Raw genomic sequence first — 143,516 nt, 5'->3', positions numbered from 1 at the left:
CATCCCACGCCTGCCTGCAGGAGCCCGGAGTCTGCAGCGTCGCAAGTGGAGCGTGATGATTCAGAGGGGAGTGCCAGGAAGCAAAGGGTTCCGAGGTCACCTCATCCACTGTTTCTGTTTTCTTGTAGCCGCCCGCAAATTCGCTTTTAATATCTTCCTCCTCCATTCTTCCGTACTCTTTTTTGAGGATTATGGTTTTGATACACGGGTTGGCAGCTGTGACGATGGACTTCCTGCCGGTGGCAATCGGGTCCCATTGTTCTAATAGGAATGTCAAGCGTGCTGATTGTGCTGCAAACCCTAGCAGTGTCTCCTGGGAGCTTGACTTACAAGGTGTGGGCCTAGAGCCACCTTGACCGGAAACATACCGTGGGTAGTGCTTCAACCCTCTAAACTGTGGGATTCAGTATACCTTAAAGATGGCTTTGAATGGGGTGGGTAGTGATAGGAATGGGTGATGATGGGGGGATAGGTAGACATTTTTAAAGGGCAACAGAGTGTTCAACAGGAGGGGTCTGGCCGGTGACCCAGTAGGCTGGATGTTGTTTGTGAGCACACCGGGCCTTCTAAAGTCCTTCACACATCCTTTCACTTCATGGCACACCTAGGAAATAATCTTGTCTGCAGGACCCCAAGTGGCGCAAACAGAGGAGGCTGCTCACGCAGGAGGGACTGGGCCCTTCCACCTTGGAGGGCAGAGGAGACCACTATGTACATATCTATAACTCATTCCGTGGTGTGAAATTAGGAAGCTCTGTTTTAATGTTCTAGCTAGCAGGTTTTCTTATCTACATTTCCCCAGACCTCCTGAGTTGTCAAGTCTTGGTCCTCAGGGCAGTGGGGAACCACCAGGACAGGGGCCTGGGGGTGATACTCAACTTGTCATAGTCCAGGAAATGGTGCTTAAAACTTCGCATCTCCCTGGCGGAACTCATCTTTCTGCTCCCGGCCTGCTTCTATGGTCTCTGACTGAGACAACGCCTCCTTCACATCCCACCCCACCCCATTATCGGGCTTTCACTCACTAGCAAGTCCAGCTGATCCATTCTGTCTTCTCTCTCAGATTCATTTTTTTGGTCCATCCCCTGTATTATTGTTTATTAATCAGTCTAATAATTGTATCTAGTCTCATTTCTATGATGGAAAGATCAAGAAATAGTTTGAACATAATCAGCTATACTCTAATATAAAATTAAAAAGTTAAAAAAATAAATCAAACAAACAAAAAAGAAACAGTTTGATATTTGGAAGTAAAGAGATAGCAGATACCAGAAGAGTTAGAACGCACAAAGAATTTGCCCCTAGGGAGCAGGAATTGGGCGAGAAGGGGGGTGGCACAAGAGACCACTGTTTTTGTGACACATCAATATGCCTCTACAAGCTAAATCTGGTCCACTTTCCACTTTGCTGCCACGGAGATGATTCTACATCACACCTCTCAATAGGTTGCTTGCTCAAAAGCTTTCACTGGCTCCCGGGTCCTATCAAGAGCAAGCTCCTGGGCAAGGCTTTCAAGGCCTCTCTCCCCCTCGCATCTGTCAATCCTGCCCTCTCACACTTGACATGCCATTTTACCACACCACATCTAGTTTCCTAAATGCACAAACTAGTTTCATTCCTTTGTGCTTTTATACATGTTATTTCTTTTGCCTGGAGTATTCTCATGCTGCTGTGATGATAGCTAATGGCACGAGGCTAAGTGCTTTTTGTGTTTTATAGCTGTTCATTCTTTTTTTTTTTTTTTTTTTTTTTTTTTTTTTGTGGTACACAGGCCTCTCACTGCTGTGGCCTCTCCCGCTGCGGAGCACAGGCTCCGGACACACAGGCTCAGTGGCCATGGCTCACGGGCCCAGCCGCTCTGCGGCATGTGGGATCATCCCAGACCGGGACACGAACCCGTGTCTCCTGCATCGGCAGGTGGACTCCCAACCACTGCGCCACCAGGGAAGCTCCCGCTGTTCATTCTTATATCAACCCTGTGGTAGGATTACTGTTATCTCAAAAAAGAATAAAACTGTGACTTAGAGAGGTTAAGTAATTTACTCAAATATGTAGCATATGGTGAGGCCAGATTTGAACCCAGCTATATGACTTCAGGACTCACATTATTTTACCTGTTCATACTTTAAAAACTTTTCTCAGACACTAAATTTGAGCAGGATTTAAATTGTAAAATGTTTTAAGTCTTCAAAGTACAAGGAGAAAATATAAGTGAATTGCTTTTCATCTCAGAGTAAGCATGGAACAAAGGACAAAATTACAAAGGAAAAGTGACAGATTTGACTATAGAATTTTTAACTTCTTTCAGCAAAAAGGCCCATAGAGTAAAATTAAAAGACAAGTAAAAATTATCCAAAAATGTGCAATATATATGAAAGATAAGAAAGTAACATCCTCATTTAATAAAAAGGTCTTACAAAGAAAATATAAATACCTTGTTTTTAAAAATGGGCAAAAATGTAAATTAGTTAAATCATGAAAGTAGAATGCAAATGGCCAAACACATTTTTAAGGGAAGTGAAAATGTAAAATGATAATGCACCTTCAAGTTGACTGAGAATAAAAGAATAGTGCTAGTGATTTGGGCCAGTGACCCTTGAGGCAAGATGTATGGCAGATGAGCAAGCTCAGTGCTGAGAAGGGCATAAATTGCTTCAATGTTTCTGGAGGGCAATTTGGCAGAATGCAGTAAAAGCCTCAAAAATGCTCACACCCTTTGACTCAAAAATTACATTTCTGGGAATTCATAATGCAGGGATTGACAAATATTTTCTATAAAAGTCCAGATAGTAAATACTTTAGGCTTTGCAGGCCACATATGTCTTTCTTGCTTTTCTTCTTTCGTGTGTGTGCTTTTTTTCTTTAACCCTGAAAAAATGTGAAAGCTATTAGCTTGAGGGCTGTAGAAAAACTGGTTGTGGCCTGAAATTGGCCTGAGGTCAGTAATGTGTGCAATGTTGACTGCAAGAAAGTTCATCACAGTGGATTTGGTAATAGCCAAAAGGATAAAGCAACTAAATGTCTGGGATAGAAATTAGTTACAACCAGGTGTGAAACAAGTTTTTTTTAAGTTTTAAATGTTTAAAAAATTTTCAGAATGATATTTATTGCATGAGATAGTATTCATGATTTGTTAAGTGGAAAAATAACAGTTTACCAAAGAATATCTATGTTATCCCAAATACAACATCATCATGTGTATATATGCATAAGAGAAGAACTGGAAAGATATAAACACCATAAGATGTTGATAGTGGTCTTGGGGTGGGGGTGAGATTGTAGATATTTGGTTTTTTTGGTTGTATGTGTGTGTTTCCAATAGTGAATATGTATTGTTTTTGTAATAAGTAAAAATACAAGAAACTTTGCTTGGGCAGCAACAAGGCCCTTAGTTGTCAGTTTGAGAAAATCTTCCCCAAATTCACTTCCCCTCTCTCTGTGTGCTCCCTGAACACATCATGATACTTTTTTTTTCCTAACAAAATGATTCTTTTATTGCTATTCTTTTTCATAACGATCTTTTGACTACCATTATTTACTTAATTGAAGAATGGTTAATACCTTCGTTTAGTTATGCATTCCTCTATTATTGGACATCTGGGTTCCCAGCATTTCACTATTGTAAGTATGCTGGTTATTTTCTACTTGCTGTCTGCCAGATCCATTTTCCTTCCTTCTCTGCTGGACTCTGTGCCTCAGAAGGCAGCACTTTCATAGACTATTTTCTCTGGGTTCTCTTGCTGGCTGGCTTCCCGTTAGATTGACCAGTGGGTGATACCAAAAGCAGGTTGGAGAGTGGAAAATGGAAAAAGGTTGGGGTATTTCTTCCCACCTCTTTTGCTGCTGTGGGCCTCTAAGGCTCCTGTAAGGCAGCCCCTACCGCTTTGCTAATTTGATCTCCTCCCCTTATCCCTTCAGTCCTAGCAGTGGTAACAGCTTCTTACTGTTGCAAGAGGCTGAGTACCTTCACATCGAATTGTTTCCCTTCACCCAGCCCTAAACGTAACCCAAAACTTATGTAAATAGTCAGTTCAATAAAATCTCTTCTGTCGAAACACCTAAGTGGAAGTTGGTTCCTGTTAGGACAGACTGATGTATTAAAGAACACTGGTGAGGGACTTCCCTGGTGGTCCAGTGATAAAGAATCTGCCTTCCAATGCAGGGGACGCAGGTCCCATCCCTGACTGGGGACCTAAGATCCCACATGCAGCGGGGCAACTAAGCCCCTGTGCCTCAACTAGAGAGTCCGAGTGCTGCAAACTACAGAGCCCACGTGCTCTGGAGCCTGTGCGCCACAACTAGAGAGAGAAAACCCGCACCAACTAGAGAGCTCGCGTGCCACAACGAAAGATCCTGCATGCTGCAAAGAAGACCCAACGCAGACAAAAAAAAAAAAAAAAGAACGCTGATGCACATCATGGATCACAAATCTTTTATTTCTTATGCAACAGGCCCTGTATTCTCACATTTTACATCTGAGCTTTTGACTATTTGCAAGGTAATTATAGGATGATTTACAAGCTTCCTGAAGCAGGAATTTGAATTACGGTGAGGCCAGTGTTTGGGAATGTAACATTTTGACTATTGTTCTCCACTTCTCCAGACACTTTTTGAGAAGTAAGACTCCATTGCATTTTATTGAAGAAATCATATACTACAATATAGTGATGTTCAAATTTTGATGTTTTCAGTGGAATCCATAAGAAAATATTCGTAAATATCAAGCCTAACATATAAGTGAGATAAAAGTCACATACAGATTTGGGGGAACCTTCTTTCTCATCTTTGAGGCAGACTTAGGACATCCCTGCAGAATTCCCGGGCCCCTTGGAGCACATTTTGAAAATACAGATTTGGAGAGTCCAAGAGTCTGGAAGATATATCCTTCATAAATATCAAGTGTCTATTATATTTCTCTATGTTAGAGTCCTAGAATTACATGGTCAACCATATGACTTTGCCAACTGCCCTTCAAAACACTCTTCACTGTGAATGATGTTGCTTTCCTCATTACTGCATCTATTATCAAATACACACAAACAAAAAACATTTCCTAATTTCTCATCATAGTTTTAATTGCATTTTTATTATTTTTGAGAGTTTTTCTTTCCTTGTCTATTGGTCATTTGTATTTCCTTTTCTCCTCTTCCTTCCCACCTTTTTTTAGCTGCCTTTTCATGTTCAACCATTTCTCTATTCATTCAATATACATTAATTCCTTATATCTGGGTATTATGTTAATGAATTTAAATGACAAACAACACAGTTATGCCTCCGCCCTCATGGAGCTCACAAACTAGCAATATTTGAGACTTACTATTTATCTTGTTTAATTCAATTAACAATACAGTAGTATGGCAACCCTTTGTCACTTTTGTTATGAATAATTTTCTTAGTTTGCCTTTTATTGACGGGTGTTTATTATTTACAAATTTAAACATTTTTAATGTAGTCAAATCTATGGACCTTTGTTTTTATGCCTGGAAAATCCTTTTAAAACCAAAGATCAGATCAATATTCACTTATATTTCTCCTGATATTTTTTACTATTTGAATTTTTAGATTTAAGTCTTTAATAATCTGGAAGTTATTTTGAGAAGCTCTAAATTGATTTCCCCCCACCCAAATATCTAAATTTTTTTCTAATATCCAAATAGCCAATTTTCCTGACATCATTACTGAACAGATATCCTTTTCCCACTAATCTCTGATGACAAATACATCATTTATTAAGCTCTTTTATAACCTAGGCTATATTGGGTCCTCTATTTTCTTTCATTCATCTGCCTTTGGATTACTGTGCCAATGGCAAAGTTTTTAATAGCAAATGGGTAATTCTCCACCAAAATTCACTCTTTCCAAATATTCAAAATATTTATGTTTTCAGATGAAATTTATTAACTAACTTCTTATTATAAAAGTAATGCATTATGAAGACAAGTTGTGGAAACTTTGAGAAAACATGAAAAAATATAAAGAATGAAACAAAACCCATACCAAATTCTATGACCATGAACATTTTGGAGTATAGCTTCCCATCTTCTCTGTGTGTTTATGTATATATTATTTCTACAAATGTTACGAAGCATACTGTTTTGTAAACTGCTGTTTAATCATCATATATGAGCATTTCACCATGTCATTAAATATTCCTTTGAAATATGATTTTTAATGACACATTAGCCGAGGCTTCTAGCATAAGGGTCGATGGCAGAGTGTCAGCAGGCAGCTCTCACAACCTCCTAGACTCAGTCATATCCTTTACTCAGTCATAGCAAACTAGCACTGAGGTCACCAATTGTTGTCACATGGATCAACATTGCATGCCTGCCACTGTCATACCTCACAGCTTGAAATCAGCTGTTGGAAACTTGAAATTGGTTTTGACTGTAATTCACTGGATTATGAGTTTTGGAGCATTTGCCACCTATACCTCATCTATTAAGCATGTGTAAAAATGACTCAACCATAAGATATTAGGTAGCTAACAGATAGGCAAAACTGTAGGTTACTCACACAAGAACTAAATTTGAATTGATTTAGTTGTAAGAGATTCCTAGCACCATATTGCACAATCTTACTTTTGTGTTCCTTTAAAAGTAACTAGGGCTTCCCCAGTGGCGCAGTGGTTAAGAACCTGCCTGCCAACGCAGGAGACATGAGTTCGAGCCCTCGTCCGGGAAGATCCCACATGCTGTGGAGCAACTAAGCCCGTGCGCCACAACTACTGAGCCCACATGCCCTAGAGCCCGTGCTCTGCAAAAAGAGAAGCCACCACAATAAATGTGTGCACCACAACGAAGAGTAGCCCCAGCTTGACACAACTAGAGAAAGCCTGCGTGCAGCAACAAAGACCCAATGCAGCCAAAAATAAATAAATAAAACAAATAAATTTTTAAAAATCATTAATATAACTCGTTTATACTTTCCTTAGAAAAGACTGAACAACTCTCATGAAAACAAAGCATATCCATGATTTTCTTAAAGATTTGGGGGAAGAATCCTTAACATTTGTGATAGAATATTTAAAACTCCTTGAGTTTTTCTTAAATTGCAGTGCAAATTTACTAAACTATATAAACTAGGGAGCTTTGAGCGTGGTATTGAGGGCTACATGTAGCTGAGATCCCAAGAAAGCAAAGGGTAAATTTCTAGAACAAGTCAGGCAGATATATTTATAAGCACTTTCCAATGTATGGGAACATAGGCTTATCTCTAACAAAGTTTCACCAGGCCTGAGTGTTTATCTTTACTCTCTCACACCCTATACACACAAACACATACACACGTAGTACATATACTTAAAACTTCATAAAATAGGAATTATCTTTTTTTTTTCACTTACCTTTCCACAGAAGGGTTGCTTACTGAATTCCAAGATGTAAAATATAATAAATGCCAAAGCCTTGAAGTATATGGTTACTTAGGATCTGAGTTTCCCTCTGTTTCAAGGGAATTAAAAGCTGGAATCTGAGAGCAAAAAGCTCAGGGAAGGGACTCTGGATGGACTTCCCCCGTGCTTCATCTGAACACTTTTTTAGTAAACTGCCCAGCCCAGCCCCTACTGATTAGGTGTAGAATTCTCTGCCATTCAGTACAAAGTTTTTCCTCTGGAACAAGCATATTATCAATGAGTCATTTCCTCCAATTGTTAGACTTTCCTGAATATTTTCTTGTTTACTTAAGCCATCCATAGAAGACCCTAAAATCAACTTATGTTGGAGACTCCCTGATACTCTTTAGTTTGTAAAACAATTTCCTGCATATTTTGTTATCTTGAATATTTATATCCTCATTGCTTATTCCTTTTGTGTATTTTGCTTTGGAATACATTTGCCTAGTTTATTTTTAGAACTGCTAATTTTGTAATCTATCTTTTGGATATTACATGGTAAGTGTGAATATGACACTAATTTCATAGGGAAAAGTGCATTAAAATTGTTTAAACTTCTTAGGCATTCAAAAATAGTACTTTAAGAAGCTTGTTTAAAACATCTAATATGCAGAATCAAATTCTTTCCCAAAACCACACCCTCCATACCTCATGTTACCAAATTATTCTGGTAAAAACTTAAGCCAGGGCTTCCCTGGTGGCGCAGTGGTTAGGAATCTCCTGCCAATGCAGGGGACACGGGTTCGAGCCCTGGTCGGGGAAGATCCCACGTGCCGTGGAGCAACTAAGCCCGTGCGCCACAACTACTGAGCCTGCGCTCTAGAGCCCACGTGCCACAACTACTGAAGCCCACGTGCCTAGAGTCCATGCTCTGCAACAAGAGAAGCCACCACAATGAGAAACCCGCACACTGCAACGAAGAGTAGCACCTGCTCGCCACAACTAGAGAAAGCCCACGTACAGCAACAAAGATCCAACGCAGCCAAAAATAAATAAATAAATATTAAAAACCCCACAAAACTTAAGCCAGCAAGAGACTGGAAAGGCAAGAGGAGACAAGAAGTAGATCTTTCATATGCAAATTATACTGTGTTTTTATTTTGTTAAGTAACTTCCTTCTATGATACATAAAGTTCATCATTATTTAGGTAATCTTAGGAGACAAATATATTTTGCCAATGGGGTCGTACTATTACTCCTAACACCTCACAACTTAAAAATAATTTTAGCTTTCATAATGTCGTCACAGATATTGAACTTTTGATCATAAATGCTTTTCACAAGTTTTTTCTTACAGAATGTACTGACACTGAAATGTTTACTGAAATGTTTGCTTATTGTGATTAATTTCGAGTTTCCACAAATGAAATGTTATAAATGGGAGGAAAACATTGGAAAATTAGAAAGAACATATACTTGTCTCCTGTTTTTGTTGTTGTTGTTCACATAGTTCTTTTTTTTTTTAAACACTTAAAAAAAATACTTATTTATTTTGGCTGCCCGGGTCTTTGTTGTGGCATGCGGACTTCTTAATTTCGGCATGCTTGCAGGATCTAGTTCCCTGACCATGGATCGAACCTCGGTCCCCTGCATTAGGAGTGAGGGGTCTTAACTACTGGACCACCAGGGAAGTCCCAGTTCTTTTCGTCATAGATATTTTTCCTCTCCTTTTTTCACAAGAAAAGTTAAATATATTACCTGACATATACAGTTAAATTTTATCTTGGAAATAGCAACAAATGTGGTTCAGCTGATGCTTCTGTGAGGACCAATGAGTTAAATGAAAGTTGCAGACTATTGCTTGACACCAAGATGAGGAAAAGGACGCTAATTCCCAGTCACCAAGCACCTCTCCACTGCCATTTCTGGTCTCCTGCCCACCATCCCTTTAGATAGTCTTATTACGGAGGTTTTGTCCACAACATACTCCAGGGTCTAGGAGGAGATGTGTACAGCAGCAGCTGTCTCTCATTTGTTGTTGTTGAAGTCACAACCTAAAACTTGAAAAAAAGCAATCTTTGATGTTATCATTTACCATAAATTTTTCGTCAGCTGCAAATTATTTCCTACCTCATCCCTGAATCTTAAAAACACATGAAACATTGTCTTGCCTTGCACTGTCTTTTCGTTTTAAGTGAGTATTTTGCTCCTAAATATAGGCAGAAATTTTACAAATTTCGATTGATCTTACCACTAATAACATAGGATGTGTTGTTTTGGTTTTTTAATTTAGGATTTGGAGGCCAGGGTCTCAAAGGAGGGTTACTGAGCATTACAGCTGCACAGAACACTGATATTCACATTTTCTCTTTCCTTACCCTCTATCTTTATCTTCCATCGGGAAAGTGAATATAGCATTAAGAATAGTAGCAAGCCTCACCAACCAAACACCAGAACAATACAAAAGTGACTCTGAAAAGGACTCAAAGTCTTCCCATATGAGTGGAAAAGCATACTATTTCGACAGTCATTTGATTTTATTTCTCCTCCTCCAAAGAAATAGACATGCAAATAGACATTTGTACTATTATTATGTACCAAGGTTTACGTTTTTTGAAAATACAGAGCTTTATAATATCAATGTTATATCTTATGCTGTGTGTGTAAGAGTTATGCATGTATTTTAATTTTAATTATTAAGGACACAGTTTTTGCATGCAAAATCAAGCAATGTATGAAAGTTTTTTTGTAAGAAATCTGTTTTGGAGGCACTACCTTATGGAAAAACGTAAGCCTTTCAATCTTCTTTGATGCGATACATTCATCACCTGGTGGCAACTTACTAGAAACCCAGTGCATGTAGTAAAGAAAAAACTCACCCCAAAAGTATTTTGAGAATTACCTATAAAGAAAAATGTGGTAGGTTTTGTGTAATTTTTTTAAAATAAATTTATTTTATGTATTTATTTTTGGCTGCGTTGGGTCTTTGTTGCTGTGCACAGGATTTCTCTAGTTGTGGCGAGCAGGGGCTACTCTTTGTTGCGGTGCGTGGGCTTCTCATTGCGGTGGCTTCTCTTGTTGTGGAGCACAGGGTCTAGGTGCACAGGCTTCAGTAGTTGTGGCACGCAGGCTCAGTAGTTGTGGTGCGTGGGCTTAGTTGCTCCGCAGCATGTGTGATCTTCCCTGACCAGGGATCGAACCTGTGTCCCCTGCATTGTCAGGCAATTCTTAACCACTGCGCCACCAGGGAAGCCCTGTAATATTTTTTACGTCCTTAAAAATCACTTTTATTTTTGTTACAAAACAATTATTTACTCTCAAGAGAAACAATAGAAAATATAAATAATAATAGAGAAGTAATGAGTCTCCCCTATTTCCACCACCAGCCAAGGATAACTGCTGCTAACATTTTGGGTATATATTCTTCTAGAATGTTTCTATGCATACACATACACATTTTTTTCTAACAGAAACCATCTTTGTTTTTGAAATTTCCTATTTTATTAATGCTCCTATCTTTATCAGCTGTTCTTTGAATCAGTACACTGGGCATGGATACTGGTTGATGATCTGAGAAAGAACCCATCATTGCCTGCCAAACCCACCTAATCTTGGAACTCATAAACATCCCCAGTATCCAAATAGATGGTTAAACCCCAGGGCCTCATGATCCAAGGTGACCCATTTATAGCTCAAAAAAGTTAAACCAGGCTAATCAGATTGTTACTGCTGAGTTCAGAAAATGAGAAACAGATGGGCCAGTTAGTAAGTTTGACAAAAGCAAAATGAATAAGTAAATAGATAATGATTTAAAAGCGATATTGTGAGATGCTGTCACGAAGTAGAGTTGGGCTCAAACAAACCAAGGCAAGTCAAAACCTCTTAAAAGTCAAGTTAGTATGAAGGTGTAGAAAAGATATAGGAAAGGATGTGGGGAGCCAGACAAACTGGCCATGTTTCAAAGTGATACTGATAGAATTAAAATCTGATTTTGTCATGTTTCTGCTTAAATACCCGTAAGGTAGCTTCATAGACCCTTTGTGATCTGATACCATCCTGTCACTTCTTGCCACTATCAGAATGCTGGAGTCATGTTTTGTTTCGTCTGTGCAGAGTTTTCCTATATCTAAAACAGTCAGTTCTTCTGAGCAGCCTTCTCTGATTCTTAGACGATGACAGGTGGTCCTGCTATGTGCTTCCATAGCACCGTGTAACCTCCAAGACTGCAGGGCCGAACACCTAACATAGCACCTGGATCATAATAGGCCTTCAGTGACTATATAAAGCACCAAGAGAGAAGCAGACATTCCACAAGTCTGTGTGAGATTCCATGTGACCAAAGAAAGAGGGCAATGAAAAGAAAGGGCACCCAGATGTGGCTCATATGTAATTAATATTTAAAAAAATTTTTTTTAAAGTACTGGTTCAGTTGTTAAATTTAAATTAAAAATAATTCAGTTCCTCAGTTGTACTAGACACATTTGAAGTGCTCGATAGTCACTTGTGTCTGATGTTGAACAATATAGCTATAGACAACTGTGAGAGTTTTTAGCAGCTAAATAAAAAGTCAAAAGTGGCATCCTAGGAAGATTTGTTATCAGTAAAATACAGAGTGAATTGAAGGATGTGAGAGAGAAGAGAAAGGCTAGATCTGGAATGAATTACATGTGGGTACTAGAATGGTAGCAGCGGGGTGTTAAGAGGAGTGGGCAAATCTGAGAGATGTTTCAAAGAAATAATTCGTATGCCTCGATGACTGGCAATGAGAGAAGAAAAAAACTATTCAAGAGTGGTAGCCAGGGACTTCCCTGGTGGAAGTGGTTGAGAATCCATGTGCCAATGCAGGGGACACAGGTTCAATCCCTGGTCTGGGAAGATCCCACATGCTGCGGAGCAACAAAGCCCACACGCCACAACTACTGAGCCTGCACTCTAGAGCCCACGAGCTACAACTACTGAGCCCGCGTACCCTAGAGCCCGTGCTCCGCAAAAAGAGAAGCCACCGCAATAAACCCGCGCACTGCAATGAAGAGTAGCCCCCCCTTGCCGCAACTAGAGAAAGCCCGTGTGCAGCAACGAAGACCTAATGCAGCCAAAATAAAAAAAAAAAAGAGTGGTAGCCAGCCTCCAAACTGACCTCAACGATCCTTGCCTCCTTGTATTCACACCCTGGTGGGTGTAGTCCCCTCCCACACTGTACTGGTGTAGTATGTGTGACCTATAGAATAAGGCAGTAGTAATGGTACATCACTTCCAAGATTAAGTTATAAGAGATATGGTCTTGGTGGTTCCGTCTTGGTGGTTCTCTCTTTTGGATCACTTACTCTGGAAGAAGCCGGCTGCTATATTGTGTGCAGCCCTATGGAGAGACCCCTATGGCGAGGGACTGAAGGCTGCCAACAAGCTTGTCAGTGAGTTTGGAACTGGGTCCTTCTGCCCCAGTTGAGCATTCAGATGACCGCCGTCCCAGCCAACACCTTGACTGCAACCTCAGCAAAGACTCTAAGCCAGAACCACCAAGCTAAACCTCTCTCTGATTCCTGAGTCTCAGAATCAGAGAGATAAGAAATGTTTGTTGTTTTAAGCTGCTAGACTTGGGGTAATTTGTAACAGCAATTGATAAATCCACCAGTTAGACATATGGGCCAACTTTTTAGTGATTATGAATAATGCTCCTATAAAGATTTGTGTGGATTATGTTTTCATTTCTCTTGGGTGTATATCCAGGAGAGGAATTGCTAGGTCTCATGGTAACTCTATGTTTAACCATTTGAGGGACTGTCAGACGTTTTTTCTGAAATGGTCATAGCATTTTACATTCCTACCAGCAGTGTATTCAGGATTCCAAATTCTCCACCAACACCTGTTATTTTCTGTCTTTTTGATAGCCATCCTAGTAGGTGCGAAGTCATATCTTATCTTGGTCTTGATTTGCACTTCCCTGATGGCCAAGCATGTTGAGCAGCTTGTCATATGATTATTGATCATTTGTACATCTTCTTTGGAGAACTGTCATTTTTTTTTCATAAATTTATTTATTTATTTTTGGCTGTGTTGGGTCTTTGTTGCTGCACGTGGGCTTTCTCTAGTTGTGGTGAGTGGCGGCTACTCTTCGTTGCGGTGCACGGGCTTCTCGTTGCGGTGGCTTCTCTTGCTGCAGAGCACAGGCTCTAGGCGCACGGGCTTCAGTAGTTGTGGTGCAGGGGTTTAGTTGCTCTGCAGCATGTGGGATCTTCCCAGACCAGGGATTGAACCCGTGCCCCCGCATTGGCAGGCAGATTCTTATCCAATGTGCCACCAGGGAAGTCCCAGGAGAACTGTCTTTTCAATCCATCATCCATCTAAAAAATAGGGCTATTTGCCGTTTTTTATTATTGAGTTGTAATAGTTCTTTACATATTGTAGATACTGGCTCCTTATCAAATATATCATTTGCAGATTTGTTTCCCATTCTGTGGATTGTCTGCAACTAGAATTCTTAGTCCAAAATAATACAAACATTTTTGAGAAAGGTCCTGGGTTACATAATTTGCCCAAATTCACTAAACTAGCACACTAAACGAGTGTGCTAAAGGCAGGTCAGGACCGACATAATTTGTGGGGCTTCGTGCAAAATGAAAATGCAGAGTCCCTTGTTCAAAATTTATTACAAGCAGAGCATTAAACCAAAGGCAGATTCCGTCTAAGCATGGGGCCTTGTGAGACACAGGTTACACACACATGAAGCTAGGGGGACAGGGAAGATTTGAATCTTGGGCTTGCAGGAAAGCCCTTGGTCTTTCCAGTAAACCATGCTGATGATTGTTCATTTTTTGTGCATGCTGAATGAGGGTGACGTCAAAAAGCAATTTCCCACAGCAGGTTAAAAACTGAATTGTAGGTCAGGAGTTCTTTCTGTGATGCCAGTTTGCCCTCTGTTCAATGGGTATTTGGATAATTATATTTGAGTAGGTAGAAAGGTAATTTTTGACCAAAGGCTTGACAGTATATTCTCAGATGTTAACTTGCTGAGGCTAACTCCTTTAAATTCCCTCTCTCTGAAATTCTTCCCTGAATTCCTCCTTCCTGATAAATGTGTCAGTGGTTCAGTAGTGATGAAATGTTTGCTGCTGGACATCTCGGTGTATCTGGACGCAGAGGAACATTCTTCTGTATCTACATAATAGTTGATACTAGAGGTTGAGTTAAATTTTAGTTTCATTCAAGAGTAGGCTACTTTCTAGATGCAATTTTATGCTTTTGCTGATAACAGTAACTTTTAGTTTAGTTGAAGACATATATCACCTCTTAAGGAGACAATTCTTGTCTGTCATTAAGGAAGATTGGGGAACTATAACTTTTCCAAAAAACGGGTAATATCTCAATCCTAATATGAAAGAAATTCTGCTGTTAGGCTAGGAATAAATTACAGTAAATGTCCTCCTCTTATCACGTGTATTTCATCTGCTTGATTCTCAGAATAGAATACTAATCTTAGGGACTTCCCTGGCGGTCCAGTGGTTCGATCCCTGGTTGGGGAACTAAGATCCCGCAAGCCGCACACCACAGCCAAAAAAAAAAGAATACTAAATTTACTTTTTAAATGTTGTTTGGCCGCACCGTAGGGCATGCGGGATCTTTGTTCCTCAACTAGGGATGCAACCCCTGCCCCTTGCAGTGGAAGAGCGGAGTCTTAACCACTGGACCGCCAGGGAAGTCCCAAGTTTACATTTTTAGTTTTAAAAAATCTTAAGATTCCAGAAAAGTATTTCCTGTCAATCTCTGCTAGTCAAACTGAGCTGTCTAGGTCACTTGGGTTTTTCCCAGGAGAGCCCCAAGCGAGCAAACTCCCCCCTCCGGTTCAGCCCGCCTCTTCTCTCTGACCTCTCCTTCAGCCCTGCCCCGCCTCGCCCACCGCCTGCGCCCCGGCCCCGCCCCTCCCCAGGCCACGCCCCTTCCCACCTCCCATCTCCCTCAACCATTTCCTCAGTCGGTGGCTCTCGCCCCGCCCCTCAGCGACGCGCCGCGGTGAAGTCCTGCCCTAGGTCTCTCTAGCCCTCTGGAGGACTTGCAGTCTGTGTCCGGCGGCGCCGGGCGGCGGTGGGCGGGTCTGACGTGTGGCGTGAAGGGCCACGCGAGCGGGCTGCCGGGTCGGGGTTGTTTTAGGCTCGAGTGTTTTGACGATGGCGATGGGGCTGAGGGAGATGTGGAGACTCATGTCGAGGTGAGTGAGCGAGCGGTCTAGGGCAGGTTCATCGGCTGCGCTCGCCCGGATGGAAAAGGTCAGGGCGGTGGGGACTGCCTGGCCTTGACGTTTCGAGTCGCCCTTGGAGGCGCAGCTCTCAGACCCGAGTCCCGACCCGCTTGGACCACCCTCAGCCCTCTTCTGGGTCTCGGTGTCACTCCTTTTAGCACCTTCTTTGCAGCATCACCTTCGTTTTCTGCCTCTCTGGCTCTTAATGCAGACTTGACCCCCGTTTCTTTCCTTTTTCAAAGTTGAGTAAGTTTGGGGGACACGCAGGGTTTCGACTTGGGGGAATTTTGTGGCATGTTTTGTGCTGCTAACAAACGCTCGTGCTTTGCCAGTTGTTATCTGTGCTTGTGGTGTGATTGTTTTTCAGCTGTGTCGCGTAGTTCCAGCGTTAGTGCAGCTGTCTGGAACTTTGAGGCGAGTGTTGCGGCCGCACAGCTTGGCTTGGGGGAGTATGTGTGCAAACGTGTTTAACTTTTGAAAGTGCTACTCAATGCAGCTTGAGCTCAGCTGAGGAAATCTGGTAGCAATCACTGTAGAAAGTTAGGCTGGAGCAGTCTTGAGGCCTACCGCCTGCCCCCATGCATTACCAGGTATCAGCTCAGGCTGCTGGAAGGGAGAACCGGCTAATTGCCTCACAGCTGAAATTCCTGGGGGTTTTTAGTCTTGGATTTTGCTTTAGGGCAAAGGGATGGGAGTGGTTTTTTGATTTAAGAATACTTTCAGTTTTAGGGCAGTGTGTCTAGTTGTTTTAACCTTGTATCCATGCACCTGGTATTCAGTATTTGAAGAAAAATCGAAGAGTTGCTTTCCTTCTTCGTTTTTTTTATACCTTGAAATTAGTTGTCTCTGTGCCTCTAACCAGCTCACAGAGGAACTTGGCAGATATAAAGAAAATCGGTACACATAATCAGTGCTGATGCTTTTTTGAAGCTGTGAGCAAATACCGAATTAATTGAGAAACAAATTGGGAAGACATGTTAACTTTGTTAACAAAATTAACTGACTTGGGAAAGAATCTGTCATTCCCAGAGTTCAGATTGGCTTTGTTGCACGCCCAGTTGCAAGGCGCAGACTGATTAGGCGAGTCCTGGACTGGTTTGGGGGCTTTGGTCAGAGATGCCTTTTCCAGGGCCAGCCCTGGAGTGGGTATTACCCTGGCAAAGCAGAGACCTGAGGCCAGTATCATCCAGTCTTAACAGCCTAATTACAAATGTACTAAGGAACAGGGTGCCACAGTTTTCTGAGAGGAACTAGGGCCCCTGTGCTGTGGTTGACATTGTTGGGCAGTCCTTGAACCCTGGCTTCCCTTGGCTTTTCTGTCACTGTCTTGCTTTCCTACTACCACTCCCCACTACTTATCTTGCCCTAGTGCCAATACAGCCCTTGGAATTTTTTGTTATTGTTGTAGTTCCCCAGTAAAGTACCTCTCTCTGAAGATAGCTCTCAAATTTGTATGTCTAACCTTGATTTATCCTGAGCTCTAGTACTAGTCACAACCACCTGAATGTCTCTTTTGCACCTCAAATATACATTTGCACATAAGTGCAACCCTTATGCCTCCTCTGCACTTTCAACTTCATAGCACTATCTATTCTTCTAGATTCCTAAAGTTATCTAAGTTCTCCCACACTCCCAATCCTTATCTCTTCCTGCTGATTTGAATTTGAACATTCCTCTCATTTATCACTTGTTCTTTTTGCAGAAACTTGATTAATGGACTTATCTCTTCCCAATTTGAATAGGTTCTGCACGTGACTGCCAGATTAATCTTGCTGAAGTTTACTTCAGTGCCTTCCATTCCTCCGCTCAAAAGCTCTTAGAGGTGTTCTCCTACCTATGGAATTAAATAAAAAGTTCCCAGCCTGGGTTTCAAAGATTAGGCCCCAGTTTAGTTCATGAATTCAACAATACTTACTGTCCTGTTACAGCTCCTGGGAGATAGTGTTCTAGGCACATCTGTTACCCTGTAGCCAACCTCGACTACTTGTTTTTTTTTTTTAAAAAGATTTTTTTGATGTAGACCATTTTTAAAGTCTTTATTGAATTTGTTACAATATTGCTTCTGTTTTATGTTTTGAATTTTTGGCTGTGAGGCATGAGGGATCTTAGCTCCCCGACCAGGGATCCCAAGGGTCGAACCCACACCCCCTGCATTGGAAGGCAAATTCTTAACCACTGAACCGCCAGGGAAGTCCCTGGACTACTTGTTCTTATTGTTTTTAACTTCAGGTCATTGAAGTTCGAGGAGATCAGATGAGAAACAAATATTTAAACAAAAGTAATACCTAGTTATCAAGTCTGTTAAGTGTCTTAAAGGAAAAGAGAGCCAGGTTTAGAAAGGAAGAGGGGCTCAGGGAGCCTCTTCAAAGAGACTGATCTTTAAGCTGTTAATAGTGTTTATTCCCTTCTTCATCTCCTCTGTGTTGTGCTGAGCTATATTGTTTTGGTTTGCTTCTTGGGCTGCCTGTCTTCTCTTTCTTTTACTTCTGTGTAGTTGTTTCTGAAGGCTCAATATTTGATTCTCTGTTATTATTTTTTAGTCGAACAGTCACAAACCCAAATGCAGATGCCGAGAGGGAATGGTGCTGGCTAGTGGCAGCTGTGGGGATTAGTGGGGAGCTAGTGAGCAGTAGAGAACGCTCTCTCTAAAGGCAGCTTTTCAGCCTGGGTGTCGTTGCCGTTGTAGAGTGTAGACCCAGGGTTTCCAGAACTACCAGTTTGTCTGGAAAAGCTGGAAAGCTGCGTTTTTAAGTGAAATCTCTTGATTTTAAAGTGTCTGTCATTTTAAAACACTGCTAACCAAACAACACATTTGTAGGCTCAAGCGGCCTTCAGGCCATAGTTTTCAACTGTAGCTTTCTCACTTATTCCTCATAGAGAGCTTAGAGGTTCTTAGGCCTCAGTGATTGTCTATACATGTGACTTCCTGAAATGTCTTTAGTTGTAACTTTTCTTTCAAACTCCAGTCTTTCTTCTCCACTCACTGTTGAATATTTCTACTTAGGTCATTACAACCTCAAATTCAAAATGGAATTCATATTTCATCCTACAAACCAGCTAGTTTCCTTCCCAAGCTTTTCAGTACCTATTTCTCCTAGCTCTCCTGGCATGAAATCTTGTAGTCGTTTTTGGCATAATTCTTTTTCTTTTCCATTGAGTTTTTACTTAGTAATAACTCAGTAAATCATTGCCTTGTTTCCACAGCTGGTGTTCATCAGTTCATGCCTGAGTTACTTGGCCTTGGACTTGATTTTCTGTTCTATTCACATTCTACCATGCCTAGTTCTGCTGTAATAATCTTCATTAAGTACTATTTTTATTATATCGTCATCTGAAACAGTTTCATGAAAAGTTAATTTTGTAAGCCCATGTGTGCTTTATTGGATAATCAGAAATCTTCTAAACGATAAGGTTCTCATCCTTCTAAGACAGTCGTTTTTAGCAAGTATGAGGATCACCTGGAGGGTTTGTTAAAAATAGATTTATGAGCCTTACCCCACTGTGTCTGATTCAGTAGGTGTGGAATGGGGCAAAGCATTTGCATTTCTGACAGGTTCCCAGGTAAACTGATTGTGTAGGTCCAGGAACCACACTTTCAGAACAACTGCTGCAAGCAGCCAAGTTGACCATCACCTGAAGGAAATAAGCCTGATAAAGTGAATTAGTAAATTAGTAGTAGCTGGAATGTGCATGTCTCTTCCCTTCCACCAGATGGCACTTTGGGAGTCAAAAGGAAGGAAAGAGACCATAAATTAAGAATTACTTGGAGACTCTGAACATGCAAATACATTTCTGAGATATAAAAGTTAATACCAGATTTTAAATAATAGCTGAGCATAAATCGGAACATATAGAAGGAATATGATTATATAGAATCTGGCAGGGAACTTAGTTGTACTTAGGTTTGTTTTCTATTTTGCTTTATAGTAACTGGTCCAGAGATTTTTTTTGACCTGTAAATGCCATACACAGTGGTTCAAACTTGCGTTTGGTAGGTTTACATTAACTTTTCTGAGTGAAATAAAATTCTATCTCATATATAAAACTGGGACTTGAAGCCAGGCCTTGTGTTTCTCTTTGTTTATTCTTTATGCTGCAGGTAGTACTTAAACTGTTACATAAAACCTGCCAATCTGGCAGCATCCTCATTAGCCTTGAACTGGCATTTGGGTATTGGCCATTAAGGAATTCAAAGTTATTCTGGATCTAAAGAAATTAGTGCTTAAATTTTTTGATACTTAATTTTTCTTTTAGGAAGTTTTTTGAGTTAAGTTGAAAAAAATTTTAGAAGTGGTGCTTTAGGGTAAGTATAGTTCAGATTGTAAAGTCTATATGAAATCTCTATTTTAAAAATACCCCTAAATAAGACTCTGTCACTTCAGGTTAACTTTTTTTTTTTTGAAGTGGATCATTTTTAAAGTCTTTATTGAATTTGTTACAATATTGCTTCTGTTTTATGTTTTGGTTTTTTGGCCGAGAAGCATGTGGATCTTAGCTCCCTGACCAGAAATTGAACCCACACCCGCTGCTTTGGAAGGCGAAGTCTTAACCACTGGACCACCAGGGAAGCCCCCCCCAGGTTAATTTTTATAAAGTATTGATTTTAATGACAACTTGTCTGAACTTTGGAATCTTTTGGGGAGCTTCAAACAAAGTATCTATGTCTGTGTCCCATCTCCAGAGTTTGATAATTGGTCTTGGATGTGACTGGGGCTTTGTAATGTTTACAGTAGTCCCAAGTGATTCTACTGTGCAGACTAGTTGTGGAATTACTGGCTTAGGATAAGAATATTTTACTTGTGGTAAGGCAAATTCAAAATACGCTAGTCCAGGAATGTGAAGTGTGACTGACTTAAATTAGTGATTTTCCTCTTTTTTTTGTAGTAGTATTCAATTTGAATGTAATAGAAAATGAAAGTAATACAAATTCTGAAAAGTAAGTTAGATTACAAATATTTTTATGAATTCAGTCAACTAGAGTGTGGTTACAAGTGGTAACAATGGTCATATTGCCCTTTTTCTTAATGTCTCAGCTAAACTTTTGCCCTTCAAATAATCTCAAGGTATCCTTGAAAAATGAATAAAATTAATAAGTTGGCAGTTTATCAGGTCCATCAGATAGTATCTGTGTCTTTGCATATGCACAGCTCCTGTCAGGCTGCTGCTGCTACTACTGATCTCAGCTTTGACCTCTCTCCATATATCTTAAATCTAACTTCTTGTATCCCAGTACAGGTTTCCCCTGCTATCTGAAAGTAGAGCATTTCTGTGAAACCTCGCATAAGCCGAAATGGTGTAAAGTGAAAAGCAATTATCTTATGACACGTCTTGCTAATGGATGTACAAAACAAATTGAGATAAAGCACAGAGGCTCCCACAGTTCAAGTCTTTGGTCACTTGGTGCTGAGATGCAGAGTGCAGTTACTGCGGAAGGAGCTCAGTGGTGCCACTCTCACTGCTCGGGGTGCATGCTGCCTCTATAACATCTCGCTTCAAAACAAACAACGCTCTTTCTGCTCTTCACCTTTTTTCATAAAAGTGATAATCCTCTTTGGATTTCTTTGGATTAGTGAAAACAGGTGCTAATGTAGGTCTTTGGAAAAAGCAAAGTGGTGTAAAGCGAACTTTTTTTTTTCTTCTGTATGTGGGCCTCTCACTGTTGCGCCCTCTCCCGTTGCGGAGCACAGCCTCCGGACGCGCAGGCCCAGTGGCCATGGCTCACGGGCGAGCCACTCCGCGGCTTGTGGGATCTTCCCGGACCGGGGCACGAACCCATGTCCCCTGTATCGGCAGGCGGACTCTCAACCACTGCACCACCAGGGAAGCCCTGTAAAGCGAACTTTTGAAAAGCAGGAGATGCCTGTATCTTCCTAATTATGGTATTTTTATATGCATCTCTCTCACTAAACTTTGAGTTTCTCAAAGGCAAGAACGATGACTTTTGGGGAACTTTTTTAAAGACCCAAAGCTTAAAGATACAATTTGATGGATTTTCATGAACATACTCATTTCAGTGGCACCTGGATCAAGAAACAAGATAGTACCAGCATCTAGAAGCCCTCTTTATGCCCTCTCCAGTCACTACCCTCCCCCGTGTTGCTTTGCTTTTACTTTTACTTTAATTAGAAAGTATCAATACACGAAGTACTTAAATGTACTATATTTTGAAGTCTATAGTGAACTTTTATATATGTGAACAGTCCTGTAACCATCATGATAGAGACAACTTCCAACACTTCATGTTTCCTCATGCCCCTTCCCAGTTTCCCCCACCCTCCACCATTCTTACTTCTGTTATTATCGATCACTTTTGCTAAGTTGTATCTTAAGCTTTGTATTCCTAGCCTAGCAAACACTTTTAGAATAACAGACTTAGAGTGGTATTGTATTTGTTTTGTAGCCAGTTTTCTTTTCGTAACTTCTGTCATGACTATTTTTCTATGTCATAACTATTATTTAAATATTTTTAAATACATATATATTTTTGGCTATGTAATGGTTTTGTATAGATGACAGTTTTAAAAATATTACTAAATTGTTAGATACTTTGTTTCCAGTTTTTTCCTTATGTAAATAATTGTTGCAGACATCTTTGTAAATCAAACTTTGATCGTGTCTGAAGTTTCCTTAATACAAATGCCTGTGAAATTACTAGGTCTAAGGGTATGATCATTTTAAAGATTGTGGGTCCGTATTTCCAGTGTGCCTACTGGAAAGGCATTACTGATTTATATGTCTCACAGCAATGTCTGAGAATGCCTATTGCATCCTTATCAAACTTTTTTTAAACTAGCAGTTTTCTTTAACTTCTTTTATTTTTATTTTTTTAAATTATTTTATTTTTGGCTGCGTTGGGTCTTCGTTGCTGCGCGTGGGCTTTCTCTAGTTGGCGGCGAGCGGGGGCTACTGTTCGTTGTGGTGTGCGGGCTTCTCATTGCGGTGGCTTCTCTTGTTGTGGAGCACAGGCTCTAGGTGCACAGACTTCAGTAGTTGTGGCTCGCGGGTTCTAGAGTGCAGGCTCAGTATTTGTGGCACACGGGCTTAGCTGCTCTGCGGCATGTGAGATCTTCCCAGACCAGGGCTTGAACCCATGTCCCCTGCATTGGCAGGCGGATTCTTAACCACTGCGCCACCAGGGAAGCCCTTAACTTTTTTTAAAAAAGCAGTTTTAGGTTTACAGAGAAAATTAGCAGAAAATTTTGACCAATGTATAATGACAAGTCTCTACCATTACGACCATACAGACTAGTTTCACTGCCCTAAACATCCCATGCGCTCCACTTGTTCTTTCCTTTCTTCTGCCCTCCCCTAACCCTGTGATATCCACTGATCTTTTTCCTGCCTCCATAGTTTTCAGAATGTTCTGTGGTTGGAAGCATACAGTATATAGCCTTTTCAGATTGACTGCTTTTGCTTAGCAGTGTGCATTTAAGGTTCCTCTTTTTTTTTTTTTCTGTGGAAAGATAGCTTGTTTCTTTTTATTGCTGAGTAATATTTCATTGTATAGATGTACCACAGTTTGTTTATCCATTCAGCTATTGAAGGACCTCTTGGTTACTTCCACATTTGGGCTATTATGAATAAAGCTACCATAAACATTCATGTGTAGGTGGACATAAATTTTCAACTACTTTGGATAAATACCAAGGAGTGCAGTTGCTGGGTCATATGGTAGAAGCGTATGTTTAGTTTTGTAAGAAACTGCCAAATTTTCTTTCAAAGTGGCTGTACCATTTTGTGTTCCTACCACAATGCATGAGAATTAAACTTTTTTAAAAAATACTTTTTGTTTTAATAACTTTTCAAAGAAGCTAAAGCAAACAAAAGGGAATGTAGTATTTATACAGTGAAACATGACTACCCACATTACTGTGTTCATTGTATTCTACATTTGTTTCAGGTTTAATTCATCCAGACGGACTAATATCATACTGCAGCATTTGGTAAGTTTGGACTTTGTTTTGCTGGCATTATTAGATTATAAGGTGCAATTTAAAATGTTCTTGTTAGGGAAGTAGAGAGATACTGGCAGATTTCATTGATCTTGGTACACTTTGGTTTCCAATTTTATAGTGTCAAAACTTGACTCATACAACTTGTTGGAGGTGGCATAGGTTATGGATAAGAGGATGGATCTTCAAGTCAGAATGCCTGGGTTTAAATAATGGGTCCACTACTTAATCTTGGGCAGATTACTTGGTCTCTTTCAGCCTCCTTTTTTGATATATAAAAAATGGGGATAATAGTATCCATCTTAGAGTGCTTATGAATAATAAATAATTCATTAAAAAATCTAGCATAGTGCTTGGAGTATAATAATCATTTTATACATGTTAGCCACTCTTGTACTAGTAGTACCATTCCAAAGCTTAGATGGTATTAGTTTATCACACTGCAAGGAAGAAATGATTTTTATTCATTTTTCTATATCTTTGCTATAGACTGAATGTGTCCCCCCGAAATTCATATGTTGAAATCTAATTGCCAGTGTGTTGATATTTGGAGGTGGGGCCTTTAAGAGGTGATTAGGTCAGGAAGGCAGAGCTCTCATGAGTGGGATCAGTGCCTTTATAAAAGAGACACCAGAGAGATCCCCCACCTTTTCTGCCTTCTGAGGGGGGATGCAGTGAGTAGACAGCCATCTATGAACTGGGAAATTGGACTTAACTAGACACTGAATCTGCAGACGTCTTTTTTTCTTTTCTTTTTTTTTTTTTGTGGTACGCGGGCCTCTCACTGTAGTGGCCTCTCCCATTGCGGAGCACAGGCTCCGGATGCGCAGGCTCAGCGGCCATGGCTCACGGGCCCAGCCGCTCCGCGGTATGTGGGATCTTCCCAGACTGGGGCACGAACCTGTGTCCCCTGCATCAGCAGGCGGACTCTCAACCACTGTGCCGTCAGGGAAACCCTCTGCAGACATCTTGATCTTGACTTCCCAGCCTCCAGAATTGTGAGAATTAAATGTTGTATAAGTTACCCAGTCTGTGGTATTTTTGTTATAGCAGCCTGAACGGACTAAGACACCCTCATCTATGAAGTAGGTCCTTATTACTTATCTAGTTTATATATAGTGGTGTATATGTATCAATCCCAATCTCCCAATCTGTCCCTCCCCCCTTACCCCCTGGTAACCATAAGTTTGCCAAACAACTTACTTTTATTTCAAAACTTCAGTAAAGTCAGAGAAAAATATTAACATAAAGTCTAAAATTTTTCATTCCTATGGTCAGAAAAATTGTATTTTACCCATAAATGGTAATAATGTCAGTAACGGCATAAGTCTCTCTGTGTCTCTTCTTACATATTTTAGGATTCAAGTGTACAATACTAAAAATTTATAAGCATTTACCTGCATCTCTTACTCCCTGGACAAATTTCTGACACAGTAGACTTAAAGTCTGATACCGAGATGTGAATGTGGTCCCTAAAGGATTAGAACAATGGCCTGGATATCATTATAGAATCATGTTATTGTACGATAATTCAGAAATTTCTTGGTTCAGCGTTTCTCAACAGTGTTTCTGTTAAGTGCTTTCAATAAAAGAGTTGTATAGTCAAAAAAAAAGACACTCTCATGCAGCCTGACAAGTACCTTGCATGTAAAAAGGACAAGTCACTCAGATACAGCACTTATGGTATTATGCCAGGTGCTATTCTAAGTATTAGCTCAGTTGATTCTCATAGTCTTACAGAGCAGATACTACAGGTCCTTTATCTGCAATTCTGAAACCTCAAAATCATAAGTTTGTGTTTGGTTTGGGGTTAGTTTGTGGTAAATGCATTTGATGGCAAAATATGATCTGAACATACTTGTGAAACTCTTTTTGTCCATATCCTAACTAGTGTTTAATACTCATGGTTTGGTGCAGAAGTAGTAAAGCATTTGGTTACAGTGTACTGAACCAGCCTCCACTTAGGATGTTTTATATACTATGTAATATGTACTGTGTTACCTTTCCAAAATCTAGAAAATTTTCTGAATTCTGAAATGCATCTGGACCCAAGGGGTTTGGGTAAGGGGGTTATGGTCTTATCCCTATTTAATGGATCAGAATTTAAGGGACAGAGAGGCTAAGTAGTATGCCCCAGTGTCACACATCTGGTAAACAGGAGGTGGGATTTGAATCCAGGTTATCTGGCTCCATAGACTACCTACTGCACTCCACGGCCTGTGGCAGAGTGAACACTATGTAACTATTGCATAGTGTTTCTCAGTTCAGCCTACACGGAGATGGGCGTATGAAAACTGGAATATCTTACCCTTATTTATTTTAGTCAGCCGATATACATGGGAGCTGAGGAATTTCCTGGAAAAAGAACTTAGAACAATGTTATTGTTCATATTTAGATTCATATTTAGATATGCGCACAAGTGGAATAGAAAGACATGACAGTCCAGATTCCATGGGGCTGTGTGACCTGGGGCATAAACCACATTGAAGAAAGAAAGGTAAACTGGACTCTCATCAGGGCCTGAAGACTGAATGGTTCTAGCTCCCAATGTTGGCTTTTACATGTGCTTCAGAGATTGAGAAGCTGTACCCCAAGAATTCCTCCTGTGACCCTTCTAAGAGAGCTGATAGAGCAAGAGCCTTTTTTACTTCAAAGCGGAGTGATGGAAATATGCCATTGATGGCAGAACTGTAGGCAGCGTTATGAGAAATGGATAGACTGACTTGTGATAGTAGTGTGACATTCCTTGTGACCCTTCAAATATATTAGATGGACCTGAACCTGGAAAGGAGGCAAAAGTTCTGCATTTCTGCAGATAGTTTGTCAAGCTAATGCAAGCTAGTAGGACCTATTAATGAAGTCTCCTTTATATTCATAGGCTGATTTGGACATATTTTTACAACAAAAATATTCATAGAAAAAATTTTTTTTCTTTTTCCATAATGTTTAAAACTCTTACACAGTGTTTAATTTAATATGCAGAAGCTCATTTTTTCCATATAATTCTGACCTGGACATGGAGAAGACTTTTTTCCATCAGAAAGTAGTTCTTTTCAGTATGAAGGTATACTGGTTGGACTGCATGAACTGAAACTGCACATGTCATTTCATGACAGCAATCATGTTCATATTCTGTATGTGCAGATGATCTAGAATCAGTATCAACCAATTTATAATCTATGCCTTTTGAACAGACATACAGTAAGTGCTTGCTTTGTATATGCAAAGAACTTGACTGATGTCGACTTTGTAACCAGTGAAAGCTTACTGGAGCACAGTCATTTATTTGATCTGGGCCTTGAAGCATGATTAGGGTTTCAATAGGTAGAGATGGGAAGTAGTGAGAGTTCATATAGTAACACTAAATGTGGTTCTGTTATCTCTGTTTTGTAAACACAGAAGTTGAGGCTCTGAGACTAGCTTGTCTGAGGGTGTATAGTAGTAGTGAGTGGCAAAACTAATGTTTGAGTCCATCTGACTCCAAAATCTGTTTTCTTTCTATTATGCAGTATGTTTATTCCTGTGGCAAGAACTGTGAGATAGGAGAATAGAGGCTACACTCGGCTTTCTGAGTCTCCATTGTAAAGAGTGCTGTGCAATGGTGGGTCTGGAGAGTTTACCTAGGATCAGATGTGGAGAGACTTGAAGGCCATGTCAAGTAAAGTTGGATGTTTTTGAAATTAATGGCAAGTCATGGAACATTTTTTAATGGGATTAACAAGATTAGAATTGGGCTTTAGCAAAATTTCTCTGAACGCAGTGTGAAGGATAGACCGTCTGGCAAAAATTCTGGAAATCTGCTGAAAAGGAAAATTATAATAATGCCGTATGGCTAGGGCAATGAGAGTAGAAAGTAATGGATAGAATCATTTTAGAACTAGTTTCTCTGGTATTTGGTAACTACTTCAAGTTGTTGGCAGAGATGGGAAGAGAACAGTTAGGAACCAACACCAACATTTTGTGCTTGGTTGACTGAGAAAATGGTAATACCTTTACCTAATGTAGGGAACAGAGGAGGAGAGACAGATTTGTTGGAGAGAAATTTCTTGGTAAATTTGGTTTTTAACAAATTGAGTTTGGGGTGCCACGTAGGTACTCCTGTAATTGTAGCAGGCATTTGGAATAAGGGCCTGGGCCTCTGGAAAAGTAAAGGTACAGATGCAGGTTTGAGCCAGCTGTTTAGAGGTAATAATTGAAGATGGGAAGTAGCTGATATCACAGAAGGTGAGAGCTAGAGCACAGCTGAGGACAGTTTGAGAGATTCTCTATAAATCACTTCCATATGGAGAAATTTACTGACTCAGTTTGAAGTCAGGAAGGATTGAGTGAAGCTTGAGTAATCAGCATTTATTAAACGTTTTTTGATTCTATGAATCATACTTATATTGTGCTTTGGTGTCATATTTGTGTTATAATAATTTAAATTTAATGGCATTCTTTAATATTGGCTGGAAATGGATGACGTCAAAATAAATCATATTCTGCAAAAGGTAGGATATTTCCCTGGGTATGTCTTTCAGTTGTTACTTAGTTCAGTGGCAGTGAATGTTACATATAGTGAAAGGTATGTGCTTGAGATTGGGATTTGGGTATCCACAGTGTGAAGCGTATTTTAGGCTTGTGTTACAGCAGGACTGCATTAGTAGAATGAAGGATTATTCATTCAACTTATTAAACATTTTTTGGATACCTGCTATGTGTCATGCACTTGAGTTTCCTCAGAGGAAAGGCTCATTTCTCTCAATGTTTGTGAAGTCTCTGACTGTGTTTTCCAAAATGTAACCTGAAAAATACAAGTCCCAAGAGATAGCTGTTCCATGAAAAATAAAAAGTTCTTTAATCAAGTGAGAACTATGCTGCTCATTGTGTTTTAAAAGTTTACATTGCGTATTTGCCTATTAAAGACTGAAAAGTCTTATAGGAATTAAACTTTATATTGGTTTAAGTTTTTCCCAAGCTTATTTGACCATGGGCCATTTTCTCCTTCAACATAGATGCAGTAAACATCTCTTTGCACACTTTAGGAAATATTGCTACTATGGATTTTGCCAGAATAGTTCCATGTTCCAGCAGAGTGGATGTTCTAAGTTATTTATTTATTTTTAAAATTTATTTATTTTTGGCTGTGTTGGGTCTTCGTTGCTGCGCGCGGGCTTTCTCTAGTTGCGGTGAGTGGGGGCTACTCTTCGTTGCAGTGCCTGGGCTTCTCATTGCGGTGGCTTCTGTTGCGGAGCACGGGCCCTAGAGCATGCGGGCTTCAGTAGTTGTGGCTCGCGAGCTCAGTAGTTGTGGCTCATGGAGTCTAGAGGGCAGGCTCAGTAGTTGTGGTGCATGGGCTTAGTTGCTCTGTGGCATGTGGGATCTTCCCGGATGAGGGCTCGAACCTGTGTCCCCTGCATTGGCAGGTGGATTCTTAACCACTGCACCACCAGGGAAGTCCTCTAAGTTATTTTTGTCTTAGGGATATTATTTTGGCAGACTTCATGCATTCAGTTCAGCACAGGGCTGTGTGTTGATGGTGTCCATGCATTTTAGCAAGTTTCCTTCACATATATCCATTAAATGGATGTTCTCCTTACCCCTTCTATCCCACCCCCCACCTCCAAATTTGGGTTGTATGAGAAGTTCATTTCTGACTCTAGTCTCTGTAATCTTTCCTAATATGAGAAATTTCTCTTCATAGAAGCCTTTTCTAGGTTTTAACTAAAAGTTAATGATATTTTTGGAAAAGAGATTTTTTTCTGCAGAATTAATTAACATTCATAAATGACACTAATACTGCAGACTTCATCTTTTTCCCTTCTGATCTTTTGTGTGAATTTTTTTTTTTTTTTTTTTTTTTTGCGGTACGCGGGCCTCTCACTGCTGCAGCCTCTCCCGCCGCAGAGCACAGGCCCCGGACGCGCAGGCCCAGCGGCCATGGCTCACGGGCCCAGCTGCTCCACGGCACGTGGGATCCTCCCGGACCGGGGCACGAACCCGTGCCCCCCGCATCGGCAGGCGGACTCCCAACCACTGCGCCACCAGGGAAGCCCTGTGTGAATGTTTTTGATTAATGCACCAATAGTTGTTTTCAGGTTTTAAGAAGGCCATGAACTTTTCAGGTGGGGGAAAAAAGATCCTTTGTTCATTAATTTTACCATTCTAGTGGCTTTTTTTTGGGCCATGCTGGGTGGCATGAGGGATCCTAGTTCCACACCAGGGATGGAACCTGCACCCCTTGCAGTGGAAGCGCAGCATCTTAACCACTGAACCGCCGGGGTGGTCCCTCTAGTGGCTTTTAACAGACGATTATGTAATATTCTTTGCTCAAAGTCTGGCCCTCTGTAAATGTCCTGCAAAAATACTTCACCTAAGTGCTGGAAAGTCGATGCTTAAAGATATTCCTGCATCCATTATAATAGCAAAAATTGTAAATGACCCAGTGCTAATCAGTAGGGGACTGATTAAATTGATATCTAAGAATGAACAGCTGTTAAAAATAAGTGGGTAGGATGAGTGTGCAATCGGCAAAATCCGTACTAGGAAATTCTATAGGTTAAAAGGCCTGTTTTTTTTCAACGAATTGTGAAGAAAAGAAAGGAATGGAGGCAGAACCTTTAGATTTTAAAAGACTTGAAAGATATATCCATTTAAAAAAAATGGATAGATGATGTTTATGGATGTACACTTTGTGTTTATCATAAAAACCAAGACAGTTGTTACTTTTGAAGGGAGGGTGAGGGCTATGATCGGAATGGGGCAAGTGGGGGGCTTTCGGTCTGGCTAGACAACGTTGGGTCTGGGATAGGATTTTACCCCAATAACAAGTTAGTAGTTAGCTTGTTACTTTTCCATGGATGCTGGCAACAGATATGCAACTCTTGAATTAGAGACAAAGGACGTCGTTATTAGTTACCCAATTAGCAGCATTGAGCTTCAGGTTTGTATTGGTTCCCTTGCTCCCCAAGTCCCACAGGGGTGACAGAAGGTCCAAATGAACGCGTTCATATGCAGTGGGTTGCATTACAGGACAGCAGTACTGAATTTGGGGAACCTGCCGGTTTGTAACACACTGTAGGCAAGCTTGCTCTCTGTCCCGGAGGGAGACTACATTTTCTTCAAAGTTTCTCGCAGCAAATACAGTCCTGAAAAATGACCCAGGTGAAGAGCCTTCAGGCCTTTGGATCCATGAAATACACAGCAGTAAAGTGCAGGGAAGCCTCAGGACCCATGGTAGATCGTTTCTCCCTACAGACAGTCAGCTCATTGCAGATGTAATTAGTTAAGATGAGGTCGTACTGAAGTAGAAATTACTTGGGTAATTCAATATAATTTATCCTTATATAAAGGGAAAATTTGGAGACATATATACACGGAGAATGCCGTGTGAATATTGGAGTTATGCTGCAACAAGCCAAGGAATTATCAGAAGCTAGGAGAGAGGCCTGGAACAGAACCCTCCCCTAGCGCCTTCAGAGAGAGTGTGGTCCTGCTGACACCTTGATCTCAGACTTCTAGTCTCCAGAACTGAGACAATAACTTTCTGTTTAAGCCTAAACGTAGTTTGTGGTACTTTGTTATGGTAGCCCTAGCAAAGAAATACAGTTATCATGTTACATTTGTCAAAATTAAGAACATTGCTATATTAGTATTAACTTTATACTTTTTGGATTTCACCAGTTTTTCCATCAATTTTCTGTTCCAAAATCCAGTCCAGGATACCACATGGCATTTCTTTGTCATGTCTTCTTAGTTTCTTCTGGTCTCTGACAGTTTATCAGTCTTTCCTTATTTTTCATGACGTTGGCAGTTTGGAGGAACACTGGCCAAGTAGCCTGTAGAATAGCCTCTAATCTGGGCTTGTGTCTGTTTTTTGTTGTTGTTGTTCTGTTTTTTCTTTTTTCTTTTTTTTTTGATGACTAGCCTGTAGTTAAAAGGTTTCTGGAGAGAATATCACAAAGGAAAAGCCCCTTCTCATTACGTATCAGGGAGTATCTGTGGGTTTTGACATATGCCTTAGGGAGTACATGACATCCTCATGACACAGCTGGTGATGCTGACCTTTATCACGTGGTTAAGGTGGTGTTTGTTGGGTTTCTCCTCTCTAAAGTTACCATTTTTCCCTTTTCTACTCTGTTCTTTGGAAGCATGTCAGTAAGTTCAGCCCACAGTCAGACGGTGAGGGGGCTAAGCTTTACCTCCTGGAAGGGGGATTTCTACATAAATTATTTTGAATTCTTTTGTGGGTAAGATCATCTCATCTCCCCCATTGATTTATTCAGTTATATATATCAGTGTGGACTCGTGGATATTTATTTTATTCTTTGGGTTATAATCGAACAGCACATTATTTATTCTGTTACTCACATTGTTTCAACTTTGGCCATTAGGAATTCCTTCATTTTGGCTTCTTGTGTTCCTTTGATATGACCTTTTCCTTTTAATTTTCAATATTTTAAAAACACCTCACTACTTTCTGTTACTGGAAGATGTTCTCTGGCTCTGGAATCAGCTATTTCTCCAAGGAGCTCTGGTTGCCTTTATTGGAAAATTGCATTTAGAAATCAAGATCTGAGTCTGGGAATGCCCCTTGCTACTGGGGTGTCACGGTTTTCTCTTGGGGATAGAACTAGAGTAATGTATATATCTGTAGTAGAATACATATGCTGTATACTGTTTACTGTCCCATGTATACATAAATAGTGATAAGTGTTTCTGTGTTTATCCTCTGTTATATTAATATATATCCTCTTAATATATATTAAGAAAACATGTTCATACTGCTGTCTCTGACTTTAATCCAGTACCATAGGGCAGGCTTCATTCTAGCCTTCCATTCTTGCTTGTCTCTAATTCTCCTCCTCACCAGTGAAAGCCTGGTTCTCACTGACCACCGTCCATTAGTTGTTTTTTTTTTAAATTTTTTAAATACAGTATGTACCTTTTTAAAAAAAAATTATTTATTTTTGGCCGTGTTGGGTCTTCATTGCTGCGTGTGGGCTTTCTCTAGTTGCGGCGAGTGGGGGCTACTCTTTGTCGCGGTGCACGGGCTTCTCATTGTGGTGGCTTCTCGTTGTGGAGCACAGGGTTCTAGGTGCACGGGCTTTGGTAGTTGCAGCACACGGGCTCGGTAGTTGCAGCACACGGGCTCAGTAGTTGCAGCACACGGGCTCAGTAGTTGTGGCACGCGGGCCCTAGAGGGCATGGGCTTAAGTAGTTGCGGAGCGTGGGCTCAGTAGTTGCAGTGCGTGGGCTCTAGGGTGCACGGGCTTCAGTAGTTGTGGCATGCGGGCATCAGTAGCTGTGGCTTGTGGGCTCTAAAGCACAGGGTCAGTAGTTGTGGCGCACAAACTTAGTTGCTCCGCGGCATGTGGGATCTTCCCAGACCAGGGCTCAAACCTGTGTCCCCTGCATTGGCAGGCGGATTCTTAACCACTGGACCACCAGGGAAGTCCACATTACTTGCTTAACCTCTTTTGAACAAATTTACTAACTAGAGCATTGGTTGACATACAGGTTTTTTTGTATATTTCCTTACAGCTTGCAATCAAATGACTGTTTTCTAAAGTTACTTAGGTCAGCTTTCCTGCCACCATCCTCACGATTTCACTTCAGTGTGCTTGTCATACGTGTGTGGTTTGGTTGCATTTATTTGCCACAGTCTGCATTCCATGTTGGAATCCCCTGACACTGGGTGATTTTTAAAATATATATATAATTTGTGTACATTCAGGTTCACTCTCTGTACATTTCTTTGGGTTTTGACAGATGCATAAATCATGCATTCATTACCCAAAGTCCATGCAGAACAGCCCCATCCCCCTAAAACTTCTGCTGTCCTTCCCCTCTGTAGGCAGTCACTTCTCCCGCTCCCCAACACTGACCTTTGTTATGCCCCTATAGTTTTGTTTTCTATAGAACATCATATGAATGGAATCATACAATATATAGGCTTTTGTGTCTGCATTCTTTCACTTGGCAAAACGCATTTAAGATTCACCTATGTTGTTGCGTGAACTGATAACGTAGTCCTTATCACTGAATAGTATTCCATTGTTTGGATATACCACAGTTTATTCATTTCCCTGTTGAAGAGCATCTTGGTTGCCTTCAGGTTTTAGTGAGTAAGAATAAAACTGCTACACCTGTTTGTGTACAGGTTTTTGTGTGAACATAAGTTTTTAATTCACTTGGGTAAATATCTAAGGGTATGATAGCTGGGTTTTATGGTAAGTCCATGTGTAACTTTATACAAGTTTGCCAAATTATCTTCTGTAGTGGCTGTACCACTTTGCAGTTCCACCAACAAAAAATGAGTGTTCCTGTTGTTCTGCATCCTTGGCAACATGTTATTGTCTGTTTTTGGATTTTAGCCATTTTAATATGTATGTAGTGGTAGCTCATTGTGGTTTTAAATTGCATTTTCCTAATGAGAAATGATGTTGAGCATTTCATGTGTCTTTTTTGCCATCCCTATATTTCCCTTGAAGCTCTTCAGTTTTTTTTTTTGCCCATTTTAATATTGGGTTGTTTGTTTTCTTATTGAGTTTTAAGAGTTTATTATACAGTTGACCCTTGAGCAAGGTGGGGGTTAGGGTCACTGATTCTCTGTGGAGTCGAAAAATCCGAGTATAATTTTACAATCAGCCTTCTACAACTGAGGTTCCTTCTCTGCACCTGTGGATTTAACCAGCTGGGGATCATGTAGTACTATAGTATTTACGATTGAAAAACATTTGAGTGTAAATGGACCTGCACAGTTCAAATCTGTGTTGTTCAAGGGTCAGCTGTATATTTTGTATGCAGATTCTTTATCAGATATGTGATAGGCAAGTATTTTCTTCTAATTTCTGGTTTGTCTTTTCGTTCACTTTATCTTTTGCAGAGCAGAAGTTTTAAATATGATGAAATTCGGTTAATCAGTGTTTTCTTTTGTGGATCATGCTTTTGGTGTTGTATCCCATTAATCCTTAATGTTTGGAAGGCACTGTGAACCAGAGTCCAGGGGTGTGGCCCTCATAAGTGTTCCTGTCCTTTCTCTGGGGGTGGGCTGCCTTTTTTCCCCCCTTTTCCTTTGTCCCCTGTTCCTTTTCTCCAGCTGTGATTGGTAAACACTAAGGTCAGTAGGCTATGGTTTTGAAGTGCTTCTCCCTTGGGATTAAGGGTCTTATTTTATAGGCCTCCATCCCATTTCCCCACTGTGTTGGGCCTCCACCAGGACCCTATGCTACCAGCTTTGAAGGCTCTCTCTCCCATGAAGATTTAGCCTTTTGCTCTGTGTGGAAGATGAGGGGAAAGGATTTAGTTGTGCCTGCTGTTTCCCTCCCCCAGCCAGCACCACACGGGGGAGCTTTCTCCAGTCTTCCTTGGGAGAACCTGCTTGGGTTCCAGGAGGAAAAGCCAGCAAGAATGGGAGCTCCCCCCATGACTGTGACACCCGCCACCCCCAGGAGCTCCACACTATCACACTTGCCCACACTTGACCTCTAGCAAGTCATTAAAAATTCTAGTTAATCTTCCTTAGGGCTTCTGCCTGAGCTAAGCAAATACACTGGTCTTGCATCTCCCTGAAGGCACCTGTCTCTCCAGATTTTATTACGGGGCTGTTTGCCCTGTGACCTCCTGTCTCTGCCTGAGTTCACCAAAGCCATTAATTTTCAGTCTGTTCACCTTTTTTTCTTGTTACAAGGTCAGGAGACGCATCTTTTCAGCTCTCAACATCTCTGAGCTGAAACCAAATAATAGAATTTTAAAGGATTGTCTCTGATATTAGGTGATAATTTATGTGAAGTTGTTCGGTGGAAACAGTCATGAAACTTTTTTTGTTTTTTTTGGGGGGGGCTGGCAAATCTGACTTGGTTCAAGCAAAAAAGAAATTTAGTTAGTATGGAGAGAGATGAAAGTTTATTAATACTTGTGTGTAACATGTTTGTATAATATGAGATCTGTTTTACTTTAAAATTTAGAATGATGTAGGTATCTGAAAAGTACAGCTTTTTAGTCTATCATCTGTCTTTTCATATGAGTAAGGGTTTAATCAAGGAAGTAGAACCACTGAGTATTGAAGGGGAGCAAAATAAGCCACTCCAAAATGTGCCCCTTGCCTCACTCACCATGGTGCGTGAGGCCCTAAGAACTGTATAGACAAGTTCTTCACAAGTATATGCTTTCGTAAGCTCATTCTATAATCTGGCCTTAAACTACTTATTCTGCCTGCTTTCCTATCACTCATTTTCTCAATCAGCCTTTATTCCACTCATGTTTAATATCTTAACATTTCCAGATATTCGCTGTTCATGTTTTAGAATGTGTTACTCTCCAGGATTTTCATCCCTCTTTTTCTTGGCATATATCAAGGCCTAGCTCAAATATCACCTTTCTTTCCCCCAAGTTGTTGGTAGCTATTGTAGTCAGAATTATTTGCCCTCTCTATTCATCTTTGATTTCCAAGTATCTAACATATTGCTTGGTATACAGTAATAAAGATTTAAGAGTATTTCATAGTCCAAGAAATTCTAGGACTGGGTTCTATTTTATTTTTATTTTTTTAGAAACAAATTTTTAAATTAATTAATTTATTTTTGGCTGCATTGGGTCTTCGTTGCTGCACGAGGGCCTTCTCTAGTTGTGGCGAGCGAGGGCTACTCTTTGTTGCAGTGTGCGGGCTTCTCATTGCGGTGGCTTCACTTGTAGCGGAGCACGGGTTCTAGCCACGCCCGGGCTTCAGTAGTTGTGGCACACGGGCTCAGTAGTTGTGGCATACGGGCTTAGTTGCTCTGTGGCATGTGGGATCTTCCCAGACCAGGGATCAAACCCATGTCCCCTGCATTGGCAGATGGATTCTGAACCACTGCGCCACCAGGGAAGTCCCATGGACTGGGTTCTATTTTAAATCAGTTGACTAAGTTCACTCAGAAATAAAAATTAAGAGATTTAAGAGGTATATGTAGTTTGCTTTGGAATTGTCTATCTACAGAGTCCAAATAACTTTAGAAAACTTTGTCAGATGTACTGAGTTATCCATTCAATTAGCTAACCTTAACATTGTGTGAAAGATTTGCATTTAATGTACGTTTTGATGTTGACTTGTGACAAAAACTTAATGAATTTTATCCTAAAGTTATTCTTTGTTTACACAGAGAATGTCTAAGCACACAGATGCAGCAGCAGAAGTCCTATTGGAAAGAAAAGGTTGTGCAGGAGTGATAACACTAAACAGACCAAAGTTCCTAAATGCACTGAATCTTAGTATGATTCGGCAGATTTATCCACAGCTAAAGGTTTGTAATTTTCTTAAAGCAATCATATGGATCCTTCTGAAAGTATATCCTTAGAGAATATTTCTGATATTATCTCCCATAGAATCACTTGACTGTCTGGGATCGGCTTCCAAGCCCCATCGCTTATAGAGTCCTCAGCGCTTTCCTAAGTGGTTTTCCTGGAGCACCCCTACTGACAGGGAGTTCACTGCCTCAGAAGACAGCCTCTTCCACTTTCAGAAGGCTCCAAGTTTCTTCTTATGTTCTGCCCCTCTTTATTTTATTTTTCCAACCTGATGATATATTAGGCCCATATTTTTTCACCTTGGTCTCAAAGTTGTCGTGGCAAAGATTTCAGTTGCCATCATCAAACTTGGATCACAGAATGCACTCATCTAGCAACTTTGTTGGGATAGCCTCTAATTTATGTCAGAAAAGAAAATGAAGTTGGGATCCATTCTTCTGGATATGTTTTATAAAGCTTATGCCTTATGCTTTGTATATATCCACATACGTCTATATATACACATGTGTTTATGTGCGTGTGGATATATCATTAATGAGTTTGTATTTATGATATGCTTATACCATCTTCTTTTACATTTGGATAGAAGTGGGAACAAGATCCGGAAACTTTCCTGATCATTATAAAGGGAGCTGGTGGAAAGGCTTTCTGTGCTGGAGGTGATATCAGAGGTAAAAACTTTTTTCCCTTCTCACCTAAATGCTTTTTTCCCCCAATAAAACTGATAAGGTATTAGCAAATTTTTGTGGTACTTTGTAACTTGCTTTACTTTCTAGAATTGTTTTTTGTTAAACAGTTAATACATTTTTAGTGTGGTTAACTTAGAAAAAGAAAACATTTAAAGACTTACCTCTTGTAGTTAATAGAAAAATGAGAATAGCAGCTTTTTTTTTTTTTTTTTAACTACATACGTGCCCTTCAGGTATCTTGTCTCTTTCCCTGAATCATCCTGAACAAAATGTCCAGTTATGGTATGTGATTCTGCTGTTTATTTTAGAATAGCTGTTATTAAGCAATTGTTTATCACATAAGCCTGACAACCTGGCCATGTTGAGTGACTTGTCATTCTCCAAACATGACATGCTCTCACATATTTCCATGACTTTGTGCTTTCCCGTTGTTCATGATCCCAAAGCAAGAATGCACTTAATTGTAGTATTTATCCTATTATCAATATTTTTTGTGTTTAAATTAACATGCTGAGATAAATAAAAAGATTAATTCTCCTTATCTTTCTAATTATTTAGGTCAATCTGTACATATTTAACTATTAAAAACAAAAGACAAAAGAGAGAAGAAATGTTATTACCACTGGTTGTCAGTATTTTATATATACTGAAAACATTTTGAGTTTTGTTTCTTATGGAATTGGTAGTTTCCTGGGATGGTTTTTTTCTTTCTGTTTTATTTTTTTATATTTTTTGTATTGTGTTAAGATGATAATGTTCAGGTTGATCTATTTACCATATTTATAATCTTATGTAAACCATTACATTTGAAATAGGAAGAAACAAGCTTGATTCAGGACATCATTTCAAATATCTATTAAATTTAAAATAACTGAGTCTTAAAATTTCACTTTAAAATTTTCAGTTGCTTCGACTGACTTGTTAACTGAATCGTTTTTTGAATTTGTTTTGCCCACTACTTAAATATTTTTAAAACATTGTTTTTCAGCGTGGAATTAATCTTTCCTCAAGAGCTGGGCTTTTGATCTTGTCAGTTTACAGATGGGCAGAGCCTTATGTATTGATTTCAGCTTCTTCTGACTGTGAGCTATTTTTGCATATAGGCCTAACTTTACATTGCTGTTTGGAAATACAGTTAAAAATTCTAGAATTATTCTAGTTCACATGTATAAGCAACAGATTTCAATTCTAGGAAATTTAGTTTCTTTTAAACATCATAGTCCAAGACAGTAAGTGGGCACTCTGAAAAATAAAATTTCTTTTGTAATTTATTTATTTTACTTTTGGCTGTCTTGGGTCTTCAGTGCTGCCCACGGGCTTTCTCTAGTTGTGGTGAGCGGGGGCTACTCTTCGTTGCAGTGCGCGGGCTCCTCATCGTGGTGGCTTCCCTTGTTGCAGAGTACAGGCTCGTGGCTCACGGGCTTCAGTAATTGTGGCTCACGGGCTCCAGTAATTGTGGCTCATGGGCTCTATAGCACAGGCTCAGTAGTTGTGGCACATGGATTAGCTGCTCTGAGGCATGTGGGATCTTCCCAGACCAGGGCCCAAACCCATGTCCCCTGCATTGCCAGGCGGATTCCCAACCACTGCGCCACCAGGGAAGCCCTGACAAAAAAATTTTAAATGATGTTACTAAACATCATTTAATTTATATGGAACTGATTGGTTAGAATAAGATTAGAAGGAAATCTCAGAAGATTTCTAAGATAAAAGAGATTTATTCCACAGGCAATACAATTTGCACTCCTTTTCTTTTAGTACTGGGGAGAAATGATGAAAGATAATAGATGAGGGTTTTAGGGGTTTTATCGGTGAAAGCCTCAGAATGACAAAACTACATATCAAACCTTTTTTTATTTTTAAAATATTTATTTATTTGGTTACCCCATGCGGCTTGCAGGACCTTAGTTCCCCAACCAGGGCCTGAACCTGGGCCACGGCAGTGAAAGCACTGAGTCCTAACCATTGGACCACCCAGGAATTCCCCAAACCTTTTTTTTTAAAAACCAAGAAAAAAAGTCAATATTTGGTTGGAACATTTTGAAGGAAGCTATATCAGAGTTCTGAAGTTAGTCTAAAAATCTATTAATAGTCAACAATTTTTATGTAACTCTTTCCCATAAAAGAAGTAAATGTATATATTTAATTTGTATTTTAGTAGGTAATTCTCATAGGACTTAGACAAGAAAAGCATATGAGCTTGAAGTGTATGGAAGAGAGGTTTGATGGTGGTTTTGACATTGACTATAGTAGGAGTACAGTAGATTAGACTATGGAACTCTGGATAATAGAAAATTGCAATAGAAATGAAACTATTTGATTGTTATTTATTATTAAGATATTTACTGAGCACCTGCTTATTAAGACAGGCATTTGTATGCTGTAGCAATATCTTTGAGAGGTTATATTTCCATTGATATTAATAAATAAGGATATTACTATCTCATTTACCTTCTTAGCCTCACCTTTTACCATTCTCCTTTAGTCTTTTTTTTTTTGCGGTACGCGGGTCTCTCACTGTTGTGGCCTCTCCCGTTGCGGAGCACAGGCTCCGGACGCGCAGGCTCAGCGGCCATGGCTCATGGGCCCAGCCGCTATGTGGCATGTGGGATCTTCCCGGACCAGGGCACGAACCCATGTCCCCTGCATCGGCAGGCAGACTCTCAACCACTGCGCCATCAGGGAAGCACTCCTTTAGTCTTTTAAAACTACATATTTCTTGATTTTATTCTTCCTTGCCTGTGTGCCTTTGTAGGTACTCCTTTCTCTACTCAGAACTTTTCACTTTTCAGAACTTTTCATTTTTAGGAAATCCTTACCTGTTGTTCACATTTGGCTCAGAGTTCTCTCTTCTGGGAAGCCTTCTTTTTTTTTTTTTTAATTTTTTTTTTTTTTTTGGGTGCATCGTGTGCCATGCAGGATCTTAGTTCCCTGACCAGAGATCGAACCTGTGGCCCCTGCAGTGGAAGCATGGAGTCCTAACCGCTGGACTGCCAGGGAAGTCCCTGGGAAGGCTTCTTTTAATTACATCTCTTATGCTCACATTCCCACGGCACCCCAACCTTAGAGGGGGCATAACACAAGGAGTGTAGCTCAGTAGTCTGTCTTACTAGTCTGAACTCCAGGGCAGCCGTCTTATATTGCTGTCTTGTTATCTACAGCACTGAAAACAGTGCGTGGTACCTGGTAGATGCTCAGCAAATGCTCCATGGTGAAATGAATGTGGCAGAAGTATTTAACTAGATGGAGTATATAGAACTCTGTGTGTGTGTGCATGCACATGTGCATATATTTCTTTGCGTGTATATGTATAATGTACTTTGTGTTAAGATATATTACCAAAGGAAACATGTATCCAGCAAACATTCATTTAGGTGCTACAGAAAATAGTCAAAATAAAATGTATTTTGTACCAATATATAACTTATAATTTAATTATAACACTTTGTAAGAAGTTCTGAATAAGAATTTTTGCATTGAAGTTTTGACATTGGACTATGGATTTGGGGCTAACTATAGTATGTCCGTGGCATAGGTGACTTCAGAACCTTAACAAACCATTCTAGACTTTCCCCCTGGTACTTGCTATCACATTATTTAAAATTTTTCTATTTGACTGTATTGACTGGAAAACACTTTTTGTGATTTGTAATCCTTCTTTTTTCTTTTTTTATTGTAGTGATCTCAGAAGCTAGAAAGGCAAATCAGAAGATAGCTCAAGATTTCTTCAGAGAAGAATATATGCTGAACAATGCTATTGGTATGTGTGCTCTGCTGAGAGCTTTGAAAATGGAATCAAGACATAAGCTGCACAGTACGAATTGTTAAAATGTAATCAACAGACACTCTTGTTTAATCTTTTATATACTTTGTGCCAGGAATAAACTTGATTAAAGTAGTCTGACTGCTCATTCCAGAACAATTCATACTTGATTATTAAATAGGGTATACTTAACTACTATTTGCCATATAATCAATATGGAAACATGGATTCTGATCATATGGTTGGCTTTCTTGGAAAACAAAAAACTTGGGTGCCAGTTTTCTCTATAAAATGAAGTGTCATTTCTGAATTCTTGAGGAACTCTGGGATGAAATTTCTTTATAGTCATCATTCCAGATTTCATTGGAAGTGACACAGTAGTTACATTTATCAAGCATGTGTTTCAAATGTTAAATTACAGGGAATAATATAATAAATACTTGTGTACCCACCAGCCCAGAATGAATAGACCACTATATTTTATTTTTGCTTGATGTTTTGAAATTTATTTAAATTAAATAGAATACTATGAGTTTTAAAATTATTGTTCAGTCTACTTCATTGCTTGCTTCAGTGCCATTTCTTTCTCTTCAGAAGCAACCAGTATCCCTCCTCAGAAGCAACGATTGTCATTAGTTTTTAGCACATCCAGTTAGACTGTACTTTATATTTTTACTACATATTTATGAACAAAAGTAGTATTACTTTATGTTTTTGAAATTTGCATAAGTACTTTCTTACTGTGTATACCATTCCATAAGTTTTTGATAACATGGAATGTAACTGTTCTTATATTATTCAATTACCCCATATTAATCTGTTCTATATTAGTGGTTATTTTAGATTATTTCAGCTTTTTACTAATACAGATTGTTACACCCTTATATGTACACCCTTAGTGCCCATGTGCAAAAATTTATAGAAATAATAGAAGTCGAATGGATGGATCATAGAGTTTATGTATCTTCAGTGTGTTTCCAAATTCTTCTCTAAAGTATAAGACTTTATTTTTTACATGTCCTTTCTATCATTTTTTGTTTTTAAACTTTGCATGCTTTATATCTTATTGTGGTTTTAATTTGTACTTCATTGGACGCAGGTAAAGTAGAAGGTGTTTATGTTAATCATTTATATTTTCTTTTCAGTTTCATCCTTTGTTTATCTTTCTTTTGGATTGTCTTTTTCTTACTGATTTTATAGGTCTTTATGTATTCTGATTCTTCACTTTTGTAGATCATATATATTATAAATACACTTCTCAGTCTGCTACTTTATCTTTTGGTATATACAAGTTTTTGTTTGAGATGAAATGTATTCTTTTCCTTTATGATTTCTGCTATTTGCATTTTAAAAACGCTTAATAACATGGAGGTTTTTAAGATGTTCTTTTATATTTTCTTTTAATAGTTTGTTTCTTTATACTCTAAGTCTTTAAAGTGCTTGGAATTTTTTTGCATGTGACATCATCTAACTTTTACTTTTCAGCTAGAAAGCCAGAAGTTGTAATGCCTTTGATTGAATAGTCCTTGTTTTCCTCACTGGTTTTAATGATACTTCCATCATATATCAAGTTCTTATATGTGACCGGGTCTGTTTCTGGGCAACTTTGTTCATTGGCCTATTTGTCTGTACATATGGTAAAACTACAGTGTCAAAATTATTATAGCTTTAAGATATGTCTGTCTCTGATAGGACAAGTTACCCTTGTTTTCTTTCAAGATTTTCTTGGCTACTCTTGGACTTTGGATTTTTCAAATGAATTTTTTTTTTTGGTTTTTAAAAATTCAAATGAATTTTAAAATTATTTTGATATTTAATAAGCTTATGCAGTCATCGCCATTAATCTGTTTTAGAACATTTTCATCAGATTGACTTTCATGTCCTTTCATAATGTTTTATAATTTTCTCCATAAAGAAAAAAAAAGATTTTTTAAGTGTTATTTTTAGACAGCTTATTTTTTTTGTTACTACATTTAATAGTAATTTTTCTTATTACATTTTCTAATTGACTATTTCTAGCATGTAGAAATGCTTTTGATTTTAGTATTTTGTTCTTACATCCAGCAACCCTGCTGAAATTTATTATCAGTTCTAATGATGTTTCTGTAGGTTCTCTTGGCTTTTCTACATTGGTAATTCTACCATCTACACGTAATTTTTTTCATCTCTTTCCAGTCTGTATACTTATGACTTTTCTTGTTATATTTTGGCTAGGACCTCTATTATAATGCTGAATGATTGTGGTGTTGTCTTATTTCTGATGTCCATGGGAAAGCTTTTAAAATTTCATTCTCTAGTATATAATCATTTTATAGACACTTTTTACCAAGTTACAGATGTTACTTCTGTTCCAAATTTGTTAGGGGTATTTTCTTTTGTTTGTTCAGTTGTAGTGGTCCAGTGCTTAAGCATCCACTTTTCTGACTTTTTCTCTTCCTCTCATGGGTAGGAGCTTACTGAGTTTTAGGATCAGCAGATAGAGTTTTTCTAGCTATGTTTTACAAGTCATATAGCTCTTCCTACCGTGAGGCTTTATGCAGGTATTAACTCATAGCATGTTATGTGTGGTTCATGTTATTCCTGACTCAGAACAGATACACACACACTCACTCATAATCTTTGGCTGTAGCTTCCACACAGCTATTAGCTCTGAGTTTATTTGTTTCTGGCACCTGTGGATTTCCCTTGTTTGGCTTTGAACTTGGATATACATTGACAAAAAATTTTTTCTCTAGAATTTTTATGTCTTTGAGGTAGGAGTGGGGAGACGAGGCTGTTTCCCAATTTAACCCAGTGAGCCATATTGAATAGAGAGCTCTCATTTCTTTTGAGTCTATAGTTCTACAGGTCAGGTTTTACTTAGGATGTTTTATTCATTCTAAAAATTCATACCAGCGCTGTCCAATAGTACTTTCTGTAATGACAAAAGTATTCTGTTTCTGTGCTGTGCAGTATGATCACTACTAGCCACACATGGCTAATGAGCACTTGAAATGGGGCCACTGTGATCAGTAAACTGAATTTTACCTTTGTTTAATGGTAATTAATTATAATCTAAATAACTACATTTGGCTATTGGCTACTATATTAGACAGTGCAGTTCTATACTAAATAAAAGGAGAGGGGCGAAAACCTCTAAGCAGTTTGAGAAGAGTTTGGTAAATGCTAATATACAGAGAGAAAGCCTTCCAGATATAATCTCTATATTGTAATGACATATTTTAGTCGTTAAGGAATTTGACAGATTCTGGCCTTGTGTTCCTGCATCAATTAGCTTCTGATATTTCATATCTAAAATATATGTATCTGTAGCTGAAATGGTATATTTGTATGCATGTCCACTCCAATCAATAGAGATATTTGTTTCCATTGTTTCTAGGGAATTATAGTTAAAAATTGAGGGCTGTGGAAGTCCTTGTGAATGTTAAATTAGAATTGTACTTCAGTGGCTCATTTGGCAGATTGGGAATATTTATAGAATTGCTAGATGGATCAAAACTGTACTTTTTTTTTTTTTTTTTTTTTTTTTTTTTTTTGCGGTACGCGGGCCTCTTTTTTTTTTTTTGAGGTACGCGGGCCTCTCACTGCTGTGGCCTCTCCCGTTGCGGAGCACAGGCTCCGGACGCGCAGGCCCAGCGGCCATGGCTCACGGGCCCAGCCGCTTCGCGGCATGTGGGATCTTCCCGGACCGGGGCACGAACCCGCGTCCCCTGCATCGGCAGGCGGACTCTCAACCACTGCACCACCAGGGAAGCCCGAAAACTGTACTTTTATATTTGTCTTTGGTAAGGAAGTTATACTGGCAACAAGCTGTAATAGAAGTACAGTGATTTATATTATGTTGTGCGCAACTTCCTCTTCAGAGAGAAAGGAACTGAGTAAAAGTTTACAGGATTTTTGAGCTGGAAGGAACTTTTGAGGCAAGTCTCATCATTTAATAGATAAGGAAACTTATCTATATATTATATACATGATATACACATGTATGATAGGCATATATACGTATAACTTGCGTATATGTGTATACACATATATATATTGAATTGCCAGTATATAAGTATCTAATGCCAGTATATATATTAAATATAGTTGAATTGCCAGTTAATGACAAAGCTGAGACTAAAATTTGGGTCTTTTAACTCCCAGTCCTTGCTTTTTCCTGTAATCCAGATACTTCTTTAGATGTATAGAAGACAAATTATGTTCTTTAAAATACAACTGTGTTACATAAACATCAGTGGCTTGTAAGGCAAATATTGTTTTTCTCAATAGTTGAGTTATATAGGCTTTCATCTGTTTCAAATTGAGGTGTTGAGTTTTTCATAATAATGAATAGATGATCAGGATTGTGTATGGACTGATGTTTTAAAAAGAACATATTTTATAAGCCATATGTTTAGTCTACTTTGATATTTCTTGCAAAAATTTCTTAGGGAAAATACTCAGAGTTCATGTAACATGTGATTTTTGGAAAAATAAAATGTATTTTAAGCATTGTAACTAATTACAGCTCTGTTTCTTTTAGATTCTTGCCAAAAACCATATATTGCACTTATTCATGGAATTACAATGGGTGGGGTAAGTAGACTGTTTACTCTTATCATTGTTTTGTGAGCTATATTAAAAATAATTATTAAACAGAAGTGAGACAATGAATGTAATACAATAGAAGTTGAAACAAATCATGTTTGGAGCTTTGCAGGTTTGGGATATAATATTTGCTTCACCCAAAAATATACGTTCTTAATTATGTTCTATGCTATTTCAGCTTCTTGAATTAGCTTTCTTAACTAACAACATTGATTCTTTTTTTTTCTTATGTAGAGCCCTTTTTCTACTTATAAGTAAACAGATTGCTTTCAACAGCTTCAGAAAAGAAACTGGAATGTTGAGGGTTTTTTAGACTCTGAATAGTGGAGATGTGGTTCCTAAGTTATATCTACTGCACAAAATCTCACCTTAGTGAAAGTGTTTGGATACTTTTTGAAGTTCTCTGAAAGTGCATTTCTATCAGTTGACAAATCTTTGTAATAGCACAGATGCAAAATAAATAAATCTTAGATTTCACTGGCTTTGAATAGTTTTATAGGGAGTTGGAGAGAACATGAAATAATTACAGAAAAAGTGTTCCAATGTGTGGCACGCTACAACAAAGACAAGCCTTTAAAGAAGTGAGAGGTCAGAATAGGTCTTCATGGCAGGAGGAGGTAGGATTGAAGAAGGTAGTAGGAAGCTGAAGGGTGGAATTTCAAAGATTGAACTTAAGTATTTCAAACATTTAGTCATTGGGAGATGTCCCCCTCTTTCTAGGAAAACCACACACTAGATGAAGTCTCTTGGGCACTTGGAATTGCTTAGATCTTTCTTTTTGAGTTTGTTTTATTGAAGTATAGTTGATTTACAATATGTGTTAATTTCTGCTATACAGTGAAGTGATTCAGTTATACATATATATATATTCTTTTTCATATTCTTTTCCCTTATGGTTTATGACAGGATATTGAATACAGTTGCCTGTGCTATACAGTGGGACCTTGTTGTTTATCCATTCTGCACATAATAGTTTGCATCTGTTAATCCCACACACCCTATCCATCAGAACTGCTTAGATCCTGCACATCATTTTGGGAAAGGGCTTCCACCTGTGGTTAGGAGCAGGATCAAGGGCAGTCTGTACCTCTCAGCTTGTGGCAGGTACTGAGCGTGAGTTGATTGTGCTTTCTTTGTCAATGAAGTGCTAAGATGGGAAAAATAAGAGCTCCCTGAAAAAATTCTGCAGAACAAAAGGAAGGAACATAATCTGAAGCTTTGAAGGAAGAGCCCCCTATGAATGTGAAAGGAACCAGAAAAAAATGAAAACAAACAAAAAAACATTGGGCATACTTAATAACATGTAAAATGATGTGGCTCCAATGAAATAGGAAAGACAGCCCATAAGTAGACAACAAGCTTAGATGAAAGGGCAGCAGGTTACAAGGGGGAACAGGCAACATAGGAAGGATGACTGGAAACTAAAATGCAATAGCAGAACCTGACATTCCACTTTGAAGGTCATAGATAAGAAGGAGTTGAATTTCATATTACAGTTAATGAACTTGTGTCTGTGGAGGACAAACTTGAGAAGCTCTCACCAAGAAAGGACAAGGATAAAAATGATGAGAACAAACATTAGTCAAACTCTAAGGGTGGAGCCCAGTAGTATGTGTTTTAATAAGTCCTCCAAGTGATTGAGTCATGTTAAGTGGGAACTAGTGCCCAAGACATCGATTGTATGTAATGAATTAACTGCATTCATATTTCTGCCCTGTGATTCTAGAATGGTACCAGTTATATACCATGCTTGGAAAAACTGAGAAAATAGTTAAGTCTTTTGCAGTGATCTCTGGTTCAGATGACGAGCCCCTCAGTGAGAAAGGTTCTTTTATATGACATATTGTCAGCCCTGCCCCTAAAAAAAAAAAAAAAAAACCTATGTGTCTTTTCTTCTATCAGGTCTGCCACCTACAACTCCCCATATGTACTCTACATCTAATTCATCTTTAAAGACTGAAAGTTCTCCCCTATATTTTTTAACAGTCTTAAATACCACTATGATTAGATGTGATTTTTTTTCCTTCATTGACTCAGTGCATTCAATCTTTACTCCAAATTTGGCCTTTATTCTTTATTGTCAGTTATTATGAAATATGCCCAAGTATATTAGATGGTCTGTAAAGGTGAGGACTACTTTTTTTTTAGCATGCTCATAACAACTAGGGAATGCACAGTATAGATTTAATAAATTATTTTAAAAATTCTGCTTTAAAAAACATCTTTGTAGCCTTTGAAGGAGTAAAATTTACAGACTGGAAGTGAATCAGTTCTTTTTTCTTGTAATGGGATTTTATATGTATCTTGGTTTTGAAGACTAACTTTTCATGTCTCATTTACAAACGTTGCTTAATATAAGACTCAGTGAACTCTAGCTTTTGAAAATGTAATCCTCTAGATCTTCGGCTCTCAACCTTGGCTGCATTTTAGAATCACCTGAGAGTCTTTCAGAAACCCTGGTGCCCAGGCTTTACTTACCTCCCGAACCATTAATCACATATTAGAGCAGGACTCGGGTATTTTTAAAGCTCCCTTATAATCCCAATGTGAAACTAAGGTTAGGAACTGCTGAACTACTAGCAATTCCCAACTAGTGTATAGTTCAGTGTTAGCTGTGGACCTTTTTCAAAAAGGCAGTGGTTCTCACAGGTTAGCTCATATCAAAATCCAAGGGCTGGAAGGCAGTGGTTCTCACAGGTTATCAGAATCCAAGAGCTTGTTAAAAGGCAGACTCGGGACTTCCCTGGTGGTGCAGTGGTTAAGAATCCGCTTGCTAATGTTGGGGACACGGATTTGATCCCTGGTCTGGGAAGATCCCACATGCCGCAGAGCAACTAAGCACGTGCACCACAACTACAGAGCCTGCGCTCTAGAGCCCACGCACTGCAACTACCGAAGCCTGTGCGCCCTAGGGCCCACGTGCCGCAACTGCTGAGCCCACATGCCGCAACTGCTGAGCCCACGTGCCGCAACTGCTGAGCCCACATGCTGCAAATACTGAAGCCCGTGCGCCTAGAGCCCATGCTCCACAACAAGAGAAGACACTTCAATGAGAACCCTGCGCACCACAACGAAGAGTAGCTCTCGCTCGCCGCAACTAGAGAAAGCCCGCGCGCAGCAACAAAGACCCAACACAGCCAAAAATAAAATATAATAAAAAAATAAATAAATAAAGGTGGACTTAAAAAAAAAAAAAAAGGCTGACTCCTCTCACCGCCCCCCCCCAGTTCCAGTTTAGTCAGTTTGAAGTGTGGCCTAAGAATTTGCATTTCTAAAAGTTCCCAGATGATGTTGATGATGCTCGTGATAGTGGGGGTGCCTCACTTTAGGAACCACTGCCATAAAGTGTTGAGAACATGCAGTTTGTTAGTTCAAAAGGCCTTTATTTTCAGAATTTTTAGTAGAATTTTAGTATTATAGGTAATTGTTTTATGGATATGTTTTAAATCCTAATATAAAAGTATGAGACTAAGCTATGGCAAATATAGCTTGCGAAAAGGTAGCCAAATAGTTTTGTCTCTGTCTTTATCTTGATTCTGATCAATGAATTATTTCTTATAAGAAAGAATTATAAGAAAACTTGAACAATCCAAAAGATGGCGCCATAGAGCTTGATTTTTATTTAATTTTATTTTTTACTATAGAAAAAAATATTTTTCCAGCAATGAAAGTGACAGTTTTACTGTCTCTTGTTGTTTACCATGAAGAGTAACACAGCACTTTGTAGAGGGGATAACTAAATTCTATTATGTTTCAGATTTCAGAAATTCAAATGTTTACTTGATATTTTGGTATACAGTAAAATAAAAATGTTTCTGAGTGGTTCTCCACTTGGTTGATTAAAAGTATGTAAGATTATGTCATTACAATGTTTTTGAAAGAGATGAAAATTTTTTTGAATAGCAATTTGAAAGAATAATTCATTGTTTCCTAAAAAGGAAGAATTTTAATTTCCTTTACCCTTTATTTTAAAAATCTAGTCATATTTTCTCAAGTTAATATATAACGGAAAGGCAAATTTGCTTTAAAAGTTAAAATTAATTTTAAGTAGCTATAGAACAGAAAAAACTCTTATTTTTATTCTGTATGTGTAGTACTGCCTACATTTCCCTCCCAACTGAATTGGATTTAAAAAACTTTAAGTTTCTTTCCTTTTCCTTCTTCCCTTTCTTTGTCCCTTCCTCTCTCCCTTCCTCCCTTTTCTTTTCCCACCAATGCATTTTACAGTAGAAACAAAATTAGCTCCCCCAAGCCAACTCAAAATATGTTTACAATATGGTATTGTTTTTGCGTTTCTCAGAGTGTCCTAAAGATGCTGCAAGCAAAAGGGTTTTGTGATCAATATAATGGAAAATTAAAAGTTTTAAGGCATACTTTAGAAGGGGTATACTCTAATGAATAGAGAAGGAGTGGGAACTGGATTGGAAACAGTGAGCATATACAATCTCCAAAAGACTTTTTGGGATACAAACCAGCCACGTGGAAAACTGACTAGTGCTCAGTTAAATGGGAGCTACTGAATCAGATTGAGTTTAGCCACAATTAATGTCACTGAGACATGTTCTTATGAGAAGAATTACTACAAAGTGTTGTAGTATTTGCATATAACCTATGCATATCCTCCTATATACTTTAAATCATCTCTAGGTTACTTATACAGTGTAAATGCTGTGAAAATACAATGTAAATAGTTGCTGTTGTACAGCAAAATTCAAATCTTGCTTTTTGGAACTTTCTGGAGTTTTTTTCTCAATATTTTGAATTCACAGTTGGTTAAATCTGTGGGTATGGAGGGCTGAGTGTATTTTGGATATTAACTCCCTGATCAGTTATATGGTTTGCAGATGTTTTCCCCCATGTCATAGGTTGCCTTTTCATTTGTTGATGATTTCCTTTGCTGTGTAGAAGCTTCTATTTGATGCAGTTCACGTTTATTTTTGCTTTTTTGCCTTTGCATTTGGTGTCAATCCCCCAAATCATTGCCAAGACCAGTATGAAGGAGCTTATTCCTTATGTTTTCTACTATGAGTTTTATGATTTCAGGTCTTACATTCAAGTCTAATCCATTTTGAGCTGATTTTTGTGTATAGAGTGAGGTCTAGTTTCATTTTTTTCCATGTGGATATCTGGTTTTCCCAACACCATTTATTGAAGAGACATTCCTTTCCCCATTGTATATTCTTGATTCCTTTGTTGAAAATTAATTGACCATATTGTGTAGTTTTATTTTGGGGCGCGTTCTCTCTCTCTCTCTCTCTCTCTCTCTCTCTACTTTTTAATTTTTTTTTTGGTTCCACTGGTCTATGTGTCTGTTTTTATGCCAATACCATAGTGTTTTGATGACTGTAGCTTTATAATATGATTTGAAGTCAGGAAGTGTGATGCTTCCAGCTTTGTTTTTCTTTCTCAAGGTTTCTTTGGCTATTTGAGGTCTTGATTATCCTGTATCTGTGAAAAATGCCATTGGAATTTTGACAGAGATTACATAGAGTTTGTAGATTGCTTTGGGTAGTATGGACATTTAAACAATACTCATCTGATCAGTGAGCACAGAATATCTTTCCATAATATGTGTCTTCTTCAATTTCTTTCATCAGTGTCTTAGAGTTGTGAGTGTATAGCTCTTTCACCTCCTTGGTTAAATTTATTCTTAGGTATTTTATTCTTTTTGATCCAATTGTAAATGGGATTGTTTTCTTAATGTCTCTCTGAAAGTTATTTGTGTACAGAAACACAACTGATTTTTGTGTATTAATTTTGTATCCTGCAACTTTACTGAATTTGTTTACTAGTTTTAAACATTTTTTTGTGGCATCTTTAGGGTTTCCTATATATATCATGTCATCTTCAGGTAGTTTTACTTCCTTTCTGATTTTGATCCTTTTATTTATTCTTCTTGCCGAATTGCTCTGGCTAGGACTATTCTGTGGTGAATAAAAGTGGTGAGAGTGGGCATCCTTGTCTTATTCCTGATCATAGAGGAAAAGCATTTAGCTTTTCACTGTTGAGTATGATGTTAGCTGTGGGCTTGTCATATATGGACTTTATTATGTTGAGGTACATTCCATCTATACCTAATTTGTTGAGGCTTTTTATCATAAAAGAATGTTGAATTTCATCAAATGCTTTTTCTGCATCTATTGAGATGATTATATGATTTTTATCCTTCATTTTGTTAATGTGGTGCATCACGTTGATTTCCCATATGTTGAACCATTCTTGCATCTCAGGAGTAAATCCTACTTGATCATGGTATATGATTCTTTTAATGTATTGTTGAATTTAGTTTCCTGATATGTTGTTAAGGATTTTTCCATCTGTGTTCATCAGGAATATTGTCCTGTAATTTTCTTTCCTTACAGCATTTTCGTCTAATAAGAACGGTAGACATTCTTATTGCTAAGGCTGCTTGTGTAGATCAAGGTTACTTGATTTCAGATACATGAATATGAGACAGGTATGCATTGAACTCTGATTCTTATTTGTCCTTTGTCGGTTTAAGGTGGAAGCAGCCAGTTGTTAACTGTGATGAAACTAGACCTGAAGCAAATGTGCAAAGATAAAGGATGATCAGTCAGGGACTTCCCTGGCAGTCTAGTGATTAAGAATTTGCCTTCCAATGCAGGGGGTGCAGGTTTGATCCCTGGTCGGGGAGCTAAGATCCCACGTGCAACCCGGTCAAAAAACCAAAACATAAAACAGAAGCAATATTGCAACAAATTCAATGCAGACTTTAAAAATGGTCCACATCAAAAAAATCTTTAAAAAAAAAAAAAAGGATGATCAGTCAGAGACTAAAGGAAGGTACTGCAGTGCAGTTGCCCTGGGAACTAAAAATAAAAGAACTATACTGACAGGCAAAGTTGTGTTGTGGAGAAAGCAATAAAATATATTAAGAGAGGAAGAATAATCAGATAAAAAAGGATATGGGGAATTCCCTGGCGGTACAGTGGTTAGGACTCAGCGCTTTCACTGCCAGGGTCCAGGTTAGATCCCTGGTCAGGGAACTAAGATCCTGTGGCATGGCCAAAAAATAAGATATGAAAAAGAGCCTCCTTTAAGACTGAAGATTAATAACATGGCAGGATCTGTGAAAGGAAGAATAGAGAAGAAATTTCCCTTGGATTTCTAAGTGTTCAGAATATGTACTTATGTGCATTCATTTTCAGTTGTGTTCACTGTTGGCATTTCTCCAAGCCTGGATGGATATCTTTTTCTTGATAGAGAAGGGAAGGTGCCTCCCTTTCTCCCATGGGGTTCTCTCTACTTAGATTTCCTTCTGCTTTATTAGGGGAGAGTAAGGGTTGCTTTTAGTTGCAGAATTTCTCATAATAGATTTTTAGGGTTATTTAGTTTCTCAGTGAGCCTTTTTCATAGGTAAGCATTGGGTTCTATTTTTCAGTACACAATGGATTACCCTCTAACAAATGTTCCTATGCTGTTTAACTCCATCTCATCCCTTGTCTGTCTTATTAGAGCCCTTTATTCTCTCCTTGCCTCTACTCTTTTCACCCTGGCTTTTAGCCCAAACATATCTAAGTAGAGAATTGGAAAGTGCTTCCATTTACTAACCAGGAACTTGGCTTTCCTGCCTGCCCCTGCTCCATCCTCCATCCCCATTTTAAGGTATTGATTTCTGGGAAGTAGAACTTTTACTTTCCAGGAGTGTGGGTATTCTTGGCAACTTTCACAGACTTGCAGATTCTCAGATCTACAGGGAGTTCTTTTCCATTTCCTTGGCCATTTCCTGTGGGCATATTTGTCAGGTTTTTGGTTCATTTCCTTTTTAAATGTGAAAGCACCCTAGGTTCTTGGTCAAGTGGCAGGCACCTTTCCTCTGTGCCATTCTCATCCTGCCTCCATTTTATCCCCACTATGTTGGGTTGGATGATTTTGGTCTAGGGGGCTCTGTGTCTTATTGAGGAGGCATCAGATTATTTCACAGAGAAGAAAGGGGCAGAGGAGCTCCTTTTGGCCATAAAATGAGCTCATTCTCCTAAGGATATATGGAGGTAGGAGATTTGAGACTAACTAGAGGTTCATTATGATTTTAGCAATAATATGAGGTTGTTCTCAGCTATTTCACCCAACCAGCAAAAATTACTGGATATCTGCTATGTACTAGATACTGGTTAGGCTCTAGGAATAGAATAGTGAGCAAGATAAATATATTTTCTTTCCTTATGGACCTTACTGTCTTGTAAGGCAGGTACCGAGTCGCCTGGGAATACATAAGAGTACTGGCCTCAACTGTGTGTGTATGTCTGAGTACTTTAGTGATGGAGATGGTGTAGGGAAAGCACCCTGGAGGAAGTTTTATTTAAGCTGAGACTTAAAGAGGAATCAGCCAGGGACAAACAAGGTGGGATAGTGGAGGAATGCGCTATGGTTGGTACAAGCGTGTTAAGGGGTTGATGCAGTGTAGAAGAATAGTGTGTGAGTGAGAAGATAATAGTATATGTGAAGATGAGAGAATTCATGTTTGGGAAAGTTAAGTGTGCCTAGATTTGGGAGTATGAAGGAGATAGCGGTTCAGTTCTGAGGTTAGAGAGGTAAGCAAGAAGCCAGATCAGTCCTCTTAGATATAAGATGTTTATCCTGAGATCAAGAGGGAAAGCCTTTTTTTTTTTTTTTTTCCTGTACGCGGGCCTCTCACTGTTGTGGGCTCTCCCGCTGCAGAGCACAGGCTCAGGACGCACAGGCTCAGCGGCCATGGCTCACGGGCCTAGCCTCTCCGCAGCATGTGGGATCTTCCTGGACCGGGGCACGAACCCATGTCTCCTGCATTGGCAGGCAGACTCCCAACCACTGCGCCACCAGGGAAGCCCAGGGAGAGCCATTTTAAAGTGCTTTTAGCCAGGAAAATGGCTTGAATGGTGCATTTTAGACAGAGAACTCTCTTGTGGGAGGAACAGGTTGTAGGGAGGTTAGGATTGGTTGTAAAGAGATTATTCAGGAAGCTCTTGCAGGGATCCAGGTGGGAGATTATGGTGATTTTGAACTAGCATGGAGATAATGAAGGGGGGCGGAAATTAGATAGATTTAAGGGAGATACTTAGGAGGAGACTTGGTGGGATTTGATGATGTATTGGATGTGAGAGATAAAGGGGAGAAGGAGGCAAGGATGACTTCCAGGTTTCTAGACTGGGCAGTGGGCTGAATGGTGGACTGTTTACTTAAGATTCGGGAAAAAGTGTGGCTGGGGAGTGGGTTGGGGAGAGTGAAGGGAGATGAGTTTAATTTGTTAGGTGTGAAATACCTGTGGGCTTATCCACGTGGGAGTGTTTTGTCTGAACAAAAGTGTTTTGTCGGTTATGCACATCTGGAACTCAGGGTGCTGCTTGGGCAGGAAGTATAACTTTAGGACTTACAGAGGCACAGTATGCTCCAAAGTGTGTGCTTCTGCAACATGAATTAGCTCATAAGTGATTGGTAAATGGGAAAATGATGTTAGGATAATGCAAAAATTATATTGATTCATATGCAGTTTTTTCTAGGCAAGGGGAGATAGGATAGTGGCAGTAGATATATAATCATCTAGACAGGAAAAGAGTGCTTAATTACCTCAGTTGCTGTACTGTGAATAGGCATTCTCTTGTCTGTATTTTAAGAAAATTAAAAAAAAAACCCACACAAACAAATGCCTGTTTCTGGGTGGACCTCCACCGTAAGGTGAACCCTCAACTCTTGGCACTTGGTGTTTAATGGCGGCCCCACTGGCTTATAGCTGCACTTACACTGCTTTGTCTCAGCATGTGCCAGTCCTGCTCTGATTAAAGTATTGCCATTCTTTCCACTTTATTGTTGTGCATTTTAAATATCTGCACTGGCATTCTCTGTTCATATTGAGCTGGTGGTCCTAATCAAGTCCCTGGCCTGCGACCATTTATACTTTCTGTTAGCACTCAGAATACAAAGTTGCATAGGTTTTGAGTGGACTGCCAAAACTCTATTTTTCTTAGAAGCTCTGTGCAGTTTTGTAGAGCCTGAGGATTTTTTTCAGTAACTCATCATGTTATAGCAGAGAAACTTGTATTGAAAATTTGTCAGTAGAAAAGCTAATGCAAGGAAATGTGACAGAAATAGAGTGACAACCAAAGTAAGTCCAGAATGGAATACAAAAAAATGTTTATTGGCCAGAGGCGGAACAAGGAACCTATAAAAGACACTGAAAAAGGGGGGCCCAGAGGGGCAAACCAGAAGAGTGGACTTGTCATGGGAACCTTCAAGTTGGCTTCTGTGCCCCAGAAATCTTTGAGAGTTTCTTTGCTTTGTGGCAAAGAACCATATTCCAGGTTTGTTTTGTACATTTTATTCAACAGACCTAAAATCGGGTGTTTTTCCAAGGCAGCCCTGGTTACTTTTAGTAGGAAATGATGGTTAGCAATAGTAATCTGGGCACTAGTTAAGTTGGTAATTGTTTCTAGGCCTTTTTGAAGAGAACTAAGAATATGTGTTTTATTTTTAAGAGAAAATAGGTCCTAGATCCTGAGTTCAGTACTTCCTATTCAAATTTAGATTCTTACTTCTTTGATATTTGTCACTTTCTTCTCATGTATGTTGAAAATCTGTATTTAAAAAAAATAACATTAAGATTGTGACAAATTTGCTTTGTCCTAATGTGTATAATAGTTTCAGAATAACAATAAATGTTATTATGAAGAATGGTCACTTGAAATAATTACTGTCTTTGCCCTATACCAAAATTTTTTAGTAACTTAGCTTTTTCATACTTTTGCAGAGTATTCAACTTGGTTCTCATGAAAATAACTATTTATGACTGACGTTTGGTAAACTCTGAACTCAACAGATCAGAGAAGTATCAGGTATATCAAAAAGTAGCCAGAGGGCTTCCCTGGTGGCACAGTGATTGAGAATCCACCTGCCAGTGCAGGGGACACGGGTTTGAACCCTGGTCCGGGAAGATCCCACGTGCCATGCAGAGTGACTAAGCCCGTGTGCCACAACTACTGAGCTTGCGCTCTAGAGCCCATGCTCTGCAACAAGAGAAGCCACTGCAATGAGAAGCCCGCGGGCACCGCAACGAAGAGTAGCCCCTGCTTGCCCAAAGACCCAATGCAGCCAAAAATTAAATAAATAAATTTATATAAAAAAAAAAAGTAGCCAGAGAGTAGCTTTCAGGATGCTAGTTAATATAGATATTAGTTTTACAGAGTTAAGGGAAATTGTTGGTAAATCTGAGGTCGATTAAGAGTACTCCTGTTATAATAGTTCTTATTGTTTGAATATATGATATGAGGCAGTTGATGCTTAGAGCTTCTCTTTTTAAACATCTATTAAATATGATTGGGATTGACATATACACACTAATATGTATAAAATAGGTAACTAATAAGAACCTGCTGTATAAAAAATAAAATTCGAAAAAAAAATATAATAGACATTTAAAATATAATATGTGGTATGTTATAATATATTGGGGGAATGTGCTTATTTAGGCAAATACCTTGAGCAGGAATCCAGGAGGTACGTAAGAGTTATTTCTAATTTATGTTTTGTTTTTTTAAATTAATTAATTAATTTATGGCTGCGTTCGGGCTGCATTGGGTCTTTGTTGCTGCGCGGGCTACTCTCATTGTGGTGCACTGGCTTCTTATTGCGGTGGCTTCTTTGTTGCAGAGCTCGGGCTCTAGGCACGTGGGCTCAGTAGTTGCAGTGTGTGGGCTTCAGTAGTTGTGCCTTGCGGGCTCTAGAGCGCAGGCTCAGTAGTTGTGGCGCACGGGCTTCGTTGCTCCACAGCGTGTGGGATCTTCCCGGACCAGGGCTCGAACCCGTGTCCCCTGCCTTGGCAGGTGGATTCTTAACCACTGTGCCACCAGGGAAGCCCTCTAATTTATGTTTTAATGTATGATGTACCAGAATTATATTTCTGCTCACTGGCTTTTTTTCATATAACTTTTAAGATTTACTCTCAGCAATTTTCAAATATCTCTCTGATATTTCTGTTGAAAGTAAAACTGTACCTCCAAGGATGGTAGACTGTTTATTCATAAATAAATTAAATATTTCTACAGCAGTTATTTGTTTCTGCTGAATATAATTTTTGTCCAAAAATAACATGAATTATATGCATCCAAAGCAGCATAATGTAAATGCTCTCTGTAGTCTATCAGAATACATTAATAGGGCTTCCCTGGTGGCACAGTGGTTGAGAGTCCGCCTGCTGATGCAGGGGACACGGGTTCATGCCCCGGTCTGGGAAGATCCCGCATGACGCAGAGCGGCTGGGCCCGTGAGCCATGGCCGCTGAGCCTGCGCGTCCAGAGCCTGTGCTCCACAGCGGGAGAGGCCACGACAGTGTGAGGCCTGCGTACCGAAAAAACAAAAAACATTAATATTATGTAATCGGTATGTTAATACTATTAATATGCAATATTAGTCTGTTAATATTAATGTGAGAAGCATAATAAAAATAACTTTTTTTACTGGGTAGGCTGCTAATCTAAGGCATGTGGTCCCAGAGATACATTATGAAACTTATTTTATGATTATGATATTAACTTTTATACCATAGTGACATAATGTGTGATGAAAATCTATTTGAATTTCTGACAGAAATATATACCTAATTTCAAAGAACCATTTATAATCTTGAATGATGGTGAGAGAAGACTCTCATGTACTCACTGATACTGAGATGCAGTGTTCATTCTGGACAGGAGCTTACTCATTCTCTCTGATTAGAATTTAAATTCATGACTCTTTGTGTGAGCATTTGTCACATCACCCCATTGTATGCCTTTCTGAGTTTGTTTTCTTTACTGTGGTTGTTGGCGCTGGTTACTCTGGAACATTTATTTTTATTTTCATTTGGCTCAAAAAGACTATTGTGAAACAATTTCAATTAGTAATATAGTACAGAGAACTCCAGTGTATCCTTCATCCACATTCCCTGTTATTTCTGCATTTGTTTTATTTTCTCTTCTTCTCTCCCACATGTGTCTATGAATAATTTTTTTCTGAACCATTTGAAAGTTGAAGACATGATGATTCTTTATTGCTAAATTTTTCAGTGTGTATTGCTTAAGAATAAGACACCAGAATCAGGGAATTTAACACTGATGTATTATTATCTGGAACATTTCTTTTTCAGGCACCAAATTAAATTGTTCTACATGTGTTTTTGTTTTTGTGTTGGGGGATTAATCTTGCCATTAGTATAAATCATGGCGTAATTGACTATATATTAAATTAACTTTAAATATCTGTATAATTATCAATTTTTTAAAATGTGCTTTTTGTCTAGAATAGTAATATTATCTGGAAATATAGAAGTGATACTCATTTCTAGTTACTGATAAGCATATTTGCATTTTGAAGGATTTAATTGTGCTTTTTAAGTAATTATAATGAGATCTTCTTTAAAAGCCTTAAAGCTATACCAGACTTTTTCCTTTGTTGAACAGTGAAAACTCATCTAGCTCTAGTCTCTTAATTAAAAATAAAAAAGTCTTAGATCACCTAAGTTTTGCATTTAAGAATGCCAAACTTTAAACAAGTAGGATACGAGTTTGACTACATTCATATGTTCAGTTATTTATGCTTATCCATATTAATATTCTCTGTACTAGATTATAAATATGGATCAGATTCATTTTACTTTATCTTCACAGTGTCAGGACAGTACTGCAATGAAGATTGTTTAATAATAATCCAAGTAAAAAACAATGTCAGAATGCTTGAGACACCATAAATATAAGGCACAGAAGGGTTAAATGTAAGATAATAGAAAAAGTGTTTACCAACACTAAAATAACTGATACAGCTATTTTAATATCAAATAAGGTACTATGGCAAAAGCTTTTACTTGATATAGGACATTTCATAGTTATAATAAACAGGTATGACAAATCTAAATTTGTATGTCCTGTGAATCTTGAGAGTGTATTTTTTCTCTTAGGCTTTAGTCATGTGGTATTATGTCAGATTATTTCTAATTGAGTGCTGGTTATTTCTAATTGAGTTATTTCTACTTGAGTATTATTTGAACCCTGGTATGGCATAATCTTCCTACTGTCGTTTCTATTAGGAATCTAGGCTAAGGGCACTAGCAATCCCAGATCATCTCAGTCCCGTCAGGAATGGGAGTATTTGAAGCTGAGCATTTGAATCCAGGCCACCCTAACTTCTAATGTGTAACATTTTGGGGCCCAGTTCAGCAAACCCTCAATTTCAGTTCTTATTCTCTTAGCAGATAGGGCTTAGTTCAGTCTGTTGAAAGCTATTCAGCTTTTCACCTTCTTAAGTTCAGTGTAGTCAGATTCTGAAAGTAATTTTATTGACTCTAATCAACCATAGAAAGATATTTTATAAATGCTTGTCTAAAACTCTCAATTTGTAGCAATATGAAGCTGAACAGAATTGCTTAATGAGTTTCATAATGTACAGTATGACACTGAGAAACAATGGGAACAAACCTCTGCCTCTGTGAAATAACTCTACTGGTGTGATATTTTCAAACATTTAAAAATGTTTAATCTTGCAAAAAAGTAGAAAGCCCTTAAAGGGGAAATAGACAAAACCACAATCCTAGGAGAAGATTTGAACATACTTCTTTCAATGACAGATGAAGCAGAGACATAAACAGTATATGTACATATATACACATACATTTTACATGCATGCACATGATTTAATATGGTCCAATAAACAATCCAATTAACATGGACTCAGTAACTGTAGATTTCATGTTCAATTCATGTGTGCATGGAACATTTACCAAAATTGGCCATAGAGTTAGTCTCAGCATATTCCAAAGGATTAATCTTACAGACTGTTCTCTGGCCCCAATGGAATTAAGCTAGTAATCAATAATAGACAGAAAATCCTGAATGTTTGGAACATGTTTCTGCTACGCTTTGAGGGTATGGAAGGATTACTTAAATTACACTAAATGGATTACACTAAATGTACCATAAACAAAAATAACAAATTCGATTGTGTTAAAATTAAGAAGCTCTATTCATTCCAAGACATCATTAAGAGAGTGAAAAGGCAAGCCACAGACTGGAAAATAGGTATTTGGAATACAGTCCCTTGTTCTCAGCAGGGGATTGGTTCCAGGACCCCCATCCGATGCTAAAACCCAAGGATGCTCAAGTCCATTGTATAAAATAGCATAGTATTTGCATGTAACATATGCACATCCTCCCATATATTTTAAATCATCCCTAGATTACTTACAATACCTAACACAGTGTAAATGCTATGTAAGTAGTTGTAAACGGTGTAAATGCTATGTAAACAGGTGCTGGTATGCAGCAAATTCCAGTTTTGTTTTTTGGAACTTTTTGTTGGAATTTTTTAGAAAATATTTTTGGTCTGTGGTTAGTTGAATCTGCAGATGAGGAGCTGTGAATATGGAGAGCTGACTATACATATATTTGACAAGAAATCATATGAAGGATGTAGAAAGAATTTCTACCTATGAATAAGAAAATCCAATGGAAAAATGAGCAATAGATTAGACATTTCATAAAGAGAATATGCAGATGACCAAAACATGACAAAGCACTCAATTGGATTAATCAGCAAGAAAAGGAAAACTGAAACCACAATGAAATACTAACATATACTCACTAGAATGGCTAAAATATTTTCTATGTGAGTCTGTTTCTATTTCGTAAATAAATTTATTCGTATTATTTTTTTAGGTTTCATATGTAAGTGATGTTTGATATTTGTCTTTCTCTGTCTCACTTCACTTAGAATGATAATCTCTAGCTCCATCCATGTTTCTGCAAATGGCATTTCATTCTTTTTTATGGCTGGGTAGTATTCTATTGTATATATATACCACATCTTTATCTATTCATCTGTTGACGGACATTTAGGTTGCTACCATGTCTTGGCTATTGTAAATAATGCTGCTTTGAACATTGGGGTGTATGTACCTTTTTGAATTAGAGTTGTTGTCTTTTCCGGATATATGCCCAGAAGTGGAATTGCTGGATCATATGGTAACTCTGTTTTTAGTTCTTTAAGGAACCTCCATCTGTTCTCTGTAGTGTTTGAACCAATTTACATTCCCACCAACAGTGTATAAGGGTTCCATTTTCTCCACACCCTCTCCAGCATTTATTATTCGTAGACTTTTTCATGATGGCCATTCTGACTGGTGTGAGGTGATACCTCATGGTAGTTTTGATTTGCATTACTCTAATAATTAGTGATGTTGACCATATTTTCATGTGCCTGTTGGCCATCTATATAGAATGGCTAAAATGTGAAAGACAATTTCAAGCATTGGTGAGGATATGGAGTACAAAGTCATATTGCTGCTGGAGTAGAAATTGGTACGACTGCTTTGGAAAATTGTTTGATCTCGTCTTTTAAAGTTGATTGAATTAATGCTCTGACCCAACAGTTTTACAACCCAACCAAAATGTGTGTACTTATGCCCCAAAAGACATGTGTAAGAATGGTCATTGAATCGTTATTTGCAGTAGCCCCAAACTGAAAAACCTACTAGCTATTCACAGTAGAATGAAAATAGTTTATTCATACAAAGGAATGCTGTACAATGAAAGAAATTATTGCTACACCCATGAATAAATCTTGCAAACATAACATTGACTGAAGTCAAATAAATAATACTCTATGGCTCTATTTATATCAAGATCAAAACCTGAAAAAGTTAATCTCATTTTGTTAGAAGTCAGGATAGTAGTTACCTGAAGGATGGGGAGGGAGTAGTGGCTGACAGGGTGCATAAAAGAATTTCTGATAATTTTTATCTGGGTTTTGGTTACAAGGATGTGTTCATTTTGGGATAATTCACTGGACCTGTGTGCTAGCTGTTTGTACTATTTGTGTACTTTCGATTGTATATTATATGTCAATTAAGAGGAAAAAAAAAAGCCAGTGTGGCTGACAAGAGTGAAAGTGAGGAAAGTGGAGAATGGTAGACCATAAGATCAGGGAGATAGAAAGGGACCAGATCACGTAGGGTCTTATCAGCCAGGATGAGGAATTTCAGTAATATTTTCATGGGATGGGGAGTCACTGGAGAGTTTTGGGCAGGAGAATGACATGAACTGATTTACATTTAATAAGTTTACTTGGCTGTTGTGCAGAGGATGGATTGTGGCAAACACAGAGGCAAGAGAGACTAACCCAGGCAAGAGATGATAGTGACTTCACCTAGGGTTGCAACAGTGGCGATGAAGTGGCCCAATCCAAGATATATTTTGAAGTTAGTGCTATCAAGACAGATTCATAGGGCTTCCCTGGTGGCGCAGTGGTTGAGAGTCCGCCTGCCGATGCAGGAGACACGGGTTCGTGCCCCGGTCCAGGAGGATCCCACATGCCGCGGAGGGGCTAGGTCCGTGAGCCATGGCCACTGAGCCTGCGCGTCCGGAGTTTGTGCTCCGCAACGGGAGAGGCCACAACAGTGAGAGGCCCGCGTACTGCAAAAAAAGGAAAAAAAGACAGGTTCATAGGTTAGATTGTAAGATCAGAAAGAAAGGATGATGCTGAAATTTTTGGCCTGAGCAGCTGGGTGAATGATGGTGCTATTTGCTGAGATGGAAAAGACTGAGGGAGCAGCATGTTCAAAGAGAAATCAAGAGGTTTACTTCTGATGCATGAACATCGAGATACATATTAGATGTTTAGGTGGAGATGTTAGGTAAACAGCTAGATATAAAATTCTAGAGAAATCAGGAGTGGGAAAATAATTTGTCGTTAATGTTACAGTGCTTAAAATCTTGGGGCTCTTGGAAGAGATCACCTGGGGAATGAATAGAAAGAACAGAGTACAGGTGAAGTGGAGTAGTGGGATGATATCTGATCATTGGGGCAGATCAACATTTTGATGTCAGGGAGAAGAGAAAGAACAACTAATGAGTTAGAAGGAAAACCAGGAGAGTGTAGTGTCTCAAAGCCAAATCAGGTGTTTCCTGAAGTAGAGGGTGAGCCACTGTCAAATGCTACAGAGATTTATAATTATGTGATAAATGAAATTTGACTGCTGGGTTGGGTAGGATGCAGGGAGAGTATTTGAGGAGAGTTAGGAATTGGAATAAATTTTACATTTGGGGAATGAATGTGCATAACAGGTTGTTAATATAATAAAACTTGAAGACTGAAACCTTTTTAGTCTAGCAAAGGAGTATCTGCTAAGATTAATGGTTAATAGTATGTAATGGTAAATTTTGGAAATTTCAAGGAGGATTTAATATAAGCAACCTATAATGGATTCTTTTATATAAGATACAAAAATTAGATATGAATCTGCCACGAGAGTGCTACACCCCTTTCAACGTGGATCAGTATTTATGTCCTTAGTATCTCCAAGTCAGGTGGCTTGAATTTTCCCGGTCTTCATTTCATCTTAATTGAAAGGCATTTTAAATTGGCTCCTAATGGTACTGGTGTCAATGACCTCTTATTTGGAAAGCTTTTCATTAATAACTTCTTACTAAAATTTTGAAGTCTTTGACTTTGTTCATTATTTTATCAGCCATGACTGAAACAAAATAACTGAATCAATGAATATGGGATCTATAGCTTCTACATGAAAGAGCACAGGGCTTATAAATTTCTTTCTTTCTTGAATTTAGGGGGTAGGGAGGGCCCTCTGTAGAGAATTTGGGCTGTTAGTGGTTCTTTTGCAAAGGAATGAGGGTTCCAGAAGATAGTATGGGAATGACTATCAGGGAGAGCAGTGTTAGGAAAAAGTACACAGCAGTATTGGGATGAATTTATTAGAGGCCAAAGGCCTAAGACAGCTATTGTGTGATGCTGAATCATGACAGAATCTGGGTCTGGTTCTAACTGAAAATGTGGTGAAGAGACATTTTTAATTGAAAAGAACAGGCACTCACCCAAACAGATCCAGAAAAGAGAAGGGAGCAGTTAAGAGACAAGTACAGGGAACAAATGGGAATCCAAAGACAAAAATGCAACATAGCTTGTCTTCTGAAAATTGAACTGCAAGTGTGGGCTTAAGGCAAGTCTGAGTAGTGCATTTGCCTGTTTTTCTCTCTCCAGCTATTTCTGTTTTCTTTGTTCTCTGTGTTGTACAGGCTACATGCACTAAACAATCTAATAGAAGTTCTGAATAATGTGAAAAACATAACATAGGAAATGTATGTCACAATGTGAGCACAGACAAACTTGGATACTTTGTAATCACATGTATACCTCTTATTTTATTCAAATATATCTGTTGATTCAGAGATGACTGTTAAGTTTGTCATTTTCAGTGACATTCAACAAGTCAGAAACAGACTTTCAGCCAAATCTTTTTATTTTGTAACTTGTGTTTAGTAATGGATTTTAAGAGTTAAATAGTTACTAAGTGTTGTATCTGAGAAAAATGATGTTGCTAATTTTATTTGATGAACTATGTGAATAAATAAAATGTGTTAATATTCTATTTAAGCCTACTGAAATTTGCTAGAATAGCTTGGTTATGCTTTTTTGATGATTGGTTCCATTAAGAATACTCAGTGGTTCTGGGAAGAGTCAGTATTCTATAATGCTGCATCTAGTTTGAAATAAGAGGTAATTGGGGAAGAGGACATGAAGCATAACACAGGATACTAATCAAAAACATTTTAGCTAAAACAAATCTGTTCCAGATATCAGGGGTACCCATGTACTTTTCACCCAGAAAGTTCTGAAATTGTGTGGTTTAGGGTTTCCCTCCTGTCTATCTCCTGAAATTCCTTTAAAGAAATTCTTTATGAAGAATTATATATAATATATATTATATGTATCTTTGTATATGCTATAATTTACTTGGTTTATAATGTTTGTGAATGTGAGGTTTTGTTTTTTTTTTTAACGCCCGCAGTATTTTTAAAACAATTTTTTGCCTTTTCCCTAGGGAGTTGGTCTCTCAGTTCATGGGCAATTCCGAGTGGCTACTGAAAAGTCTCTTTTTGCAATGCCAGAAACAGCAATAGGTAAAAAAAAAAAAAAAAACAAAAACCAAAATTTTCATACTTTTACAATTATCATCTTTTGATACATTTCAGATTACAGTTATTGAAGGAATTGATGGAATCTTGTATGAAAGAACTTTTAAAAATAAATTATAATAGGAAGATACCTAAAAGTATATTAGCTCATACTTATATCTGAAAACACAAAGGCAAGCATATTTAAACTGGAGACACTAGCGCACTGTAGTCTATTTTATTTATTCTTATTGAAGTATAGTTGATTTACAATGTTGTGTCAATTTCTGCTGTACATGTCTTTAATTTTAGATGAAAGATTATTAGAGGAAATATCTTGCATTCAGATCTATGCTCCATTTTGAGTTAACTTTTGTATGTGGTGAGAGGTATGGATCAAAGGTATAGATCAAAGTTTATTATTTTGCATAGGGAGATAAAATCATTCCCACATCATTTTTTGGAAAAAGCTACTATTTCTCCACTGATTGCCTTTGCACCTTTGTATGTGCTGATCTTGGTGCCAACACCACACTGTCTTGATTACTGTTGCTTTATAGTAAGTCTTGATCAAGTAATGATAATCCTCTAATTTTGTTCTTTTTTTTTCTTTCAAGTTGTTTTGGCTCTATAGATCCTTTGTATTTCTATGTGAATTTTAGAGTGATTTTGTAAGTTTCAACAAAAAGGCCTCTTAGAATTTTTTTTTTTTTTCGGTACACGGGCCTCTCACTATTGTGACCTCTCCCATTGCGGAGCACAGGCTCCGGACGCGCAGGCTCAGCGGCCATGGCTCACGGGCCCAGCCGCTCCGCGGCATGTGGGATCTTCCCAGACTGGGGCACGAACCTGTGTCCCCTGCATCAGCAGGCGGACTCTCAACCACTGCGCCACCAGGGAAGCCCACCTGTTAGAATTTTTATTTGGATTGTCTAGGATCTATCAATTTCAGGAGAATTGATATCTTAACAATGTTGAGTCTTCAGACCTGTGAGCAAGGTATATCTTTCCATTTATTTAGGTTTCCTTTAATTTCCCTAGGCCATGTTTTGTAGTTTTCAGTTTCTTATACATCTTTTGTCAGATTTTTCCTTAAGTATTTCATATTATTCAATGATATTATAAATGATATTTTTAAAATCTAGTTCTGATGTTAGTTATCAATATATAGAAATATAATTGAGTTTTGTACTTTGTATCCTGCAAACTTGATAAACTCACCTATTAGTTCTAGTAGAATTTTTGTAGATTGAATTGGATTTTTTAAATAGATAATTATGTTGTTTACAAATAAAGTACATTTTACTTTTTTCTTTCCCATATGGATACTTTTTATTTTTATTTTTTCTTGCCTTATTCCACTGGGTAGAACCTCCAATACAATGTTGAACAGATACGTTGAGAGTGGGCCTTCTTGCCTTGTTTGGGATCTTAGGGGGAAAACGTTCAGTCCTTCACCAATTAAGTACGATATTAGGTATAAGTTTTTCATAGGTGCCCCTTATCAGGATGAGGAACTTTACTTCTGTTCCTAGATTTCTGAGGGGTTTTATAAGGAATGGACTTTGGATTTTGTAATTTTTTTCAGCATGTGTTGAGATGATCATTGTTTTTTCTTTTTTAGTTTGTTAAGGGTGGATTACTTTGATTGGTTTTTTTAACATTAAAGTAACCCTGCTTTGCTGGAATAAATCTCACTCAGTATGATGTGTCCTACTTTTTATATGTTGTTGGGTTTGATACACAAAAATTTTATTTGGAATTTTTGCATCTATGTTCATGAGGGATATTGGTCTGTAGTTTTCTGGTAACATCATTTTGGTATCAGGGTAATGCTGGGTTCATATCTGGAAAGGTTCGGGTAGAATTGATTCTTTTTTTTTCTTTTTTTTCATGTGTTTGGTAGAATTCACCAGCGAAGCCATCTAGGTCTAGAGTTTTCTTTGTGGAGAGGTTTTTAACTACAAATTCAAAATCTTTAATAGATGTAGGCTATTCAAGTTATCTGGGGTTTTCTGCACAAACTTTAGTAATTTGGGTCTTTTAAGGAGTTTGTCCATTTATTAGCATAAAGTTCATTTCCTTATTATCTTTTTAGTATCTGTAGAATCTATAGTAATACCTGGCTCTCTCATCTTTTTTTTTTTTGGTCATGCCATGCAGCATTTGGGATCTTAGTTTCCTGACCAGGGATCAAACCCGTGCCCCCTGCATTGGGAGCGTGGAGTTTTAACCACTGGACAGCCAGGGGAGTCCCTCTCTCATTCTTTTTTTTTTTTTTTTTTTTTTCTGTATGCGGGCCTCTCACTGTTGTGGCCTCTCCCGTTGCGGAGCACAGGCTCCTGACGCGCAGGCTCAGCAGCCATGGCTTATCGGCCCAGCCGCTCCACAGTATGTGGGATATTCCCGGACCGGGGCACGAACCCATGTCCCCTGCATCAGCAGGCGGACTCTCAACCACTGCGCCACCAGGGAAGCCCTCTCATTCTTGATATTAGTAATTTGTCTTCTCTTTCTTTTTCTGATCACTGTAATTAGAGGTTTATTAATTTTTTTGATCTCAAAATAAGTTTTTTGGTTTTCTGTTTTATTGATTTCTGCTCTGATATTTATTACTTCCTTCTACTTACTTGAAGTTTTATCTCCTTTCTCTAGTCTCCTAAGGTGAAACCTGAGGTCATTGATATGAGACCCAGGTATAGAATTCTATTCTGATGTTTAAATGTCAGTACTTTAAAGATTTTGCTACACCATCTTCTCATTTATGTTGTTTTCCATGAGAAGTCTGCTTTTATCCTTATCTTCGTTCCTCTGTAAATAAGTGTCTTTTTTTTTTTCTTTTTTCTTTTCTCTGGCTGCTCTTAAGATTTTCTGCTGATCACTTGTTTTGGTGTGCCTTGATCCCTTGATTATGACGTACCTTTTTGTAGCTTTCTTCCTGTTTCTTATGATTGTGTTTATTGGGCTAGTTAGTTTTGTAGTTTTTGTCAGATTTGGAAATTTTGACATTATTTCTTCAAATATTTTTCTGTCCCTCCATTTCCTTTTCAGGAACTCCATTTAAACTTTTGTTAAGCTCACTCATGTATTGTTGATTTTTTTATTTCTTTTTTTATTTTAGATATTTGCTATTCATATGTTTTCAAGTTCACTAATCCTTTCTTTTGCAAAGTCAAAACTGCCCTTAATCCCATTCATGTATTTTTTAGCTTATACATTCATCTTAGTTTTCATCTATAGTAGTATCGTTTGGGTCTTTTTAAAAATATATATTATTTGTTATTTCTTTTTTAAAATTTATTTATTTTATTGATTTATTTTTGGCTGTGTTTGGGTCTTTGTTGCTGCGCGTCGGCTTTCTCTAGTTGCGGAGAGTGGAGGCTACTCTTCATTGCGGTGTGTGGGCTTCTCATTGCAGTGGCTTCTCTTGTTGTGGAGCATGGGCTCTAGGCACACGGGCTTCAGTAGTTGTGGCATGTGGGCTCAGAATTTGTGGCGTGTGGGCTCTGGAGTGCAGGCTCAGTAGTTGTGTCTCACGGGCTTTGTTGCTCCACGGCATGTGAATCTTCCCAGGCCAGGGCTCGAACCTGTGTCCCCTGCATTGGCAGGCGGATTCATAACCACTGTGCCACCAGGGAAACCCCTCTTATTTGCTTTTATTTAACTTTTTGAACATATGGTATATGTTTATTATAACTGTGTTGATGTCCTTGTTTGCTAATTCTTATGTTTATGTCAGTTCTGAGTCAGTTTTTCTCATTTTGTTTTTTTGTTTTATTTGTCTTTATAGATAATGTTACAACATTTCAAACTTTATTCAAACACATTAGTGGTGGCAAAGAGCACAAACGAGTGACAGGCACGATTGCTAACGCCAGGATCAAAGGCCAGGAAGGAGCTTGAGAGAGCCTGTTGGTCCCTGCCTTCCCCACACCTTACTGTCACTTTCTTTTTTTTTTTTACTGGCATATAGTTGCTTTACACTGCTGTGTCAATTTCTGCTGTACAGCAAAGTGAATCAGCCTTATGTATACATATGTCCCTTCTTGCTTGGATTTCCTGCCCATTTAGGTCACCACAGAGCACTGAGTAGAATTCCCTGTGCTATACAGTAGGTTCTCATTAGTTATCTATTTTATACATAGTAGTGTATATATGTCAATCCCAATCTCCCAATTCACCTCCCCCACCTTTTCCCCCTTCGTGTCCATACATTTGTTCTCTACATCTGTGTCTCTGTTTCTGCTTTGCAAGTAAGATCATCTATACCATTTTTCTAGATTCCACATATATGTGTTGATATACAATATTTGTTTTTCTCTTTCTGACTTACTTTACTCCGTATGACAGTCTCTTGGTCTTTCCATTGTCTCTGCAACAGTTCTGGATCAGTTTTGATTGATTGTTTTATCATGTCATCATGGGTGGCAATTTCTTGCTTTTTTAGATTCCTGGTAATTTTTGACTGGATTCTAGACATTGTAAGCTTTACTTTGTTGAGTGCTGGATATTTTTGTATAGATGGTTCCCAACTTACACTTTTTTGATTTTACAATGGTGCAAAAGCAATATACATGTAGTAGAAACTGTACTTTGAACTTTGACCTTTTCTTTGGCTGGCCATATCCGGTACCATACTCTCATGTGATGCTGGGCAGTGGCAGCGAGCCATAGCTCCTATGCAGCCACACAATCACAAGGATAAATAACTGATACTTAGAACCTTTTTGTTTTTCACTTTTAGCATAAGTCAATAAATTTTATGAGATATTCAACACTTTATTATAAAATAGGCCTTGTGTTAGATGATCTTGCCCAACTTTAGGCTAATGTAAGTATTCTGAGCACATTTACGATAGGCTAGGCTGAGCTATGATGTTTGGAAGTTAGGTGTATTAAATGCATTTTTGTCCTATGGTATTTTCAACTTATGATTTGTGATGGATTTATCAGGATGTAACCCCAATGTAAATTGAGGAAGATCTATATTCTTATAAATATTCTTGAGCTTGCTCCTGGGATGAGGTTATGTTACTTGGAAACAGTTTGTTCCTTTCAGGTCTTTTAGTTTTTTTTAAAAAAATTTATTATTATTATTATTTTTAGATGCCAGGTTGGAGCAGTGCTCAGGCTAGGGCTAATTATTCCCTACTACTGAAATGAGACCCTTCTTTGCCTTCTACTCAGTGCCCCCACGAATCCTGAGTTCTCACAGTCTGATTGGTGGGAACAGGCACTATTCTCAGCCCTGTGTAGGTTCCCAGTACTGTTCTCTATAATCCTTTCCTGTGGTTCTTTCCATAACCTCAGGCAGTTTCTTCATACACATGTACTGATCAGTACCAAGCTGAGGACTTACGGGAGACACTATGCAGATCTCCAGAGTTTTCTCTCTGTGCAGCTCTCTCCTCTCTGGTACTCTCTTCTGGGAATTCTGTCTGCCTCAGTCTCCCTGGATTCTTAGCTTTATTCCCCTCAAATCAAGGGCTGTTCTGGGCCTGGACATTCTCTCAAGGCTTTAAGCTGGAGCTTTTGTAGAGTTTACCTCACTTGTTTTCAGATATTCAGAGATCACTTACCTTTATTCCCTGATGGTCCAGTTTGTTGAAAACTGGTATATTGTATATTTTCTATAGTTATTTCAAGTAGGAGAGTAAATTTAGTCCCTCTTACTCCATCTTATCCAAAGTGTAATTCTTCTGGATGGCTACTTTAGATTAGATGGTTAAAGATGTTTTCCAAGGAGATGTCCTTTAGGTTGAGATTTGAATGACAAGAGGGAAGCAGCTATATTAATATCTTAGAACAGAATACTGTGGTGTTAAGAAGTTAGTCTAAAGCAAGAATAAAGCTTTACCAGTTCAAGAAACCAAATAGAGTCAGCTGTCTGAATCAAGGGCAGGAGTGTTATACTGTGCTCTTCAAGAGGTACACAGGGACCTCTGGTGAAGAGTTTGGATTTAAACCTAAACATTATGGGAAACTGTGGGAGAGTTTAAAGCAGGGAGTGGCATGGTCTGGTTTACATTTTAATGCCATCATTCTGGCTGCTTTAAGGATAATGGATTGTAGGGGGTGCAAGAGTAGAGAGGCTTGTTAGGAGGTCATTACGTTAATCTAGAGCTCTGCTGTCTGATACTGTAGCCACTAACCACAGATGGCTACTTAATATAAATTAAATTTAAATAAATTCAGTTCCTCAGTTGCAAAGTGTTTAATAGCCACATCTGGTTAGTGGCAGCATAGATTATAGAACATTTTCATCATCATAGAAAATTCTATTGGATAGCACAGGTCTAGAGAGAGATAATTTTAAGCTTGGGGTAATATGGAGCTATAGAGTTGGAATAGAGTGGATAGATTTAGAAAATGTTTTGGAGTTAACTTGCTTGCTGATATAATGAATCAGGAATAACTCCAAGGTGTTTAGGTAGTGCTACTAGATGGATGAGGCCAATTAGGGAAGGAACAGTATGGTTGGAGGGATGAGAATCAGGAGTTGTGTTTTTGCCATGTTATATCTGGGATGCTTATTATCTATGTGGCTAAATCTAGAATGCAGATTTGAGAGTTTGTATTCAAGGGAAAAAGGCATAACTAGATAGACAGATTTGGGACTGTATTGGTCTGCTAGGGCTGCCATAACAAAATAACAAGACTGGGTAGCTTAAACAACATTTATTCCTCCCAGTCCTGGAAGCTGGAAGTCCAACATCAAGGTATTGGCAGGTTTGGTTTCACCCAAGGCCCCTGTCCTTGGCTTGTAGACAGCTGCCTTCTCTCTGTCCTCACATGGCCTTTCCTTTGTGTGTGCCCTCAGTGTCTCTTCCTCTTACAAGGACACCAGTCCTATTAGATAAGGCCCCCACTCTTATAACCTCATTTAACCTTAATTACCTCTTTAGAGGTCCTTTTCTCCAAATTGTCACATTGTGGGGTTAGGACTTCAGCTTAAGAATTTTGGGACACCATTTGGGACACAATTCCGTCCCTAACAGGGACTGATCCGCATATAGATATTATCTAAAGCTGTAAGAGCTAAGGAAATGCGTGTGTGGGGTATCGGAGAGCCTCAGATGAGGCCTGGGCACAGCAGTGGGCACAGGTCCAGCAAGGGAGGTGGAGCCAGTAAGGGGAACTGGAAAGAAGCAGCCATTGAGGCAAAGGGCGAAGGGGGAGAATGTGGGGCCCTGGAACACACAGAAGTGTTTTCACTTGGGCAGAGTGCTCCTGAGGTTCAGCAGCAAGTAGGAATGGATATTGAGGAACAGAAAGACGACCAGAGTGGCTGGAGTATAGTGAGTGAGTAGTAAGAGATGTAATTGAAAAAGTGGTCAGGGGCCTTGAAGACTGATAAAGGTGTTAGTTTTTTTTTTTTTTAATTAATTAATTAATTAATTAATTTTTTCAGTATGCGGGCCTCTCACTGTTGTGGCCTCTCCCGTTGCGGAGCACAGGCTCCGGACGCGCAGGCTCAGCGGCCATGGCTCACGGGCCCAGCCGCTCCGCGGCATGTGGGATCTTCCCAGACCGGGGCATGAACCCGCATCCCCTGCATTGGCAGGCGGACTCTCAACCACTGCACCACCAGTGAAGCCCCCTAGGAACTTTTTGACATGTAGAACTGGGAAGAATTTGAATGCTTGTATTTTTATCTGAATTAATTGAAGCAATTTTCAAATAGATAGGTGGATTATAAACCTAGAGGGTCACAATTGTTTAAGGAGCTCTTAAACACCAAAAAGTAGTGTACTGGCAAGTATTTGCATATATGCTATTTTTAGTTGTTGCCAGTAGAGAGAGTAAGGGAATTTAAAAAACACTCATGGTTAAGAAAAGAGTAAGTGCAAGTGATTTAACTAGGTATAAACGTGTTCATTTAGTAGGACTAATGGTTATCACATCACTTTAAGTATTTTGAATATTAGATAATTGACGGTTTGGACATTGATTAAATGGTAATAATAATTTATCACATAATAGCCTTGGATTACATATATTTTTTCCTGTGCTTATCATTTGGAAAGAAAATATTGCTTCAGTCTTTACCTGCATTGGAGACTCTTAAAAAGTAGTAGTAGAGATGAGTAATTTAAGTAATATTAAGTAGTTATATCCAGAACATTGTGCCGTCATATCCGTTATTGACTTCTATAGAAATGAAACATGAAAAATTTGAAAAGTACCCCAATTAAGTTAGCACAATTTATAGCAAGTCTTTTGTGACATTGATTGCATTGTATAGTACATTGTAGTACTGTGGTATAGTAATAATATTTTTACTATAGATTCAGACTCCAGAGAAAAATGGCTCTTTGATCTCAAGTAAAGAGAGCTGAATTTATCTTTTTCATTTGAATCATTGTCTCTTTTTGTTTTTAATTACAGGGCTATTCCCTGATGTGGGTGGAGGTTATTTCTTGCCACGACTTCAAGGAAAACTCGGGTGCTTCCTTGCATTAACAGGATTCAGGCTGAAAGGAAGAGATGTGTATGCAGCAGGAATTGCTACACACTTTGTAGATTCTGAAAAGGTAATTACTTGGATGATTGCATTTTGTGTTGTTTGGAATAGCTCATGGGGAGGCAGTATGAGTGGTTGAGATTACAGGCTTTGGTCTACATGGGTCTGAACCCTACATGTACCCTTAAAGCTGTGTGACCCTGGGGAAGGTGCTTAAGCTCTCCAATCCTCATTTCCTCATATGCAAAATGGAAATAATTATATCTGGATCCAGGGCTGTTTTGCCTGGTACCTTCAGTGAATATTTTATAATGAATAATTATAGTCTGTTTAAAAAAAAAGTAATATTTTAAGAAAGTCTAATATATAAAAATCTGAATTTATGTATAAAAAGATAGGCTTTTATAAAGATATTTTTGAAAGATTCTTTTGTTTGTTAGTTTCCCTAGTGCAGTTAAAAGTTTGTAAAATATGGTCTTAAAAACTCTTCTGAAGGGTATCTGTTGTAAGGGACACATATTACTTACCTTGGTCTTAAAACATTTTTCTTAAACAGCACGGTCAGTTTTCTTAGCTCAGGATAGCACAGTGGCAAAGGATGTGCAGATGGACAGCCTGGTTTTAAATCTTAGCTTGAATTTATCCTCTTTAGCCCCAGTTTTCCCATCTCCACATTGAGGATGGCAGTTTTATCATAGCAGTTGAAAGTCATTGTGTTAAATGTAACAGAAGGCCCAGTTCAAGGTGGTTTTGCCTTAGAACTCCCAGCAAGAGATTTGGGATTTTTCTGCTTCAGCTGGCTTAGCTCAGTCTTATTGAACTGACTTGTTCCTGAACCACATGGGTGGGTGGAATACACTGGCTAATCTATCCTAGCTAATGTGCTCCATCCCTGGAACTGTGGGGTAAAGTCAGTTTCCCAGGAAACCAATGGATTTCTGATCTTGAGGGAGGGGTGTTATGTGATAGGGGAAGGAATGCTATTAAAGTGTATCAAGTATACAAAGTTGAAAGTTGTCCCCTTACACTGTTACGAGGGCCTTCCATCACATTTGCCTGAATTTTCAGATATTTCTCTTTTTTAGATCTTTGTGGGCATCCTTGGTCACATTGAGTAGATGGCTGTCTCATTTTTCCCTTGAGCTGTAACAGGAAGCAAACATGAGTACTCCATTATTTGCTCTGGAGGGACATGCTTGATTATAGTGGAATTTGGTTAAGGATGGGGGAGAGAGCTGATCCACAGCCCTTTCTTCTCTTAGTCAGATTGCCCAGTAATATATGCAGTGCATAGCCTACCATTTACAGGGCCTGTAGTGGATAACAGAAATGAATAATACACATTGGGAATGGGGCTAGAGGTGGGTACAAAAGATAAAAAACCATCTGTATCATCTGACAGAGTAAAGTATGGTAAGTGTACAAACAATACAAAGAAAGGATTCAACGGATTGAATCCATTGAAGGAAGAGCTTACTTATAATAAAGGACTGGAAGTTTTCTCATAGAGGTTGCAGTTCAGCTGGGCCTTAAGATAAGTATTGTCAGGAGAAGTTTTTCTGGATAGAGGAGACTAATGAGCAAGCCCCATAGGGGTAGGAAAACATTAGCTGTGTTTTAGAAACAGTAAAAAGTCCATTTGGCTGAGTGTAGGAAGAGGTATATGAGGGATATAGGGGGAAAGCTGTTGGAGGACAGAGGGAATGAAAAGTACCCACCAAACTGAGAAGGTGTCTTGAGACCAAAAAATGAGGCAGGCGGCTCCATATAATCAGTGGATCAGTTTGTTAGAGGGTAACTTATGCTCAGGGTGGCATTGGGCGAACAGTGATCTGGCAGCATTCACAACTGCACCTGCACTGCTGAGGGGCCACTGGGATAGTTTATAGTTGACCTTCGGGTATGGGGGTGTATGCTTGGAAACAGGACATGCATTCCTAAATTGGGGTTTATGAATGGGTAACTCGTCTCTTGGGCACTGGGAATACATACATCATCGAGAGTCTTCATCATTGTTTGGGGACTAACAGAGCGTGGAGGCCACTTGGTCCTAATGATTATTAAACGATGTCTATTAACTATTGATACAAAGCCCTTGATGACAGAGAAGTGATTTACCACACAGTACAGTCCTGGGTAGGGTCAGTGGAAGGGCAGGAGGAACTGTATGGGCCCAAGATGGTGTCAGTTATGTTAATAGCCATACAAGAGTTAAGTGTGGCTATATTATAGACCTGTGCATTGACTATAGTAGCCATTAGTCACATGTGGCAATTTTCATTAAAATTAATTAAAATAAAATTTATAATTGGGATCTTTAGTTGCAACACTACATTTCAAGTGCTTAATAGCTAGAGGGAAACAAAGATGAATGTCACTATTTCTCCTCTTCAATTTCTTTCGTCTTTATCCATTCCTTGCAAGGCAGCATTTACTTTGTGGGAATGTGTGTGCTTTCAACTTCAGTGAAAATTGCCTTCATTGACTCAGCTGAAGGGACAGTATCATAATTTTAAGACAGGGATTTTAAAAAAGAATATAAGATTTCTAAAGAAAAAATATTCTGTGTTGCTGTGGTGTTTTAAATGTTTTCCTTTACCCCCCCTGTAGTTGGGCATGTTAGAAGAAGATTTGTTAGCCCTGAAATCTCCTTCAAAAGAAAATATTGCAGAAGTCTTAGAAACTTACCATGCAAAGGTAATCTTGTCAGTATTCTAACCTCAGATTTTAATTCATGGGGAAGGGGAAGTGACTGAAAAATTAGCAGTTGGTGAATATTATAGTTTGTGGATATAAATAAATTACTGGGATTTATTTACTTTAAAGCTTGTTGGAAGTATCAGTGCTTCACAATCATTAGGATGGCCATCTGAGAAGATGACTTCTTTACATGCAACTACACAGCTTGTTTTCTCATTTCCGGTGAATTTCAGTGCATAGCCTTGTGATTGGCCCTTGCAAGGGCTTTTTACAACACACTGTGACATTTGTGTAATGGAGGTTCAGTGTTGATGCTATTTGTGGAGCTGCTAAAGTGAAACTCTGGTCTATATCGAAATATGATAATAACATATGATGCAGTGGTTTCTTTTAATTCCTTTTGTTGTCTAACTTAAATTCTCTTTTAAGAGCCAAGAATCTATAAAAATGCTACGTGACTTCTAGTTAAACGTGATAGATGCCATATATGCTCCCTCCTGAAACCCCACTAAAATTGTGGTAAAGGAATAAGAAAGGCAGGAATCCACAAAGAGAAATAGAACAGAAAAGGAGACAGTGGCAGGCATAAGATGTCAGGATTTTGGAAGCTTGAAAGTGGAATGATGAGGGCAACTACTTTAGACCTGAGAACACTGAACTCAGTGGGGGAAGCCAATAAGAAGTAAGCCAGTTCTTTCTGTAGACTCTTTGTAGGGTACCAGCTCCCTTTGACAGGCCTCGCTGGCTAAGGGCAGGGATAGGTGAGGTGCTCTCCTGAAAAGAGGCAGAACATATTAAATGGGAAGAATTTTGGCCTCTTTTCCTAGTTGGTTTCCAGAACTCTTATGTACCATCTATCTAAGCTTGGGCAGCCATAACAAAAATACCGTAGACTTGGTGGCTTAAACAACAGAAATTTCTCATAGTTCTGGAGGCTGGAAGGTCCAAGATCAAGGTGCCAGCCTATTAGGTTCCTGGTGAGGAACCTCTTCCTGTTTTGCAGATGAATGCCTTCCTGCTGTGTCCTCACATAGCAGAGAGAGAAAGTGAGCTCTCTCAGGTCTCTGCTTATAAGGGCGCTAATCCCATCCTGAGGGCTCCATCCTTTTGACTTAATTACCTCCCAAAGGCCTCACCCCCAGATACTATCACATTGGGATTCAGATTTCAACATGAATTTTGTGGGGGCACAAACAGTTAGTCAGTAGCACCATCCTACTCCCAAGCAGTTCATTAGAAGCAAAAGAAAACCTGTAGCTATTGACATTCGAGCACCCCTCTATGAAAAAAACATCCAGGCCTGATCATCTCATAATGCATCAGACAATTGATAGTCCCATAACTGCAATTGACATTACACACAACCCAAAGCTTCCTAATTTTAGTGCTTCACATAGAATAACAAGGATTGCCAGGCATTAAAAACCGGAGATTGGCTAAAATAAAAAATGTACTTGAAGGAAGTAGGCAATGCAAGGAGAAGAAGGAACCCTAACTATTATAGGTTTGGTTGTTTTTTTTTTTATCTTCAGATAAGAGGAAAATATTTCATCTGTGAAATAAGAACAGATGTTACAAAGAGAAATAGTTAAAGAATAAAAAGAAATTTAAAATGTGACAGCGAAATGGGGGAAAACCTCACAACAGCTTAGATTAAAATTGATGGATGAGGAAGACTCTAAGAGGATAATAAGGTGGAAAATGGAGAGAAAAGAAAACTTGGTATTATGCCAGGAGGTCCAAACCTGTTAGGAATTTGTAACAGAGGAGAGGAAATATTTAGAGAAACGGTAACCGTTCTCTGACAAAATTACCCAGAACAGAAGAACATGAGTACAGATTCATGGGCCCTGAATAGTTAGTGTATGAATATGAATACAGAGCATGTGAGCATTTCATCAGATTTTGTCAAAGCATCTGACAGTCTCTTACGTTGTCAAATTGGGTAAATGTGGGATGGATTATAGTGTGTGGGGGGTTGAAGCGCCTTCCCAAGGAGTTCTGTTAAATGTTTGGGTATTAGGCTGTAAGTGAAGCCGTCTTGGCCTTCTCTTAGTCAGTGTTTTCCTCAGTGATTTGGATGAGAATGTTGATGGTGTTTTGATCAGACTGATTTGAAACTAAGAAACTAAGTTAAATTAGGTAAACATGTTTGTGAAAAAAAAAAACCAAGTTCAGAGTGATCTGTTTAATAGTAAAAATGTGAAATTTGATAAATGTGTTGGGAAACCCTCCATGTGTTTTCCTTTCCTTCTCATTACTGCCACATTCACAACACTCCTGACTCCAGACGTGTTGGTTTTCCACACATCAGGCAGTTCTCCACGACACAAGCTGGGTGTCTTATGATTCCTTTCAATGCTGACACTGTCTACCTGAGGTTCGCATCAGATCCCACAACTTAACGGGCCAAGTCCCACAAGTTGGACCCTACTTTACACACCAGTCACAAATCCCAGGTTGTCACCTGTACTTCTCACTGACTGGCAATAAATTGGGGTTCTCATGACCCCCTCCTTGGGTTTGATAATTTGCTAGAATGACTCACAGACCTCAGGGAAACACTTAACATTTATTGGTTTATTATGAAGGATATGAATGCACAGCTTGATGAAGAGATACATAGGGTGAGGTCCAGAGGGGCCTCAAGCCCAGGAGCTTCTGTCCCCATGAAGTTGGGGTGAGCCACTCACTCTCCCTGCATGTTCATCAACGTAGAAACTCTCCAAACCCCATCTTTTGGAGTTTTTATGACAGCTTCATTATGTAGGCATGATTGATTAAATCATTGACATTGGTGATCGAACTCAATCTCCAGCGCTTTTCCCCTCACTGGAGGTGGAGATGGGGGAGGTGTGGGATTAGATAGTGGAGTATGGCACTGCAACTTCCCTTGGTTGGTTCCCCTGGCAACCAGCCCCCATCCTTAGGGCTTTCCTATAGTCACCTCAGTAACATAAACAAAGGTGTGATTGAAAGGGGCTTGTTGTGAATAACAAAAGACAGCCATTTCACCTTTATTTCAGGAACCGAAGACAAAAGACCATATATTATAACAAAAGGTGATCTACTTAGGGGTTTTCATGGGTTTTTGGGAGCTGTGAGCCTGGAACAAAAGGCCAAATATATGGACGAAGACCAAATACATATTTTTTATTTTAAATCACAGTATCACAATAGAGATAATTGTATTTCAGTCCAGGGTACCAAATTCATAAGTACAGGATGGGAGAAATGTAGCCTACAATGGCACCAGTTTTAAAAAAAGTTTTAACTGCCCAGTGTAAATCACAGCATAATAGGACTGCCCCCAAACTAACCTAGAGTTAGTCCTGTTATTTAAAGCATTGTATCCAAAACAAGGGTATGTGGAACCTTGTTGTTCTTTGCTATGATTCAGCCACGTCTGCAGCTAAGGTACATGTACCACACTTTAAGAATGACCTTGATAAACTGGAATTTGTACATAAGAAGGACCTGGATTGTGAGGGGACTCAAAACTGCACTGTGTGAGAAAAGATTAACTCAAGGGGGATTAACTAGAACTATAAACATGAGAGGGCTGATTTTTGGTTCAAAAAAAATTTTTTTTTAATCCTAATTATAGTTGTTCAAGCACTTATGAGTTCTTTTCTGAGGTAGTGTTTTTTTTCCCCTGGAGGTCAGTGCTGTGGGGATATCGGGGATATAAGCCTGTGTTTAGACTCATTGCTATCATGGAAAGAAGAAATCGCTTACACATTGTAGTTTTTTTTTTCCCCTGGAGGTGAGTGCTGCGGGGATATCGGGGATGTGGTAGGGATTTCTATATCAGACAGAAATTGGGGCAGGATGACTTCTCAGGTCCCTTGAAATCCTTAAATTCATTGACACACTTTAATGATGATATAATAATATATAATGGCATACAAATAAAAATACAAGAACATTTTTTGCTGTTGATAGTTTTAAGAGCTATTCTGGAATAATACATAGTCTGAATTTTGAACATATGGTAGTAGTTATTTATGAGACTGGATGTAATTTGAGTGAAAGTTGCAATCTGCCACAAAATATATCATTAAATATGGTGAAAATTTTAAGAATTTTTAAGATTTGAGTTGCATCAAATTAATTAAAGATTTTTATTTTCAAACAGTCCAAGATTGATCAAGACAAGTCTTTTATACTTGAGGAACACATGGACAAAATAAACAGGTACTTACAGAGAGGTGTCAATTATATCTGTTCCTTTGGAAAGACTATATTAAATCGAATTTACTAGTAACGCTGTAATTGTGCTGTGTTTGATAATGCACCAAGTTCTGAGATCAGATAACGCAGTTTTTTTTAGTTACCTTTGAAAGTACCTTCCTGCCCACTCCTTCAGGGGGAAATAAACTCATTAAATTTAAGTAATCTATTATGCTGATTCATTTTAGTGATCTTCTCTGAAGGTCTTATCAAGCTGATCAGCAAAAGGTTGTTTTCTTGTTTTTTTGTTTTTTTTTTTTTTTTGCGTATGTGGGCCTCTCCCTGCTGTGGTCTCTCCCGTTGCGGAGCACAGGCTCCGGACGCGCAGGCTCAGCGGCCATGGCTCACGGGCCCAGCCACTCCGCGGCATGTGGGATCTTCCCGGACCGGGGCACGAACCCGTGTCCCCTGCATCGGCAGGCGGACTCTCAACCACTGCGCCACCAGGGAAGTCCCAGCAAAAGGTTTTGTGCAATGATTTGAGAGACTGACAGACTGACTTAAACACAAGAGGAGGAAAACTGTTGGAAAATAAGGCAACTATCATTACGTTTTAGAAGCATCAGTTTTTGACAGTTAAGACATAATTTACTTATGTATGATAGATGCAAGAAAGCAGAAGAGAAAATGTAGGCTTTATTTCCCATTAGTGAAGGTAGACTGCAAATACCCAGAGAAACAATGTTCTATTTCATCATCCTGTAATATAGGTTGGAAATTTTTTCATTCTTGAAATAGGGTTTAGGGGAAGCCTGTGTTTAGACTCATTGCTATCATGGAAAGAAGAAATCACTTACACATTGTTGAAATCTTATGTTTCCCTTTTTTTCATAGTTGGTTCTCAGCCAATACTGTGGAACAGATTATTGAAAATTTACAGCAAGATGGTTCATCTTTTGCCCTAGAGCAGTTGAAGGTAATGTATAGATTGTTTCCGCCATGAGAGTGGTGAATTCTTGTAATAGGGAAGCCTCTGAGGGGTGTCAGAGCTCCGTGATGGTGACGTAGCCCACTGCACAGTTTTTTTCTGAACTCAGTTGAGCTCCAGAAAGTAGTTCCACAAAACCTTTACCTAAACCCAAATGCCTTGTCTACCTGCTGGATATTGACAACAAAGCTAAGCTGTTTTTAGGTCTTTTTGACTGTAACAGAGAAGGACTTCATAAGCATGCTTCATCTCCAGTAGTCCTCCTTGTCTTGAGGGAGAAATGTTCAGGGGTGTTTTTATTAGAAGGGTTGGATCAATGGAGAACAGTCACCTTATAATATATTGCAGTTGTGACGTTAGTCTGTAAGTTCTATTTAATGTGCAACACATCAGTATATGGTCTTTTTAGCAGTAGGTTTAATATGAAAGTGATCCCTTCTAAACTAACAAGAGGCTCCATCTACAGCCATAGCCAAGTCCTAAGCATTGTTTCTCAGTGTTAGGTACACTTTGATCTTTCTTCAACATGACTCAACTGGTAACAGCAGAAGAAAAGCTGTTTTTGTGTAAATGAGTGCATATTGGATACTGACATTCATGGAACTATCACGTGACTGTGAAACTTGGGGTACTTTAGACGTCTAGACAAAGGAAAGAAAATGTATGTTTCCTTTTACTGGAAAGAAAAGGTGGTTTCTCTTTATCTGGTAGTATTTTTCAATTTACAGGTATAGTTATAGCATTTCAGTTGTCAGGTAACTTACTGACAAAAAATTTAAATTAAATCTTACCTGTGAAGGTGAAAACATTTCCTCATTCTTAAGGGAATATTAATTTGTCTCTTAGGATCTTATTTAGTATTGGAATTCTATTAACTTTCAAGGATAGGCATAAATTAGAGTAAGTAGACCAGCCATATATTTCCCTAACTCACAAAAGTAATGTTACTGTTAACAGCTTTCAGGAATGTTTGCATAAATGTAGATAACCATTTTATATTTCAAGGATTCTGACTTGAAAGTTGGTTCTCTTGTTTTCAGAGCAATATAGAAACCAGCATTCCTGTTTGTTTGTTTGTTTGTTTTTTCAGCAATAGGGTTAAGTATGCACTTAGCAATTTCATTTGAAAATAGTCATACAGCACATTACCTCGTAGGCTATATATTGAATACTATAAAAGCAGTACAGATAAGCAACTAACCATATTATTTTAAAACCACTGGCCTACCCCAAAACTGAGGGATAGGACTCAGATGGTCTTCCAGTTTTCCTCCCATTTCTCTGGCAATATGTTTATTCTGCGTTCAGAAGAGGGTACTTGGCAAGCCACCCATCACAGCTGGGATCAGCATAAGCACCCTCACTGGAATGACCGATTTTCATTTTTATTCAGTTGACCTGCTCTGTTGAATGAATGTGGCTCCACAGTATTAGTATCTGCTGGGAGTAACATGATGTGGGGATCAGAAATTCCCACTGAGGCTTCCCTGACAGAGACTTAGAAATAGGGCTTCTTTTAATTATGTCAGCCAGAAACACACACCAAGGAACAATCCTGAAGGAGAAGACAGTTGTTAGTGCTTCAGTGACAGGTTTGCAGATCACATGTTTGAACAACTTTTAAAGAAGATTCTAATACTTGTGTCAGTAAACCTCAAGGATTGCTCCTGACCCTGTGGACTCTTCAGGGATTTCTGTCTTCCTTCTGCAGGTCCCAGTGATCTAGTCTGTATTGATGTCTGAAGTTGCAACCATTTACTCCATGTCTTAGGGGTTCCTTTCTCTCTAGGATTGTCCATCGGGAAGGACCTAATCTTTTCAACATACTTGCTTATCATTAAATAAAAACATACAGTTTTTCTTTAATCCTTTCTTTAGATTTTTAACTGCCAGTCACTATAGGATAACATATGGGCTAAAAAAACTGACAAATATGGGGAATTTGTAAAGAAGTTCCATCTTTACAACTGATGGAATTTTTGTAGTACCTTACATTATGGCTTGATGTCCTTTCTTAGATTTTCCTCCTAAGTTCCAATACACTTTTTTTTTCTTTTTTTAAATAATGCTGTGGGTTGGAATTCATCAAATCTCCTTTTAATCATTCTTTTGGTGTAGGTTGTTCATGGTGCCAAGCAATCCATGTAAACTAATGGGCTATTTAAACGCCCCGATGGGTAGCCTGTACTAGAGCAACCTTAACCAAAGACTCCCATTGCGGTATTCTCGTGTGTGTGTGTGTGTGTGTGTGTGTGTGTGTGTGTGTGTGTGTGCGTGCTGTGGTCAAATACATGTAACGTAAAACTTAACATCCGAACCATTTTAAAGTGTATAGTGCAGTATTGTTAAGTATATTCATGTTGTTGTGCAATCAATCTCCAGAATATTTTCAACTTGCATAACTGAAACTTTATACCCATTAAACAGTAACTCCCTATTTCCTTCTCCTCCCAGTCTCTGGCAACCACCATTCTGCTTTCCTTTTCTGTAGGTTTGACTACAATGGACAGCTTGCATAGGTGGAATCATACAGCATTTTTCCTATTGTGACTAGCTTATTTCACTTAACCATGACATTTCAGGTTTCACCCATGTTGTAGCAGGTACCAGAATTTCATTTTTTTTAAGGCTCAGTAATATTCCATTGTATGTTTATGCCACATTTTATTTATCCATCCATCTGTTGATGGGCATTTGGGTTGCTTCTACCTTTTAGGTCTTGTTAATATCGCTGCTATGAACATGGGTTTACAAATATCTGCTTTTAATTCTTTGAATACATACTTAGAAGTGGAATTGCTGCATCACATGGTAATTCTATTTTTAATGTGTTGAGGACTTCCACACTCTTTTCCATAGTAGATGCACCATTTTATGTTCCCACTGACAGCATTGCACAGAGGTTCCAGTTTTTCTGCATCCTTGCCAACACTTGTTATTTTCTGTCTTTAAAAAAAAAAAAAAAAGCCATCCTAATGGCTGGGGGGGTGATAGCTCATTGTGGGTTTTTTTTGTTTTTGTTTTTTGGCCATGCCACGCGGCTTGCAGGATCTTAGTTCCCTTACCAGAGATTGAATCCGTGCCCTTGGCAGTGAAAGCGTGGAGTCCTAACCACTGGACCACCAGGGAATTCCCTCATTGTGGTTTTAATTTTCATTTCCCTAATGGTTGGTGATATTAAACATCTTTGTATATGCTGATTGGCCATTTATATTTTCTTCGGAGATATGTTTAAGTTCTTTGCTCATTTTTTAATTGAGTTTTTTGTTGTTGTTGTTGACTTGTAGGAAGTGCTCTCCTGTTTCAATCTCCCTTTTCTGGTAATGAGACTAGCAAGCTTGCCAAAGTACAGAAGGTTCTTCAGGGCCAATGAGAGAAGTATTTCTTTTCCAGAATTACAAGTGATGTCAGTAATCAAAGGAATCATGGTTAGAAGCGGTTGAGATGACCTCCCTTGCCTCAACTCTCAGCAAGGATACTAATCCAAGGAAGGAATTTAAATGGGTCACCAGTCCTTAGGAGGGCTGGGGAATGAAGTCCACGGCCCAGAGAGGCAGAGAAACAAGAGCAGAGAGCAGTGAGTCAAATTAGTGTCCAGGAAGGTGGTCCTGAGCAAATGGCCAGGGAAACCAGTGCTGCTTTTGACTTGTCTTTTAGGTGTTTTCTTGTTATTGATGTAGGATATCCTGCTGTGTTAAAGGCTTAGAGAGAGGGTGTATACTTTGCTTTTCCAGTACTAGAAAACTCTTATTAGATTTTTTGGGATTTCTTCTTTCTAATCACTAATGTGAGATTTATGTATTTTTTTGTTTTAAAATGCTCATTTCATGAAGAGTAAATGAAACTCAGTTTTTACTTGAAGAAGTTAACATACAAGACTATGACAGGCCTCTATAAAGAATTCATGCACTGAAAAATTGGAGGAAAAATAGGAAAACTAAGAAAGATAACCAGGGCGTAGATTTTAAGAAAGAGGAGCAGCAAAGTATTAAAACGAGAAATTAAACTTAAAAGATTACTAATATTTCTGTAAGCTTTGAGAATTACCTGTATACTGTACTATTTAAAAATAAAGTGACCGATATTCAAGAAAATTGCTACAGGAATTGTTTTGCTGTAAACAGCTAGAAAACTGGACAAAACATATGCAACAAGTATTTGTAGACATTGGACAATGCAGGCAGCACATGTGATTCCTGAGAGAAGGGAAAAAGACAAGAGAGCCCTAAGATTGACTCAGCTTTCTTCCTGCAGGAGTTTCCAGAATATTGATCTGTACGTGTTATGGGTAAAACTCCACAAGAGCAGGGAAAGAGTCACAGGAAAGCAATAGTCTGAACAGTTAGCAGGTCTCACACAGGTCTGGGAAGTGTTCATATTCTCATCAGCCAGAAGATTTACATTTTAGTAGTGGGCGTAAATTAATACTAGAGTAATACTTGCTCTGAACTCCCAAGGTAATTCAGTGGGGAAAAGATAGTCTTTTCAACAAATGGTTCTGGAACAATTGGATATCCATATGCAAGGAAAAAAAAAAGTTATTGACTCTTACCTTGCCCTTGTAGGAGAGGAAAAAATTCTCTATCCTCTTAGGTTCTCTGGCTGGGCCTAAGAATCAAACTGACATAGATTAACAGGAGAAGAGTATACAAATTTTATTAAATTTTTACATATACATGGCTGTCTGTGCGAGAGAATGAAAACCTGAGGAATGACCAGAGCAGGAAGCTTGTATACCTTTTAGACAAAGAAACAATAAATTTGTTAAGAATTGACAAGGCAAATAACTTTTGGCTAGGAGTAGTAAATGGTGAAGAAGTAAGTAGGAAGATAAGGGTTAATTTAAGAAGGTTCGTTTGTACAGATTTCTTGGCCCCAAATTCCCTATCTCTGGTGATCAGAATGGCTTCCTTCCTCCTGGCACAGGGAAGGGTACCTTTCACATGGGGGTTGTATCTCCTGCTTTCAGGAAGAAAAGGAGGGTCAGAGTGCCCTTCTTACACCTGTTGTTTCCAGGTGCCTTTAACTCAAAATAATCAATATGACAACATGGCGTTATCTTGGGGTGACATGCTTTGAGCTCCTTCACACTATATGCAATTCAAAATGTATTATGAACTTAAATGTAAGCACTAAAACTATACCACTCTAAAGGAAAACATAGGAGAAAATCTTGGTGACCTTGGGCTAGCTAAGATTTTCTTTTTAATGCAAAAAGCTGGAATTGCAGAAGAAAAAAATTGATAAATCTTTATTATAATTAAACACATTTCCTCTTTGAAAGACACTATCAGAAAAATGAGGAAGCAGCAGATTGGGAGGAAGTATTTGTAAAACATGTATCTGATAACAGGACTTTAATCCACCACATATACAATATAAGAATGTAAACAGCACAACTAAAAATGGGAAATCTAGACATGTCACCGAAGAAGATACATGAATGGCCAGGAATCCCATGAAAAAATGCTCAAGATCTTTAATCTTTAGGAAAAGGCAAATTAAAACCACAGTGAGATGTTGCTGTGCATCCGTTAGAGTGGCTGAGATTTAAAAGGTTGACAGTACCAACACCAAATGTTGGTAAAGATGTGTAGCACTTACAACTTGCATATTGCTGGCAGGAAAGCAGTTTGGCAGTTTCTTATAAAGTTAAATGTACACTTACTGTAAGATCCAACAATCCCACTTCTAGGGATTTACCCAAGAAAAATGTAAACTTTTGTCCACACAGGTGCTTGTACTCACATGTCCATAGTAACTTTATAATAGCCCCAAACTGGAAACAATCCGATCCCTATTAAGTATTGAATGAGTAAACAGATTGTGATGTATTCATACAGTAGAATATTATAGTCAGCTATAAGAAAGGATGAGCTGATACATTAAACAGCTTGGATGAATCTCAGAAGCATTATGCCAAGTGAAAGAAGGCAGACACAAGGATTACCTACGTGTGATTTTATTTTTATGAAATTCTGGAAAAGGCAAAACTGTAGGCCCAGAAAACAAATCAGCTGCCCAGGGATAGAACTGAGGGAAGTAGAACTCTTTGGGGTGATGGAAATATTCTATATCTTGATTGTGGGGTAGTTGTACAACTGTATACATCTATCAAAATTTATGGACCTATGCACTTAAAATGAGTGAATTTTATCATATGTAAATTACATCTCAGTAAAGCTAATTATTTAAAAAATAAAATGATATGCCCAATTATGTTTAAAAAACAGTTTGACCTGTAGAAGTGGGCATTATATTTGCTGAAGGTACCTATTACACTGTGCAGTTAATTGCTATTAATAAGAGTAACTGAATGGCAGTGTTGATGGACGCATTGTTCCTTTGGGAAAGAGTACAATAAACCTTAAGGGGAAAATGCATCAATTTATGTAGACAGGAAGAGAAAACAGTTTCCAGTCCACTGATGGAGCTTAGTGACCCTTAAGTGCTATCATGAACATTTAGGATATCATCAAACAGGAGTACCTGCGTCTTTAGGTACTGTCTTTACATTTTTTTTTAAATTGTTAATGCTTTTAAGAAATTACCGGAAAAATCTTAAGGTTGCAAAAAGCACTCTTGGACTGGTTCTAAGCCTTTTATAAGGGAAAAGAAATATTAGTGCCCATTTCTTTAAAACAATATGACCCTCCAGAATGGTGAAAAAATATTTAAAAACAAAAATATGTCTGTGAAGCTGTAGTATTCGGTGAAGTAGACCAACTCGTTTAGGTATTTAGTGTTTCTATTGTGTTTTTGGTCAATCTGAACATTTCTGGAAAAGATTTATAGATACAAGTACATAATGTGTAAGATGATTATTTAGAAAAATATTCACAATTCATAGCAAAACATAACTCTTAACTACAGTTGATATAAACTAGTTAAAAAAATCAAAGACCTGTTTAACAGACAGGATATAACAGGGGCTTATGCCGCTTGGTTTTAAAATAACAGATGATGTGATTTACTGTGGCTTAAATTCTACCTTGTACTTAATTTCATTCAATCCCAAGGACAAATGATAAGAAATATTTCCCTTTTAAGCCTTAAAACAGCACAACAAAGCTTCAGGTATTTAGTGGCAGTGTTGAACACCATAGAAATGACAGTGTTATTCCATAAAGACCTCTACCTGCTTGTCCCTGTCTCCATTATGTGTCCTTTTCTCTCTACTGCTCCTGTCTTTTTGCTTTATTGAGTGCCATCTATAGCAGACTATAAGCTGCTGAGAAGCTTGCTTACTCCTGTATTTCCAGACACCTGTCACAGAGCTTTTCACATGGTAGGTATGATGAATGAATGCGTAAGGTGCTGTGCTGCCACTGAGTTTCAAAAATGAAAATTCAGTAGCTGTTCTCAGAGGGAGTTCACAATCCAGTGGAATAGACACATAAACAAAATACGGTTAAGTGCTACTAAGCTAGAGGCTTGCACAAATTATTGTGGGTGTCCAGAAAATGGTGGAAGGAGTCTTAAAGGCTTCACAGAGGAGACCTCTGAGCAGAGAATAAAAGATGGGAATGAGTTGTCAAGTGGCAAAGGGTATATCAGACAGAACAAAGCACATACTCAAAGGACAAATGTTAGGAGAATGCAGAGCTGGGAACAAGGAGTAAAGTGTCAGAAAATATGGCCAAAAAGATGATTGGAACCAGACTGTGAGGAGCCTTATGTTAAACTAAAGAGCTTGAATTCAGTGAATTTTTTCTGAGTGTGTATGTATTTTAAGAATTCATTTTTTTTTGAAGTACAGGAAAGTTACAATGTATAGCTGAAAACTTTTTACAACATAAACATAATGAACACCCAGAATAAATTAGGCACTCGATATGTCTTATTGAGTCCCATCCCAGTCACTACCTCTCCCTAGGCTAACCATATACTGATTTTTAACACCATAGATTTTGTTTTTGAGTTATATATAAAATCATAGTTTTCTGTCTGTCTTTTGCTCAGCATTGTATTTGTGAGGTTCACCAATGTTGTATGTAGCAGTGGTTTGGTTTCATTGCTTTAAGTTATTCCATTGTGTGATATATCACATTTTATTTATTTATTTCTACTGTTTGTGCACATTTGGGGTTGTTTGTAGGTTTTTACTGTTAGAAATAATGCTGCTATGAACAATTTTGTCTGTGTCTTTTGTTAACAAAGATATGGATTTCTGTATATACCCAGGAGTAGTACTGCAAAGTCATCACATGTTGTTAAAAGATACACTAAAGCATATTAAGAATTTTGATAGGGCTTCCTTGGTGGCACAGTGGTTGAGAGTCCGCCTGCCGATGCAGGGGACACGGGTTCGTTCCCCGGTCCGGGAAGATCCCGCATGACGCGTAGCGGCTGGGCCCGTGAGCCATGGCCGCTGAGCCTGCGTGTCCGGAGCCTGTGCTCCGCAACGGGAGAGGCCACAATGGTGAGAGGCCCGTGTACCGCAAAAAAAAAAAAAAAAAAAATTTTTTTGATAGTTTTTTTTTGAGCAAAAATTGATCTAAATCAGGCAGCACCAAAGCAGAAGTGGTAAGAAAAGCTCTACTGATAGGAGCTTAGGGGAAGCCTTTTATGCAGAGGAGGAGGAAGCAAAGCAAGGAAATATTGATTGGCTGTAGCTTAAGCAGTTGCTTTAGTTGGGAAAGGCTAATTGGCTATTTATGATTGGCTGTCCTTAGGTTTCAATTTTTAACCTTGAGGCATTACAGGCTTAGATTTTGGTTTGCTTACAGTCTACTAAAGCATTAAGGGCACCTCAGATGGCCTCTGTTTAATTTAAAGCATGTACATTTATCTTAGTAGTTACTGTCAAAAAGTTTTCCAATATGGTTGTACCAATTTACATTGGATACTAAGTTGCTCTACATTCTCACCAACACTTGATATTATTTGTCTTTTTCATATTCGTCATTCTGATGTATGTAAAATAGCATTGCATAGTGGTTTTAATTTGCATCCATGATGACTAATGGGGTTGAGCATCAATTCATACCTTTATTGGCTGTGGTATCCTTCCTTGCGAAGTGCCTATTAAATCTTTTTTATTATTACTGTTAATTTGTAGGAATTATTTCTATCTTCTGCTAATTAAGTCCTTTATCCAGTACATGTACTACATATATCTTCCTCCTATCTGTTACTTGCCTTTTTTCTATCTTAATGGTGGCATTTATTGAACAGAAATTTTCTGTTCAAAATGTGGAGAAGATGTCCTGAAGATTTGGGGCAGATCCATAATGGTCCATAAACAAGAGATTTCATTACAAACTCTTTACATTAACCAACTATAATGTAGAACAGGAGTTTGTTATTTTGGGGTTTTGAGATCTGTTATTTTAGCTATGTTTATGTTCTTATGGCCTTTTAAAAAAGTGATTGGATATACTATTTTAGATTTTTCTTAAGTTAAAAATCCAACTGTATAAAGTGTTTCTAATTATAGTATTCCTTAGTTTTTTATTTTCTAAGTGTCATTTGCCCTCGTAGAAAACATTGTTTCTACTCAAAATGTTTTCTGTATGCTTTCAAATAATTTGTTTTGACCTGTTTTGCACTGATTTATTTCTCTTGTGCCTTGCAAGTATTTTAAAGTATCAGCTATTCAAATTAAATAATTTTCTATAGTATAATATGAGCAAATGATTTATCCTTCTCCTCTGACCTCTGTAATGTACATTGAACACTTCTTAAGTGGTTACTGTCTGTGGCTTACTTAAACTTTTATCTTGATGGCATTTTTAACGGTTCAACGAAGTTTTTACACGTAGTGAATTTGGTTTTTTAATGGAATGATTAGAAAGTTCATCTCATATTAATAGATTGGAAATATGCTGTAGCCATTTTTCAGAGGAGAGCAAAATTACACCCATTTATATTTTTCCTATACCTTTATGTATTCTTTTGAGTTAGATGAAGAATAAGCTAATTTGTTGCCTTTTAATTAGCTTCTTAAGCTCTCATTTCCTGTTCATTGTCTTTACCCTGTATGTAATGTAAGTCAGTATCAGCTCTATTTTTTAATGCATTTTTAAAAAGTAAAATGATCTAAATTTACTTGAATTCCTGTTAGTGTTCCTTCTTTTGAGATTAAAACTGGCAGAGCCTAGACTTTTAAAGAATGTTATACATGATATCCTTTTTTATAAAGGAAAGAATTCAAGAGATCATTTTCTAAGATCACTTAGTGAGTCAGAGAAATAGTTGTTATAGCCCTTGAGTCAACTCTGAGTCCTACTTGGTAGAAATTTTCTAATTGTAATCAGTAGGCTTGTTGAATACTGTTTTTCTCTTGATAATTAATGTCATACTATATATTATTGAGTGTTCTGGCAGACTCCTGAGGAGAGGGTCAGAGGCATTATCCTGAGTTTTCCTTTTGTGGTAAATTTCCTAGGACTTAATAAATAAAACTTAACCAGAAGAAGGGTTCCTAGGATTCTTACCCAAAAGGCAGTGATTATAGTGCTCATAATGCTTTGAGTGCAAGGACCGTGTGCTGTTGATTATTGTCTCCCCTGAAGTGTCTAATGCATAATAAATGCTCAGTAATATTGTTGAATTGAGATGAGAATGTGAATCATTTGATAAAAATAAAGGAAAAAAGAAGTTGGCTATTTGATATACAGGAGACAACTAATCTTTAAAGGGTCAGATAAATTGATTAGAACGCTGACCAGTGTTCCTCTAATACGCAGAAATGTGTCCATTCAGTTAGTTGTATGGGTGGGCGCAGGGTTGTATCCATACACATTTCTGGCTTAGCTTAAGATCCAAGTCCTAATCATTATCAAAATTTCCAGAACAGTCTGTGTTCCCTTTATCATGAATGAAGCTATGTTAGCTCCTTTAATGCTCTTCCATCATCCCTTCTTTGATTCCTCTAACACGGGGGTCCCAAAGCCCTGGGCCGCAGACTGGTACCAGTCCTCAGCCTGTTAGGAACCAGGCTGCACAGTAGGAGGTGAGTGGCGGGCGAACCAGCGAAGCTTCATCTGCCGCCTTCCATCACCCCCCATCCCTGGCGTTACCGCCTGAACATCCCCCCGAACCCGTCGTGGAAAAATTATCTTCCACGAAACCAGCCCGTGGTGCCAAAAGGGTTGGGGACCACTGCTCTAATATGTCCCACTTCCTTGTCAAGGGAAACATCCCCATCTGTGGTCTTATTTCATCCTTTTCTGCCTACTCTAGGAACTAATTGCATCAGCCATCTCCCTCTTTCAGTATCTTCAATTTTACCTTCTTGAGTTAGTGGCATATTTTCTTCTATCATTTTCAAAGCTTTCCTAGCCTTACAAAAAAGCCTTCCCTTGACTCTGTTTTTCCTCAAGCTACTCTCCTGACTTTGTCTTCCTCTTTGCCATTGAAATTACACAAACAAGTTTTCTTTTTAATAAATAAATTTATTTATTTATTTATTTTTGGCTGCATTGGGTCTTCGTTGCTGCGCAGACTTTCTCTAGTTGCTGAGAGCAGGGGCTCCTCTTTGTTGCAGTGGCTTCTCTTGTTGCGGAGCATGGGCTCTAGGCGCATGGGCTTCAGTAGTGTGGCTCGTGGGCTTCAGTAGTTGTGGCTCACGCGCTCTAGAGTGCAGGCTCAGCAGTTGTGGCACACGGGCTTAGTTGCTTCACAGCATGTGGGATCTTCCCGGACCAGGGCTCGAACCCATGTCCCCTGCATTGGCAGGAAGATTCTTAACCACTGCGCCACCAGGGAAGTCCCCACAAACAAGTTTTTATTCACTTCTTCACCTGACACAATGTCCTCTCCTCCATCTTTGTTCTTTTTGACGTTTCTTCAGCCTTTGACCTTCTTGACTACTTTTATAGCCTCATATAGTATGAGGAGGTAGGCTTTGGAGTTGGCTGGGTTAGGTTTGGATTCCTGCTCTGTGTGACCTTGGACAAATTCATGAGTCTGGTTTCCTCATTTGTAAAATGTGCATATGTGTGAACATACTTGCCTGAGAGCTAAGGAAAATGTGCTCAATTCCTTCCCTTCCTTGATTTGCTTGCTTTCTGACACATTGCACTATCCTGTATTGCCATGCCATTTATGAGGTGGGTAATATTTATTATCTTCATTTCACAAATGAGGAAACTAAGGTCAATCATGTAGGAGGCAGTGGAGCTGAGATTCCACCTCAGAGCTGTCTCACTCTAGAGTCCAAAACCTTAGCCTCTGTGCTGAAGTGCCAGCATATTGAGTGGTTGGAGACTACAGTTTCTTCTTCTATTATATCTGTCTTATGAAAACATCTTTTACTATTTCATGAAATGTCTGAACCAGTGGAGCTTTTTTAATGAAATTTTCTTCCCATTTTTTTTTCTAGTTTGTGTATATGGCACAAGCACAGACAACTGGGGACCTTAAGTGGCCTTTCTTATGAAATTAGTTGGTAGCCAGGTGAGGAAGTATGGCGAGAGACAGTTTTGTGTCTAGATGGCACATAAAGTACCCAACTAAGAATTGAGGACACAGGCAGTTAATCATAACGGTAGTACTGAGTGAGGTGCATAATTGTGAGCTTGCACACCGCAGCCCTGTTGGAAAGGGAATTGTAGCTTCATTGTTTTTGCAGACTAGAAAAGATAGAAGGTAGCTGTGTCCCTCCCTGAAGTACACCTTTTAGCATTGTGAATGAAGTTCTTCTAGATCTTCATTGTGATAACATGAGCATTGCTCTGACCAGAGAAAACTACTGGGTTTGGAAATAAAATGGACGCATTACCTACTTGGCTATGGAAAGGATGGGCCCCCAGCACAGTATGCGGACTGCTGCAGGGTGCCATCATCCTTGTGGCCTGCACCCAGAAAGGTGAGAACATGGAGTAGGAGCGCTGTCAGGGCATTGAATGGGATCATGTCCATACAGCACTGAGGGCAGAAGCATGAGTTCCTGCGAATATGATCTAGATTCATAAAAGACTTAACTGTTTCTCTCTCCTTCTCATCTTCTCTTCAGCATTGTGGCTGTAGGTAGGGTACTCATCTTCCCTCAGCTTTTCCTGTACAGTAGTCATCTATTTAAGCTCTGGCAACTGCTTGGTAAGATACTGCCCTACCCTCTCAGTCTGTTGTCTGAATCTGTTGCCAAATTTGAGGATGATACAGAGAACCTGGAATCTTGATGTGGGGAGAGTTCTTTGAACTCAAAAAGTGAAATTCATGCCTTTGAGACAGTCGCTCAACAACATGCCTGAAAACTATATATTGCAATTACAAAGGAAAGGGCAGGCCTCAGATTTATACGCATGTAATGGGACCGCCTGCAGCAGCTGTTGCATTCACAGCCAGACACACGTATTGGAACATGAGTAATAACATCTTTAAATTCAGAAGGAAGTGGCATAGCATTGTAGCCAAGGAGTCAGGCCTATATTTCTTATTTTATCAAATATTTAGGTACTAGAGAAGACCACGTCACAATACCTTGAATTATTGTCTCTCTCTTTACTTCCAAGGTAAGTGGATTTATTTTTAGGTGAAGACTATAGTTGAGACACTTTTCTAGAGTCACAAAGTGGGAAGGAGGAGCTACTGTATTTCTGCTCTTTCACTTTCTTTATATTAGAAAGTGAAATGTCTGTCCTCCGATACATTAGTGCTTTGTGAGATGTGTATTAGTTTTATTTAGGCATAATCACTGCTTGCTTATTATGTAGTTGAGATGATAATTTATGTCAGGCAGGCTACAAAATGTAGATGTACTTTATTACTTCAGTTATGGATATAGGATTTATTCCACTTGTAGAATGATCTGTTTTGTTGTACCGGATTAGAAAATTTTGTTTGGTGCTTTGGCAGGATTAGGCTAAGGCATAATCTTATTTTTATGAGACTTCGTTGTATGAAAGTATTGTTAAGGAGCAAATTTTAATATGATTTATATCAAAACTCAGCTAGTTTATTATAAGCAGTAAAGGAACTATTGGGCTAAAACTAGTAAATTTTTTCTCTAATAGGTAATTAATAAAATGTCTCCAACATCCCTAAAGATCACACTAAGGCAACTCATGGAGGGGTCTTCCAAGACCTTGCAGGAAGTATTAACTATGGAATATCGGATGAGTCAAGCTTGTATGGTAAGAAATTTTCTTTGAAGTATTGGCATTTTCTAGTTATGAAAGTCATATATGTTCATTGTAGAACATGTAAAATATAGAAAATTTATAAACAAGAAAATTGAAACTATCTATAAATCGACTCTATGAAAATACAACAGGCCAGTTAGCTTAAGGCACGTGGGAATATTGCTCACAGATTGTTAATAAGCCTTTATGGAACAGCAGTTACCTTTGCATGTAATTGTAAGAAGCACTCTAACCTCATGCGAAATTCAGAATAGAAATTTTAACCATTTTTCAGGCATAGTCTCTGACCTTGGGCAAGAAGCATAAATTCTCTAAATCTAAATGCACAAAGGGAAGTTATTAGTCTTTTATATGTTTTAATTAATAGATTAGCATCGAAAATACCATTATAGATACACTTAAAATAGGCAATAATCACATAGAATACTATTGATTTCATGAAATATTTCAGAGTCATAGTGATTTATTCTTCCAGATAAAGTCTTTATTTTTATTTATTTATTTTTTTGGTGGTCGTGGGCCTCTCACTGTTGCGGAGCACAGGCTCCAGATGCCTAGCGGCCATGGCCCACGGGCCCAGCCACTCCGCGGCATGTGGGATCCTCCCGGACCGGGGCACAAACCCATGTCCCCTGCATTGGCAGGTGGACTCTCAACCACTGTGCCACCAGGGAAGCCCCCCGAGATAAACTCTTTAAAAAAAAAAAAAATTTATTTATTTAGGCTGTGCCGGGTCTTTGTTGCGACATGTGGTATCTTTTAGTTGCGGCATGTGGACTTATTAGTTGCAGTATGTGGACACTCAGTTGCGGCATGCAAACTCTTCAGTTGCAGCATGCACATGGGATCTAGTACCCTCACCAGGGATCAAACACAGGCCCCCTGCGTTGGGAGTGCAGAGTCTTACCTGGTGGACCACCAGGGGAGTCCCCAGATAAACTCTTTTAAAGCAGAATTATCTCTTTTGTGTTATGTGTAGAGGACCCTTAGATTAATACGCTCATGGCCTAAAGGAAATATTATGTTTAATAACTAGAAAGCAGACATACCTAATGGTCTTAAGTGTCCTGAAATAGTGAAGCTATTCAAAATAGTTCATCCAACCATAAATAAAGCTCTATTAGTCGTATATTGAGGTCACTCCATAGGATGTAAATGGCAGCTGAGGTCTTTTGTTTATTATGAGTAGGTACTATGCTAGGCACTTTACGTGCATTCTCTCAGTTAAATATTACACTATCTGTAGAAGGCAGGTACTATTATTGTTTCCACTTTACAGATGAGGAAACAGTGGCATAGAAAAGTAAAGTAACCTGCCTAAGGTGGTGCAGCTGTTAAGTGGCAGAGACATGGCGTGTGAAACCAGATGGTCACGCTCCTGACCCCTACCCAGTACACTTCACCCAGTCCCTGTTTTTCACTGTACATTTAGTGTACTGCCTGGATTGATTGAGTCCCTCCTTCCTTCATTCTCTCAGCAAATATGTTTAGCTATGTGCCAGGCACTGTGCTAAGTATTATGCTGTTGTATGTCCTTGTTCTCATGGGATTTATAGCCTCCTGAGACTATAAAGAACAAGTAAACAAAATAAGTAAAATAATTACAAATTGTGGTAAGTGCTCTAGAGGAAACCTACAGGGTTGGTGATAGAATGATGTGAGGACCAGAGGGAATGGGGGAAGCAAAGGGAAAGCTTTAAATAAGTAGGTCCAGGAAGACATCTTTGAGATGTCAGCTCATCAGTGACCTGAAGGGTGAGAAATGAGAATGTTGAAAAGCCTCGTGGGTTTCAGCAGGGGGTGATTTGGTTTTAGGAAGGTAATTATTGCTACTGAATGATGATGGGGTTGGGGAGAGGATTCAGAGTGGATATAGAGATCAGATATGAGTTTACTGCAGTAATCCAGGTGCAGAATAGTAGTGGCTTAGACTAGAGTGGCAGTGGAGAGAAGTAAATGGATTTAAGACAAACGTAGGAGATAGAATTGATAGGCCTTGATGGATATGAAGGAAAGAACACATTTAGGAGTTGGAGCTTAGAGGTGTGGGTTAGAGATTTAAGTCTGAGAGACATTAACGCCAATTAAAAAAAAGAACACTTTGGAGATTTATTTACTTAACAAATAAGAGTGCTTACCATGTGCTAGGCACTAATATATAGGTAAACAAAACAGAGACATCCCTGCCCTCCTGGAACTTACTTTATAGTGGGGGAGATAGACTATAAACAGATAAATTTGTAAAATATGTAGTATATTATTACAGGTGCTAAGGAGCAAAAGTAAATCGGGAAGGAGGGTATGGAATACGGGGGGACAGGAGCTGAACTTGTAGATAGGAAGACCAGAGACGACCTCACTGAGATGATGTTCTTTGAGTGGAAACCTGAAAGAAGTGTGGGAGTGAGCCATGCACTATCTGGAGGGCACCTGACATACAGAGCTCTGAGGTGAGGGGTGGCCTTCCTGTTCTAGGAACTGCAGGGGGGCCTTGCTGATGGAGTGGGGCAGGGGTGGTCGGTGAGTGAGAGAGAAAGGAGGTCAGAGCGGACAGCATAGGCAAGGGCTGTGCAGAGCATACATGGCCGTGGAGGTCTTTATAAGACTTTGGCTTTTGTTCTGAGTAAAATGGGAAGGCACTGGATGTTTTCTGAGCAGAGGAGGGGCAGGATCTTATTTTTAACAGAATTGATCACTCAGGCACTGATGTGTTGAGTTTAGAGTGGATAAGATCATATAGAAGGAAAATGAGCAGTGGAAGAGAAAATGGACAGAGGTGGGAGAACCAGGAGAGCATGGTGTCATGAAAGGAGGAGAGGAGTGTTTCAAGGAGGAGGGAACACTGCCAAAGCCTCTAGTAGACGAGGATAAAGGCATGCTTTGCGTTTGGCGATACTGAAGTTACAGATGATTTTGGCAAGCCATCTCAGGGGTGTGTGGAGGCAGAAGTTGCAGTGTGGTAAGCTGGAGGGGAAGTGAGTAAATGGGATGTGAAGAATTGAAGACTGTGTGCACAACCCTTTCTTCTTGAAACAGAAATAGGGTAGAAGCTGGGACTGTGGAATCAAGTGAGATTTCCTTTGGAAGATACTAGAACATGTTTGTAAATGATTGGGAATGAGCCAATCGGGAAAAAGGATTATGTTGATGATACTAATAATAGTTAACATTTACTGAACACTTACTGTGTGTCAGATGCTGTGCTGGAATGTGGATTAAGATAATCTTAGGATGGATGTGTTGATATTACCATTTCATATAAGGAAACTGGGAGTTAGAGAAATTACTAGCCCAAGGTCACATAGTTACTGTGTAATAGAGCCAGGAGGTGAACCCAGGACATTTGAACTGCATGCACTCAACCACTAAGTTATACTGCCTACATTGATGATGGCAGGAAAAGAGACACAGGTGACCTTCTCAGGCTTAGTCCTTGAGAAGAGGGCATATGAATGGGAAGGCAGGGGAGGATTGGCCTTTGGCAGGGGTGGGTCCCTTCCTCCTTAGACGGGAAAGGGAAGGCATGTGCAGATGGCTGTAGTTGGGCTGCAGATGTTTTGGTGGGAAGAAGAGAATATTCTTAGGGCGTCTTTTTTTCTTTTTTTAAAATAAAGTAGAAGGTTGACTCATTAGCTGGAGAATATAGTGTAAAGAGTAGAACTTGCTAGGGGAAGAGGTTGAGGGGACAGAAGACAGTTGAAGTCATTATCTTGCATTGGGGAAGAGAACATGGATTGTGAGGCAGTTTTCCATGCCTGTTTGAGATTTGTGATCATGAATTTTAAACGAAGCCAGTCACAGTTATATGATTTTTCTGTGGTAAGATTTTAGCTGCTCGAACACAGGCAGGTAAATAGTAGGGTTCAGCTGGTGCTGAGATTTTGCCAAGATAGAATAAAGGGCGGGGGGGAAAGGCTTGAGGGAGATAAGGGTGTTTTCAAGAAAAAAAAAATGACCGCATTAATGAACTGGGGAAACTGGGCTGGATGAAGAGCAGAGTGAAGCCAGAACAAATGGTGAGAAAGTCGCGTAGATCAGTGGAGCTCAGTTAAATCAGGGATTTGTAGCAGTGGAGATATTTGAGCAAATAAGAAAAGGAGGAGGTGATCAGAGTGGGTTCTCAGAGGTGGTCCAGTCTCTGAATGTCATGGCTCAGGGTGTGGCCACGGAGTGGGGGCTAAAGTGGCTGGAAGAGAGGAGATGATCAGGAATGAAGATGCCCAGAAATTCTGCATTTAATCTTGATTTTCTTTCAGAGAGGCCATGACTTTCATGAAGGTGTTAGGGCAGGTAAGTGACAGTTGTTTTCTTCCTGGCTATTATGGAAATACGATTTTTGAGCAGATACTGTTAAAGAAGTAAAAAAAGATGATAGTTGTTTGATTAGTGAAAATCAAACTTTTATAAAAATTGCAAAGTGTTTTTTTTGAATATTACCAACTGGCATATGAGGGAAGACCAGTCTTTGAAACCAGTATTGTTTAAAAAATTCCAATAATGTGGCCACCGCTCCCTAATGTATATATAAGAGGTAGTCATTCTCCTACAGTCACAGGGACTCCCTCTGCTAAGTGCAGCATGAGTTTGTAAATTAATTCTGCTGCTGAAGCCTTTGCAAGGTACGTTTATTCTCCTGCAGAAAGGCCTGAAGTCCCCTCTAAAATCCCAGCTGTTTGCCGGAACCTAGCAGTTAAACATTGACATTGAGAAAAAAACATGGCATAATTAGTAACATATGCTACTATTATTAATTTCTATTTTTGCTTATCATCTTCAAAGTAAGAATATTAAGAAAAAGCTAGTGAAGTAGTTGATTTTTTTGTTCCTAGCAAATCTGCAACCATTCTTTTTATGTATAAGTCCATATGCCTATAAATAGTAGCTGTCATTTATGTTGTATAAAATGAGTTCTTTCACTCTGCTTGTATCTTACATATCTAATTTTCTTATGTTTTTATTTATCACTTTAATATAGTACAGACTCTAGATATACTTTATCTGAATAAAAGGTTATGCTCTCTGAGCTGTAAGCTTCAATAAACACTGGTCACTGTGGTATAATTCTCTTCATTTCTGGCATGATATAGTATAAGAAAGAAACAAATCCTTTTAGAGGACACGTGGAGTTGAGTCAGAGGAAATGGCTATATGTTTTATAGAAAACATGCATTCATCCTACTAATTCCCTGCAAATTCTTGCTGCATGTGGATCAGAGCTTAGACCTCTGATTTTAGGAGGACCTGTGTGCTACTTGGATTATGTTGCTAAAGTATTCATTCATTACATGTTACAGCAGCCCTTCTTAAACTTAGAAAAGAAAGGTATTGTCTTTTAGATATCCTGTCAATTATTTTAAGGAAAAAGCTGAAACCAAGCAGCACCAAAGTTCTGATTCATAGCCCAGGTGCTTATCAAGCTACTTTTTAATGAAGAGAAAGTATGTAACCTCATCTTTCAGCATAATCTCTTTATTCAGAAAGCAGTATCTATTCTGGGTAAAACTGTTAAGATGTTCTTACATAACCAAATGTTTGCTACAATTTACTAATTATAAAGTATGTTACCAAATTAGATAAAATAAACTATCAAATTAGGGGAATGGCTGTAAAACATTCTTACTTTTAACATCTAGAATAAACTTCTTCCTTTAGAAGAATTTACAGGAAAAAATTTTTTAAAGGATTATCTCAGAAGAGCTAGACAGCTACCAACTGGAATTTGAGTGGGTGCCTCATGAAACCTGAAAAACCTGAGTTGTCTACACGGCAAGAACTTGTTTTATCTATGCTAGAATAAAAATTTTGTTAGTTTGAAATTAAATAACATGCAAATTTGATTAATATTTTCTTTCCATTTGACCTTCAGTGGACTGTCAAGGAGGTAGATAGCATTGACCCAGAGGGCTTTTAGGGAAGAGATTCTTGTAGAAAGAATGCTCCAGGATTGTTTTTATTTACTCTGTCCAGGGAATGTAAAACTTTCAAACTGGCAGGGATCATAACATCAGTGTTCAGTATCACCACTGATCTGACACTGGAATCCTATAGTTAGGCAGCCAAACCTTGAGAACCTCCAGTATCCACATTTAATTATGCATAAAGCCCCCTTCTCTCTACCTTCTGAGGCAGCCTACTGCCTTTGGTTCCCAGATTGCTTCTTTAACTATTTCGTCTTTTAGTGATTAACTCATTTTTTAAGGTTCACTGTAGGCTTTGTATGTTTAAATACTTTAATTCCCCACAAGAATTACGCACATTTTAAGCATGGCTGAAATTCCTTACCACAGCCAGACTAGGTACAGCCCCGTTCTCTTTCTTTTTTGTTTTTAATTTTTTGAGATAATTGTAGATTCAAATGCAGTGTAAAAAAATAATATGGAGAGATCCTGCATACCCCCCACCCAGTTTCCCAAATGGTAACATTTGTATAACTGTAGTATACTATCACAACCAGGAAATTGACATTCTCCTCCCTTTTTAAAGGAGGTTATGGATTGATTGCCTCATACTTAAAATCCTGTGGGGATACTATGTGGCTACACCAAGTGATGACTACACTGAAATAAGAGAAGCAGAGCTTCTCATGATAACCTGAAGGTGGTCTGGTATTTTAATTCAGTGTGAGCTAGAAGATTCAGCAAAACAGTTGTATCCACATTTAATTATGTATAAAGTCCCTTTCCCTGTACCTCAGGTAAGTTTCCTCTCAGTTCAATGTGGAGGAGGTTAGAAGACAGATCTGGGCCCTACCCACTCTCCTGCCTTCCCTTTAAGCCACACCAACTCTGGTTTTACCTCTTTTATAAAAAGCTAAAGAGAGATTTCATTTATTATATTATTAGAAAAAGAAAAAAGAGTTCTAAGGCTTAAACCACTGGATTAGTTCAGCAGACTGTATTCAAGCTAGAGACATCAGGCTTAGCAGGTGAGGTCATCATCCAATTCTGTGAGGGCTTAATTTAAGGGGAAAAAGAAAAAGGAACACATACAGAAATTTCAACTTTGCAGAAAAAGATGTGCTATAGAAAAATATGCCTAGTCCAAGGTAGTTTGTGTCAATTCAGTAATTAAAATCTGGTAATAACCAAAGAGAATACTAACGTTTCTTATGTCTTGACAGTTTTAATAGATAAAGACCAGAGTCCGAAGTGGAAACCAGCTGATCTAAAAGAAGTTACTGATGAAGCTTTGAATAATCACTTCAAATCTCTGGGAAGTAATGATTTGAAATTTTGAAGAGACTGGATTTTTAAAGTATTATTTCGGAGCAGAGTTGGCAAACTATGGCACATGGGCCAAAGCCAACCTGCTGCCTTTTTTTTTTTTTCATATATCCCTCAGCTAAGAATGGTTTCTGCATTTTTAAATGGTTGGAGAAAGAAATCAAAGACCAATATTGTGTGGCATGTGAAAATTACATGAAATTCAAGTATCATTGTCCATAAATAAAACTTTATGGGAACATGGCTTTACTCATCTGTTGACATATCTGTGGCTGCTTTGAGTAGTTGCAGTAGAGGTTACAAGGCCTGCAAAGCCTAAAATATTTACTGTCTGGTCCTTTTCAGAAAAATTTTGCCAGCCCTATTTTAAAAGATGGGAAAATTTGAAGGTCTTAGATTCTTGAGTTAGTATATCTAATTGAAATGGGAACTTTATGTTTTGGCTTAGGGTATTGGTTTTTAATGTTGATTAAGTAAACTTATGTATAGGTTATAAAAAATAAAAACTGAAATTTTTTGGGATACTGTGTTAACACTTCATAGAATTTTCTCCATATATAAATCTATTTTAAAATAATTATGAGTTTCTGTAGCTGAAGTGTTCCTTTTATAATGATAGAAATCTCAGGCAAAGAGAAAAGGTTATTATGAGGTTGTCTTTCCAGTATTATCGACTCAGCCTTGGCTTTTTCTGAAGTTAACCAGAATCTCTTCCTATGGGGAAAGTAAAAGCATTATTTCTTGTTGTTTAGAGTATTTGCTAATCTGGTAGAATGAGGCATTAGAAAACTCTAATCTCTAAGATAGAGACACTCTGCCTTCTGCAATTTACATCAGACTTTTGTGTGATAACAGTAATTTGTTCTTACACAGTTCAAATCAGGAGAAAGGACTTGAAAACAAGAGGACTTCTGTTCAAAATAGAAGTACCTTCAGTAATTGGTGCTGTTGACAAAATAAGTTTTTTTTAAGGTACACAACTGTGGATGTTCCAGACTTGGAACGTTAATGTTTAGGTAAGAATTATTTTTAAATTAAAGATCAGCTTATGATTTACTTTATAGCTTGGTACAATTTTTCCATAATTCTAAACCCCTCAGAAACTAAGAGAACTTCAGTTTTGTGAAAGAATGAAAAGCAGGCAGAACCGGAAAAGACATCAAAGATTATATCCTGCACCCTTCTCATAGATGAGGAAATTGCAGTCCAGAAGGAATTGCTTTAAATTTTCTGTTCTCAATATACTTAACATGAAGCATTTTTCTTCCCCCCAAAATTAGGAACATATTTGGAAAAAAGATGCCATGATAATGAACATGTTTACATTTATATTCTTAAAGCTTCTAAATGTGGATGTGAATGATCTAAGAAAATACTTGTGTAAATGGACTTTTATTTTCTTTGTATTTGCTAGAAATGCAGAAAATGTTAAGTCCTTTATGTTAAAAAATTTGAAATCACACAATGGTGAAAAGCATTTGCTTGCTTCAATTAAATAAGGACTCATAACTAGTTAATTGCAACTAGACTTTTATTGAACAGTTAGGAAAAATGTTTTCACAAAAATATTTGGGAAAAAATATACCATTTCATAGCTAAGTCTTACAGTGAAGAGAATTTGTTAACAAAAGTTGAGTTTTGCCAAGTAAGATGTAGGGAATACATCTGAGCCTGTGCCCACTGCTCCAAGGAAGACATGTCCAGTTTGGTCACACAAATACAGGATGGGGGCATTATGATTAAGCAAACAATTTATTTGTTAGAACTTTGTTTTTAAATTACTGTTCCTTGACATTATTTATAATTTGTCTCTAACTTTTGATTTCTCAAACTATATAATTACAAAAGTATAGTTCCCCCATCTCATACAATGCCAGTGAGTGTCATCTACTTCATTCAACATGTCTCTTTTTAATACTTATAAGGCAGTTTGACACAAATGATTCCTTTGGGACTAAGATAATTTTTATCCCCTTCAAAATTGTGCTTTAAGTGCTAATAACCATAGGTAGTTTGCAAAGAACTGATAAGGCAATGGAAAGTGGAGAACTGTCAGGTCAAAGGCCTGTGACTGAAAGGTAATAACTAGCACTCAAAAGACGCTGAACTGGGAAGGGAGCAGTGAAGCACATGTGTGGGGTTATGTGAGTTTTCTTAAATGAGGAATCAGCACATTTCTCTCTGCTAATCTGCTGCTTCCAGAGTTGCCCCCTGCAGGTTCTTTGTCATGCTGGTGGCACTCATCTGCCCCTCTACTGGATGTTCTTGAGGGAGAAGATTCAGTGGTTGGGCACATGTGAGTGTGGTAAAGAACGGAACAGAACTTGGCTACTGTGTCCTTCCCCTCAGATGAAAACACTGGAAACTTGTTTTTGGAGCCTGACGTGAGTGTTGTTTCTTGGGCCCTCTTTTCCCCATTTTCTTTTCCCTTATAATTTGGCCACTATTCTTATTTCTTCTGTGTTTGTGATCTAAGTTGGAACAAATGTTTCCCATTCCAGTAGCTAATAATTCTTTCACTCTTCTGTTTTCCTTCCTTCTCAAGCAGCCCTTCTACTCTTTGTTCATGAAAGACCTTCAAAATGAAGTAAATCCAATATTTAAAGATGAAGGTATGTAAGAAGTTGAATTATTGTATCAAAGATGTTCTCATTTATGTTGTCATCTAGGCCAAACTATATCTTGATAACCATCATACACAGTATATTTGTTGATCCAGCTCTTTCCTGCCTGCCCCCAACTTGGTTTATCCACTAACTCACTGATTATGCAAGCCTTTGTAGTTCCGTGTCCATGGTTTGACATACTATACAGCATACGTCTCCGTAAGTGTCTGTATGTCACAAGATACTATGCTGTTAAAGTGAGTCAGGGGCAAGGGGGTGGTGCTCAGTGACAAAACCCTATTGCCATAGTATCAGAGAGGGTGGCAACAGAGATTAGACCCTTAGATACGGGTCTGGCAGGCCTGCCTGTATTTTACCCCTAGAAAATAGAGGCCCAGGGCAAAGGAGGAACCTGAGATCAAAATATTTAGATATAATCAAAGCCTACTAGTCTATGTCCCTATGTATGCTGAAAAATTTAGTCTGATGTGCTGCTTTTATATGGCTTTGTGTTCTCACCATAATATGTATTATCTTATATACTTACTTATATCTTTTAAACAGCAGTGACCTTGCAGCAAAAGTATCTGATGTAAAATATAAAATGAATGAAAAACGGCAACGTCTAGGCTTTTGTCTGAGTCATTAGTATAAGCACTCATAAACCTAAATTTTTCTTCATGAGCTGGAAATACGTTTTGCACTTTTTGGAAACTTTCTGTTCTTAGCCTTGTAACTTCAGATCCTTGTATAAACAGGAGTGGTGGGTTTTCTATTTTGTAAAGTTGCTAGATTATAAGTACAACAGGACAGTACAAACCCTGGGATTAGATGAAAGTTACATGACCAGTTGTCCAAAGGCAACTGAAAAGTGGCACACCACTCACTTCAAAAGAATTTTCTTTGCCAATTTACCTTGGAGAATTCAGTCTATTTGATTGTGGGTTTCAGAGTATAACTGCTAAAATTAGAGGTAGCAATTCTGCCTGCTTATAAGGTCATACACATTTATGTCATTAGAGGCCACAAGCCTTTTTCTACCTTTCTTTAGATTTCAATGACAAGGGTCTGTTGTATCTTAATAAAAGGATCCAATTGCATGGGCTTAAATAATTACTATTCCAGTTAAACTCAATGTGTGGCAAATCTTGATGAAAAGATACTTCTAAAGACTCAGTCTCAATTTTCTTGCAGGTTACGTCTTCTAGTACCTTCTTCCCCCTTTCCTGAATTTTCTGTTACCATTGATCTTAAACAGTACTTAATTAAAAAAAAAAAAGCCTTCCTAAAAAAGTAGCCAAATTTATGAAAATAGTATAGTATATGGCTATAAATGCCCCATGGGCTTTGTTACCATTAAAAATACACATGAGTATTCCCTTTGGAAGAGTATCTGATCTTTTGTAATAACTATAAATTCTCATGCATAATCTGGTCCCACAGTAATCTGAATGGTGATTGCCCATGTACCAGCCCCTTGCATCTGTGAGACAGTAAAGCTTAACATACACGCAGCACTGAGACCAGGTTCTTCTTTCCACCTTGCCAACTAGGGCTTCTGTTACTTTACAGTTTTCTGGATTGCTGTTTATAAAAGCTCCCCTGCTTGTTTCCTTGTATAGTAATATCACTGGGCTACCTAATTCAATGCAATAAACATTGTCATGACTTCTGTAAATTGTATATTGTTAAGATGCTTATATGTAAAGCCTGAGTCATCCAGTAACAGGTGTGATTAGTTAGGGCCCTGAGGTTCAAGGTGATGGTTATGCTTTTCATCTACAAAAGTAAATATCTTATTAAGGACATGGTTCACGGTGGACCTCTTCCACATGGGTTGCTTTCTAATGCTTGGTCATTTGTGTTAAGAAGGGGAGGGATCCTTGACTCAAAAGATTTTGGCAAACAAGACCCACTGTTAACAGCTATGGCTTGAATGCCCAGGCAATTCCCTTGCCCAGGCATTTCAAGAAAATCCTTTTCATATCTTGTTTTTTTTGGTATAAATTGACAAATATTTTAAAAGAATGTCTTTAAAATGACCATTTTGAAAACACAGGTTTTAAATAAAATTCTTAAAGAATTTTTTTTTAATTTTAAAGTATTTTAAAAATTCTTAAAAATTCTTATTTCTTTGGTGATGGCATTGCTGGAAGAAGTGGTGTGACACAGCTGATTACTGTGGCACCAGAGGACTTACATTTAACCCTTTAATGACTAAAATCTAAGACCAAGCAGATAGAAATTGCTGTTAATGTAGAACTGCTTAAAACACTTCATTTTAGGTATTCTTAGACCCCTGATGGCTATCGAAATATTTTTCTTTACACCCAGATGGAGTTATTTGTATTTATTCACACCAGTTTTTGCTGTTGTTTCATGTATTTAAACTAGCACCAACTTTATCCACAGCTTGAGAAAGTGTCATCATCCTACACACAGCGTCAAGGCCCCTCACTCTCAATATATGGGATGTCATAGTACTGGAGGTGGTTGCCAGCCCACTGCTGCAAGGCATCACTCAAGATTTCCTGGGACAGGCGGTGTGCAAATTCAAAGACCACAATTTCAGGCCCTAGGGGTTCCTTCACTTCCTCTTTGACATTAACTAGAGAAGGCATCCTGAGTAGAAATCTCTCTTCAGGCATAAAGTTTTCTCCACTCTCATGCCTCTTCTCACTCTCGAGTGTGGTGGGAATTGGGAAAGTTTGCTTTGATTTCATGCAGCCCATGTTATGAAGAGCTTTGACTGAGTGAAGGAAAGCAGTAGCAAAGACTACTTCAACAGCGTCTTTGGAAAACACCAAGCATTTGTCCACTTGATATTGAGCAGTGCTTTTCCTCTCCAGGCTACTTCAGAAATCAATGTTCCCTTTCACCAATCTTCACATATAGTGTTTATCTGTCAAGAGAAGGGAAGTTTCATTTTGAAGTCATAGAATGCAAACTACTGTACGATTTAGGTAGCAAGTAGAAACAAATCTTTACCACTTTCATCACTTGGAGGAAATGCAAGGTAACAACAGCTTTATCTTAATAGAAAGAAAAGATAATCATTTAAAAATGGCATTTAGAAATAGGAAAATGTCTTTTCAAGATCAGGCAAATTTTATAAAACTGACAACAAACTTGCTACCTTTGATTTATTTATGTACACCAGGGCTCAGCAAACTGTAGCCTTCGGGCCAAATTCTAGCTGCCTGTTTTTTCAAATACAGTTTATTTGAACATAGGCATGCTCATTTGTTACGTATTGTCTATGGCTACTTTCATGCTTTAGTGGCAGAGTTTAGTTGTGACAGAGACTGTGTGGTTTGCAAGCCTAAAATATTTACTCTGGCCCTTTGGAGTAAATATTTTCTGACTGACTGACTCTGATCTATACTGTTGAGGGAAACAAGCATATCAAAATTTGCTCCTGCCTCAAACATCATGAGCCTGCATCCCTTGGTCACACATTTACAGCTCAAAGAGTAGGACAGAATGATGGTCTTTCTTTACACTAGGGCCAACTCTAAGCAACACAAGTTAGACATGGCAAAGCCACCTATTTTTCCTTCTGAATTAGATATTATGAAATTATGAAGCAAGGACAAGATGGTGGAGTAGAACGACGTGAGCTCACCTCATCTCACAAAAACAAACACCAAAATCACAATTGCTGAATGACCATCAACAGAAAAACACTGGAAGCTACCAAAAAAGATATCCTACACACAAAAACAAAGAAGCCACAATGAGATGGTAGAAGCCACAATGAGATGGTAGAAAGGGTGCACTTGCAATAAAACCAACTCCCATATCTGCCAGGTGGGTGACCCACAAACTAGAAAATAATTATCTCGCAGAGGTTCTCCCACAGGAGTGAAAGTCCTGAGCCCTACACCAGAACCCCCAGCCTGGGGGTCTGGCATCAGGAGGAGGAGCCCCCAGAGCATCTGGCTTTGAAGGCCAGTGGGGTGTGATCACAGGAATTTGACAGGACAGGCAGAAAAAGAAACCCAACTCTTGGAGGGTGCACACAAGGTCTCATGTGCACCAGGATCCAGTGGAAAAAGCAGTGACCTCATAGGATCCCGGGCCAGACCAACCTGCTGGTATTGGAGGGTCTCCTGTGGAGGCAAGGGGGGGCGGCTGTGGCCCACTGTGGGGACAAAGACACTGGTGGTGGTAGTTCTGGGGAGTACTCGTTGGTGTGAGCCCTCCTGGAGGCCCCCACTTGCTCACCAAGACCTGGCCCCACTCAACAGACTGCAGGCTCCAGTATGGGGAAGACTCGGGCCAAACAAGCAACAGGATGGGAAGACAGCCCATCAGCAGATGGGCTGCCTAAAGTCTTCCTGAACCCATAGCTGCCTGCCAGACACACCCCTTGACGTGGCCCTGCCCACCAGAGGGGACAAGACCCAGTTCCTCCCACCAGGAAGCCTGCACAAGCCTCTTAGACCAGCCTCATCCACCAGGGGGCAGACAGCAGGAACAAGAGGAACTACAACCCTGCAGCTTGTGGAGTGGAAACTGCAATCACAGAAAGACACAACGACAGAGGAATATGTCCCACACAAAGGATCAAGAAAAAAGCCCAGAAGAACAACTAAAGGAAGTGAAGATAGGCAATCTACCCAAAAAATTCAGAGTAATGACAGTAAAGATGATCCAAAGTCTTGGCAAAAGAATAGAGGCACAGAACAAGAAGATAACAAGAAATGTATAATAAAGAGCTAGAAGATCTACTAAAGAACAAACAGAGATGAACAATACAATAACTGAGAGGAAAAATACACTAGAAGAAATCAGTAGCAGAATGAGGCAGAAGAATGGATAAGTAAGCTAGAAGACAGAATGGTAGAAATCAAAGACAAAAAATATTGAAACAAGTGAAAAGCAACAAATAACATACAAGGCAATACCCATAAGGCTATAAGCTGATTTATCAGCAGAAACTCTGCAGGACAGAAGGGAGTGGCATGATTATATTCAAACTGATGAAAGGGAAGAACCTACAACCAAGAACACCCAGCAAGGCTCTCATTCAGATTCAACAAAGAAATCAAAAGCTTTACAGACAAGCAAAAGCTAAGAGAATTCAGCACTGTCAGAACAGCTTTGCAACAAATGCTAAAGGAACTTGTCTAGGCAGAAAAAAAAAAAGACTACAACTAGAAACAAGAAAACTACAAATGGAAAAGCTCACCGGTAAAGGCAAACACACAGTAAAGGTAGGAAATCATCCAACACAAATATATCAAAACCAGTAATCATGAGAAGAGTACAAATGCAGGATATTAAAAATGCATTTGAAATTAAAAGACCAGCAACCTAAAACAATCTTATTTATATATAGAGTGCTATATCAAAACCTCATGGTAACTGCAAACCGAAAATCTATGATAGATATACACACACAGAAAGAAAAAGGGATCCAAACACAACATTAAAGATAGTCACCAAATCACAAGAGAACAAAAGAAGAAGGGGAGAAAAAAAGACCTACAAAAACAAATCCAACTCAATTAACAAAATGGCCATAAGAACATACATATCGATAATTACCTTAAATGTAAATGGATTAAATGCTCCAACCAAAAGACACAGACTGGCTGAATGGATACAAAAACAAGACCTGTATATAAGCTGTCTAGGAGAGACCCACTTGAGACCTAGGGACACATACAGACTGAAAGTGAGGAGATGGAAAAAGGTATTCTATGCATATGGAAATCAAAAGAAAGCGGGAGTAACAATACTCAGACAAAATAGACTTTAAAATAAAGACTTATAAGGAAGGACACTACATAATGATCAAGGGATCAATCCAAGAAGATATAATAAGTGTAAATATATATGCACCCAACATAGGAGCACCTCAGTATATAAGGCAAATACGAACAGCCATAAAAGAAGAAATTGACAGTAACACAATAATAGTGGGGAAATTTTAGTATTAAAAATGTCATCAATGGACAGATCAGACAGAAAATCAATAAGGAAATGCCTTAAATAACACATTAGACCAGATGGACTTAATTGATATTTATAGAGCATTCCATCCAAAAGCAGAATACACATTCTTTCCGAGTGCACATGGAACATTCTCCAGGATTGATCCATGCTGGACCACAAAGCAAACCTCAGTAAATATAAGAAAACTGAAATCACATCAAGCATCCTTTCCAGCCACAATGCTATTAGATTAGAAATAAACTACAAGAAAAAAACCTTAAAAAACACAAACACATGGAGGCTAAACAATATGCTACTAAACAATCAATGGATCACTGAAGAAATCAAAGAGAAAATCAAAAAATACCTAGAGACAAATGAAAGTGACAGCACAATGATCCAAAACCTATGGAACACAGCAAAAGCAGTTCTAAGAGGGAAGTTTATATAGCAATACAATCTTACATCAGGAAACAAATAAACCACCTAACCTTACACATAAAGCAACTAGAGAAGAACAAACAAAACCCAAAGTTAGTAGAAAAAAAGAAATAAAAATCAGAGCAGAAATAAATAGAAACAAAGAAAACAAAAGATCAGTGAAACTAAAAGCTGGTTCTCTGAAAAGATAAAATTGATAAACCTTTAGCCAGATTCACCAAGAAAAAAAGGGAGAGAGCTCAAATCAATAAAATTAGAAATGAAAAAGGAGAGGTTACAACAGACACCACAGATATACGATGGATAATAAGTGACTGCTACAAGCAACTAATGGACAATCTAGAAGAACTGGACAAATTTTTTTTTTCTCTCTTTTAAAAAAAGTTTTGGCCATGCCCCACAGTATGTGGGCTCTTAGTTCCCTGACCAGGGATAGAACCTGTACCCCCCTGCATTGGGAGCATGGAGTCTTAACCACTGGACCACCAGGGAAGTTCCCTGGACAAATTCTTAAGAAGGTAACAATCTTCTAAGACTGAACCAGGAAGAAATAGAAAATATGAATAGACCAATCACAAGTACTGAAATTGAAACTGTGATTAAAAAGCTCCCAACAATCAAAAGAGTCCAGAACCAGGTGGCTTCACAGGTGAATTCTATGAAACATTTAGAGAAGAGTTAACACCTGTCCTTCTGTAACTCTTCCAAAAAACTGCAGAGGAAGGAACACTTCCAAGCTCATTCTACTTGGCCACCATCGCCCTGATACCAAAACCAGACAAAGATATCACACAAAAAAGAAAATTACAGGTGAATATCACTGATGAACATGATGCAAAAATCTGCAACAAAATACTAGCAAACAGAATCCAACAACACATTAAAAGGATCATACACCATAATCAAGTGGGATTATCCCAGGGATGCAAGGATTCTTCAATATATGTAAATCAATGTGATACACCATATTAACAAACTGAAGAATAAAAACCATATGATCATCTCAACAGATGCAGAAAAAGCTTTTGACAAAATTCAAAACCCAGTTATGATAAAAACTCTCCAGAAAGTGGGCATAGAGGGAACGTACCTCAACATAATAAAGGCCATATATGACAAACCTACAGCTAACATCATACTCAATCATGAAAAGCTGAAAGCATTTCCTCTAAGATCAGGAACAAGACAAGGATGTCTACTCTGGCCACTTCTATTCAACATACTTATTTGGAAGTCCCAGCCACAGCAATCAGAGAAGGAAAAGAAATGAATGCAAATTGGAAAAGAAGAAATAAAACTGTCACTGTTAGCCAATGACATGATACTATACATAGAAAATCCTAAAGATGCTACCAGAAGACTACAAGAGCTCATCAATGAATCTGGTAAAATTGCAGGTTACAAAATTAATACACAGAAATCTCTTGCATTCTTATACACTAACAACAAAAGACAAGAAAGAGAAATTAAGGAAACAATCCCATTGGCCATTGCATCAAAAGAATAAAATACCTAGGAGTAAACCTACCTAAGGAGGCAGAAGACCTGTACTCAGAAAACTGTAAGGTACTAATGAAAGAAATAGAAGATGACACAAACAAATGGACCATGTTTTTGGATTGGAAGAATCAATATTGTCAAAATGACTATACTTCCCAAGGCAATCTACAGATTTAGTGCAATCCATATCAAATTACCAATGGCATTTTTCACAGAACCAGATCAAATAATTTCACAATTTGTACGGGACACAAAAGACCCTGAATAGCCAAAGCAATTGAGAAAGAAAAACGGAGCTGGAGGAAAATCAGGCTCCCTGACGTCAGACTATCCTACAAAGCTACAGTCATCAAAACAGTTTGGTACTGGCAGAAAAACAGAAATATAGATCAATGGAACAGGATAGAAAGCCCAGAAATAAACCCATGCACCTATGGTCAATCAATCTACAACAAAGGGGGCAAGACTATACAGTGGAGGAAAGACATCCTCTTCAATATGTGGTGCTGGGAAGACTGGACAGTTACATGAAGAAGAATGACATTAGAACATTCTTTAACACCGTACACAAAAATAAATTCAAAATAGATTAAAGACCTAAATGTAAGACCTGATAATATAAAACTCTTAGAGGAAAACATAGGCAGAACAGTCTTTGACATAAATTGAAGCAAGATCTTTTTTGATCCGTCTCCCAGAAATAAAAACAAAAATAAACAAATGGGACCTAATTAAACTCAAGCTTTTGCACAGCAAAGGAAACCATAAACAAAACGAAAAGACAATCCTCAGAATGGGAGAAAATATTTGCAAACAATGCAACTGACAAGGGATTACTCTCCAAAATATACAAACTGCTCATGCAGCTCAATGTCAAAGAAACAGACAACCCAGTCAAAAAATGGGCATAAGACCTAAATAGACATTTCTCCAAAGAAGACATACAGATGGCTAAGAGGCATATGAAAAGATGGTCCACATAGCTAATTATTAGAGAAATGCAAATCAAAACTATAATGAGATGTCTCTCACACCAGTCAGAATGGCCATCACCAAAAAGTCTACAAATAACGGATGCTGGAGAGAGTGTGGAGAAAAAGGAACACTCCTACACTGTTGGTGGGAATGTAAATTGGTGCAGACACTACAGAGAACAGTATGGCATTTCTTTAAAAAACTGAAAACAGAGCTACCATGTGATCCAGCAATCCCACTCCTGGGCATATATCTGGAGAAAAACATGGTTCCAAAGGATACATGCACCCCAGTGTTCACTACAGCTCTGTTTACAATAGCCAAGACATGGAAGCAACCTAAATGTTCATCGACAGATGAATGGATAAAAAAGATGTGGTACATATATACAATGGGATATTACTCAGCCATTGAAAAGAATGAAATAATGCCATTTGCAGCAACATGGATGGACCTGGAGATTATCACACTAAGTGAGGTAAGTCAGACAGAGAAAGACAAACATCATATGACATCACTTATATGTGGAATCTAAAAAAAAAAAATGATACAAATGAACTTATTTACAAAACAGAAACAAACTCACAGAAAACAAACTTATGGTTACCAAAAGGGAAAGGTGTGTGTGTGGGGGGGATAAATTGGGAGTTTGGGATTGACATATACACACTACTATATATAAAATAGATAACCAACCAAATATTATGAAAGCTTAGATTAATTTGAAATTAGCTTAAAAGTTTCTCCCCCTAAATATCTTATTGTTTGATGTTTGGACAGTCAATAGGGTACAATGCTTGTGATGTACCTTCCAAACTTCCCAATGGAATGTTGTCACTGAATGAACTTATCTAAGATAAGACTTAGGGTAACTAAAACAGTACAAACTTCACTGGAGGGAGGCCTTGCCATAAGAAAGTGCAGGCAAAGACTCTATAAATGAGGTTGTGATCCCTGACTATATCGTAGTTTTTGGACAAAAAAAATAGCTGTAAAAATTCATGAAATGAAACTCCATTGATTATTTCTGAAACTACTGATCTCAAGGTAAAAACTAGCATGCATTCAATTTATTTAATAGTTTATAAGAAGTCCAAAAAAGGTGACCTTTGTCCAAGTTAGTACTAAGTATTTTTGAGAAGTTTTATCCAATTTCTCCCATAATATACTCCTTCCCCACCTCTACCACTTATAAGGATGATATGGAGGGTTGGAAAGGAAATCTAGCTCTCTGCTTCTGATTACCTTTAGTTCTATATGCCTTGCTATATGCTCCAGAGATGCATTTCAAAAAGGGCATAAGGGATGTGTGTGATGTATCTGGTTTACTAGACTGAACTCCTAGAAGACAGGAACTGGCCTGGTTGTGCACCTCTAACATGTAATGACTTAACGTAGTATCTGTTTTGTACTATGAGGGATTATTAAGGGAACTGGCCTTAGTTAACCTGAAAATGATTAGAATGCAATGAATGTCAGACAAATAAAAGTCCATGAGGAGAATCATGAGAACATTCTGTGTTTTCTAAGATCTTTGGTTTTGCAAAAGCAGCTTTATCTTACCATGACAAGAGTAGTGCCAGATTTGCCCTCACACCAAAAATAACTTTAAACCTGGACAAAATATATGTGGGCGGCTATTTTCAGACATTGAACAACAGCACAGGATTCTGATCCCCAAAAGAAGGGAAACACATGATGTTAAACCCCACAATTGATCATCTTGAGATTCTGCCTGAGAATCTGATTCAAGGAGAGGGGCAATTCTGCTGTGCTACAGAGGAAGAGGCTGAGATACTGAAGCAGGTGAAATTACAAAAGAGTTCAAGAGTAAAAGGAGCTGGGAGGGAGGCAGAAATTTGCATGGGGTCTCACTGAAGCCGAGCAGGACCCTGCAGGGCCTTCCTAGGGACAGACCCGTGTGTCCTCGGCCTCTAGTTTATAGAAAAGCTTTAGCCTCCTAGGCCTTCCCCGAGTGCCAAAGAGCAAATGCAGAAACAAAGGAAAACTGTCAAGCAAGACAAAATGATAATAGCTTAGCCATGAAACAAAGTCAAGGACCTTTAGTTCCTCTTCAAGGGATATAGATATATGTATATGTATAACTGAATAGATACATGTATATGTATAACTGAATCACTCTGCTGTACACCTGAAACTAATACAACGTTGTTAATTAACTATACTCCAATATAAAATAAAAACTTTAAAAAAAGAATATCCAATAACAAGAAATTTGAGACCACTTTAGGAGTGAACTTTAGAGCAGAGGTTGACAAAACTTTTTGTTAATGGGCTAGCTAATATATAATTTAGGTTTGTGAGCCATATGGTCTATGTTATACTACTCAGGTCTGTTGTAGTGCAGAGCCAGCCATAGCTAATATGTAAACAAATGGGCAGTGGTTTTTATGTTCCAATAAAACCTAATTTATGAAAACAGGCAGCCAGCCCACAGGCCATACTGGGCTAAGTTCAAACAAACAGTTCCATTCTAACAAAGAATAAAATTCAATACCATTCAAAGGAAGATGGCATAATCCAAATTCCTATGGGAAGTAATATCCACAATGTCTGTCATACAATAAAAAAGTACTAATAATGCAAGACGCGGGAAAATGTGCCCCAAGTTCAAGAAAAAAAAAGTTACTAGAAGCAGATCCCCAAATGACCTAGCTCTTGGTAGTTAAGAGAACTCAGTAGAACTATAAAGCAGCTATTTAAATAAGTTCAAGGACATAAAGGAAAAATGATCATAGAGTGAACAAATAGAGAATCTCAGCAGAGAAATGGAAATTGTAACAAAACACACAAAAAGTAAATTCAAGAACTAAAATGAAAAACTCACTGTGTGGGCTGTTGGGCATTGGAGAAGAAAGATTAGTGAGCTTGAACATCTATAGACATAGCCAATCTGAAAAAGGGGGAAAATGATTTTAAAAAACTTAACAGAGAAACAACTAAAAAGATAATGTAAGTATGGCTTAAAAACAATGAGGCATTAGATACATTTAACCCAGAAGAAGGCAGGAAAGGATGAACATGGGAAGGAAAAAAAGGGGGACCATTAGAAATCAGCAAAGTGGCTGACTTAAACCCATAGATATCAAAAATTACTTGAAAAAAATGGACTAAAAATTTCAATTAAAAGGCAGACTGTACCGCAGGAAAAAACAACAAAAAGCAGACTAGTTAAATAAGATCCAACCCACACAAATGCAGTCAACTGATCTTTGACAAAGGAGCAAAGATAATACAATGGAGTAAAGACAGCCTTTTCAATATGTGCTGGAACTACTGGACATTCACATATTAAAAAAAAAAAAATCTAGAGAGACCTAACACCTTTCCCAGAAATTAAAATGAATCATAGACCTAAATATAAAGCAAACTATAAGACTCTTAGAAGATAACACCCAGGAGTTAAATCTAGAGAAATCTAAATGACCTTGGGTTTGGCAATGACTTTTTAGATACAACATCAAAGGCATGATTCATGAAAGAAATAATTGATAAATTGGACTTTATCAAAATTAAAAACTTGTGCTCTGTGTAAGACACTGCCCAGAAAATGAAAAGACAAGACACAGACTGGGAGGCAGACTGGGAAAAGATATTTGCAAAAGCATATCTGATAAAGGATTGTTTATCCAAAATACACAAAGGAGTCTTTAAAACAACAATAAGAAAACAACCTGATTAAAAAATGGACACCAGATCTGAACAAACACCTCACCACAGAAGACATACTGATGGCAAATAAGCATGTGAAAAAAATATTTAACATCATATATCATTAGGGAGTTGCATTTTTAAATGACATTGCGATACCACTACAACCTATATGAATGGCAAAAATCCAAAACACTGACAACGCAAAATGCTAATGAGGATGTGGAGCAACAGAACTCATTCATTGCTGGCGGGAATGCAAAATTGTACAGCCACTGTGGGAGACAGTTTGGCAGTTTCTTACAAAACTAAACATACTCCTACCATATGATCCAGCAATCACACTCCTTGGTAGTTACCCAAATGAGTTGAGAAACTATGTTCACACAAAAACTTATATATGGATATTTATGGCAGTTTTATTCATAATTGCAGAAATTGGAAGCAACCAAGATGTCCTTCAGGAGGTGAATGGATGAACAGTGGTCTATCCAGACAATGGAATATTATTCAGTGCTAAAAAGAAATGAGTTATCAAGCCATGAAAAGAAAAGGAAGAACCATAAATGCATATTACTAAGCCAGAGAAGCCAAGCTTTACAACTGTATGACATTCTGGAAAAGTCAAAACTATGGAGACAGTAAAAAGCCCAGGGGTTACCAGGGGTTAGAGAGGAGGGAAGGTTGAATAGGTGGACACATAGAATTTTTAGGGCAGTGAATTTTTACTCTGTATTATACTGTAATGGTGGATATGTGCCATTATACAATTGTCAAAACCCACAGAATGTACAACACCAAGAGTGAACCCTAATGTAAACTACAGACTTTGAGTGATCATATGTCAGTGTAGGTTCATTGACTATAACACTCTGGAGTGGGATGTTGATAGTGGGTGAGGCTTGTGTGCTGGCGGGGGCGAGGGGAGTGGGAAGGGTGTAACTGTACTCCCTGCTCAGTTTTGCTGTGAATCTAAAACTGCTCTAAAAAAGAAAGTCTATTTAACAAATCCAGCTATATGCTACCTATAAGATATATACTTTAAATACAAATATACAGGTTGCAAACAAGAGGGTTGGAAAAGACATACAATGCAAACAAGAAGTATAAAAAGTTGCTGTGGCTGTATGACTATCAGACAAAGCAGACTTCAGAGACCATTAGTATTACCAGAAATAGGGAAATTTTATGTGTCAGTCAGGAGAAGACATGATAATCATAAATGTATATGTAACTAATAACAGAGCTTCAAAATACATTAAGGAAAAACTGACAGAATTAAAGGCAGAAATAAACATTACTCTCTCCGTAACGGATAGAATATTCAAAGGAAAAAATAAGGAATTCAAGTTTTGAACAACACTATGATGCCACTTGAGGTAACTGACATTTATAGAAGACTATTCCCAACAACTGTAGGATACATATTCTTATAAAATGCATATAGAACATTCACCAAGTTAGACTACACGATGATCTCAACAGATTTCAAAAGCTTGGAATCTTATATTTTCCAACCACCACAGAATTAAATAAAAAATAAAAAATAATAAAATAATAAAATATCCAGGAACACCCCAAATACTTGGAAACTAAATATCACATCTCTAAATAACCCATGGGGCAAAGAAGAAATCACAAGGAAATTAACATATATTTTCAACCGAATAATAGAAACCACAACATATCAAAAATTTTTAAATGCATTGTTAAAGTTTAGAGGGATATTGATAGATTTAAATTCTTGTGACAGAAAAGAAGAAAGGATTAAATCGGTGATCTAAGCTTTCACCTTAAAAAGCTAGAAAAAGAAAAGTAAATTAAACCCAAAGTAGAAGGAAGGGAATAATGTAGATGAGAGCAGAAAACAAAGCAAAGGAAAAGGGCCAATAATAGAGAAAAATCAATGGAACCAATGGTGGTTCCTTAAAAAGATCTAATAAAACAGATAAGTCTCTATCTAGTCTGATCAAGAAAAATGAGAGGACACACAGAACCAAGATGTGTGTAGGAAAAAGGACATTACTACAGATTCCATATACGTTAAAAGACTAAGAAGGGAATATTATGAACAACTTTATACATACCAAATTACCAAAACTGTCACAAGAGAAAACAGAAAGTCTGATAGCTGTATATCAATGAAAGAAATTGGATTTGTACCTTAAACCTTTCCAAGAAGAAAACTCCAGGCTCAAATGGCAGCTCTAAAGCTCTAAATTCTTTCAAACTTTTCAGAAAGAAATAATACCAATCTTACCCAAACTCTAGAAAATAGAGGAAGAGGATTCCAAATTCATTCTATATGAAGTCAGGATTCCCCTGTTACTACAAGCAAAGACAGTTCAAGAAAAGAACACTACAAGCCAATATCCCTCATGGACACAGACCCAGATATCATTTTTTTAAATGGCAAATTGAATCCGGCATATATAAAATGGTTACTACATCATGACCAAGTGGGATTTATACCAGAATGCAATGTAAATTTTGAATGTAACATTCAAAACTCAATACATATAATTCACTGTTAATATAAAAAAGAACACCAGATGATCATCTCAATAGATGCAAAAAAAAATTTGATAAAACCACCATTCATGATAAAAATTCTCAGCAAACTAGCAATAGGAGAGACTTCCTTAAACTAATGTTAAGTGTAATGGTGAAAGACTGGACAACTTTTTCTATGATAGGAACTAGGCAACAATGTTTATTCTCACAATTTCTATTTCACAATTTTTATTTAATATTGTACTAGAGGGAAGAAAGAAATACAACGTATAAAGGTCGTCAGAAAAAAAAAACTGCCTTTACTTGCAGATGACAAGACTGTATATGTAAAAAATCCTAAGGATTATATATGAAAAAATTACTAGAACTAATAAATAATTTTAGCAAGGTCTCATGATACAAAATTAATATATAAAAATCAACTGTACTTCTGTATACTTAGTAATTGAAAGATGAAATTAGTGCCATTTGCAATAGTATAAAAAATATGAACACTTAGGGATACATTTAATAAAATGTATGAAAGAAAACTACATTGTATGTTGTATATGCAGTATGTAAATAATACAAATTGTTACTGAGAAAAAGTAAAGAAACTAAATAAACAGATAGTGTTCATGATCTCGAAGATAATATTGTTAAGATGTCAATTCTCCCCCAATTTTTATATATATTATATAAACATATGTGTGTGTGTGTGTATATATATATATATATATATATATATATATATATATATATATATATATATGAGCACAATTCCAGGAGGCTTTTTTGTAGACATTGACAAACTGATTCTAAAATTCCATTCAAAATCCCAGCAGGATTTGTTATAGATATAAACATGCTGATTCTAAACTATATATGGAAATGTAAAGAAATCAGAATAGCCAAAACAATTTTGAGAAAGATCAGAGTTGGAAGACTCACATTACCCACTTTTAAGAATGATTAAAAGCTACGGTAACCAAGACAGTGCTATATTGGTGAAAGGCCAGACACACAAATCTATGGAATATAAGAGTCCAGAAACAGACCCACAAAAATATGGTCGATTTTTTTTTTTTTTTTTTTGCGGTACGTGGGCCTCTCACTGTTGTGGCCTCTCCCGTTGCGGAACACAGGCTCCGGATGCGCAGGCTCAGCGGCCATGGCTCACAGGCCCAGCCGCTCCGCGGCATGTGGGATCTTCCCAGACCGGGGCACGAACCCGTGTCCCCTGCATCAGCAGGCGGACTCTCAACCACTGCGCCACCAGGGAAGCCCGGTCAATTGATTTTTGACAAATGTGCAAAAATAATTCAATGCAAAAGTAATTTTTTCAACAAATGGAACTAGAACAACTGGACAGCCACATGCTCCCCCCCAAAAAAGATATATACCTTTACCCTTTATACAAAAATTAACTCAAAAGGAGTCATAGATCTAAATGTAAAATATAAGACTTTTACAAGACGTTACAGAAAATATTCATGATATTGGATATGGCAAAGAGTTTCTAGATACGCCACCAAAAGCATAAACCATAAAAAAAAAAATTGATACCCTTGACTAAATCAAAATTGAGAACTTTTGCTCTGAGAAGAACACAGTTAAGGAAATAAAAAGATGAGCCCCAGATGGGGAGAAAAATATTTGCAAATCATTTGCCCAAAAAATGACTTCAATCTAGAATAAATATCAAAAGTCAACAGTGAGAAAGCAACCCAATTTTTAAAATGGGCAAAAGATTTGTACAGACTTTTCACCCAAGACATCATCTATGGATGGCAAGTAAGTACATGAAAAGATGCTCAACATACTGGCCTTAGAAAAATGCAAAGTAAAACCATGATACGGTACATCTGTACATCTATTAAAATGGGTAAAATTTAAAAAAAAATAATACCAAGTGCTGGTAAGTATGCAGAGCAACTAGAACTTTCTTTCATACATTGCTAGTGGGAATGCAAAATGAGCCACTCTGGAAAACAGCTTAGCATTTTCTTATAAAGTTGGAACATCCACTTACCATATAACCCAACCCACCTAGGTATTTAGAGAAATGAAATTTGTATTTACATAAAAAGCTTTATGCAGATATTTATCACAGTTTTATTCATAATTGCCAAAAGCTGAAAGCAACAAAGATACTGATACCAACATCGATGACTCTTAAAGGTGTTATGCTGATTGAAAGATGCCAGTCTTAAAACTCTTTCATGTTGCATGATTCTATGTATTGCATAATGCATGATTCTGGAAAAGGCAAAACTATAGGGACAGATAACATGTGGCTTTTAAGGGTTAGGGTAAGAGGAGAATGTGACTACAAAGAGGCAGCAAAAGGGAATTTTTTTGGGTGGTAGAACCATTATATATCCTGATTGTCATAGTGGCTATACAAATCTATACATATATCAAAACTCATAGAATTAGTCACCAAAATAAAGTCAGTTTTACTGTATGTAAATTTAAAAGGTATTTTCAAAACAACAATACCAGGACTTCCCTGGTGGCACAGTGGTTAAGAATCCACCTGCCAATGCAGGGGACACGGGTTCAATCCCTGGTCTGGGAAGATCCCACATGCCACGAAGCAACTAAGCCCGTGCTCCACAACTACTGAGCCTGCACTCTAGAGCAGCAGTCCTCAACCTTTTTGGCACCAGGGACCAGTTTCATGGAAGGCAATTTTTCCATGGATGGGGCGGAGGGAGAAGGTTCAGGCGGTAATGGGAGCACTGGGGAGCAATGGCGAGCGGCAGATGAAGCTTTGCTCGCTTGCCTGCCGCTCACCTTCTGCTGTGCGGCCCGGGGGTTGGGGACCCCTGTTCTAGAGCCTGCAAGTCACAACGACTGAGCCTGTGTACTGCAACTACTGAGCCTACGCACCACAACTACTGAAGCCCATGTGCTCTAGGGCCCGCATGCCACAACTACTGAGCCCACATGCTGCAACTACTGAAGCCCACGCGCCTAGAGCCTGTGCTCCGCAACAAGAGAAGCCACTGCAATGAGAAGCCCACGCATCGCAACGAAAAGTAGCCCTTGCTTGCTGCAACTAGAGAAAGCCTGCGCACAGCAACGAAGACCCAACACAGCCAAAAAACAAAACAAAACACAGCAATACCATTATACACTCATTAGGATTGCTAAAATTAAAAAGCCCAACAATGCCTAGTGTTGGCGAGGATGTGGAATGCATATATTGCTGGTGTGAGTGGAAAACAGTACAACCACTTTAAAGAACGGAACCCACCATTTTATTTCTAGGTATTTATTTAAGACAAATGCAAACATGTCTGCAAAAAACTGGTATACCAATGTCCAGAGCAGCTTTACTCCCAACAGCCAAAGCTGGAAACAACTCAAATGTCTATCAATAGGTGAATGGATAAGCAAATGGGGGATATATCCATAAAAGTGAGCATGGAGCTCCCATTCCTAATTCAGTGTTCTTCTGGGAATAACAGTTGCTCTAATAATACTTTATCTGATCATGGCTTATAGTATTTAAATGTTAAACATCCTCCCTCTCTTGAATTTATAGAACCTCCCTCCCCACTTCTAGTTTTGATGTTAATTCTGGCAAACAAAGACCAGTGTAGCTTCTTCCCAGGGTCTCTTGTTACTCTCTGCTCATTGTCCCAGTCCTTGACCTGGTCTCCATCAGCAGGCACATTATGGCTTGGAGCTTCCCAGGCTCCCAGAGACCACTACCTAGGACTAGCTGTCAACTCTGGCCTTCAGGTCCTATCTTGGATAAAACAACACTGATACATTCATGCCATTATGTAATCAACTGGTCCAGTAACTGTCTAATGGAATTGCTCATCATCACATGCTTAGAAAAGATGCAGTTTCCCTGATAGAACAGCATTGGTAACTCCGTATTTTTGTTAATCAGATTTTAATTCTGTGATTTCTGTTCTACAGAAGCCTCTTGAGATTTATCATGAGTAAGGAAGAGTGATCCTGAAAGGAAAGTCAGAGACAAAAACAAACAAAAAGTTTATGCTACTACTGTTCATGGTAGCAGCTATTCAAACACTTGACAGACATCTTAAAAGGCAATGATAGGGAGTTCCCTGGTGGCCTAGTGTTTAGGATTCAGCGCTTTCACTGCTGTGGCCTAGGTTCAATCCCTGGTTGGGAAACTGAGATCCTGCCAGCCGTGCGGCGTGGCCATAAATAAGTAAGGAAATAATAAATAAATAAAATTATAGATGTGAACTAATAAAGAAATGTGAATAAAATGACCTTTAAAAAAAGGCAATGATAATCCCAACCTGTATAGCACTGAAGAATAAGCTTTGTATAATTTCATTATCCCCTAATAAGATAGTTGATTCATAATGAAGAACTAAAGTTTCAACAATGTTAGCTAGTAATGCAAGTCAGTAGTTGAGCAGATTATATAATTGGTTTTCTTAGGACAGCATGTGGGATGACCTCTTCTAAGTTAATTTTTAGACTGTATTATTCATCAGTCAGGTTGGAAAGTTACCATGGCTATCAGTTGAAGGTATGATACATTTAATGCTGGATATTAGCCAAAAAAAGTATTTTGGCTCTCTTGGCAATGTAACTAGCTGATACAGAAGTATAAAATATTTTTTAAACACACTTTTGAAAAATACTGAAAATCAATTTCTTTTATACTATAGTTTAAAATCTTAAGATGCATAAAGAGCTGCCAGTGAGAACGTTCCTTAACCATCGAGCCAGTATTTATTGAGTTTCTACTACGTATTCAGCACCAATATCCATCAGTATAAGTGCTTTCAAAATTTCTTTAACAAAATAAAATCAATGGGAGATAGAGTGAGAATGAGATGACAACTTATTCAGGCTATAATTAGTGCAGATGCCCAGAAAGGATCCTTAGTTTTACCCTTGTCCTAATATGTGAAGTGGCCATTTGTTCATGCCACTGCCAGCAAAAATAAAATATAAAGATGCCTTTTCTCCCATCACTCCCTCCCCCGAATCCCAACACACATACATATATACATACACATCAGAGTCATACGTAAAGAAAAGACAGCCCCATTTACTTGGTTCCCTCAATATTACTTTGAAGTCTCAAAGCACTGAGTATATAAAGCGTGTCAGGCCATAGCCCTGGCACTTCCCTCAGGAATGGGTCTAGCCACTACAAGGTCTTCTATTAGATCTTTCAAACAGAAGATGCAGTTTACTGCAGTCCATAGTTCATCTTGGAGCTGTGGACCACCGTCCTGCATACAGTGTCATCAGATTGAGCCTGGTTTGTAAGCTCCCTGGGAATATGCCAGGGAAGGTGCCACAAAAAAAGCCAAAACTTGAATATGAGTGGGGGCCAGACCATATAGTTCTAGCAAAAAAAAGTAACTTCCCAAATCTGCTCTGGAAATGAACAGGCTGCTAAATCCCTGAAAGTCTTTCTTAAATATTAGATTAACAGAAATGCTTATTACTGTTGTTCTACTTCAGATAATCTTCTAAGCCTTATAAACAGGTTTTAAGACATTTTATATCTTGTTATACCTTAAAATGGGCCCTAGCCCTGAATTAATGCAAATATCTATACAATATCGATAAAAACCACATTATAGTCTTTAAAAGCATAATGAATATACTGTCTTTCAAATTTCAGTGTAGATGCAATTAATTAAAATGCGAATTCATTAAAAAATATAACTGGGTTCATTTAAAAACAATAACGGGGCTTCCCTGGTGGCGCAGTGGTTGAGAGTCTGCCTGCCGATGCAGGGGACATGGGTTCGTGCCCCGGTCCGGGAAGATCCCACATGCCGCGGAGCGGCTGGGCCCGTGAGCCATGGCTGCTGAGCCTGCGCGTCCGGAGCCTGTGCTCCGCAACGGGAGAGGCCACAACAGTGAGAGGCCCGCGTACTGCAAAAAAAAATAATAAAAAAAAATTTAAAAATATAAAAACAATAACGAAGTTCCTAACTGAAGCTTTGTCGTTATTTGTTCTCTAATATTGGATCCTAAGAGTATATTTTCCTTCTTGTAGGGGTCCATGAAAATTGGACAGTAAACAGAGGACTTCGTACTGGTAATACTGACAGTCACTGACCTAGACTATAAATTCATAACAGGATCAAATGACACCAGCTAAACTGGCAAACAGAAATGAACTCAAATTTAATACTCACAAAAAAGTAAAAGCTAGAAAATACAGCAAATGTGATTTTGGTCCGTCTGAAGGTCACCTCAGGGCACTACTGTACAGTCTTTGGAAACTTAGTAGCTGCTTTCGTCCTCAGGCACACAGAACACATGCTGTGTGCAGCTGCTCAACACCAGGGCAGTCACAGGAGGCTCTTCATGAAGCCACATTTGGGGCCAAATTTTCTCAATGGAGAGGCAGAGAAAATAACATTGATAAAGGACGATATAAGAGATTCTAATAAACCTGAGCAGAGCTGTGTGGTATGACTTCATCCGTAAACTGGGAATCTACCTCAGATGTTCATCGTAAAAACTGTGAGCTTCTACACGTGAGGCATCTAGAACCGCCTTGGAACATGGAAGATGTTCAAGTGTTCAGTAAGTATTATTTCCTTTCCTTCTCTCTCTTAGATTGTCCCCTAAACCTGCTAACATCAAATTATTATTTTAAGTGCTTTAGTTATTATGTTTTAGGATTATAATTAAGGAAAGAGAATTATAACCTAAGAATGCTGACGGTCATTTGGGAATTAAAGAGTTAGAATTGGGCGCCAGATCTAAGTCAGGGGTCAGTGCTTCATCTCATTTACCAGGTCCTCCGGGTAGGGAAGGGAAACAAACAGGCTTAACTCTGGGTACAAGTCTGGCTTCACCTAACCACTCCTATTTATGACTACAGATACTGAATTCAGTCTGCAGTAATTCCTCCAGCCCTGTAATCTAAATACTTGCAGGAAATGAAAAGTAGCTTCTGACGAACTAGTTGTAGAAAACCTGATCTAGATCACCACTGAGACTGTAAAACATTTAAACATTATATTCTGTACTAATTTCTCAGTCATGTCAGGTCCTAACTAAATGACACAACTGTACTCATGACACATGAATTAAGCTCTGTAAAATTCTGAAGGCAGTTCCTTACGCAACTGTTGTTAAATGGAGGTGAGGGGTGGAGGGAACAGGGTAACGGTGTCAGAATATTGCCTTTAGTTTGTTACAACTGGACTGTTCTTCAGATCCTGTAGCTGAAACTAGGTTATCTGAGCCCAAATCAGAACATGAAACTAATAAAACATAAAAATGAATGCTCAGTCCTCAATTCATTATAGTTTGAAAATCATGATCCACTCGTCCTTATATACTAAGCCAATTACTTACTCCATAAACTCCTACATCACATTTGTAAAATGCTTTCTCTTTCAAAAGGGCTTTCTTATTTTTTTCCCTCCTTATTCACACAGATATCTTCTCTTTAAAAACTGACCCACTCTTAAGTGTCTATCTCAAGTACACTTCTGTGTAAAGGCGTTCCCACTACCTAATATTACTCTGTCCCTCTCTTGGGTTTCCATAACATATTTATCTCCATCACTGTACTTTTCTCATTCTGCTTGTTTACAAGTCTGTGCCTAGACTCTCAAAGGTAGGAATATGGCCATACCACTTAAACTCTTTCTGAAAGAAGATGGGTAATAAGTAATTGTTTATCTTTGTATCTCACTTCTATATGCCTAGCATAATAAAGGGCCTCAGTAAATGTTAACTGATTTAAATAATTTAAGTCTAGATAGTTTAAATAAAATTCCAGTCCTCTTAGAGAGCAACACAGTGTGTACAGCCCTAAGTTTACAAATGATAACCAAGTGTCTGGGGCTTTTCAGAGTAAATTATCCATCTACCTCTGTTTCTGTTGAGCATATCTCATTTGCATTTTCCCTTTTCCTGTTTCCCTGGTGTCTTATAATTAATTTATACAACAGAAAGGAATTATTTTTCCTCATTTTACAGAATACATTGATGTATAACTCTATATGTAAACAGGTTAAATATCCTGCCTGGGGAAGCATGTGACCTTGATGACATTGTATGAGAGACCAAATGCACTGCCTGTTCTAAAATCCGTATCTTTTGATTCTAGTTTCAGGGATCTTGCTGCTGTATCACAGTGCCTTCCTTTCACATTTCATGACATGTGCTAATTCAAGTAAACTGCCTAATTATGGAACAATTTATTTTACAAACCCATTCTTCAAAAAAATTGTCTTAAAGTGGACGTGGTGCAATGGACACTCAAATACAGATGTTAGTAGTGCAAATTGGTTCAACAGTAGCATAACAATTCATGTTAAAAGCCCTAACCCAAATATCGCACTTTGAGAAATCTATCCTAAAGAAACGAACAGAGTTGTAGACAAATATTTATACATAAAAATTTTCATGAAAGCCCTTTTATAATAAGAAAAGTTGAAAATAACCTAAATGTCCAACAATAAGAGGTTTGTTATCATATGTCTATATCCTGGAATATTATGGAACTATTAATAACTACAGCAGATAGTCTCTAAAATGGCCTTCAACAATCCCTGCCTGCTGGAATTCCCATGCCTTGTTTAATCCCCTCCCCTTAAATACAGGACTAATGACTCACTTCTACCAAGGATATAGCAAATGCCATGGGATGTCACTTCCAAGACTGGGTTTCAAAGAAACCATGACTTCTGTCTTGCATTCATTCTCTCACTGTAATGGAAGTCAACTGCTGTGTTGTGAGCAGCCCTACAGAGAGGCCCATAAAGTAAGAAATTGAAGGAAATCTCTCTACGGCAGTGTGCAAGGAAGGGATTGTCCCTCAGTTAAGCCTTCAGATAAAGATTATAGCCCCAACTGACAAAATGATTGTGAAAGACTTTGAAGCAGAGGTACTCAGTTAAGCCGTACCCAGATTCCTGATCCACGGGAACTGTGAAATAATTTTATGTTATTTTAAGTAATTAAGGTTTTTTTTTTTTTTTTTTTTTTGCGATACGCGGGCCTCTCACTGTTGTGGCCTCTCCCGTTGCGGAGCACAGGCTCCGGACGCGCAGGCTCAGCAGCCATGGCTCACGGGCCCAGCCGCTCCGCGGCATGTGGGATCTTCCCGGACCGGGGCACGAACCCGTGTCCCCTGCATTGGCAGGCGGACTCTCAACCACTGCGCCACCAGGGAAACCCAGTAATTAAGTTTTAGGGTAGTTCATGATACAAAAATAAATAATAACTTTAAAAAATATTTAGTAACATGAGGAAATGTTCACATGTTAACTTTTAAAATTACTGGTCAAATGGTTTATTTATCCATAGCAAAACAATTTAAAAGCTCAGCCTGTTAATAACAAAAATATTGTTTAAAAACAGACCATGTACTCACTATTTGTGATTCGAACTAATAATTTCCCACAACATTTCCATTCACTGAAAATATTTTCAAGACTGTTATAAGCCTGCCTTGTAATATCATACAATTTTAAGTGTAATTATCATTAGCTAAAGAAATGACACCAAACATTGATGATATTACAATCTGCCTCCTAAAATATAGTAGAAAAGTTTACAAAGATTAGATTCTTCCAAGTCTTCAGAATTTATAGTTAATTTTTAAAAGCATAAGACTATAATATACATGTATGATTCCAATTTTTAAAATATATATGGTTGAAAAAGAATAGAAAACAGGAAGACATCAACAGTGTTTCTCTTTGGATGGTGGGATTATAGGTAATTTAAATTTTTCTTTATCCTCTTCTCTGTTTCCCAATTTTTTTCAAACGCATATATTATTTTTTATCATCAGAAATATCTTTTACAAAAAAGTCAAACTAATAATTTGATATAATACATTTTACTGCTTCACACCAAGATTTAATGCTAATAAGAGACTCAACCATTTTGCAAAGAGACAATAGCACTGGACCCATAACAAGATCTAGGCGATAGCACTCAATTAGCAAGTAAAAAGTCAATAAAACTATAGTATATCTAATTCTTTTTTTTAAAGAAGGCGGCTTCATGCTGAGTCAGATGAGAGTTAATGTAGGATTCAGAAGCAAGAACAAGTTTGTGAGGGGATATGATAGATGTACTCCATAGCACTGGTTCCTGAAGGTCAGTGTTTACAAATAAATTAGAATATTAAAAAGCTGAGCAACTCTTGTATCTCCCATAAACTCAATATTTATCATCTGTGATCTACCTAAACATGCTTGAACCTTACATTCTAGCCCATATCAACTTTGGGGGCCGTGTTTTTCTATATACAGTATAAAGTATGCTTTTTATTAAAGCTATATGTACGGGAAGAAGAGAAAAGTTGTTTCAGATTTTAGGATTTGGTAAGCAAAATTATTTTCTGTTAAGCCATTTCTCATTTCTCTGAGTGCAGACAGGTCATTCATCCAAGATCCTGACAAGGTTCTTTTAAGAAATGACACCTTGTTATTACAAAATACCAAACTTAAAAGGCTCCACTAAACAAAATGACTTCATACTCGAAATCAACGCATAAAATCTTTTTCTCATAGAGTTTTCTTTGAACTTCACTGGGCTCAAGCAGAGAAATTTATCATGTACAGCAAACTTGTGTCATTTTGAGCTCAGAAAAGTCAGAAAAACCAACAGATTCTACCCAGAGTTCTTCACATAACTTTTGTCTAAAAAAGGGTAGAGGAATTTAATTGGCTATGTGACCACAGGAGTTTTTCTTTGCTTCTTTGAGACTCTGCTTCCTCATCTCTAAACTGAGGGTAATAATGCCTGCCCCAAATTCCTCTGAATAGTGATAAAGGAAAAACATAAAGCACCATAGAAATGCAGCAGCTATTCTGCTACTATTATTACTAAACTGATAATGAGGTAAGAGGAAGGATGAAAAACACTGTGAAAAGGAAGGAAAAGATGACATTTGAGTAGATTATTTTGGGTAATTCACACTCCCTGGTTCTGAACAGTTCTTCCAATCCCCTCCACAAAAGTCCACCCACAAGAAACACATCAGATACCCCAATCTCAAAACTTCCCTTAAAGGTGGAAACCATATACTCCAAACAAAACAATCCTAAAAAATGTAGATCCTTGTGGAATTACATTTCAGTATGAATGCATATCCCATTTCACTGGAATGGATGATGTATCTGTCAGTCTCTCTCACAAGCCCATGAATTCACGGAGGGTAGACACTTTGCCTCACTCGAAGCCTGAACTTTAATAAGTAGTTTCTAATTCGAGGTTGGTCCAAAATACCTAAATCTTGCTCATTTTAATTGATCAAACAATCTTAACTGACATTTTTCTGAGCCACTAAATTTTATTTATCTCAATCGTCATTAAGGAATTTGAGAGGGATCACAGTTTGTCACGACAATGCATAAGCCTTGTTTTGAGCCAAAGGCAATTAGCTCTCTGCCCTCCACCTTTTTTGTCCAAAAGCAGGGCATAAATTTCCCTTTGTAAATGTGTCTCCGTCTCCTATACCAAGAAGAGAACCACTCTGGAGACAATTCTTATCTGCAAAACAAACCACCCTTATTTATCATACATTTCCTAGCCACCCTCTCAGAACTCACTGTCATGCCAGAAGCCCGCCTTTCCTTAGTCTAGCCCCTTTCCACACTGTATCACCGTTTGTTAAGATGATACAGAAGTCCGCAATTCTAACCATTTCCTTGAATCGCATTTCTTTGTGAACTCCCATGCATACATAGGTAATTAATTTTTTTCTCCTGTTAATCTATTATCAGTTTGATCTTCAGGCCCAGCCAATGACCCTAAGAGAGGAGAGGAAGATGATTTTTTTCCTTCCCTGCATATTCAAGATTAGTCTTTACGTTATGTAGTGGAACCACCTCAAATATTTTAGAACAAGTAGGAGGCATAAATATTATAAGTGTTAAGTGCTATGCATCAAATTAAATTCCAGGCAGTAGTACACGTAATTTTGAATGCTTAAAAGAACCATTATTCTTATAATGGAGACATGGAAAAACATGGTATCCAAACCCACTTGGACTCTGGGTCAAAGGAGCAAGAATTCTGAAAGTTTTGCTATTTAAATTTTGGTAATTTTTTCGTGATACATATACCACACTCCTAAGGAGTCATTATAGAGTTCCTACTCTCTGTAGCTGATGGTATAATATTTCAGGCTGGGGAGTGGAGGTAAGGTGGGGCAGAGGTATATTTAATTTAAACAAAAAAGAGATATATGTATACATATTGCTGATTCACTTTGCTGTACAGTGGAAACTAACACAACATTGTAAAGCAACTATACTCCAATAAAAATTTTTAAAAATTAAAAAATAAAAGAAAAGTAAATAAGAAACCAGCCCCCAATTTTTTAAAAAAAAGCCTTTTTACCTATTGGATATAATTTCTCACTAATCCAAGGAAACTTCCTCCCCCCCTCAAGCTATTATCCTTACCACACACACCCATGCTCATTTTCTCCTTCTGGCCTTCCCTTAGGTTGAAAAATACCACCTGCCCCATATCTCCACCCAGCACCCTTTCCCCTCTTCCCTGCGTAAACCAAATCTGTGCCATCTTCAAGGCTAGGGGAATCCCTGTCTCCTTCAGGCAGACTTCCTGGAATTCCTCAAACCTTTATCCAGAATTCTTGAACTCCTGTCCAGCCTATTTAATTTATAAGTGCTGCCTCCCCAAATGAGATTAAAGATTCCTCAAGGGCAGTAGCCATTTCTCCTTTTGCTATTTTGCACAGAACAGTTCTCCACAGAGGCACTTAATGAATGCTAATTAAAGTCCGGCTATTTATCAAATACCCATGTGCTTCAAAGTGTGTTAGATGCTGGGGATAAAACAGTGAACTATACGTTGTTCTACCTCTTTCAGGGCACTTACAACAAGCAAAAGCCACAAAGTCCCAGTAGTATTAGGGCCAGTGTTTCGTTTAGCCAGTGTAATGTTCCAACTGCTCTGAATTAGAATAGTTCTAAGCTGGGCATTCACTCTCCAGTTCACAGGACTCTGTACACTCCCTTGTGTCTGGCACCCATACAGCTTCACTAATTTATGTTATCTTCAGCCCCTTGTGAAACATCCTTTATTTCACAACTCTTAATTTATAAGGAATAAATTAATTCTTAAAGTACAGACTCTTCCTATATCAGATACTGACTAGTTATTTATTACTCCCCAAACTTTCAACATTAGAATGCCATTCTATTCATATCACTCTTACTATGGAAAACAGGCTCCAGTTTAAAAAAAAAATTCCAAATCCAAGGCAGATGGTATATTAATTAGAGAAAGAAAACAGAACTGCTCAGCAACTGTTTTGCTTTCTTAAAAGCAAATGATCTTTAAGCTGGAAAGGACAGAAGAAACCTCTTTAAGAGAGAACCAAGGTACAAGCAGAAGTCACTTTAAAAAGAATTCACGTCTTCAAAATCTGGTGAATTATATTCCAGGGAGAATTGGCAGATGTAAGCACAGAAATATTCTGACAATCTCAGAAAAACATGGAGAAGGAGGGAAGTCTCAAGAGGCTAGAGACTCAAATACACTTTTTCTCCCTAATTTTTTAAAAATTCAAAACTGAAGGAAAAAAATAGAATTCCTAGGCATTACAAACCAGTTAATTTGATACCAATCTGGCAAAATTCAAGATTTAATCAGAAAACGGGGAATATTTAGGGGGAAAAATACTGGGGATTTCAAGGAACTAGGGGTTTACTAAGGATCAGTAATTTTTAAACTAACATCATTTACTTTTGTGGTAGACCAGAGAATATTCAAGATCTTTAATTTAAGCAAAGCATTTGATTAAAATTATTCCCATAATGTCCTTATGAAGAAGACTGACCTATGGGCTAGAACAGTTTAATCTGAAGGACAGTGCTAGCTGAGTTCAGCTGATTAATTAATTTGTCTCAGCAATGTCTACTGAGGGCCAAATAGATTCCCAACCAGTACTATACTTGGCATTTTCAATATATTACTTTGAACTCTAACAATTAACTGAAAGGCGGATGTTCCTAACCTCATTTTACTGACATGGAAAAGAAGTTTCTCAAGGTCGCAAAGCTAGTAGCCAGGCTCCAAAAGTCCAGGACTTTCTGTGTGCCACGGGCTTCTAGATGTGCCACCATGGCAAAAAGACCTGTCCCATGTATTACCAATGACTCGAATGTCTGGTGAACAAACTCACCACATGTGCAGGTGACACAAAATCAGAAGGCAGAGTTAACATGATGAATGCCACAATCAAGATTAAAACACATCTAACTTAAAGTAATACAAGACAAGAAAAAAAATGTTCATATTCAAGAAATTTTTAACTGCATAATTAAAGAATGAATAAAGCCTACCTTGACAGCAAAGTGTGTGTGGGGTCATGGTGGTGAGTATTTTAGTCAACTTTGGTGTATTTACTACAAAAGCCAATTAAAAAATTAGATGATTTTCGATAGCTAGTGGGAAGCAGCCACGTAGCACAGGGAGATCAGCTCGGTGCTTTGTGACCACTTAGAGGGGTGTGATAGGGAGGGTGGGGCGGGAGGGAGACACAGAGGGAGGGGATATGGAGATATATGTATACGTATAGCTGATTCACTTTGTTATAAAGCAGAAACTAACATAACACTGTAGAGCAATTATACTCCAATAAAGATGTTAAATTAATTAAACCAAAAAAAAAGTAAGAACATCAAAAAGAAATTACATGATTTTGTTTGAAGATAGGAATTCATTGCACTCTGCATTGTTCAGACTAGATTGAATTAATGCATTCAATTTTAGGCTAAGGATCTTTAGCACAGAGAAGGGTCTTAGATAAGGAAGGAAACATTAAAGTGAATATTATTTGGTGAAGATAACTAACATTTACTGACTTCCGGGCAATTATGCTAAGTATTATGAACATTATCTCATTTGATTCTCACAACAACCCTACAGGTAGATGGAGTATATCATTATTCCCATTTTACAGATGAGGAAGCCAAAGCTCAGGGATCTGAAAGGCTGTCAAGTAAAGGAGACGAAAGTCTTACTCTGTACCACCTAGACTTTTCATTTCTTAACAGTTTTTTGGTCATAGACTCTTTCAGATGGATGAAAGTTTTAGATCTTCTCTGCTGAAAGATTCTACATATAATTTCACGAGTTGGAGGGCTATTGGCAAAAGTAGGATTAATGAGAAACGGGTCCAAGGAAGCAGTTGTCAGTTCAGTGTAAACAAGGCCTTGCTAACAATAACAGAAAGGAGGGATACCTCACAATGCAGGGAGCTCCCTGTCACTGAAAGTGCTCCCTCAAAGTGTGGCTGGTCTGTTGGGAGTGCAACAGAGGGAATGTTAAAATGGATTGGAGGTTGGTCTGTGATTTTAAAGTACCCTGTTGTTATAAGATTGTGGGCCTAGTAAGTAATTTTTGTTTGATGGCAAAACAAAGAAGTTAAAAACTGAAGTTACTGTTTTAACAGACCATTCTGCTGAATACATCAGGCAGAATACCTAAATGTTAATGTTATTTCCCATCTGTATATATGGTACCTATATCAGGTACTTGAAAAGAGCCTCATCCAAAAATTAAAGGTATATTCAACTGTTGATCTTGATGTGATTTATACTTTGTCATAATCAAAGCAGACTCCTTATTCCTCTGAATTCTTAACTAAAATGTTCCCTAAGATAAATACCATAAATACCAGATCCTAAAACGATGGGGTCTTTGATGAGAACGTTTACTAGTTTACAATTTTTGTTAACCTAATTCCATAAAGGATGGGGAGGGGGCAGACGGGAAACATAAGAGAAACAAACTCCGATTGTTCTGCTCTGCTTCTCAGATCCCTTCGCTAACAGCTGAAGGATCTTACCGTCAACTCTGCTTTATTTCCTATGTGCATCATAATTCACCTCGAGATTCAGGCTCCCACTGCTCAAAGAGGAGCTCACACTTTGCTCCTGACATGCCATTCAGAGCACAAGCTTGACAACTTGGCATACAAATTAAGTGTTCATAGGCAAATCTTCTACCTGAAAATCTTTATTCTTCAGGCAGAAAGGATCGAGTGGAAGGTGAAACTGCCAACTCATAAAGCAAAACCTTGAATTTGAGGGCTCAGAACAAGGTGGAAGGAGCGGGGGCTAAGTTCTTTAATTAGGAGCCGAGCCGGAGGCACTGAGGCTCTAGCCGAGGCAGCTGGCCGAGAAAGGTCCGGTTTAATCAAAGCCTCCTGTAACTCACAGGTTTCTGCCACTGAAAATCAAAAAAGGCAAAACTGACGAGCAGAGACCTACGGACACACACAGGTCGCCCACCTCCCAGGTGTTCACTTACTCTACACGTCGGCGGGCAGCTGCGCGCCCCTCGGGCGTCTGGACGGCGGCGGGGACCGAGCAGGCATCCGGCGCTCCTGCAGCTCCGGGGCCGGCGCTGCCCCGCGGTGGGTCGGCGTCTGGGCGGGCGGCGAGCTGAGGCCCGGGCCAAAGCGGAGTGCGGTCCAGCTGCAAGGGCAGCGCCGCCGCCTTCTCACCACCGGCCGGCTCAGTTAAGTGGCAGCATTTGGAGGACGGGGTGTCCTTCGGTCGCGCTCCGGGCTCCTCCTCCCGCCGCCGCGCCCGCCGCGCGCTCCTGGCGGGTTCGCGCCCCGCACCCGGGCGACCGGCCCCGCAGGTGGCGGCCGAGGGCGCTCGGCTCCAGGGCGCGTCCTCCGCGGGCCGCACTCGAGTAACGGGCGGCGGGAGCAGCCACGGTCACGTCCGCAAGCGCCGGTCCGGGGCAGAGGCGGAGCTGGCCCGTGAAGCTGCTGGGTCGGGCCACCGCCCTCACGGCCACCCTAAATACACTACCCAGACTGCGGTCATTCCCCAGCCCGGCAGGAATTAGACCCCCAAATTTCGAAGAAAACAAAAGCGAGCAAGTCACTTCACTTCCCTGGCCCCTGACGGAGCCCCCTGGGCTGCTAACCGTCCTGGGCTCTGCCCAGGTGAGAGGAGGTGCTGGTGTCTGGGCGGGGGCCTGCCGTGGGGTGAACCGGTGCTCGCGGCCCCCGCGCGGAGCCCATGTGCAGGTGAACTCGCGGCAGCCTCACCGAGGCCTTCCCATCTAGGGGTTCCGGCGCCCGGGTCCACGCTTAGCAGCCAAACCCGCTTTGACCTAAAACTTCACGCGGTTCAGGCGTAGGTCAGGGACTCTGCCCTTCCTAACTAGCTTGCACCCTGAGTATGCAGAGCAACAGCGCTTGATGTAATTTTAAAAGGACACGTTCATTTGGTACTTCTCTATCCAGAAATACTGAAGAACATTTTCCAAGCATGTTTCTCCTTAAAACACCACTAACAAAACATCCTTTTCTCGCTTTTTTTTTTTTGGCACTGAAGTCTCTATCTCAAAACATGGCCATTATTCGGTTGTGTTTCCTTTCGCATTCCACGTGATGCCTGTATCTTTCCAGCATGATTCCTAGCAATAGTAAAAGCCCCAAGAGAACTACAAAAGAACCATTATTTTAGTTGTGTTCTACAATGGATTAGTCATGCAAAATTCACGCTTGAAGAGACGTTGGTGATAACTTCACCTGACTCCTTTGCATTACAAGTGAGGACACTGAAGCCCAGAGTCCAGTGGCAAAACTAAATGTGAAAAAGAAAGACTGGAACCTCCACAGCTCACAGTCTGTAGACTAACATGAGGGTTAGCTCTCTAAAGGTATAACACAGTAAAGAATATGCTTAGATTGCAGAGGGATTGAGAAGCATAAATTATACAAAATCTAGTTCAGATACTTTTAGACTTTAAATGAATCAAACATTCCTATTTATTACTATGCTTAAATTAACTAAGGCAACTTTTATGTACAGACAGTAGCTCAGAAATGTAATTTTGCTTCATGATAATATTAATGGATTGGAGTAGGCACATTCTGACAATCATAGAATGTGAATATACTTATATTAACTGTTTTGTCTGATCATTATCAATTTCTAATGTACTCCAGTTGACTATACTAAGATAAGCAAGTATTTAGTTCTATATATTTCAGGCATATCATGCTAAATAATTATGATCAAATGCAAGGTTCCACCTTTAGGCCTAATTCTTCACTGAAGGTATCACTGCTTTCCCTCTCCCTTCGCACTTTAAGCTTTTACCAACCTAGTACTGCAATGATCCATAAGAGACCGCTGGGTTCCACACTGAGAGATCAGTATCAGTCTATGACGTGCTCAAGGTGAGAAAAGAGAAACTTAAAAATTTGTACTTCGCAGTTATCAGAGCAGTAAAGGGCGAAGAATGAGTCTCTGGCGTCCACCAGAAAAGAAAGAGACCTTTTGAACACGTACATTCCTGTGTCTCACACAGTTCAGAGATAGGCTGTATCATCTTTACCAAGTATTAGTTCCCTGCGTCGGCCAGACTCAGGCCAGGCCCTCCCTCCACCATCCCGGGTCTGGCCAAGACGGAGAAAAACCCAGGAGCAGCCCTCTTCTCTCTCTGCGAGTCTTCCCGGGCAGGTACCTCACAAGGACCCCGGGTCTGGGGCGGTGCTCAAAGGCTGCGCGGCGAAAGCCAAGGCTTCGCTGGGGCTCCTGGGCAGCTGGGTGGGCTTACCAGGCACTTCGGATGAACTTGGCCACAGAAGATGCTTCTCCAAGCTCCTCCGAGAGACGGCCTGCTTCCAGCCCTAGGACATCAAAAGGTGACCGGGTCCTTGGCCTCTCCTCAGGACTCTAGGCCGTACTTCCGGTCAAGATGGTACCGCCTGTTAAGCCCCGAGGGAAGATGCCTCGGGGAAACGTGGCGCCCTCTGCTGCCGGAGCCCAAAAATGCTGGCTTTCCTCTCAGGCACCCAGCCAGGAGCTGGGAGTCAGGGCCCCATCGTTTCTGCCCTCCTATTATCCTCTCACCCTGGCTGCAGCAAGAGCGGAGGAGGTGGGTACACAGAGCTCCTCAAACCGATGGTGGCAGAGACCGACTGTAGGGTTTTGAAAGTGTGCGGAATACACCTTTTAAAAAGCTGGAGAGTAAAGTGAGAGAGAGCGGGAAGGATCCTGAAGAGGGCCTAATTCGAACGTGGTTAAGGTGAGGGTGCCTGCGCGATAGCAGTGTTTAACGTATTTTCTTTTTACCAGAAGAGCATGGAAAATAAAAATCATAAAACCAGTGATGAGAAAATACTAGAATTTGAACACAAGTGATCTGACACCACAGCCCATGCTGTTGACAGGGACGAGGTATACTGAGCTGGATTGAGGACTGCATGCCAATAGTAAACCTGCAATTAATAGGATTAAATCCAGGCGCCCCCCGCCCCATATACTTTCCCTCCTAAAGAAATCCCATTTCCACTCCCAGCGCCCTAAAACTTCCATTTCCACTCCAGACAGGTCAGAGAGAGGGAGGTAGCTGACCCCCTCCACTGGTTTTTCTACTTAAACACTGAGAACCTCAAACTTCCATTTCTGCTTCAGGAGGACCAGTCAAAGCATACACCTCTGGGAGAAGCATGGAGGGCATGCCAGCCAGGTGGAGGGAACCTCCTCTCGAAAAGAACTCTAAGTAGTGAAATGATGAGACTCCGTCAGAAGGGATCTGGGCCCTGGGACTCACCTCTCTGCCACTAGGGCTCTTCCTAGCATATCAGTCAAATGCCATCTGTTTTCTGATAGTGAAGTGATGAGGACAGGATAGGTGGACGGAAGAATCTGGGAGTGTTCACGCAGAGGCAAGAGCATGCATGTACGTAAGAGAGTTATGAAAGTCACAGAAAACATCTATAAAGAACAGAAAAACAACTGAGGGGATAGAAAAACTGTATCATCATGATATACCATTATGGGGTATGAACCCTGACAGAATAGCACATGGGTATGATCTATGAGAAAACTCATTTTAACATTTTGACTTTCATAATGATAAGGCTGTTATGATAAAGAAATTAATAATTTTGTTTTCCACATATAAAATTTGAAATTCTACCTCCTTTTTTCTCATACAGTGGTCTACCACTATTAGTGACAGTTTTAGGTGGTTGTGAGTGGAAATGGGATTTCTTTTCAAGGGGAAGCATATAGGGTGGTTTGATTTAATTCTACTAATTGCAACTTTACTATTTGGTAATTCAGCTCAATATTTCTCTCCTGTCTACTATAGGAAACAAAACAAAACAAAACACTTTTAGTGTTTACTGGGAAGCAGAGCTATTTCCTACATATATTTTTCACTGATCCAGGTTTTATGTGCTATTTTTTATATGTTCAGGCTAAAATGGTTTCTCCAAAACAGTGAACTTATCTTGTATGTGCTAAGATTTTATCTAAATTATGCCGAGAGACCCAGATATCTCCTCTGAGTATGTGACAAACACATTTTCATGTCACACCCTAGACTAGGGTTTTAGGATGCAAAGCCTTAAAAATTCAGCAGCAGAAATGGCATATTGATTCTTTAACACTTTCTGTAGCCCAAGATATATGAACATGTTTCTTGATGAAGAACTAGCTGTAGATACAAAAATGGTGTCATCCTGGACCTTTTCCTGCACCCTCTGTACTACTCACAGTTGTTTCTATGCCAGAGCAGCCTTCACAGTCTTGCTGTAAACCTTAATCACACTGTTATGAAAGACCTCTGTTTGCTTAACATTTGCCCAGAATCAAGGAATAAATCATCAGATTACCCGACCAGCTAAACAGGTAAAAATGTACACCTATGAGAGTTTCCTATTTTGATATTTTAATATATATCATGATATGTTTGAAAGTTCATATGCCCAAAATAAACGTTCACAGCCATACTTTAGGCCATTCTAACCTTACTCATTACGTCACTGAAGTGAGAAATGATTAACATTATCTTCCTCATATGGAAGACAGTCAAATCACCCCCTTGTACCTTCTCCTTCCTTGAGGGAAGGAAGTGTATTTAACTTTTTCTCATAAGATTTCCTTTACTCACATTTGCCAGGCTTTTCTAGACCTAATCTGGTTCTCCAAATGCAATTATATGTCTGGCAACCCAAATTAAGGGAACATTCCAAATAAGAGTTTAACAATGCCAAGCATTAGAGTATTACAGAACGATACTTCCCTACCTTGTATTGTATAATCCAATTCTGTTCATTATATTAACAACTATTTAGGTTGACAACCATGCCATAAGTCTATTTCTTTTTCCCACTTGTCTTGTTTTCCCTTAAGGTTTTTCTGCGTTCTGAGTTTAGGCCTTTAAGTTTACTGATGTGCATTTGTCAGTAAATAAGCTTCAGAGTAACCTATACAAGATCTGTCTGAAGATCTTTACACTAAACTTAATTAAATGCATTTTGGAGTCTATATATCTCTTGTAAAAGTAGATTTAACAGTCCCCAAAGAGGCAGAAATGTGTTGGAAATAAATGAACACCTTATTTTTTTTATTGTTGTTGTTTTTATGGTTATCTATATTTGTTTTCCCCTCTAGATTCTGAGTATCGTGAGAACAGGAACCATGTACTTTATGTATTTTATGTGCTACTTATTTCTAGCACCTGGCATATGGAAGGCATTAAATCTTGTTGAATTAAATGTTATTTCTCTGCTTTGGTGCTTTCTATAGTTTCATCCCATTTCAAACAGAGAAAACATTACTGCTTAGACCCATGAATCCAAGCTTCTGTAAGTCTTCTTTACCTACCTTTATTCTAACATTAAGATAGGGCCAACTTCTTTTGAAAGTATAGATATAAGACATTGTTAAAAATCTGATAAATACTGCAGTAATCATTGCACCAACATTTATTATTTCAAATGTCATACTGTAGTGCATGTTTTGTTTCTTTACTTAGGGCATATGTGCCTTTCAATATGAATCACTTTCTATTGTCTCAATACCCTGGTTTATTAAAAACAATCTGTTGGGGACTTCCCTCGTGGTGCAGTGGTAAAGAATCCACCTTACAATGCAGGGGATGTGGGTTCGACCCCTGGTCAGGGAACTAAGATCCCACATGCCACGGGACAACTAAGCCCGCAGGCCACAACTACTGAGCTCACATGCCTCAACTAGAGCCCGTGTGCCACAAAATGCAGAGCCCATGTGCTCTGGAAACCATGTGCCACAACTACAGAGTCCACGTGCCCTGGAGCATGCCGCCACAACTAGAGAAGAGCAAACCCACAGGCCACAACTAGAGAGAAGCCTGTGCACCACAACGAAGAGCCCAGGTGCTGCAACGAAAGATCCTGCATGCCTCAACGAAGATCCTGCATGCCGCAACTAAGACCCGATGCAGCCAAAAATAAATAAAACTTTAAAACAAACAAAAAACAACAACAACAAAAAACCAATCTGTCCAAATTTGATTAAAATAGTTCAGTTTCCCCTGGAATTCTGGATTTTCACAGATTAGCTCTTAATTTTAAAATTAAAGCCAAATATTTGATAAATATACCTTGAAAATAGGCATAGCTACATAAAGACAGCAGGATGTTTATTCTGGAGAAGCTAGGGGAATTAGAATAGATATCTAAGGGGTATTCAAATGGATGAGGGGCT

The 143,516-nt window shown here is 38.6% G+C and overlaps 2 protein-coding genes across 2 annotated transcripts; one reads left to right on the top strand and one right to left on the bottom strand.

Moving 5' to 3' along the window:
- The first annotated feature begins 23,472 nt into the window (after positions 1–23,472).
- HIBCH (3-hydroxyisobutyryl-CoA hydrolase) lies at positions 23,473–103,636 on the top strand. The gene is made up of 13 exons (XM_065880608.1): positions 23,473–23,509; positions 36,641–36,781; positions 37,372–37,456; positions 41,154–41,234; positions 45,763–45,815; positions 65,683–65,761; positions 74,144–74,289; positions 76,830–76,916; positions 81,058–81,116; positions 81,987–82,068; positions 96,042–96,161; positions 100,427–100,460; positions 103,291–103,636. The coding sequence occupies exons 2-13, from the start codon at positions 36,644–36,646 to the stop codon at positions 103,404–103,406; spliced, it is 1,080 nt and encodes a 359-aa protein (XP_065736680.1). The 5' UTR covers positions 23,473–23,509; positions 36,641–36,643; the 3' UTR covers positions 103,407–103,636.
- Positions 103,637–108,362: 4,726 nt separating this feature from the next.
- On the bottom strand, positions 108,363–108,895 carry C7H2orf88 (chromosome 7 C2orf88 homolog). The gene has a single exon (XM_065881101.1). It carries the CDS (start codon positions 108,729–108,731, stop codon positions 108,444–108,446), a length of 288 nt encoding a protein of 95 aa, XP_065737173.1. The 5' UTR covers positions 108,732–108,895; the 3' UTR covers positions 108,363–108,443.
- Positions 108,896–143,516: the final 34,621 nt, after the last annotated feature.

This window comes from Phocoena phocoena, chromosome 7 (genome assembly GCF_963924675.1).
Source record: "Phocoena phocoena chromosome 7, mPhoPho1.1, whole genome shotgun sequence".
Taxonomy (NCBI): Eukaryota; Metazoa; Chordata; class Mammalia; order Artiodactyla; family Phocoenidae; genus Phocoena; species Phocoena phocoena.
Note: the sequence above shows the minus strand (reverse complement) of the source record. Positions and strands in the feature narration are given on the sequence as shown.

Coding starts and splice junctions, on each gene's coding strand:
- HIBCH (XM_065880608.1), top strand. CDS start 36,644: ATGTCTAAGCACACAGATGCAGCAGCAGAAGTCCTATTGGAAAGAAAA. Junction 45,816..65,682: donor ATGGAATTACAATGGGTGGG/GTAAGTAGACTG, acceptor CCTTTTCCCTAG/GGAGTTGGTCTCTCAGTTCA. Junction 96,162..100,426: donor GGATGAGTCAAGCTTGTATG/GTAAGAAATTTT, acceptor ATTTTCTTTCAG/AGAGGCCATGACTTTCATGA.
- C7H2orf88 (XM_065881101.1), bottom strand. CDS start 108,731: ATGGGCTGCATGAAATCAAAGCAAACTTTCCCAATTCCCACCACACTC.